The sequence below is a fragment of the Cnephaeus nilssonii genome (assembly GCF_951640355.1).
Source record: "Cnephaeus nilssonii genome assembly, chromosome: X".
NCBI classification, from domain to species: Eukaryota; Metazoa; Chordata; class Mammalia; order Chiroptera; family Vespertilionidae; genus Cnephaeus; species Cnephaeus nilssonii.
In genome coordinates, this window is record NC_137071.1 from 42,271,745 (window position 1) to 42,415,923 (window position 144,179).

The window sequence follows — 144,179 nt, forward strand, 5'->3', positions numbered from 1 at the left end:
TACCAAACATTCAAGGAAGAACTAAAACCTATCCTCCTCAGACTATTCCAAAAAATTCAAGAGGAAGGAACACTTCCAAGCTCCTTCTATGAAGCCAGCATCACCCTAATACCAAAAGCAGATAAAGATAACACAATGAAAGAGAACTACAGGCCAATATCCCTCATGAACATAGATGCAAAATCCTCAATAAAATTCTGGCAAATTGGAGCCAGCAGTACATCAGAAAGATCATACACCATGACCAAGTAGGATGTATCCCAAGGATGTAAGGTTGGTACAATATCCGCAAATCAATAAATGTGATACATCACATAAACAAATTGAGAGATAAAAATCATATAGTCATATCAATTGATGCAGAAAAAGCATTTGAAAAAATCCAACACCCTTTCTTAATAAAAACTCTCAGCAAGGTGAGAATAGAAGGATCATACCTCAACATAATAAAAGCCATATATGATGAACCCACAGCCAATATCATACACAATGGGCCAAAACTAAAACCATTTCCCCTAAAAACAGGAACAAGACAGGGATGCCCACTCTCACCACTCCTGTTCAACATAGTGTTGGAAATACTAGCCATTGGAATCAGACAAGAAGAAGAAATAAAAGGCATCCAAATTGGAAAAGAAGAAGTAAAGCTGTCCTTATTTGCAGATGAGATGATATTGTACATAAAATACCCGAAAGACTCCATCAAAAATCTATTAGACTTAATAAATGAATTTGGCAATGTAGCGGAATACAAAATTAACGCCAAGAAATCTATGGCATTTCTATACACCAATAGTGAACTTACAGAAAGAGAGACTAAATAAGCAATCCCATTTACCATCGCACCAAAAAAATTAAGATACCTAGGAATAAACTTAACTAAGGAGGTAAAAGATCTATACGTGGAAAACTACAGGACACTGAAAAAAGAGATAGAGGAAGACGTAAACAGATGGAAGAACATACCATGTTCATGGATTGGTAGAATCAACATCATTAAAATGACCATACTACCCAAAGCAATCTATAGATTCAATGCACTCCCCATTAAAATACCAATGGCATATTTCACAGACCTAGAAAGAGCTCTCCAAAAATTCATCTGGAATAAAAAAAGACCTCCAATAGCCAATGCAATCTTGAGAAAGAAGAACAAAGTAGGTGGGATCTCCATACCAGATTTCAAGCTGTATTACAAATGCACTATTCTCAAAACAGCCTGGTACTGGCACAAGAACAGACATATAGACCAATGGAATAGAATGGAGAACCCAGAAATCGACCCAAACTACTAGGCTCAATATTTGACAAAGAAGGCATGAACATACAATGGAGTCAAGACAGTCTCTTCAATAAATGGTTTTGGAAAAATTGGACAGATAGATGCCAAAAAATGAAACTAGACCATCAACTTACACCATACATAAAAATAAACTCAAAATGGATAACGGACTTAAACAAGATGGGAAACCATAAAAATACTAGAGGAATCCACAGGCAGCAAAATCTCAGACATATGCCGAAGCAATTTCTTCACAGATTCTGCTCTTAGGGCAATGGAAACTAAAGAGAAAATAAACAAATGGGACTACATCAAAATAAAAAGATTTTCCACAGAAAATGAAACCATCAACAAAAGAACAAGAAAGCCCACTGCATGAGAGAACATATTTGCAAATGTTACCACTGATAAAGGTTTAATCTCCAACATTTACAGGGAACTCATACAGCTTAATAAAAGGAAGATAAATGATCCAATAAAAAAAATGTGCAATGGACCTAAATAGGAAGTTTTCGAAAGAAGACAGAAGGAAGGCCAAGAGACATATGAGAACATGCTCAAAGTCACTAATTATCTGAGAGATGCAAATCAAAACGACAATGTGGTATCATCTCACACCTGTCAGAATGGCTATCATCAACAAATGAACAATTGACAAGTGCTGGCGAGGATGCGGGGGAAAAGGAACCCTCGTGCACTGGTGGTGGTAATGCAGACTGGTGCAGCCACTGTGGAGAACAGTACGGAGTTTCCTCAAAAAACTAAAAATGGAACTCCCATTTGACCCAGTGATCCCACTTCTAGGAATATATCTCAAGAAACTAGAAACACCAATCAGAAAGGATATATGCACCCCTATGTTCATAGCAGCACAATTCACCATAGGAAGATTTGGAAACAGCCTATATGTCCATCAGCAGATGAGTCGATTAGAAAACTGTGGTACATCTACACAATGAAATACTATGCTGCTATAAAAAAGAAGTAATTCTTACCATTTGCAGCAGCATGGATGGATCTGGAGAGCATTATGTTAAGTGAAATAAGCCAGTCAGTGACAAAAAAAAAATACCACATGATCTCACTCATTTATGGATAATAAAGAACATTATAACCTGATGAACAAAAAGATAGATACAGAGACAGAGAAGCATCAAACAGACTGTCAAATTACTGCGGGAAGGCTGGAGAGGGGGTTGGGAGGTACAAGATCAACTGAAGGACTTGTATGCATGTATATAAGCACAACCAATGGACACAAGACACTGGAAGGGTGGGGGGTGGATGAGGGCATGCAACTGGGGTTACGGGAGGCTGGGGGAAGGTCAATGGGAAAAAAAAGGAGATATATGTACTACTATGTGTAATACTTAAAACAATAAAATGAAAATAAAAAATAAAAAAAAATTTAAAAAAGAAAGAAAACGTGCCACTTGTTGTTACATAGTACAAATGGAAAAATTTTCAATCTTGGACATCCAAATCCCTTATTTTTGGTAGAAGAGAAGTGCAAAATATCTCTAAGCAAGGACCTTCCAGCCCCCTAATGGCTTTAACATAACAGAAAACCCAACATGTGGGAGCGGGTCTTCATCTAGCCATATATCAAATATTCACCGAGTTCCTAGTTTATGCAAGACACTGTCCTGGGAACTAGGGATTTAACTGTGAATAAGACAGACAAGCGAGCTTAAATTTGAGTAGGGAAAGATAGGAAAAAAGCAAACATGAAAATTACGGAGTATAATCATTTATCTGAAGGAAATAAACAAGGTGATAAGATAGAGAGTAATAGGAGATGGAGGTGAGTGTGTGGGTGAACTATTTTAAAAAGAATGCTCAGGGAAGGCCTTTCTGAAATAATGGCATTTGAGCTGAGATATGAATGATAAAAATGGCACTGTTATTTGAAGCTCTATCTAGGGAAAGAATACTCTAGGGCAGTGGTTGGCAAACTCATTAGTCAACAGAGCCAAATATCAACAGTATAATGATTGAAATTTCTTTTGAGAGCCAAATTTTTTAAACTTAAACTTCTTCTAACGCCACTTCTTCAAAATAGACTCACCCAGGCCGTGGTATTTTGTGGAAGAGCCACACTCAAGGGGCCAAAGAGCCTCATGTGGCTCGCGAGCCGCAGTTTGCTGAACACGGAGCTAAGGGAACACTGTCATTGAATAAAATAGTATAACAATTTTTAAAGGTGAATACTTTTCACTAGTGGGCTAATGAAAAGTATGATATAACAAGAAACATGACTACCATTCAATGCCTTTTCTATCTTTTATAGAATAATGGAAGGATGACAGAATTTACTTAGTCTAATCTCCCACATAATGTCCTCCACACAGTCATTCCTGTACTGCTTAAATGGTATTTAAGGCATTCCACTCAATTGTGAGGCATCTCAGATACTAGAGATTTTTTTCTTAATCTAAGCTGATATTGCCTTTTCAGAAATTTCCCTCATTAACTCTAGTTCTGCCCTTTCTTATATTCAAAGGCCAGTATTTCTTGCATTCAGTACTCTGCTCTAGGACCCAGGTCCTTCAACTGTTGCTTAGGGAGTCTAGATCATCTAGACATTATGCTTCCTCTGGACACACTATTGTTTCTTAGTAAGTTACTTTAAAACCATATTACCTCTGGGAACACCTACAAAATTTGGAAGGTAAAGAGTTAGGGCCCCAATTCTAAATTTCAGTGTTGTGGCATACTCACCAAGTACAGTGACTGGCCAGACTATTATGATCTCTGAACGCATAATAATTTGGCCACTCAGTGTATATCCTATACAATAAAAGGCTAATATGCAAATTGTCCCCTCAACCAAGAGTTCGACCAGCAGGCAGGCCGGCCAACCACCCATGTCCCCTCCACCTGGCTAGGGTGGCTGGACCCCACCCATGCACGAATTCATGTATACACACACACACACACACACACACACACACACACACACACACACACTGAGTGGCCAGATTATTATGCATTCAGAGATCATAATAATCTGGCCACTCAGTGTATATAAGCTGTCACTAACCAGCTTGATATGGCTGCTTTTGTGTGGAATAAAGCATGTCCCATTTGCCTGCCTGTACAAGCCTGTTTTCCCGATTTCCCTCACCGAGGAGGGTCGAGCCCCTGGTTGAAGAGCTGGCACCCAACCGTTGGCATAGTTGGAGTTGGCAGGATTCTGGGAGCTTAGTGAGTTAGGAAAACAGAGACAGCAGAGGCCTGGGGAGCCACTTCCAGTGTGGCTCCTAAGGCTGTGAAATGATGGTGCAGATAGCTTGCAGTTGTCTCCAGCCCGAGTAGTTAGCCTCCATAACAACCCATCCCTCCTTATGGCAGCGACTGCAGATTAGTCACCATTTGGGAGTAGGACAGGGAGATTACTCCCTGATGAACTGGTTAATGGCAGCATCTCAAAGCATTTGGCAGGATGCAGGAGAATTGCCTGAGACTGTGAGTAAATGGACTACGTATGTAGATTTTGTGAAAGTGATATGGAAAATGGGCATGAGACCAGGCATGTTTAACTTGAATACTCGTGGCCCTGATGACGAGCATTTTACAACCCATATGAAAGACTTAATTCTCGCTGCTGCTTCTCCAGCGGCATTTGGCTCGCTGGCAGCTATTCTGAACCTTTTTGTAGACCACAGTATACATGAGGTCACTACAGCCATGGCCGGCTTGGAGACATGGAGCTCAAGCGATGAGAAAAGGGAGTAGCAAGACCCGTGACTGTGCAGAAGCCTAAGGTACATAAGGCAGTGCCTAAGACAGTGGGCTTGGGATCTGGAAGAGCAGAGTGGGGCAGAGCCTGTGAAAATCTCCTGCAAGCAAATGTGGGTAGACTTGCTGGCTGCAGGAGTTCAGAAAGAGAAGATAGATCAGCAGCCTAATTATGTGTTACTGGCTTTTGGAAACAATTATCAGTAGGACGGTGTTTCCAGAAGCTACTGATGAAAGTCAGTTCCCTGAGACCAGTGGGCCTCCAAGATTACTTAGACTCCCCCCAGGTAGGAGGAATAAAATCTTTGAGACTGAGAAAAAGGCCAAGAGACCTGATTAGGGGGATACCCAGAGAACCCGAGGCCTCATGTTGAACTTAATATTCACTGGTCCCCCAGTGCAATCTGTGTTGGCACTGGTGGACAAGGGTTCAGACTGCAGCTTGTTGTAGGGCAATCTGGACAGATATATGCCCAGTGGCCTATATATACGGGTACGGAGGCAGGACTGTCCATGTATGGCAGGCAACTTTGACACTGGGTATTGGCTGCCTCCCCGCGAAGGCCTACACCAGTGATGGGCAACCTTTTGAGCTTGGTGTGTTAAACTTCCCCAAAAAACTGAGCATAACTCGGGTAGTGTGTCACTTTGAGGAAAAAACATTATTTCGCGATATTTATAGTTTAAATAACATAAATGTATAATTGTTATATATAATTGTATTTAATAAACCAAAAACTAAATATTTAACTTACCTGCTTAGTGACTTCTTTGTTCATCAGTCAGTCGGTTTCTTTTGTTGGTCTTGATATTATTTAGCTTGTGTGGGGTGCCGTGAACTAAGATAACTGAGGGGGAGGGGGAATTCTTTAACTAACCTGCCTATTAGTGACATTTTTGTTGCTGAATTTCATTGGCTAAATCTTCAATTGAAGGTTGGTATTTTGTACACTTCAGGCCCAAGCAAGCGCTACTAACTTCATCTGTCAATCTGTTTCTTTTGTTGGTTTTGATATTATTTAATGCTGAGAATAAGGCCTCACAAAAGTATATAGAGGGAAAAATTGTGAGTAAAGCCATTGCTATATTTTTCAGGGTGCTAAAAGTGTCTGGTAGTCGGTTCCAGGCACTCCAAATTTCCTGTTCGTAGTGGCACTCCTCTTGATTCTCCAAGCGGCACCTTTCCAGATTCTCAAGCTTTGACCTCAAGTTGACAAACACCTGAGCCCAGATACTGTCTTGAAATTCTGCAAGTTGCATCTCCAAATCATCAATTTGCATCCATTGGAAACCGTTTAATTCCAAACTACTGTAGACTACTACATCAGAATACTTAATTATTTTATGGTCTGTTCTAGACTTCTAAATTGACTAAATCTATCACTAAGCTGGTCAAGTAACGAGTCTAAAACATGCTGCTACTTCATATGCAAGAGTTCCATTTCATTTTGTACAGCTGCACTGGCCTTCTCAAAATACTTTGTTACTCGAGGAAAATACTTATAAGTTTTAGTTTCTACATCTCGCTTGAAAATTTTAACTTTACTTTCAAAAGCTTTTATGTATCCAAACATAACGTCAATACTTTTGCCAAAACCTTGTAACTTTAAGTTCAGTTCATTAATATGAACAGAGAGGTCTGTAAAAAACATCAGAGTGTTGACCCACTTATCATCATTAAGCTGAGGAAAGTTTCCCAGATCCTTATTTTCAAGAAATACCTTAATTTCTTCAAAGTACTCCACAAAGCGCTCAAGAACTTTGCCTCTTTTCAGCCATCTTACATTATTGTACATCAGCAGTCCACTGTAGGTGGAATCAACCTCCAGTAAAAGTGCCGAAAATTCTCGCTTGTGAAGGGGGCTAGCAGCTATTAAATTAACTATTTTTGTAACAACTGACATTAAGTCGTTTAAGTCGGTGAATCCTGCCTTGGCACATAAAGCCTCCTGATGGATAATACAATGAAAAGGCACAATCGGATGTCCAATAGCTTCTGTAAACAATTTGACAAATCCGACTTTTTCCCCCACCATATTTGGTGCCCCATTTGTCGTCACTGACACAACTTTAGAGATATCAATGCTTAGGTCACGAAATGTTTGTATAACAACCTTACATATTTAGCTTCCTGATTTACTTGTTGACACTGATACTAACTTTATCAACTCTTCTCTCATTGTGAGACCTTCAGAATATTGACCAATAATGGCCAACTGAGCATGTGATGTGACATCAGTAGTTTCATCAAGAGAGATCAAAAAATATTTACACTTCCTTATGTCTTTTATTGATGTTGTATGTTTGTGTTCAGTCTCATTATTTGGTCTTTTATGATATTTCACTGAGTGGTAACTCAGATATTCTCTTAATAATTGCATCTTCATTCTGCATATCGTGAAATAGAACTGGTGCACATCCTAGGAGAGTTTCTTTAAGAAATTCTCCCTCACTGAGCACTTTTCCATGCTGAGCTATAGAGTGAGCAATGCTCAAACTTGCAGATGTTAAATTTGTAGAGCCTTTCATAAATTTAAGGATGGAATTAGATTGGCTCTTATAAAGGTGTAGCTGCCTGGAAATGTATTCCTTCCTTTCATCCTCACTTTTTCCTAAGAGCTGGGAATGATTAGTTTCAAAATGTCTATTTATATTCCACATTCTGCTTACTACTGTTTCAGTACATAGAATGCAAAATGACCTGCCATTTTTTTTTCTATAAAGCCATACATCTCATTCCATGTCTCTTGAAAGGGTCGGCCACTGCTACTACCACTTCCTTTACTTAACCTTAGTTTTTTTATTTTTTGGGTTCTCCATCAGGGGGGCAGTGACAGAAGATAGAATTATAGATAGCTTGTTAGGCCTGCAGGAAATTAGGGGTTAACTAGCCTAACTAACCACAAAATGGTGCATATAACTGTCTTTTAGGAAAGGGCAGGGTTAATAAGCAGAAATAGGGGTTAATAAGGATGCACAACAGTAATAGTGGTAAAATGGAGTCTGAACTATGGAGCAAGATGGTGTTCCTTATGTGAATTAAAATGGCTGCCGCTATTTCCAATGGTGGGAAACAGAACCCATAGCACGCCACAAACCCTCGCCTCTCCCAGCCTTCCCCTCACTTATCACAGTAATGATGGACACCCCAGAACAGTAGATAATGGTTGCTGTGGTTAACTGTTATTTGGTTACTGGTAATGGCAGGGCCCCCAAAGATGCGTCCCCCGCTGCGTTCCGCTGCTCCCTGCTCTGCCAGCGGAAGTGAGGGCAAAGATCCCGGCTTAACTGGAAGTCTCAGAACTAGACGCTCTGTGCCAGACTTCTGTTGTTTTGGCCTACAGACCTCTGGCACAGAGTGTCTAATAGGGAACGATGAAACATTTGCGACTAGAGCTGTGATGGCGAACCTATGACATGCGTGTCAGCACTGACACGCGTAGCCATTTCTGATGACATGCGGCCTCATGCCGAGGATGAAACATTTGCTGCTCCTGAGGATGAAACATTTGCGACTAGAGTCTTGGAGTTAGTTTTTTCCTCGAAGTGACACACTACCCGAGTTATGCTCAGTTTTTTGGTGAAGTTTGACACACCAAGCTCAAAAGGTTGCCCATCACTGGACTAGAGTCTTGGAGTTAGAGTCTAACTCCAAGACTCTAGTCGCAAATGTTTCATCCTCAGGAGCAGCAAATGTTTCATCCTCGGCATGCGGCTGCCTCACCGACCGCGTGTCATCATAAATGGCTACACGTGTCAGTGCTGACACGCGTGTCATAGGTTCGTCATCACTGGCCTACACTGTGTATATCTCTCCCATACCTGAATACATCTTGGGAATGAATGTACTATTGCAATGACCCAGGGCGAATTTTGCCTGCGGGTGGGTGTGGTAAAGCCCACCACAAGAGGGCACCCGCATCACGCAGCTGTGGTTTTGCCTAACACCCCACTTTCCACCCCTCAACCTCCCACCCTCCCACCCCCAGTGGTGCGAGTATGGCAGTATGGCAGTGATGGCAGTATAGCCTCCTAGGAGGGCATGAGGAGATCAGACAGACGATTTTGCAGCTGGAGAAGGCAAAGATCATCCAGCCCACGCACAGCTCCTACAATGCTCCAATATGGCCTGTGAAGAAACCAGTGTGCACCTGGCGAATGACTGTGGATTACATAGACTGAATAAAGTGACTCCCCCCTTACATTCTGCAGTACCGACTGTAACAGACTTGATGGACCCTTTGAGTTTGTCGTTAGTGCAATATCACTATTTGGTGGATTTGGCTAATGCTTTTTCCCCATAGATATAGCCCTGGAGAGTCAGGAGTGGTTTGCCTTTACATGGAAGGCCTACAGTGGACTTTTGTTGTTCTCCCTCAAGGATATGTGCACAGCCCCACTATCTGTCATGGTCTGGTGGCCCAAGATTTAGCCACCTGGGGCAAGCCTCCTACAGTGACAATGTTTCATTATATTGATTACATCATTCTAACTTCTAATTTTCTTACAGATTTGAATGCAGCTTCCAGTAGCCTACTGAAGGCATTGGACTCATGTGGATGGGCAGTGAAAGACTGCAAGGTCCAGGGACCTGGCTTCTCTATCAAATTCTTGGGAGTTGTCTGGTCGGGTAAGACCAAGGTGATACCCAAAACAGTCATTGACAAAGTGCAGGCTTTTCCCCATCACACTACAGTGAAACAATTACAGATGTCTTTTGGGGTATTGGAGAGTCTTCATTCCCCACCTGGTGCAATTGTTGTCACCCTTGTACCAGTTGTGTAGGAAGGGAGCTATGTGGGACTGAACTCCAGAGGTTAAGGAGGCCTTTCTCATTGCTAAGAGGATGGGCAGTGAACTAAGAGGGTGGTGGCCCAGTCCCAGAACTTATAGGTTGTAGACCCGACACAACCATTCCAGCTGGACATAACTGTTACTCCACTGGGGTTTGATTGCAGTCTGTGGCAACAGCATGGTCAGAGAAGGGTGCCCATTGGGTTCTGGTCTCAGCTGTGGAAGGGGGCTGAGAGTCAGTACTCCCTCATTGAGAAGCAGTTGACAGCCACTTGTGTGGCCTTGCAGGCCTATGAGGTAATCATGGCACAAAGTAAAGTGCTCATAAAGATTGCCTATCCTATAGCTGGTTGGCTTAGGTCCTGGGTGACCATGCCCAAGTTGGGAGTGGTACAAACCCCAACTTTAGCAAAGTGGGGTGCCTATTTGAAACAGAGGGAAGCATTGAGTACCAGCCCTCTGTCACAGCAATTGCAAACCCTGTTGGGTTCTGTGACATATGAGACCCTGTCAAGGGAGGAGGCTCTTATGAAGGAAAAGCTACTCCATTGCCCCTTCCATGAGGGGGAACCACCCTTCCCAGAGACCATGTGGTACATGGATGTGTCATGTAGGGGGAACCTGCTAAATGGATGGCAGTGGCTGTCCATTTGGATACAGACGAACTGCAGTTTGACTCTGAAATTTGTCAAAGTAGCCAATGGGCTGAACTAAGAGAAGTCTGGATGGTTTTGACAAAGGAGCCTGGCCCTTAGGCAATTGGTACAGACATCTGGCTTGTCTTTAAAGGCTTAACTTTATGGTTGCCACAATGGCACAAGCAGCAGTGGCTGATGGGACATCGTTCCATGTAGAGACAGGAAATGTGGAAGGATATGTGGGAAGTAGGGACTTCCAAAGAAGCAACAATATGTCATTTGAGTGGCCATCGACTGCTGTTAGCCCCTGGGAATGATGAGGCAGATGCCTTGGCAAGGGTCTTGGCAAGGGTACCTTCCCCTAAGGATCAGGTTTGGTAGCTCCATCAGAAGTTGGGGCACGTGGGACCACAAACAATGATGCAGGTGGCTAAGCAATGGAGCCTGGCCCTATCCATGGCGGGGAGCCCTCGCTGCAGTACGAGATTGTCCCTGCTGTGCTTAGGCACCCTCCGTCAATATGGCCTCCAGGAAAAGGAGGTCCGTGTCCTCAAAGGAGGCCTTCCCCCTGCAACATTGGGAGGTGGATTTCATTGGGCCTCTCCCTTAAGTATGCCCTGATGGCTGTGGATAATGCCACTGGCCTCCTCTTCACTTACCCTGCAAAAGAAGCTGCCCAACAGACAGCTGTCCAGGGTTTGGAATACTTGAGGGCCACTTATGGGCCACCCCTTAGCATAGCAACTGATAATGGAACCCATTTCATAGGGAAAGAGGTACAGAGCTGGACCAAGGCCCAGAACATAGCTTGGCAGTTTCATGTTCCATATCGTCCCCAAACTGCTGGGATGATTGAATGGTATAAAGGCCTGTTGAAAGACAAGCTCCATCTAGGGTTGGACCCACCTAGCTTAAAATGTTGGGCTAGACGTTTGGATATAGCCATCAGATTGCTGAAGGAGCAGCCCAGGAAGACATGTGCCTCTTCTTTAGAGTTAATGATGCGGATGTATCCTCAGATGCTTCACGTGCAGGTGAAAACGACACAGGTACTGTTGCACCCTAAGATACACACGTCTGGAACTTTGCTGCTGCCTACATCTTGGCAGAGGGGGAAGAGGCAGTGTGGACTTGGCCATGGACTGTTACTGGGGAAGGGCCCTGGGTATCCCTTCTATCCCCTTGGGGAAGTGGGTATGATTACAATTTACAGTTGCACCCTTTAATCCAGCCCTGTCCTCTAATTGTGCAAGTCCAAACCGGTAAACATGGGAAGGGAACATTGTTAAAGCAGACTTATGCTATTACTCTCTGGCCAGTGCCCAGATTTCCCATTGCTTCCCATGTGATGCCAGGCCCCTATGAAGGGGGATATCTTGTTTGGTATCACCAGCCAGGTCGTCCTCCGAGTCTAGCCACAGTGCTGTCTAGAGGAGACACAGTTGCTTGTATCTTGCTGGAAGGCCGGGATCTCCATATGATGGTCTCAGTTTCTCTTTTGTTTCTTTGACTAGGGTGAGCTTGGCTAACAGCATAGTGTCGTGGGCACACACCTATGCTCGAGTACACAATGTCTCCCATTTTTGGGTGTGCACAGAAATTCCCCCAGGAGCAGTCGGAGGATTCCCATGGTGTATCCACCCTGCCACTGCTGCCAATTGGACATGGCTAGCTGACCAGGACTTCGGCAACGCCTCCTGGGACCCAGTGCACCAAGCTACAGAGACTCTGATCTGGCAGGACCATGGCAATACTCGCCCTTTTATTGGTTATGCAGTGTGGAGTGGCTGGGGGGTGGCTGTTAGGAGAGCAAGTAGAATTAAGAGAGCCTGCAGACAGGTGTGTGGAGCAGCAGCAACACAGTAAGGATCACACTGTTGGCTGGCTGCCTCCAGACTTGTGCCATAATGTAACTACTAATGTTGAGGTCCAGAAGCCCTGGAATGGAAAGAATTATACTGGCACAAAACCTGTAGATATGATGATGCCAGGATACTTATGGGTGTGTGGAAGGTATGGCTGGCCCTACCTTCCAGCGAATTGGTTGGGTTGATATACCTGGGGAAGGCCCTACATCCCTGGGTGAATTCTTAAGACTTTAGGAAAGATTCCCCATAACTGGGGCTCAGTTTACCACCAGTGGCATCATGTTAAACAGATTCACTGGTGGTTTTACCCCTTAGCTGTGTTCTTCCCTGCAGGAGAAACAATTGGGGTAGAATTAGAAGTGATAGTTTTAGCCGAGCATACAGCTAAAACTTTGAATCAGACCTGGCAAGCCCTTACTTTAATGATGGATGAAACTATGCAGATGCGAAAGGTGGTACTGCAGAATAGAATGGCACTAGGTTTGTTAACTGTTGCATGGGGGCGGGGGGGGGCACTTGTGCTGTCCTACATGTAGAATGCTGTACATATATACCTAACAATCAAGAGAATGTAACCAGTGCCCTGGAAGAGATAGACAAGGAAATATAGGCTATACAAGCCCTGTCCCATGACCCCCTCCAAGCTTGGCACTGGGCATTTGTGAGTGTTGCTATTGGAGCCGGAGCACTGCTTATATCATGCTGTAGTTTGTATTGCTGTTGTGGGCTCTGTGCCCAAGGTGCTAGCATATGGGCTAGCAGCCCCATAGTAACCATAGAAACCATCCAGTGTAAGGGGTAAAGTGTGGGCCCTTGTCTAAGTATACACCAGATGATTCAAGGCTGCTCTAAGCATGAGCTAATTATGGGCACTCAAGGTTAGATACTTTATGCTGGTGCAAGGTCGCCACAAGTCTTACACTGCGCAGATGCACCTTTCTGTAGTTATTGTTTGGCAAAGTGCCTTCTTTGTTTGAGCTTGTTTGAGCACGTATATAAGCTGACACTGACCAGCCTGCTATGGCTGCTTTTGTATGGAATAAAGCATGTCCTATTTGCCTGCCTGTACATGCCTGTTTTCCCAATTTTTCTCACCAAGGATGGTCAAGTCCGTGGCTGAAGAGCTTGCACCCCACAAGCCCCCAGTTCCACTATGATAACTCTACCACCTTAACATAGTTGTTAGGGGAGGTCTTCAGCAATGGAGAAAGCCCTGTGCTAGGAATCAGGACACCTGAGCCCGACTGATCTCTGGCCTATGAGCTGGCTTCCTCTTCTTTAAAAGGGATATAGTAACCCCTGATTTCAGGGCTTGTGTGTATGAAATGATACTATGTGTATAAAAGAGCTTTTAAATTATAAAGTCTAGAGCAGGCAGTGAAGAGGGAAGGCTGACTGTGTCATTTTATCACTATACTATTGTCATTATTACTGTGTTACAATCACCATTTTTTCCCATAGAGCAGCAGTATTAGACTTGGGCTTGAACCACTGCCAGGAACATTGTGATATTTGAACACCTAAGGCCTGCTCAAGCTGAATCATCTTCTATTTGAATACTAGTTTTTACCCTATCAGAAGGTGTATACATGACTAATTAAAACCAGTGAGATAAGAGTAAACTGTCCCAGAAAGAAAGGAACAGAAAATTTAAAGGCCAAGGCCTAAACCCTTGGTTGACACATATTTGCTAATACATACATGAGACCAGACTGCTTGATGGAGACTTGCAATTCAGTTGTTTCTAATCCCCAGCAAAGTACACTGGGGCATTTCAACTTTCTCTCAGGGTGTTTTTAGTACCCTGATCAATGGGTTGCCCCAAGGTTCCTTAATCAGCATTTATAGAGAAACTGTCCCCAAAGATTAATTTAATATGATCATGAAAGCAGAGGTCTTGCTTAGAGAGCATTCCTTTTCCAGGGCTAGGACCTTGTGATGGCCCATGCACTTAAGTAACCAATGGGTAACTTGTGGGTCAGGAAATAGCTATACAGGCTTCAGAAAATCAACCAAATGATAAAAAGAATACAGCCTCCATAGAGCTTGTTTTTCCCTGGTATTGGGATGTATAGGTAGGAGCTAAAGCCAAAACACTTCAGAAATAATCAAATGGAAAGTGGTGGTGGGAGAGCTGGGATCCAATTAACATGCCAATAGAAATAAGAAGTGGAGCTCCTTTCTTCACCCCACTCACTTCCCCTAAATGGATTAGGGGATATCTTTGGGGGATCGCTGAAAGGTAGTTTGCAGAAATCATGCCCTGGTGGGAAGTTCACCTTGGCTCAGAATTATTCTGTAAGGTTCCAAGAGAGCAAATCCAGCCCTATTTCCTGCTGGAGGTAGAGAGTTATAGCACCTCAAAGGGTTGAGGTCCAGGAGATCCACAGGAAAGTTAATTGCCCTGCCCTATGCTGCAATGCAGGACCATTGCTCTTTAAACATGCATAAGACCTTCTAGCTGACCGAGGGAGTACAGTGTGCCTAGGGACCTGAAAGAAGGCAGAGGAAACCTTATAGGTCATACAAGGTAAGAAATACAGGGAGAGAAAAAGCAAAAAAACAAAGAAAACAAAGTCCTTTCCATCCCGCAGGTGACATGATGTGCTATCTTTCAATGGAAGACTTCCTCATCAACACTTGACTATGGGTCAGCTGTTTTTCCTGGTAGTAGGGATTAACTGTCTAATCAATATCCTAAGTCCCTTTCCTATTTTTTGTGTGCTCCTCAGTGATCTTATAAGAGTTATTTAGGCAGTAAAGAAAAATAACCAGTGCCCTCCAACACCCCTGCCTATCCCTATGGCATACCAAGAGGAGTGTGTGATCTACTCTCCCTTCCTAGCCTCTACTATCAGCTATGGGATCCATACTTTGCTCTATGGGTGGGTATGTGGGGCAGGCTGTTTCTCCCAAATATGAACTGCTTTGCGTAAGTTACTATTCATATCTGGACCTCAGTTTCCTGTTATTTAAAATAGGCAAAATGTATGAATAAACTTTTATAGACTGTAAAGCACTGAAGTATTATAATTGACAGATTTGCTTAAATAACAGCTGGGAGAGACTTTTAGAGATTGGATAATTGCCCCCTACGTACTTCCAAATAAAGTTAAAGTCTTGAGTCTTCCCCAAACCAAGATCGGAGACTCTTAAATTGAATTGAGGAATGTAGGGGGGTAGGAGTCAAATAGGATGAATGCTCCTACTGGCTCCAGCCTTTATCTCGTCTTTTCACACCCCAGGGGCAAATAAGAGAGATAGACAAGTAGAAAGAGTCTTATCTAACCTTGCAGCCCTTCTTTTTGAACTCTTGTGAGTCAGCAATGAACAGAAAATCTCTTAGCTTCCCACTGGGGTTAGATCTTGCAGAGAATATACATCCAGGTTGACTGCAAGGTGGGTGGGAGAGCTGGTGGGAAAGGGCAAGGATAGGCTTGGTATGATGGGAAAAGACATTACCTTATTCACATTTAGGCATAGCAACCTTATTTGTCTCTACCATCTTTCTTTCCAAAGAGAGTTGTTTTCTGGAACAGATATGCCAGAAAACCAAAATACTCCTACTCCAAAACACTGTCTTCCAGAAAATGAAGATTTCAAGATATCGGAGATCCCCCTAGCTTTGCTATTTACCCCTACATCACTAAGTAGGTAAGGCCAGTCATTTTTCATCTCTCACCAGTAAACTGGGGATTGTAACCCTTGCCTTGCCCACCTTATTGCCAGTGTAAAGATCCAATGAGGTGATGGCTATGAAGGTACATTGCAAACTGTAAAGTGCAGCATCCATATACATGTAGTAAATTGCAGTCTTCCCATCCCAGGATAACAATCCCCTCTCTCTAGTGATGTTTTTTACAAATTAAGTCACATCCAGCATTCTGAACTATATAGGCTGCTCCCAAACAAAGGAGATGGTTGCTGCATTCAATTGAACACGTTTTCCTTATGATCCATTGTGAGGAAGTGGGCATCAGTCCAATATCCCATTATAGACATATGGTAGACTTAAAAAAAATCAATGTTGTCTACATCTGAGCCCTGAGGTTCTCTATGAAATAAGTCATGGGAAAAGAGTTCCATGGCTATGGAATCCAGCTCTCCAGGCTAGCTAGAATAGTTAAGCAAGAAATGCTGTAGATCAGTCTTGGGAAAATGGTGAAGAATCAGTTCTCTGGTAGGAGGGGATAGGATATACCCCATCTGTAGAGGACACCACATTCCAGGCCCTGCTGTTGTGGTATAGAAACAAGGCAGGAGAACCCAGGAAGAATGACTAGGCAAGGCTGCCAGGAGCTCAAGAGACCTAGGGAAGGAGCAGAGCAAGTTAGAAAACTCCCTCCCCAAATAAAAACTATCTAGCATGGTTTAGGCCAGTGGTTCTCAACCTTTCTAATGCCGCGACCCTTTAATACAGTTCCTCATGTTGTGGTGACCCCCAACCATACAATTATTTCCGTTGCTACTTCATAACTTTAATTTTGCTACTGTTATGAATCGTATTGTAAATATCTGTGTTTTCCGATGGTCTTAGGTGACCCTGCTAGCGGTTCTCAACCTATGGGTCACGACAAGACCATCGGAAAACACAGATATTTACAATACGATTCATAACAGTAGCAAAATTAAAGTTATGAAGTAGCAACGGAAATAATTGTATGGTTGGGGGTCACCACAACATGAGGAACTGTATTAAAGGGTCGCGGCATTAGAAAGGTTGAGAACCACTGGTTTAGGCCAATAATTTAGGCTTCAATAGCAGAAATACGTCATCTAGCTAGGGAGATGATAGTTTATTCTACACTGGTGAGACCATTCCTTATGAAACTGGGTTCAGCTCTAAGTTGCACATACTTCAGAGGAACCCAAAGTGGTACTTTCCAGAGAGAAGATGCTATCTCCAGACTTTTTCAGGGCTATCACAAGGCAGAGAAACAAATGAGTTCTGTGCAGCCCAAGGAATAGAACCAGGACCCAGTAGTGGTTACTATAGGAGACAGAAAGTTTTTCTTCCTGTTGAGTTCAAATCCACTAATCATAGTTGCAATACACATTGAGCAGTGAGTGGTAATCTTACTGACACTACAAATATGTGAGCAAGGATGACAAAGAAACTTGGTGGAGTATTATAAAAGGGACTCATGCATGGATTGGTGTACTTTAAGGGTAGGTTGGACTTGACTGTTTTTTTCTTTTTTTCATTTTAATTTCTTTATTGATTGAGGTATTACATATTTGTCTTCATCACCCCATTACCTTCCCAACCCCCCCACTCATGCCCTCACCCCCTGTTGTCTGTGTCCACTGGTTAGGCTTATATGCATCATACAAGTCCTTTGGTTGATCTCCCCCCACTTATCCCCACCCTCCCCTACCTTGGCTGTTTTGATAGTAGTTTTGGCATTCATCCACATATTGTTCACATTTTCTCAGGTATGATGTAGGGAGGAGCATGTAATTGAAGGACTTGGACAATATCTTAGGTAGAGAAATGTGGAAATGTGTAGTGAAAGGTAGCTGGTTAGTTGAAAAGTAGGAATCTACCCACCCTCTTGCCTCACACTGCCTCATGCTACTTAAGGCTTTGAGAAAGCAACATTGTCTATGGAATAGTTGCACTGATAGAGTTGGAAAAACTCTGTATTGTAGCCCCCAAACCGGCTTGAGCTTAGTTCTGCAACAGATTTGCTCTATGACTGATTTTGAGCAAATCATGTTCCCTTTCTGTGTCTCAGTCCCTGCCTCTATAAAATAAGGCTAATAAACCCCAACCTGCTTACAAAAAAAGGGATGTTTTAAATTTGAGTTTAGTGAGTATGAATGACTTGTAGATTGTGGCTGGGAGTGGGGAAAGGAAAGAAAAACTAACATAATTTAAACATCTCTAATGCATCAAATACTATAAAAGGCACTTGCACATGCATTTCTCATTCAACACTCGCAGAAGATATGAGGTGACTTGTGCTTTCTAAATTTTACAGATTAAGGACATGCAGCTCATAGAGGTAAAGAGATTTACACAGGTTCACATAGCTATTAATGGATGTAGGTAGATTTGAAATATAGGGCTCTCAGATGTCAGGGCCTGTATATTTTTCTACTGTGTCATGGTGCTTGTTTACATGAAGGAGATCACCGAATAACTATTAGAAAGTGGGACCTGATAATCCTTGTGACAGGCCAGAATAAAGAGACAGGTGTCACATCAACCTAGTCAGTTCCTTGAAGGCCCAGAAATGTGATATCTGACTTGCTCAAATGAATAGTATTATCACTGTTGTTCTAACATCCACCAGTGATCCTAGTTCGCTGTTTCTCTACTGCTAGCCCTACTGAACAACAGTATTCAAGAGGAAAATTCTTCTGGGGTGGTACCAAACTTCTGGTCTTTCTTCCCCATCTTTCCAGCTCACCTCAGTAGAGCTAAGGGCTGGGAACTTCAAGAGGCACATTGAGTTTCAGCCTCTCTCCAGAGCTTTCAGCTGTGTGTCCCCGCAAGGTCTCAGTTCCAGTATAGGAGTCAGAGCTGGAAAACTTTTGCAGGTCCAACTCTGTGCATTTGATGGGAGTGTGGATCCAGTGAGAGTGTCTCTCTGAGGTGCAGGAGGCCATGGTAAAAGATTCCTGGGTGGGGAAGCTACGAGTTGAGCTGCGGTCATCATCCAGGATGGGGTTAAATGGCTGGGTCTCAAAGATGCTTTCACTCAGTGGGGACTCAGGATTGGTCTCTTGACCAGGTGGCATAGGGAAGAGAGATTCCTCCTTCGCTGCCTTGTCAGCCTCAAACTGCAGCAAATCTCCTGTAACTTGAAGCAGAAAGCCACTGGGTCACCCAAAGGCAGGGGCTCCTTTCAGAAGGCACCTGGTCATGAATACAAGATAAAAAGGGTCTGGGAGCTAGCACTCTCCTTCTTCTTCCTGGGGACCAGACCACCTAACACCAGTCTGAGATGACATTTGAGAAACACGCTTAAATTGGGGTATCATATTGAGGTTACCTGGTAGTGAAGCAGGGGATATTATAATGCTAAGTGAAATAAGTCAGTCAGAAAAAGACAAATATCATAGGATCTCACTTATTTGTGGAATCTAATGAACAAAATAAAAGGACCAACAAAATAGATCCAGAGGCATGGAGGCATGGAAGAGATAAACTAAATAATTCATATACTTATATGCATTGCCCATGGACACAGACAATAGTGTGGTGAAGGGCTAGAGGGGTAGGGGTTTGGTGGATGGGGAAAAAGGGGGAAGAGGGATGTCTGCAATACTGTCAACAATATATATATATATATATATTTGATAAAAGACTCATTTATCCAGAGAAAGAGTAAAGCTTTGTGGGAAGCAGGATTTTGACACCCAACCCCATGATTTTCACCCTCTGGTGTTATGCCTGTATGTATGTTATATGGCAAAGGCACTTAAGATAGTATTAAGAACATTGGCCTTAAAATAGGGACATTGTCCTGGATTACCCAAGTGGGCCAAAAGTAATCACATGTGTCCTTAACAGTAGAAGAGGGGGCCAGAAGAATCAGAGAGAATATCAGAAATATGAGTCATCAAAAGAACTCAACTCATCATTGCTAGTTTTGAAGATGGAACAGGGTCATAAGCCAGAGAATGTGGGTGACCTCTAGAAACTGGGAATGACTCTCAGCTGACAGTCAACATATAAATGGGACCTCAGCCTTATAAATGCAAGGAACTGAATTCTTTCATCTTCCTGAATGATCAAGGAAATGCAGTCTCCTCTGGAGCTTCCAGAAAGGAACATAGCCCTCCCTACACCTTTATTTCAGCCTTGTGAAACTCTAAGTTGAGATTCAACTGAGTCTGCAAAACTTCTGATCTATGGAAATAGAGAGATAATAAATGGGTGTCATTTTTAAGCCATCAAATTTGTGGTAATTTGTTATGTCAGTGATGGAAAAGTAATATAGCCTTCATGCCTAAGTGTGATTTGACATCAGATTACAAACTGTGAGCCTATGTGTATTTTCTTGACCTTCACATTGTGGTTGTCATTTTACTTTTTATTAGAACTCATTGTCAGAGCTTAAAACTATTTCATTTTATTATTTTTTTAATTTTATTTATTTTTTAATTTGTTAATCTTTATTGTTCAGATTATTACAGATGTCCCTTCCTCCCCACCCCCACAGCTCCCCTCCACCCGATTACCACCCCACCCCAGGTCCTCGCCACCCCACTGTCCATGTCCATAGCTACTGCATACATGTATATAAGATCTTTGTCCAATTTCTTCCCACACCTCCCCCATAACCCCTTCCCCCCTGAGAATTGTCAGTCCACTCCATTTCTATGCCCCTGATTCTATTACATTCACCAGTTTATTCTGTTCATCATATTTTTTATTCATTTGATTTTTAGATTCACTTGTTGATAGATATGTATTTGTTGTCACTTGGTTGTTCATATTTTTTTATCTTTACCCTTTTCTTCTTCTTCCTCTTCTTAAAGAATACCCTTCAGCATTTCATTTAATACTGGCTTGGTTGTGATGAACTCCTTTAGCTTTTTCATGTCTGTGAAGCTCTTTATCTGATATTCAATTCTAAATGATAGTTTTGCTGGGTAATCTTGGTTGTAGGTTCTTGCTATTCATCACTTTGAATATTTCTTGCCACTCCCTTCTGGCCTGCATAGTTTCTGTTGAGAAATCAGCTGACAATCATATGGGTACTCCCTTGTAAGTAACTAACTGCTTTTCTCTTGCTGCTTTTAATATTCTCTCTTTGTCTTTTGCTCTTGGCATTTTAATTATGATGTGTCTTGGTGTGGTCCTCTTTGGATTCCTTTTGTTTGGGGTTCTCTGTGCTTTCTGGACTTGTAAGTCTATTTCTTTCACCAGGTAGGGGAAGGTTTTTGTCATTTCTTTAAATAGGTTTTCAGGAGGGGAAAGATGGCGACCGGCAGGAAGGTAGGGAGAGAGAGAGTGTGTGTGAGGAACCCATAGAGGAGAGTGTAGACGTGTATGGTGTGTGTGTGTGTGTATGAGCTAGGGTCAGTTAGATTCTGCACATCTTCCAAGGGGCTCCCTAACCGGGCAGTCCTAGACGGCGGAGCCCCGTGCACAAAGCGGACACTTGTCGGTGGCTGGTGCGGACGCAGAGACCATGCCATCTTGAGAAACAGAGCTGCCTGAGACTCGGATCCTGGCTTCTGACACAAACCAGGACGCTGCAGCCACTGGACACAGAGAACTGCTATCACAGCTTCAGACCAACAAACAACAAGAATCCAGACTTCCCTGCAGATTTCTGTGAGTCAAAGAGCCTATCCCCCTCCCCGCAGGCGCGCAGATAGCGCCATTGTAACTGATAGACCCGCCCCTCGACCAAGCTGCCGAGCTTTGCGCAGGGACACGCTCCCCCCTAGGGAATTTGGAGCGCGCACGTGCGGGACAGAAGCAGCTCCCCATCGGGGAAATCTGTCAGTGCGCACAGAGGGCTCCCCTTCAGGGAATTTGGGGGAATTTGGCTTGCGGGTCACAGCTCCCCCTTCGGGGAATCTTAGAGCGTGCACAGAGGGGCTTCCTTTTGGGGAATTTGGCGCGCAGGACAGACTCCGCCCCCCTTCCGGGAATCTGGGAGAGTGCACGGAGCCAGCTCACCTTCATGATTTTAAGAATGTGCACTCTAGCCGGTTTGGCTCAGTAGAGAGAGCACAAACAGGACGCAGCTCCACTGCAGAGAATTTGGCACGCTGGACACAGCTGCCTGGGATCCCTGACTCACAGAGCATTCACACTAAGAGCCAATGACCCCAATTGTTGGTGCATGCACACACAGGGACCCTGATTCTCAACGAGAAACCGCACAAGGCAACAGAGACTTTGACACTCGAGTCTTGGTGCAGACACAGGGAAACTCTGACTCCTGGCACATGCTAAGGATCTCATTTTCGGCACATACCAACAGTGTGGTGCAGACAGGGCCCCTGATTCTAAGTGTGCACACGAGACCACACGGAACACTGGGGACACTGACCCTGGGCAAGTCTGCTTCCCACCAACCAAAGGCATCCACACGTCCTAGTGTCAGAGCACTTCAGTGAAACTCTGGTGGAGCGAAGTCCCCACAGCACACGGCCCAGGTCCACGCAAACGGAAGATTGAGCTTTCTGGTAATAGCCAGAATGGGGAAACGAAATAACTCACAGAGGAAAGAAAATGTGGAGTCGCCAAGAAAGGAAATTAGTGAAACTGAAGCTTGCAACATGACCGAAAAGGAGTTCAGAGTAATGGTTGTGGAATTTATACATCGGATGGATGAGAAAATCAACAACTTATGCAAGAATCAGGAAGAAATGAAAAGTGATATAGCTACAATCAAAAACACCATGGAAAGTTTCAACAGTAGACTACAAGAAGCAGAGGACCGAATTAGTGAGTTAGAAGATCAGGTACAGAAACAAGCTCAATCTGAACAGCAATTGGAGAAAAAAATTATAAAGCAGGAGGAAAGACTAAGGGAGCTTAGGGACAACATGAAACAAAGTAACATGCGTATAATAGGGCTGCCAGAAGGACAAGAAGAGCAGCAGGGATTAGAAAATCTATTTGAAGAAATAATGACAGAAAACTTCCCGGATATGGGAAAGATAAAAGTTACTCAAGTACAGAGAGTCCCAAGCAGGATCAACCCCAAAAGACCCACACCAAGACATGTCATAATTTCAATGGCAAATATAAATGATAAAGAGAGAATCCTAAAGGTGGCAAGAGAGAGACAGAGCGTTACCTACAAAGGAACACCCATCAGAATGTCACATGATTACTCAACAGAAACACAACAAGCTAGAAGTGAATGGAAGGAGGTATACAAAGTGTTGCAAAGCAAAGGACTGAATCCAAGAACACTATATCCAGCAAGACTACCAATCAAAATTGAAGGGGAAATCAGGAGCTTTGCAGACAAAAAAAGGCTCAGGGAGTTTATCACCACCAAACCAGCAATGCAAGAATTGCTAAAGGGAATACTGTAAAAAGAAGAAATAAACAGGTAAGAAGGAATACAGACACAAAAATAGATATGACTACAAACAAATACCTTTCAGTAATAACTTTAAATGTAAAGGGACTAAATGCTCCAATCAAAAGACATCGAGTAGGTGAATGGATAAAAAAACACGACCCATATATATGCTGTCTACAAGAGACCCACCTCAGAACAAGAGACTCACACAGATTGAAAGTGAAGGGATGGAAAAATATCTTTCAGGCAAATGGAAATGAAAAAAAAGCTGGGCTAGCAATACTTATATCTGACAAAATAGACCTCAAAGTAAATACCATAACAAGAGATAAGGAAGGCCACTTCATAATACTAAAGGGAGAAATCCAACAAGAAGAAATAATTCTGGTAAACATATACGCTCCCAATATAGGAGCACCCAAATACATAAAAAAAAAACTCCTGGAGGATATCAAGGGAGAGATTAATAGCAATACAATCATAGTAGGAGACTTTAATACCCCACTATCACCATTGGACAAATCCTCTAAACAAAAAATCAGCAAGGAAACAGCAATCCTAAATGACTCACTAGACCAGATGGAATTAATTGACATCTTCAGAACATTTCACCCCAAAGCCACAGAATATACATTCTTCTCAAGTGCACATGGGTCATTTTCAAAGATAGACCATATGCTGGGTCACAGGCAAAGTCTCTTCAAATTCAAGAAGATAGAAATTATATCAAGCATATTCTCAGATCACAGTGGCATAAAACTGCAAATCAACTACAATAAATACAATCCAAAGAAATCAAACACATGGAGACTAAACAGCATGCTATTAAACAAGGATTGGGTCACCAGAGAGATCAAGGAAGAAATAAAAAACATCATGGCAACAAATGGCAATGAGAACACAACAATCCAAAATCTATGGGACACAGCGAAAGCAGTCTTGAGAGGGAAGTTCATAGCTCTACAAGCCTATTGCAAAAAACAAGAAACAATGGTAATAAATTACTTAACCCTACAACTCAAAGAGCTAGAAAAAGAGCAGCAAGAAAAGCCCAGTGTAACCAGAAGGAAGGAAATAACAAAGATCAGAGCGGAGATAAATGACAGAGAGACCAAAGAAACAATACATAAGATCAACAAAACTAAGAGCTGGTTCTTTGAAAGGATAAACAAGATTGATGGACCTCTAGCCAGGCTCACCAAGAAGCAAAGAGAGAGGACCCAAATAAACAAAATCAGAAATGAAAGAGGTGAAATAACAACAAACCCCGCTGAGATACAAAGGATTGTTACAAAATACTACGAACAACTCTATTCCAACAAACTGGACAACCTGGAGGAAATGGACATATTCCTAGAAAAATATAACCTTCCAAAAATCAATCAAGAAGAATCTAAACAGCTCAATAAGCCAATAACTTAGGACGAAATTGAAGCAGTTATCAAAAAGCTTCCGGCAAACAAAAGCCCGGGACCTCATGGCTTCACAGGGGAGTTTTACCAAACACTCAAGGAAGAACTACAACCTATCCTCCTCAGACTATTCCAAAAAATTCAAGTGGAAGGATCACTTCCAGGCTCCTTCTATGAAGACAGCATCACCCTAATACCAAAACCAGATAAAGACAACACAATGAAAAAGAATTACAGACCAATATCCTTCATGAACATAGATGCCAAAATCCTCAACAAAATTCTAGCAAATCGGCTCCAGCAGTACATCAGAAAGATCATACACCATGACCAAGTAGGATTTATCCCAGGAATGCAAGGATGGTACAATATCCGCAAATCAATAAACGTGATACACCACATAAACAAATTGAAAGATAAAAATCACATAGTCATATCAATTGATGCAGAAAAAGCATTTGACAAAATCCAACACCCTTTCTTGATAAAAACTCTCAACAAGGTGGGAATAGAAGGCTCATATCTCAACATAATAAAAGCTATATATGATAAACCCACAGCAAACATCATACTCAATGGACAAAAACTAAAAACATTTCCCCTAAGAACAGGAACAAGACAGGGATGCCCACTCTCACCACTCCTGTTTGACATAGTACTGGAAGTATTAGCCATTGCAATTATACAAGAAGAAGAAATAAAAGGCATCCAAATTGGAAAAGAACAAGTAAAGCTGTCTTTATTTGCAGACGACATGATATTGTACATAAAAAATTCGAAAGACTCCATCAAAAAACTAATAGACTTAATAAATGAATTCGGCAATGTAGCAGGATACAAAATTAACGCAAAGAAATCTATGGCCTCTCTATACACCAATAGTGAACTTACAGACAGAGAGACTAAAAAGGCAATCCCATTTACCATCGCACCAAAAAAAATTACGATACCTAGGAATAAACTTAACTAAGGAGGTAAAAGATCTATATGCGGAAAACTACAGGACACTGAAAAAATAAATAGAGGAAGACATAAACAGATGGAAGAACATACCATGTTCATGGATTGGTAGAATCAACATCATTAAAATGTCCATACTACCCAAAGCAATCTATAGATTCAATGCACTCCCCATTAAAATACCAACGGCATATTTCACAGACCTTGAAAGAACTCTCCAAAAATTCATCTGGAATAAAAAAAAGACCCCAAATAGCCACAGCAATCCTGAGAAAGAAGAATAACGTAGGAGGGATCTCAATACCAGATTTCAAGCTGTATTACAAAGCCACTGTTCTCAAAACAGCTTGGTACTGGCACAAGAACAGACATATAGATCAATGGAACAGAATAGAGAATCCAGATATTGACCCAAACCACTATGCTTAATTAATATTTGACAAAGGAGGCATGAACATACAATGGAATAAAGACAGTCTCTTCAATAAATGGTGTTGGGAAAATTGGACAGATACATGCAAAAAAATGAAGCTTGATCACCAACTTACGCCATACACAAAAATAAACTCAAAATGGATACAGGACTTAAACATAAGACGGGAAACCATAAAAATACTAGAGCAATCCACAGGCAGCAAATTCTCAGACATATGCCAAAAGAAATTCTTCACTGACACTGCCCCTAGGGCAATGGAAGCTAAAGAGAAAATTAACAAATGGGACTACATAAAAATAAAAAGCTTTTTCACAGCAAAAGAAACCATCAACAAAACAACAAGAAGGCCCACTGCATGGGAGAACGTATTTGCAAATGGCATCACTGATAAAGGTTTAATCTCCAACATCTACAGGCAGCTTATACAACTTAATAAAAGGAAGATAAATGATCCAATAAAAAAATGGGCAACAGACCTAAATAGCATCTTTTCAAAAGAAAACAGAAGTAAGGCCAAGAGATACATGAAAACATGCTCAACGTCACTAATTATCTGAGAGATGCAAATCAAAACAACAATGCGGTACCATCTCACACCTGTCAGATTGGCTATCATCAACAAATCAACAAACGACAAGTGTTGGCGAGGATGTGGAGAAAAAGGAACCCTCGTGCACTGCTGGTGGGAATGCAGATTGGTGCAGCCACTGTGGAGAACAGTATGGAGTTTCCTCAAAAAACTGAAAATGGAACTCCCATTTGACCCAGTAATCCCACTCCTGGGAATATATCCGAAGAAACTAGAAACACCAATCAGAAAGGATATATGCACCCCTATGTTCATAGCAGCACAATTCACCATAGCTAAGATTTGGAAACAGCCTAGGTGCCCATCAGCAGATGACTGGATCAGAAAACTGTGGTACATCTACACAATGGAATACTATGCTGCCATAAAAAAGAAGGAATTCTCATCATTTGCAGCAACCTGGATGGAATTGGAGAACATTATGTTAAGTGAAATAAGTCAGTCAATGAAAGAAAAATACCACATGATCTCACTCATTTATGGATAATAAAGAACATTATAAACTTGAACAAAAAGATAGATACAGAGACAGTAAAGCATCAAACAGACTGTCAAATTATAGGGGGAAGGTTAGGGCGAGGTGGGGGAGATAAGAGATCAATCAAAGGACTTGTATGCATGCATATAAGCATAACCAATGGATGCAAAACTCTGGGGGGTGAGGGCATATGTGGGAGTGGGGTGGGGGCCGGCAATGGTAAGATATGTACACATATAATACCTTAATAAAAAAATTGAAAAAAAAATAGGTTTTCAGTATCTTGCTCTCTCTCTTCTTCTGGCACCCCCATAATTCTGATGTTGGTACACTTGAAGTTGTCCTAGAGGCTCCTTACACTATCTTCATATGTTTGGATTCTTTTTTCTTTTTGCTCTTCCAGTTGGGTGTTTTTTGCTTCCTTGTATTTCAAATCTTTGACTTGATTCTTGGGATCCTCTAGTCTACTATTGAATCTCTGTATATTATTCTTTATTTCAGTCAGTGTATGCTTAATTTCTGACTGGCCCTTTTCCTTTTTTTTTTTTTTTGGCATTCTCCCTAAGATCCTTGAAGGTCTCACTAAGTTCCTAGGAGGTTTCTAGAATATTCTGGAGTAACCTTATAACTGTGGTTTTGAAATCTATATCCAGTAGTTTGCTTTCTTCCATTTCTTTCATTTGTGACATTTCTCTTTGTCTCTGTATTTTGGCTGCTTCCCTGTGTTTGTTTCCATGTATTCTGTAGCTGGCAAGTCTTCTTGAGTTGATAGAGTGGCCTTGTGTAGTAGGTTTCCTGTAGGGCCCAGTGGCTCAACCTCCCCAATTACCTGAGGTGGACACTCTTGGTGCACCCATTTGTGGGCTGTGTGCACAGACTTGTTGTAGTTGAGCCTTGATTGCTGTTGGTATCACTGGGAGGAATTGACCTCCAGGCCACTTGCCTGTGAGGACCAGCTGTGTCTACAATGGAAGAGCTGCTGTGCAGTAGACACCCTTATGGGACCAGACTTGCTTCAGTGGGGCTTTGGTGCTCACTGAGTCTGCCCCTTGAGTGTGTCATTTATGGATGTGAAGAGTTGTTATCTGATATGGTCTTGCACTGACCACTGGGTACACTGGCTCTTGGATCTCCAAGGAGGTGCAAAGTCAGCCACTACCTGGGGCTACCCAGCAGGAGCTACAGAGAGATCTTCAGATTCCTCCTCTTTGTATCAGGTTTGGAATTGCTTAGATGAGGCCCATCTGTGAAACAAAGCAGGCTGGTGCTGGGCCTTCTTTTGCTAGCTTTGGGGCTCCCTGACCCAGCTACAGCTTGTTTGACAGGTTTTAGGCTGAGAAAAGACAGACCATTCATATGCAAAAGCCGCTGTGCACAGCTTGGGTAGGGTTGTAAATTGAGTAAGGCAGGATCTTAGGGAATCTCCAGGGTGGAGCAAACAGCAATGGCTGCCAGTCAGCCCTGCACCGGGGAGGTCCCAGCACAGGAACAATGTCCACGACCACGGTGAGCACCTCTGTCTGGAAGAAAGCTGCCCTCATGTTCCTGCCCTGATGCCAGGCTGTCCAGTTTCTCCCAGTATGTGTCTGGGTCCCCTCGAGTCTGGCCCGGCACTGGAGCTCAGAGCAGGTGGGAGCTTGTATCTCCCTCCTGATTAAAAAAGCAGCACACCCAGGTGCCAGCCTGTTCTGTGCCTCCTCATCTCCTACCAGTCTCAATGCACCTTTTTCTTAACCTCTCTAGTTGTAGTTCTTCCACTCATCCAGCTTTCCTGTGGTTCTGGATGATAGTTGTTATGTATTTTAGTTGTAATTTTGATGTGGTTATGGGAGGCAGCAAGTAGAGGTGTTTACCTATGTCGCCATCTTGGTTCTCTCTCAAAACTGTTTCATTTAAAAAATCCAGATATTTCGCTCTTTTGAAAAATCCAGGAGATCTTGAAACATTGAGTATCCCCACATGGTAACAAATAACTGAATCTGAGTAGTAAATTCCACTTTACACAGGAGATGAATTCTTCAGTTTGCCACAGTCACTACTACTTTCTATTGCACCTTATATTGGATCTAATTCACATTTTAATCTCACCTATACAGCCACAGTATGCTTTTGACTCCTGATAAGCACCCATCCCAATGGAAATATTGTCTAACACTCTTTTCCATGTGGAGACCCTAAGGGAGCTGCCTGCCCTCAGTTCTTCACAGAAGGGTACTACATTATGTTGAGGACAGAGAAAAAGCATAGAAAAGTTACCTATTTCTTCTCTCAGAACCAAGAAAAGGGAGACAGGCAGCTCTCAGATGGTGCCTCATCTTTCTGGGCTCTGTGGCCCACAGACTTCATTGTCTATGTTTTATGCCCAGGCCCAAGGACTGAGCAACAGTTCCTATTTGAGAAACTAACCTCCAAGGTCAAATATAGGATGGTCTATCCTGAACCACAATTTCCAATGAGTAGAGGAGAGAGAAATAGAGTTTAATAAGGGTTATAAATCGACAACAGTGTTCCCCTTGTGTCCCTGAAGCCCATGAAATGCTAGATTAATCTCAATTTAAGCCAGGGGTACAGCCAAACACATATGTTTAGCTTTTTAAAGATCATATGATAGGCTCTAGAGTCAAACTGACTAAGGTAGGTCTATATAAGAGGGATCTTCTCATACAAATATAGAGAAGTAAAAGTTGTATTGCTTTGGGCCCTGTATCCAGTCAACTACAGAGGAGTCTTAAGCACCCCAATATCCTGTAAACCTTACTAAATCAACAGCACTTTGCAGATGCATTAAGAACATTCAGTAGCCTGTGTTCCTGTTTTAGTATCTCTCCATAGCTTTCAGTTCCCTTGATGATGCTTAAACTGTACTGAGCTTCAGTACCCTTGACTGGAGTTTTAATACCCTGCCTGGTCCTGGCCTGCCATCATCCTACACCCCCATCTTTTCCCTCAGTGATCTGGATATTTTTTCCTCCATTCTTGGATAATGGTTGAAGTTGTAATGTAAAGAGATCACAATGTTACCACTGATTTAAATATGACCTTCTATTTAGAATTTTACATGGCTATCTCCTATGGGCTGCCAGATCTTTTTGGATATTATTGTCTGGGGAAAGAATGCCTAGATTTGCCAACTCCTCTGTACTCAGGGCTCTCAGCTACCAACATTTGGGTTATAACTATACTAATAACAGTTACCTGAGACTTCACCCACTCTTATTACAGTCATATCTCAAATCCAGTCAGCTTCCCTTCATTCCTGACATGTTCTTATTAGTAGAAATGAAAAATTTTTAAATGACTTAAAAAACCAAGAAATCTAATTCTGTCATTTTAAAGATTAGGGAGAAAGAGGCTCAAAGAAGTTAGATGACTTATCTATAGTTAAACAGTGATTCAGACGTAGATTTAGAACCTAGGTCTGCAGAATTTATTTTAATGGTTTTCCCATGATGTGTTGTTCCTTTATGAACCTCTGTATCTTAATGAAGCAGGTCCCGTGAATGCTCAGGGTTGGTCTCAGTCATCTCTGAAGTCCCATGCTTTCTATTGCCAGCTCCCGATAGTCTACCTCTGAGGTTTTCCAGCACTGTATGGAAGGTCTATTAGCTCCCAGTCCCAGAAAATTCATCTTTTCTGGTGATCATAGCCTTGATTAATGTAATACTTGAAGCAGCTACACTTACCATCCTGGCAATGTCTGTTGAAGAACTGCTTGCAGTAGAGGAAGAAGAGCCTTAGAAATGCCAGGGTAAACACCGTGAGCAGACTGATCACCAGTACAAGTGTGGCCACCTGAGGGGGCACTGTGGGTACATCTGCCTTCACTAAGCTCAACTGGAAGGCACCTGTGAGATAAGAAATTGGGGGAAGTCAGTCAGTGTAGGCAGTCAACAGTCACCCTGACACTGGGCCTGGACTTCCTCAGGCCATCCATCTCTCCCTAAGGTCTTTCCCTTTTAGGGATGATAAGCTGGTTTTACTCCTTTGTGGATCAGGCAAAAATGTAAAGAACAGAGCAGAGATATTAGCATATACTGCTAATATGGTATAAATTAGTACAAATATTTGAAGATGTACATGTCCTATGGTCTTTCTATGTCACCTCTAGTTATATAACCTAGGAAAATGGAAACAAATTAAAGTGTTCATCCATGTGCACAGGATAAATAAATTTTGATATAATCCTATGATATAATATTATTATATAGCATTTAAAATAACATACCTGTATGGATTCATATAAATAATCAAGAGGAGAAAACAAATCAGAAAAAGAAAGTGTGTAGCTTGATGTCATTTATATAAAACATTATAAAATATAAATAACAGCATATATTGTTGATAAATAGATAAATGTGTATATACTAGAGGCCTGATGCACAAAATTTGGGCACTCAGTGGGGAGAGTCCCTCAGCCTGGCCTGAGCCCTCTCACAGTCCTGGAGCCCTGCAATCAAACGCTCCAAAGAGGGAGGCCCTGCCCACCCACCGCAGCACCATAGGCCGGGTAGCCTGGGCCTCCCTCTGCAGAGAGATTAATCATGGAGCCCTGACCAGGTGAGTGGAGCCTCCCTCTGCGGGGTGATTGTGAGGCCCCAACCAATCTCATCACACCCGCCTTGGCTGGCCTGGCACCAGTGCATGGTCATCCAGACAGTCGTTCTGCTGTTCGGCTGTTTGGTTGATTTGCATATCATGCTTTTATTATTATAGATGTTACAAAAGAATATAAGTATTAAATCATGGGTAGAGAAATTGGAGAGTCATAGTGCTCACCAATTATTTACATGCTTCCCTGCATTTCCCACTCACTCTTATACTAAGGCCATCAGAGTACTTCTGGCCAATGGATGTGTGTCACTTGCAGACTGAAGTAGTTAAAAGCAAGTATGCCTCTCAATCTCTTTTCATGTCCCATTAACCTGGAAGTCACATGATGTGGATGATATAGTCACAAGATAGAGGAAGGCCTTTGCATAGTGAAAAACAAACTTTTATTGTATGAAGTTACTCAGATTGTGGAGTTTGTTACTGTAGCATAGCCTACCAGCAAGATACATACAATTTCATGATAGTGGTTGCCTCTGGGAGGTTGGTAGATATTAGAACTCAGAAAGGATGAAAAAGGGAATTCCATTAAACATGTGGAGTCTTCATTCTTTTAAAAATATCTGAAGTAAATATGCAAAATGTCAAGATTTATGGATGTTGTATAAATGAGCATTTTATATTTTCTGCATTTTAAATATTTCTACATATTTGAACTATATTATTATTTAAAAAGTCATCAATATTTTAAAAAGAATACATGAGTAGATATACAGATGATAGATAGATGAAAATTATAGACAGATAGACAGATATATTGATGGTGATATAAGCATAGACTAGATCCTAGTACTTCATTTAGCCTTTACTAGTCCTAAGCACTAGGGACTATTATAAACCTCATATAATCATCATCATCATCATCATCATTCACAAGTATACACATATTATAATTTATAAGCTACTTTCTAAATCCATTATTTTATTAGATCTAGATAGCCATCCCATAAAATATGAAAAATAATGATTGTCCTAACATATTTTTTTTCAGATGAGGGTCAACAAATTTCAATGATTTGCAGAGGGTTACACAGATAATACATTGGAAAACCAGGATTCAAATCTGATTCCCTTGCCAACCTACCCTATAGGAAGAAGTATGAGGGGGTAGTAGAAGTCTTTACTACCCTGTCTTACTGCCACCCAATGGGTTGGGGAAGGAAAAAGAGAAGAGAACTGGATACAAACATTGAACATCAGAGGTGGGGGTCTGCTTTGTGCACGGGATGCACTCTCAGTCCTGCAGGCCTCCAATGCGTGTCTTTTGGTAGAACCTGTGGTCAGAGCAAGAAAGAGCTGCAAGGTGATCAAACAATCAATGCCCTTGGATTTGTCCTTTCTGAGACCATAGGCAGCTTTTAGGAGTCTTGCCCTCCTGGAAGCCAGCACGCACCATCACCCCTCATGAATTATCTGTCTCTATGTCTTATTCAGACTCAGAGTCCCAGATACTCCACATTCCCCCCCCCCCAATTCACCATACCCTATAGCCGAAAAGGGAATTAATATCACAAGAGAGAAGAGCACTGCTTTCACACCAATTGCTTCCTAATCTCTTTTATGTCTACAATGAGATTTACCTTGAATGTTGGGCCTGAGCTAAACATGCCAGCATAATAATAAAGTTGTTAAATACTCATCTGTGGCTGACCATGTGATAGGCCCTTTACAGTGGGATCTTTCAAGACACTGCTTTGCCTTAGTGGGTGCTTAAACTCATCAAGATATGGACAGTTAGATTACTTTATCTAGGCTCTGAGAGACCTCCAAGGGCTGGAGAAGGCCCAGAACAGCTTCACTTCATACAGCAGGCTCACCTTGGAAGACAGTCCCCACAGACAGCATTAGAGGTAGCTATGCAATTGGCCTTCTGAACACAATTGATGACAGCACAGGTGATGCAACTCTGACATCTATGATGGCCCCAGCTACTTTTGTATCTGCGTGGAGGGCAGGCTGTGCAGTATGCATCTCCACCCTCTCCATAACCATAATCCTGCAGAGAAATGAGATTCACTAACATTGCCGTACAGGAACTTGGATAGAGGATCAGCTATGGGATAAGTGGGCATTGTACAGAGTTTACAAACTGCAAGTTGAAACCCATTACCAAGTCATGAAATCAGTTTACTAGGTTTCAAGCAGCACTAAAAATTTTAAACAAGGCAAAATAAAATAATGATATAAAATACCACAGTGCATAGCATACACTAAAGCTAGGTACTTATATCAGTCAGCATAGGCTATGTCGTCATGTTATGGCAAAAAGTAAACTCCAAATCTCAGTGTCTTAAAAACAATCCCACAAAATTTTATTTCTCATTCACACTATTTGCCTACCAGAAGTTTCATGGGGGCTCTGTTTTACATTATTCTCATTGGGTCACCCAGGGTGACAGAGGCTTCATCTTTGTGCCGCCATGATTGGAGCATCAGGAAAAAGAGAACATAGTGATCTATGCACTGGTTCTGTCCCATGTCATGTTGCTCTCATATCCTTGACCACACATATCACCTGATTATTAATAACTATGAAAGTAAAAGAAAGTGAAATTCTACAATGTTCTAGAAAGTAAGGAACTAGAGAGATTGGACAAATAGCTGTATTCACTATCTACCTCAGTATTGCTTTGTAAAATTTTATAGATAAAATCTATATAAGTATGTGTTTGCTTATGATGAAAAATTTATTATTACTCTTGGCAATGGTCAAAAATCTCTGAATGCCAATGGTATAGAGGAGAGATGAGTAATTCAGCTGGCTCTTGGCTGAGATCTGGTATTGACTCAGTGTGACTCTGGCTGACCCCTCTCAATTTTGGGGGAGTCGTATGAAATTCAAATAGATGGCCTATAAATATTCTTTTAGCTATGACATTTTAACCTAGGAACAAGGTTCCAGCCTTATATGTCATAGCTCTTTCTCAAAGACACAATTCTAATTATCAATGGATATGAACCATTGGTAGTTCTGGCAGAAACTGTATTGTTCACCACTGCAGTTAGGTGAGCCATGTGCCTAGTTTTTAGCCCATGGATTAAAATGACATGTGCCTTTCCCAAGCCTGTTCCCCAAATGCTTTATACTTAAAATATCCTTCATTTTCTTCATATTTTGATTTTCTGGTACATAGGGATACACAGGGAGATGGTGAAATCTATATATTAAAAATGACAGAGGATGCCAGGACAATGGAAGAGGCAGCAGTTAAAGCTTTCATTCCTTCACAGAAACATAGAAAAGCAAGCAGAAACTGTCAGAATCAATATTGTCATAACTTTTGGAAACAGTCAAAGGTTTATATAATGAAATAAATGCTGAATGGAGAAAAAGGCAACTTGTAAATGATAGGAAATTTTTGTGCCATTTTTACTTTCCCTTTCCACAGCTCTCTTTCCAGAACATTGCCATTCCTAAAGTGGAGGCAGTATTTACGTGACATCAGCCTATGTTCTTAGTGTGAGATATTTATTTCTAGTTTCCAAGTGAGTTCAGCAAAGCTTATTCACAAAATATATTGTGTATGTCTGCTGTAATGTGTCCAGGGGCCACCTGAAGGACTGAGACATGGTGATCACCTCTGTGTCACTCAATTCAGAATGCAGACTGAAAAAGGGGTGGGCATTTGTTTAAAAAAATGTCACAAAGCAAACTAACAAACCACAAATAATGGGTGAACACACACAATAAACTGTCTAACCATAGGAGCTAAAAGTAGGGAATATTCTTTAGGAAACTAAGAAAGTTCCCATATACTATATGGGGTGATTTAGAAAGGCACACGCATGCCTAGGGCAAGACACATGAAAAGACCAGAGAATACCCAAGTTTACACACTGGGCTGAACCATAGGGTTAGGGGTAAGTGCAAGTTTGGCTAAGTGTTGAAAGAGTGCTTCAGCACAGAGCCAATCTCCAAAAACAGGGAGGTGTGTGTGTGTGTGTGTGTGTGTGTGTGCGTGTGTGTGTGTGTTTAGGTTGTTGATGTTGTTTAATTTTTTAACTCATTTTTAAAATTTCTTGATTAAGATATTACATAAATGTCCTTATCCCCCATTATCCTCCCCATCACCCCGACTCATGCCCTCACCCCCCTATTGTCTGTGTCCATTGGTTAGGCTTATAAGCATGCATACAAGCACTTTGGTTGATCTCTCCTCCTTACCCCCACCATCCCCTACCAGCCATCTGAGGTTTGATGGTCTGATCAATGTTTCTGTCTCTGGATATGTATTTGTTCATCAGTTTATGTTGTTCATTATATTCCATAAATGAGTGAGATCAAGTGATGTTTATCTTTCTCTGACTGGCTAATTTCACTTAGCATAATACTCTCCAGTTCCATCCATGCTGTTGCAAATGGTAAGAACTGCTTTTTTACTGCAGCGTAGGATTCCATTGTGTAGATGTACCACAGTTTTTTAATCCACTCATCTGCTGATGGGCACTTGGGCTGTTTCCAAATGTTAGCTATGGTAAATTGTGCTGCTATGAACATAGGGGTGCATATATCCTTTCGTCCGTATTTTCTAGCGTATAAGACGACTGGACTTATAAGATTTTCCTGGGTTAAAAAGTTGTCTTATATGCCAGAAAATATGGTAGTCCAATATATCTAATCCATTATATCTAATCCCATCAATATAATCCAATATACTGTATTTTCCAGCGTATAAAATGACTTTTTAACCCAGGAAAATCTTATATGCCCAGTCGTCTTATACACCGGAAAGTACGGTAATTGGTGTTTCTAGCTTCTTGCAATATATTCCTAGAAGTGAGATCACTGGGTCGAATGGGAGTTCCATTTTTAATTTTTTGAGGAAACTCCATACTGTTCTCCACAGTGGCTGTACCAGTCTGCATTCCCAACAGCAGTGCACAAGGGTTCCTTTTTCTTCACATCCTCAACAGTACTTGTTGTTTATTGATTGGTTGATGATTGCCATTCTGACAGGTGTGAGATGGTACCGCATTGTCATTTTAATTTGTATCTGTTGAATAATTAGTGACTTTGAGCATATTTTCATATTTCTCTTGGCCTTCCTTCTGTCTTCTTTTGAAAAGTATCTATTTAGGTCCGTTGCCTATTTTTTTTAGTGGATCGTTTATCTTCCTTTTATTAAGTTGTATGAATTCCCTGTAAATGTTGGAGATTAAACCCTTATCAGTGATAACATTGGCAAATATGTTCTCCCATTTAGTGGTCTTTCTCATTGTTTTGATGACGGTTTCTATTGCTGTGCAAAAGCTTTTTATTTTGATGTAGTCCCATTGGTTTATTTTCTCTTTAGTTTCCATTGCCCTAGGAGTGTTATCGGTGAAGAAATTGCTTCAGCATATGTCTGAGATTTCTCTGCCTGTGGATTCCTCTAGTATTTTTATGGTTTCTTGTCTTATGTTTAAGTCCTTTATCCATTTTGAGTTTATTTATGTGTATGGTTTAAGGTGGTGTTCTAGTTTCATTTTTTTGCATGTATCTGTCCAATTTTCCCAACACCATTTATTGAAGGAACTGTCTTGATTCCATTGTATGTTCAAGCTTCCTTTGTCAAATATTAATTGAGCATAGTGGTTTGGGTCGATATCTGGGTTCTCTGTTTTATTCCATTGGTCTATATGTCTGTTCTTGTGCCAGTACCAGGCTGTTTTGGGAATAGTGGCTTTGTAATACAGCTTGATATCTGGTATTGGGATCACACCTACTTTGTTCTTCTTTCTCAGGATTGCTGTGGCTATTCAGGGTCTTTTTTTATTCCAGATGAATTTTTGGAGAGCTCTTTCTAGGTCTGTGAAATATGCCGTTGGTATTTTCATGGGGAGTGCATTGAATCTATAGATTGCTTTGAGTAGTATGGACATTTTAATGATGTTGATTCTATCAATCCATGAACATGATATGTTCTTCCATCTGTTTACGTCTTCCTCTATCTCTTTTTTCAGTGTCCTGTAGTTTTCCGCGTATAGGTCTTTTACCTCCTTAGTTAAGTTTATTCCTAGGTATCTTAATTTTTTTGGTGTGATGGTAAATGGGATTGCATTTTTAGTCTAGTCTCTCTTCCTAAGTTCACTATTGGTGGATAGAAATGCCATAGATTTATTTTATTTTAATTACTTTATTGATTAAGGTATCACATATTTGTCCTCAAACCCCGCCCCGATTCCCATCCGAAACCCCTCCACACGCATGCCCACAGCCCCCTATTGTCTGTGATCACTGGTTAGGCTCATATGCAAGCACACAAGTCCTTTGGTTGATCTAGCTCCCTTATCCCCACCCTACCCTACCTTCCCTCTGAGGTCTGACAGTCTGATCGATGCTCCTCTTGTTCTTCAGTATATTTGTTCATCTTTTCCCCTAGATGAGTGAGCTCATGTGATACTAGGAATACACTTATAGGAACCGAAAATGAGACAAGCAATAATGGTTATGCTGAGAGGCAAATGAATCAGTCTATAGTGAGTTTTTTTCTGGGCCAACAGTTCTTTTGAGTCCCAATTTCTATGTCCAACAGTTCTTTATGTGTCCATAACAACAATGATATTTCAGTTCTGGATGGTGGACAAATGGTGGTAATGCAGGTCCGACCCTCTCTGGTTTGGTCCTGGGCAATCTGCAGTGATGCACATCTGCTGACTGCTAATATGGCAAGGCATTGTCAGCATCTTCCATTTCTGGACTGTTTCTCTTCTGTCTTCATGGCTGGAGTACTCCTGTCAATTCCTCTCTGTTGCAGGAATCCACATGGTCTCGGAATTGTTTTCTGAAAATATACAAACATATTCTCGACCAAAAGTTAATAAAGTAATCTTTTCTATAAATTTGACTTACGATCCTTTTTCATTTTTTTGCCCAAACGATTTACCTTTGGCTTGTTTTGACACCATGTATGTTTTACCTGGGTGACTTGCTGTTATCATTACAAATGAAAGTTAATTTTCTAAAGTAAAAATTTTCTAGATGTAATTTGTTTACAGGATATTTTCCTTACATGATATTCTTCTACTATCCCCCCTTTTTTGGTTTAAATATTAGGAGGCTTTTGGAAATTTTATGCTGTAATCTTGATAGCATTTAAATTTTACTTTTTTGCACTAAAATGTGACTGCTTTAGATTCATTATATATTATGCAATTTTACAATGAGATGAACTACCAATAAAAATTTTAGTTAACACTTTAGGAACAGCTTTTTTGTCCAGTACAATTGACTTTTCTAGAATATTCGCTTCTTTCGATTGGCCAATTTAAATTAGTATGAAAACTTGACTACCATTATACTGTCAAATTTAATACTCTAACAACCATCTTATATTACCCTGTAAATATTAGTGGATAGTATTATTTGCCTTCTTGAGTAGGCCCTGAGCATTCCTGGTGCTAGGTTGGATTTAGATATCAAAGACCCCAGTTCCCTGCATCATGGGTGCAAGACATCTCCATCAAATCTTGTTGTAGTGAGAGGGCATCTGCTGTCAGCCAAGTCTCTGTTACCTGGGTCCCAGTTTGAGCTGGGCATGGGAAGCTAAGCAGCTATGGGGGCAGGAGACCTCCCTCAGCAGGGGTGAGGGTTCAGGCCCCTGCAAACTTGGGGGGGTGAAGGTCTGTGTCCCACCTCTGTTCATCCCCAAATTCTCTCCTGATGGCCCCTTTGCGACTGTGCCTGTCTTAGGTTGTTCCTTCCCTGAGGAATCTTACCCGTCTCTGGTTAACCAGCCATCCTCCGGGGCCAAGCAGGGTGATGTGAGGTTTAGTTCTGGCTCCTTGGTTGCCTATGCCCCATGGCCTCCATGCCAAGCACCTGCCTTGGGATTCCCTCGCCTGCTGGAGGGTCCCAGCACTGATCACATATCTTGTGAAACCCAGGTTTCTTCTCCAAGGAGGCCCAGCTCACCCCAGTGGGTGAGAGACAGATCCATGGTACCAGCCATCATGAGGCTTCAACCTTGGCATGAACAGAAGCTCAGGCAACAGCTGTGGACAATTGGATTGTGAGAAGAGGGTCTCTCTTGACCAAAAGGGCAAGAGGGTCCAATGTAGAATGCTCAGGTGCCTTCCCAGGGGGCCCTCTACACAGTGGAAAGGATTAAACCCTTTCATGTCCTTTTTAAATTGCTGCCAGACATTCAAAGAATTAGTTTGTAAGTTTGTTTGGGATAATTGTATATTATGCTGTTGTAATTCTAAAATATCTAGAGATGTGTTACCTTTGTCTCCAAGCACCAAAAAGATGATTTTTTTATTGATCCCCAAGGGTGTGAGGTACTATTATAGGTAATGGGGGTAATACAAATCTGGGAAAAATTATAATGACATTGTAGAATAATATCATGTAAGGATATTCTTTGCTCTAGAACATGGCAATTCCATTTCAAACTGGCGGCCAGTTTCTTTTTGTATAGACAAGGTCTTAGCTACATTTTTTACACCTCTCCCAGGAGCAAGTAGTGGTAGTCCCTTTCTTTGGTATCCACACAAGCCAAAAACCTCTCTTTAATTTTACATACAAAGGAGCAATGGTTTGATTTGGTGTCATACAAAAGGGAAGCTGGGTGGAAACCCCTGTGTAATTATACTTCCTTGCCCCATCCATGGTCCTCCTGGATGACCAAGGTGTTTGGTATTATTGGTGACTAGATTAGGAGGGCGATCAGCCTTTGTAAGGGCTCTTACCCATGAAGAGTCAGGAACATAATTCCAAAATACTTCCCCATTTGCCCCAGGTAATCTTACCATACAGGTGATGACTACTAGCATGGCAAGAAAGATGTTCTCAGGCATCCTTGGGGTTCGGTTCTGGTTACCTCACAATTTCTTTTTTATTTTCATTTTTAAAAATTTTTTATTTTTATTATTATTATTATTTTATGTGTCCTTATACCCCATTCCCCCCCATTCCCAATTTGTGCGCCACCCCCCTGTTGTCTGTGTCCATTGATTAGAGTTATGGAATGTACACAAGTCCCTTGGGTGATCTCTCCCCCTTTCTCCCTCCAACCGCCTCCTTCCCTGAGGTTTGAGGTTCTGATCGATGTTTCTCAGTCTCCGGATCTGTTCTTGTTCATCAGTCTATGCCATTCATTATACTCCACCAATGAGTGAGATCATGTGATATTTATCTTTCTCTGCCTGGCTTATTTCACTTAGCATAATGCTGTCCATCTCCACCCATGTTGTTGCAAATGGTAGGAGCTCCTTCTTTTTTACCACAGCATAGTATCCCATTGTGTAGATATACCACAATTTTTTAATCCACTCATCTGCTGATGGGCATTTGGGCTGTTTCCAAATCTTAGCTATGGTGAATTGTGCTGCTATGAACATAGGGGTACATATATCCTTTCTTGTTAGTGTTTCTAGTTTCTTGGGATATATTCCTAGGAGTGGGAACACTTGGTCAAATGGGAGTTCCATTTTTAGTTTTTTGAGGAAACTCCATACTGTTCTCCACAGTGGCTGTACCAGTCTGCATTCCCACCAACAGTGCAAAAGACTTCCTTTTTCTCCACATCCTCACCAACACTTGTTGTTTGTTGATTTTTTTCATGATAGTCATTCTGACAGGTGTGAGATGGTACCGCATTGTTGTTTTTATTTGCATCTCTCTGATGATTAGTGACTTTGCGCAGGTTTTCATATGCCTCTTGGCCTTCCTTTTGTCTTCTTGCGAAAAGTGTCTATTTAGATCAGTTGCCCATTTTTTGATTGGGTTGTTTATCTTCTTTTTGTTAAGTTGTATGAGTTCTCTGTAAATGTTGGAGATTAAACGCTTATCGTTGATATCATTGGCAAATATGTTCTCCCATACAGTGGGCTTTCTTGTTGTTTTATTGATGGTTTCCTTTGCTGTGCAAAAGCTTTTTATTTTGATGTAATCCCATTTGTTTATTTTCTCTTTATTTTCCATTGCCCTAGGAGCAGTATCAGTGAAGAAGTTCTTTTGGCATATGTCTGAGATTTTGCTGCCTGTGGATTCCTCTAGTATTTTTATGGTTTCCTGTCTTATGTTTAAGTCCTTTATCCATTTTGAGTTTATTTTTGTGTATGGTGACAGTTGGTGATCTAGTTTCATTTTTTTGCATGTATCTGTCCAATTTTCCCAACACCATTTGGTGAAAAGAGTGTCTTGACTCCATTGTATGTTCATGCCTCCTTTGACAAATATCAATTTGGCATAGTGGTGTGAGTAAATTTCTGGGTTCTCTATTCTATTCCATTGATCTATGTGTCTGTTCTTGTGCCAGTACCAGGCTTTTTTAAGAACAGTGGCTTCGTAATACAGCTTAAAATCTGATATTGAGATCCCACCTACTTTATTCTTATTTCTCAGGATTGCTGCAGCTATTTGGGGTCTTTTTTTTTATTCCAGATGAATTTTTGGAGAGTTTGTTCTAGCTCTGAGAAATATGCCGTTGGTATTTTAATGGGAAGTGCATTGAATTTATAGATTCCTTTGGGTAGTATGGACATTTTGATTATGTTGATTCTACCAATCCATGAACATGGTATGTTCTTCCATATGTTTATGTCTTTATCTCTTTCTTCAGTGTTGCATAGTTTTCCACATATAGTTCTTTTACCTCCTTAGTTAAGTTTATTCCTAGGTATCTTAATTTTTTTGGTGTGATGGTAAATGGGATTGCTTTTTTATTCTCTCTTTCTCTAAGTTCACTATGGGTGTATAGAAATGCAATAGATTTCTTGGTGTTAATTTTGTATCCTGCTACAGTGCCGAATTCATTTATTAATTCTCATAATTTTTTGATGGAGTCTTTAGGGTTTTCTATATATAGTACCATATCATCTGTGAATAAGGAGAGTTTTACATCTTCTTTTCTGATTTAGATGCCTTTTATTTCTTCTTCTTGTCTGATCGCAATGGCTAGTACTTCTAGCACTATGTTGAACAGGAGTGGTAAGAGTGGGCATCCCTGTCTTGTTCCTGTTCTTAGGGGAAATGGTTTTAGTTTTTGCCCATTGAGTATGATGTTAGCTGTGGATTTATCATATATAGCTTTTATTATGTTGAGGTATGATCCTTCTATTCCCACCTTGCTGAGAGTTTTTATCAAGAAAGGGTGTTGGATTTTGTCAAATGCTTTTTCTGCATCAATTGATATGACTATGTGATTTTTATCTCTCAATTTGTTTATGTGATGTATCACGTTTATTGATTTGCGAATATTGTACCATCCTTGCATCCCTGGGATAAATTCTGATTCGTAATGGTGTATTATTTTTTCTGATGTACTGCTGGATCCGATTTGCTAGAATTTTTTTGAGGATTTTTTTATCTATGTTCATGAGGGATATTGGCCTTTAATTCTCTTTCATTGTGTTGTCTTTATCTGGTTTTGGTATTAGGATGATGCTGGCTTCATAGAAGGAGCTTGGAAGTGTTCCTTTCTCTTGAATTTTTTATAATAGTCTGAGGTGGATAGATTTTAGTTCTTCCTTGAATGTTTGGTAAAACTCCCCTGTGAAGCCATCTGGCCTGGGTTTTGTTTGCTGGAAGCTTTTTGATAACTGCTTGAATTTCTTTCATAGTTATCAACCTATTGAGATTTTTAGAATCTTCCTGAATAAGTTTTGGAACATTGTAATTTTCTAGGAATGTGTCCATTTCTTCCGTGTTGTCTAATTTGTTAGAATAGAGTTTTTCATAGTATTTTTTAACAATCTCTTGTATTTCTGTCGGGTCTCTTGTTATTTTACCTCTTTCATTTCTGATTTTGTTTATTTGGGTCCTCTCTCTTTCCTTCTTGGTGAGGATGGATAGAGGTTCATCAATCTTGTTTATCCTTTCAAAGAAGCAGCTCTTGATTTTGTTGATCTTGTGTATTGTTTTTTTGGTCTCTGTGTTATTGATTTCTGCTCTGATATTTATTATTTCCTTTCTTCTGCTCACTGTGGGCTTTTCTTGTTGCTCTCTTTCTAATTCTTTGAGTTGTTGAGTTAGGTGATTTATTACCATTTTTTCTTGTTTTTTTTTTTTTAGGTAGGCCTGAAGAGCTATAAACTGCCCTCTCAGGACTGCTTTCATTGTGTCCCATAGGATTTGCAATGTTGTGTTATTATTGTCATTCCTGGAGAGGATGTTTTTAATTTTTTCTTTGATCTCATTGATAACCCAATCAATGTTTAGTAGCATTCTATTCAGCTTCCAAGTGTTTTGTGGGTTTTTTTTTTTTGGAATGTTTTATTGTAGTTTATTTCTAATATTATGCAATTGTGGTTTGAGAAAATGCTTGATAGGATTTCAAACTTCTTAAATTTGGGGAGACTTTGCTTGTGACCCAATATGTGGTCTATTTTTGAAAATGTCCCATGTGCATTTGAGAAGAACGTATATTCCATGGCTTTGGGGTGAAATACTCTGAAGATGTCAATTAGGTCCATCTAATCTAGTGTGTCATTTAGAATTGGTGTTTCTTTGCTGATGTTTTTTTCTAGAGGATTTATCCAGTGATGTCAGTGGTGTATTCAAGTTCCCTACTATGATTGTATTGTTGTAGATCTCTCCCTTGATATCTTCCTGGAGATTTTTTATGTATTTGGATGCTCCTGCATTTGGTGACTATATGTTTACCAGAGTTATGTCTTCTTGTTGAATTGCTCCCTTTAGTATTATGTAGTGGCCTTCCTTATCTCTTATAATGGTCTTTCTTTTGAGGTCTATTTTTTCAGCAATAAGTATCACAACCCCAGCTTTTTTGTAATTTCCATTTGCCTGAAAAATATTTTTCCATCCCTTCATTCTCAGTCTGTGGGAATCCTTTGCTCTGAGGTGGATCTCTTGTAGACAGCAAATATATGGGTCATGTTTTCTTATCAATTCAGCTACCCTATGTCTTTTATTGGTGCATTTAATTCATTTACGTTTAATGTTATTATTGACAAGTACATGTTTGTTGTCATATTTTTCCTTAGAGTTTTTGTTTCTTCTTGCCTTTCTCTTTCTTCTTTTTATAGCAGTCCCTTTAGCATTTCTTGCATTGCTGGCTTGGTAGTGATAAACTTTCTTAGCCCCTTTTTGTCTGTGAAGCTCCTGATTCCACCTTCAATATTGAATGATAGCCTTGCTGGGTATAGTATTCTTGGATTCAGACCCTTGCTTTGCATCACTTTGTATATTTCATTCCATTCCCTTCTGGCCTCTTGTGTTTCTGTTGAGAAATAGGTTGATATTCTCATAGGAGATCCCTTGTAGGTAACTTTCTGTCTCTCTCTGGCAGCCTTTATGATTCTTACTTTGTCGTTGGTGTTTGCCAATTTAATTATGATGTGTCTTGGTGTCGGTCTTTTGGGGTTCAACTTTTTTGGGACTCTATGTAATTCTTGGACTTGCATGTTTTTTTCTTGCCAATATCAGGAAAGTTTTCTGTCATTATTTCTTCAAACAGGTTTTCTATTCCTTGCTTCTCTTCCTATCCTTCTGGTATTCCAATTAAGCGAATATTGTTTCATTTTGTGTTGTCCCAAAGCTCTCTTAGGCTCTCCTCTTGCTTTTTAAGTCTTCTTTCCAGTTGCTGCTGTGTTTGTGAGTTTTTTCCTACTTTGTCTTCTATTTCGCTGATGCGGTCCTCATCTTCTTCTATTCTACTTTTTAAGCTTTCCACTGTGTTCTTTATTGCAGCTATGTCGTTCTTCATTTCATCTTGGTTCTTTTTTCATGCAGGCGACATTCTCATTCAGCTCCTTATAGTTCTCATTGAGTTGTGTGTATTTTTCATCCATCCGTATAAACATCCTATAACCATTACTCTGAATTCTTTCTCTGATAAGCTGCTGGCCTTAATATCATTTAATTCCCTTTCTGGTGATTCCTCTTTTACTTTCCTTTGGGGATTGCCTTTTTGTTTTCCCATGTTTTTCTGTAATGTTTTAGTTGTAGATCCGCTTGCTTTGCTACCCAGGTTCTTTTGGGGATGGTGCTACTGGTGTAACCTCTCAGTTCTTCCTGGCTTGGTAATCTAGTGTAGCTCCCTACTTGAGCTATTTGGGTTCTCTTGATGTAGGCCTGCAAGGTTGAGAGGCACAACTGTGGTGTCTAGAAGTCAGAAGCTATGGAGGGGAGTGTCCCATTGACACTATGGAGGGGAGTGTCCCATTGACATTCTATTTAGTTGTCTTGCACCCTTAGTTGAAATTTTGCGTGTCCAGTGGGGACTCACAGTGGCGCCCAGGAACCATCTGTTGGGAGATCTCACAATGGCTCCAACTAGCGCCCTGTGTGTAGATGGGCTCAGGGTACCTGCCTGTTGGAAATTCGCAACTGTGGAGGTGTATTTTCAGGCACAGAGCTCTGATGTGCTCTGAGGGGTCCTGGCCCTGAGGTTGAGCAGCTAGAGTGAATGTGGGTCGTTATTCAGGAAGAGGGGCTTTGGAATTTCTGCTGCGGGGCAGCGCAACCTTATCTGTACAGAACCCCACCCAGCAGGGGCTCAAAGAATCTCCCCACAGGACCCTGTGGATATATGGGCTAAGGGTACCTTCCCTTGTCTGTGTCTGTGAGTTTGCTGGCTCTGGAAGTTTGTGCAAACTGCTGGTGCCTTTGCTTGAGCAGAGCTCTGAAGCACTCTGAGGGGCCCTGGCACTGAAGTTAAACAGCTAGGGTGTATGTGGGAAGTTATTCAGGAGAAAGGAGTTCAGAGTTTCTGCTGGGGCAGCGTGACCTTGTCTGTACAGAATCGCACGCAGCAGGGGATCAAAGCAGCTCCCCAGAGGACCCTGTGGATATATGGGCTCAGGGTGCCTTCCCTTGTCTGTGGCCGTGAGTTTGCCAGCTCTGGAAGTGTACGCGAACTGGTGGTGCGTTTGCCTGCGCAGAGCTCTGACACACTCTGAGGGGCCCTGGCACTGAAGTTAAACAGCGGGCGTGTCTGTGGGCAGTTATTTAGGAAGAGGCAGTTCAGAAATTCTACTGCATGGCCGAGCGCCCTTGACTGTGCAGAATCACACCATCAGGGGCTCTCAGTGGTTCCCAAACACTGCCTGGGTAGTGGGGTGCCTGGGTGCCTACAGGCTGGGAATGCGGCAAATCCTGAGTTCTGGCACTGGTGAGGGGGGGGGGTTGTACTTACTGCTTTCAGCGGCACACTTTTGGAGGTGAAGTTCTCTGGGTCCGTGCGTATGCATCTGGGGCGGCAGGTCTTCTACCAGAGTGGCTGTAGTGTCCTGGTTTGCTTCTGAGACCAGACTGGGTGGTGGCTAAGCTAGGATTCTAGTCTCAAGCAGTTTTGTTCTTCAAGATGGTGGGGTCTCTGTCGCCATAGATTTCTTGACGTTAATTTTGTCTCCTGTTACATTGCCAAATTCATTTATTAAGTCTAATAGTTTTTTGATGGAGTCTTTATTTTTTTTTATGTACAATATCATGTCATCTACAAATAAGGACAGTTTTACTTCTTTTTTTTCCAATTTGGATGCCTTCTATTTCTTCTTCTTGTCTAATCACAATGGCTAGTACTTCCTGCACTATGTCGAACAGGAGTGGTGAGAGTGGGCATCCCTCTCTTGTTCTTATTCTTATGGAAAATGGTTTTAGTTTTTGCCCATTGAGTATGATGTTGGGTATGGGTTTGTCATATATGGCTTTTATAATGTCTGGTTACGATCCTTCTATTCCCACCTTGCTGAGAGGTGTTTTTTTTTTTTTTATCAAGAAAGGGTGTTGGATTTTGCAAATTCTTTTTCTGCCTCAATTAATATGAATAAGTGATTTTTATCTTTCAATTTGTATATGTGATGTATCATGTTTATTGATTTGCGGATATAGTACAATCCTTGCATCCACAGGATAAATCCTACTTGGTCATGGTGTATGAACTTGCTGATGAACTGCTGGATCTTATTTACTGGAATTTTGTTAAGGATTTTGGCATCTATGTTCATGAGGGATATTGGCCTGTAATTCTCTTTCATTTTGTTGTTTTTATCTGGTTTTGGTATTAGGGTGATGCTGGCTTCGTAGAATGAGCCAGGACGTGTGCCTTCCTCTTGAATTTTTTGGGATAGTCTGAGGAGGATAGGTTTTATTTCTTCCTTGAATGTTTGGTAAAACTCCCCTGTGAAGCCATCTAGCTCCGGGCTTTTGTTTGCTGGAAGCTTTTTGATGACTGCTTCAATTTCTTCCATAGTTATCAGCCTATTGAGATTTTTAATATCTTCCTGATTGAGTTTTGGGAGGTTGTATTTATCTAGGAATATTTCCATTTCCTACAGGTTGTCTAGTTTGTTAGAATAAAGTTTTCCACAGTATTTTTTAACAATCCTTTGTATTTCTGTGTGGTCTGTTGTTATTTTGCCTCTTTCATTTGTGATTTTGTCTATTGGGGTCCTCTCTCTTTGCTTCTTGGTGAGCCTGGCTAGAGGTTCATCAATCTTGTTTATCCTTTCAAGGAAGCAGCTCTTAGTTTCATTGATCTTTTGTGTTGTTCTTTTAGTCTATATGTCATTCATTTCTGTTTTGATCTTTATTATCTCCTTCCTTGTGCTCACTCTGGGCTTTTGTTGTTGCTCTCTTTCTAATTCTTTGAGTTGTAGATTTAGATGATTTATTACCATTTTGTTTTCTTGTTTTTTTGAGGTAGGCCTGAAGAGCTATAAACTTTCCTCTCAGGACTGCTATCATTGTGTCCCATAGATTTTGGATTGTTTTCATTTTATTGTCATTTGTATTCAGGATATTTTTAATTTCTTCTTTGAGCTCTTTGGTAACACAATCATTGTTTAATAGCATGCTATTCAGCTTTCAAGTGTTTGAATTTTTTGGATTATTTTTATTATATTTCATTTCTAATATTATGCCATTGTACTCTGTGAAAATGCTTGATATCATTTCAATCTTATTAAATTTTGGGAGACTTTGCTTGTGACCCAATATGTGCTCTATTTTTGAAAATGTCCCATGTGCACTTCAGAAGAACATATATTCCATGGCTTTGAGGTGAAATGTTCTGAAGATGTCAATTAAGTCCATCTGATCTAGTGAGTCATTTAGGATTGCTGTTTCTTTGCTTATTTTTTGTCTAGAGGATTTATCCAGTGATGTCAGTGGTGTATTAATGTCCCCTACTATGATTGTATTGTTGTTGATCTCTCCCTTTATATCTTCCAGTAGTTTTTTTAAGTATTTGGGTGCTCCTGCATTGGGTGCATATATGTTTACTAGGGTTATACCCACTTGTTTTTATCAATCCCTTTAGTATAATGAAGTGACTTTCCTTATCTCTTGTTATGGCCTTCATTTTGAGGTCTATTTTGTCAGATATAAGTATTGAGACCCCAGGTGTTTTTTCATTTCCATTTCCCTGAAAGATATTTTTCCATCCCTTCACTTTCAGTCTGTGTGAGTCTCTTGTTCTGAGGTGGGTCTCTTGTATACAGCATATATATGGGTCATGTTTTTTATCCATTCAGCCACCTGATGTCTTTTGATTGGAGCATTGAGTCCATTTACTTTTAAAGTTATTATTGAAAGTTACTTGTTTGTATCCATTTTTATTTTTTGAGCCTGTGTTCCTTCTTACCTTTCTATTTCTTCTTTTTATAGCATTCCCTTTAGCATTCCTTGCATTGCTGGCTTGGTAGTGATAAACTCTCTTAACCTTTTTTTTTTTTTTTTTTTTTTGTCTGTGAAGCTCCTTTCCCCCCCTTCAATTTTGAATAATAGCCTTGGTGGATAGAGTGTTCTTTGATTCAGTCCCTTGCTTTTCCTCATTTTGAAAATTTCCTTCCATTTTTTTCTGGCCTGATGTGTTTCTGTTGAGAAATCGTTTGATAATCTCATCGGAGATCCCTTGTATGTAACTTTCTGTCTCTCTTTTGCAGCCTTTAAGATTCTCTCTTTGTCCTGAACATTTGCCATCGTAATTATGATAGTCTTGGTATGGGTCTTTTTGGGTTCATCTTGTTTGGGACTCTCTATGCTTATGTGACTTTTTTCTTGCCCACCTCAGGGAAGTTTTCTGATATTATTTCTTCAAATAGGTTTTCTAACCCTTGTTCCTTTTTCTGTTGTTCTGGCACCCCTATTATTCGTATGTTGCGTCGTTTTATGTTGTCCCAAAGCTCCCTTAGGCTCTCCTCCTGTGTCTTATTTTTTTTCTCCAATTGTAGTTCAGTTTGGGTGTGTTTTGCTTCCCTGTCTTCTAATTTGCTAATTCGGTCCTCTGCTTCTCCTAGTCTACTGTTGAAACTTTCCATGGTGTTTTTTATTGCAGCTATATCACTCTTCATTTCTTCTTGATTCTTAAATAAGTTGTTGATATTTTTATCCATTTTTTCTTGATTTTTACACAAGTTTTTGGATTTTTTCATCCATCTGGTTTATGAAATATATGACCCTTAGTCTGAAAACTTTTTCTGACATATTGCATGCCTCTGTTTCACTAAGATGCTTTTCTGGTGATTCCTCCTTTTCTTTCCTTTGGGGGTTTTCTTTGTCTACCCATTTTTGGTGTCAATGACTTATCTAGATGTTGAGTCATGCAGTGGCTGCTCCTTGGGTGGCAGTGGCTCCTTAAGCTGCGGTTGCAACTCTGGCAGTTGTGGAATCGGCTGCTCCTCAGTTGGCAGCGGCTCCTCTGGTGGGTCTTGTTCGCAGCAGTGGTGTCTCCTCTGGCTTGTGGGGGAGGCTGCTTGCACATCTGCTGTTCCTTGGATGTTGTGGGATGATCACAAGGCTGCTGCTCCTCAGATGGGGGCAGGCTGCCTGTGGCTGCTTCTCCTTGGACAGTGGTGGGCTCCTCACATGGCAGCTGCAACTTGGATCAGGCTGGCTGCACGCTGCTGCTGTTCCTCGGATGAGGCAGGCTGCTCATGAGGCTGCTGCTTCTTGGACAGGGGCAGGTTGTTTGCATGGCTGCTGTTCCTTGTAGAGTTGCGAGCTTGTCATGCAGCTTCTGCTCCTTTGACGTCGGATGGGCTGCTTGCTTGGCTGCTACTCCTTGGGTGGGAATGAGCTGAACATGTGGCTACTGATCCTCAGATGGAGGCAGGCTGCTCTTCCAGCTGCTGCTTGTTGGACAGGTGCAGGCTGCATGTGGCTTCTGCTCCTCAGATGTGGGCAGTCTGCTCATGTGCCTGCTGTTCCTTGGACCGAGTTTGGCTGCTCAAGTGGTTGCTGCTCCTCGAATGGGGGTGGGATGCTTCTGGTGCTGTTGTTCATTGTACAGGGGCATCTGCTCACACAGCTGCTGGTCTTCGGATGGGGGCAGGCTGCTCGTGCTGCTGCTGCTCCTTGGATGGGGGCAGGTTGCTCGCATAGCTGCTGCTCCTCGGACAGGTGCAGTGTGTGGGCTGTGTGCAGCTGCTTCTCCTTGGACAGGGGCAGGCTGCTCACAGGGCTGCTGCTCCTTGGACAGGAGCAGGCTGCTCATGTGTCTGCTGTTCACATGGTTGCAATGCTCTGGGCTAAAGCATTGGGCTGGTCAGAGGGGAGCGTGCTTCAGAACTCACAGGAGCCTGCGCCCAGTGTGGCTGCACTCATTCACTGTGGGACCATAGCTGAGGTAGCAGATTCCTGGCAGGGGTGGTTGTAGAGTCCCAGTTGTTCTCTGAGGGCACCCTGGGTGGAGTTGAGGCTGGGCTCCCCGTTACAGCAGGTCTCCCCTTCAAAAAGGTGAGGCCTCTGAGGATGAGCTGGCCTCCTGGTACTGTTTACAACAATAGCAGAGGCTGCCTAGTTAGGCGAGCCTGGTTAGTCTGCCTCCGAAGGTCCTGTGGGATCTAACTGTGCCTCACTCACACACACACACAGACACACACACACACACACACACACACACACACACACACACACCACATGATCACACACTCCTCTTTTGCTCCCTACCTCACTCACGCTCTCTCCCTCACTGCTGCCTTATTCCTGCCTCTGTAGTTGGGTCTGGGGTGACCTATTGACCCATTCGTGGATGGAGTTTCCTCTACAGGTGTCTTTTTATGTGGCTGGCTCTCTAGCACCTGGTCAGATAAGATAAAATTCACCTCAACAAGACACAACACAAAGGGAACAAAGCACGAATGTACTCATGACACCAATAACCCCACTATAAGTTACCATATGAGAAAAGAGAATTAGGGGAGAGAAAAGAGTGCACAAATGATATTGAACAGAGAGAAAAAGATGAAAGAAAGAAAAAGGAAGAAAAAGGAGAATATATATATATATATATATATATATATATATATATATATATTATGGAAAACACCACAGAACCAATAGATAAACCAAAAGAATACAAACACCAAACACCCAGCAAAGAGGGTGGGGGCAGAATCTGTAGAGGCTGAGCTTATATACAGAAAATAAGGTTAAGAATTGGATGAATATGTGGAGGACCTCAGTTCAGTATAGAGAATGTGCAAAGGGGACGAGTGGATAAGAAAAAAGAGAATGAGAAGAAAATAATAAATAATAATAATAATAAATTTACAAAAAATTGATTTCAAAAATGGTATAAAAATAAAAAAATAGCAAATAAAAATAAAAGAGTGATGGGAAAATGATGCACAAAGAAATAGAAAATAAAACAACAAACAAAAACAGGAAAACAAAGAAAAAAAAGAAAACAGAGATAACAAAATAATAATCTTATCTAATGATAGACAAATATGCAAATTGACCATACCTCCGATACACCCACAAAGCCACGCCCACCATCCAATCAGAGCGAGTATGCAAATTAACCCAAACCAAGATGGCTACAGCCACAGAGAGCAAGGTTTCCTAGGTAACAGAGGAAGCCAAGCTTTTTGCCTGCCCTGGCCAGGCCTAAGTCTCCACTCAAGCTACAAAGTTTCAATTATAGAAGGTAAACAAATTCAAACAAATGGCGGCAGAATGGAGCTTGAGAGAGCAGGCCAGGGTTGCCACTGGCAACAGGGGAAGCAAACCTTTCCGCACACCCTGGCTGGGCCCACCCGCTTAAGGCAACAAAGTTTCAATTATAACCCCAACAGAAATGGCTGCCGGCCTCGGAGGGAGCCCCAGGCTTGGCTCTGCTCCAGGCTACAAAGTATCAATTGTAGAAGGAAAATAAATTCCAGATACCAGGGCCTCTGCTTGGGTTGCCAGGGGGCGTGGCCAGCCTGCAAACCACCACAGGCCCCTCGCTCAGGCTGCCCCACACCCCAAGGGAACCCCCACCTGATCCTGGACGCCCTTCAGGGCAAACCAGCTGGCCCGCACCCCTGTACCAGGCCTCTATCTTATCTAATAAAAGAGTAATCTGCAGATTGATCATCACTGCAACACACAATATCGCTGCCCCCATGTGGTCAAAGATCCTGCCCCCATGTGGACACAAGATGGCCACCACAAGATGGCCAGCAGGAGAGGGCAGTTGGGAGGCACTCAGCCTGCAAGGGAGGGCAGTTGAGAGGGACCAGGCCTGCAAGGGATGGCAGTTGGAGGTGATCAACCCTGCAGGAGAGGGCAGTTAGGGGTGACCAGGCCGGCAGAGGAGGGAAGTTGGGGGCAAACAGGCTGGCAGCAGAGTGGTTAGGGGGTGATCAGGCTGGCAGGCAGAAGTGGTTAGGGGCAATCAGGAAGGCAGGCAGGCAAGCAGTTGGGAGCCAGCAGTCCTGGATTGTGAGAGGGATGTCCGACTGCCCGTTTAGGCCCGATCCCGGTGGGATCGGGCCTAAACGGGCAGTCGGACATCCCTTGAGGGGTCCCATATTGGAGAGGGTACAGGCTGGGCTGAGGAACAACCCCCCTCCGTGCACGAATTTCGTGCACCGGGCCTCTAGTAAAATAATAAAAATAAAAATGAAAAAGTGAAGTGTTGTTCCTTTGGCTGGCTTAAGATCCCAGTCTTCTGTACTGTACTATTTCTCAGTTTCCTCTTGCTGGGACTGAAGGTCTCTCTTTACGCCAGTCCCTTTGCACTCTCAGGGACTATTTAGATTTTTTTTTAATCCTTTGTGTCATTCAGGGTGGAATCTGGGTGTGGCTGTATTGGTTGCCTGGAGACTGGAGGGAGGTGCTATCTCTTCAGGACAAAATGGCTGCCCAGGTCCCAAGCTTAGGTATGACTCAGCGCCAGACTTGCTGCCACTTCTCCTGGACCCCCTCCTCTCCCCAGATTCCACAGTCCACACCTTCTCCCACACCACAGCCAGAGATAAGTGTCTGTATCCGAAAGGTCCTATGAACTAGGTTCAGTTAAGAAAGGCACCAGCCACAGAGAGGGGAAAGATTGCGCCTCTGCGCACTCCTCTCCTGCCAGCACTGGGCGGTCTCATCAGCCCTTTAGGCTGCCCCCTCTGGGTTCAGCCTTTAGTGACTGTGGACCCAGATCTAGAATCCCCTGCCGTCCAGCAGTCCTGTGGTCCTTCTTTCCACAATCAGATGCTGTGCTTGTCCCCAGGGATGCAGCTTGATGCTGAGTGGATTCCCTTTGACCTTCTGGGTTCAGAGGTCTGGCAGACTCTCCTGCGCAGATCCTTGATTTTACCTTTCTTCTGGGATCCTCTTCCCTTCCTGGCTGCAAACTGTCTCACCAGCTGAGTCTCCTTCACCAGTTCAGGTTGGATGTTATTCGTTTCAGCTGTTCATTCTATTTGCTCTGGGACAAGGCTAGGGACATGTCCGTCTATCTAATTTTTTTAACACTTGAAACTCATGAAATCTATGTGAAAATATTAGCTGAACATAATCTAAAGGAACAGAGACTTCAGTGACTACATATGGCAGTTTTTGCAAAAAATAGTTTGAAAAACACCTCAGCAAATAGACTACTATATTAACAAATAACAATTTTTAAAAAGAGTATTATGCTAAGGAAAATAAGCCAGTAACAGAAAGACAAATAACATATGATTTCACTTATATGTGGAATCTAATGAACAGAATAAACAGACAAAATAGAAAAATACTTATAGATGAAAAGAACAGACTGAGATCTTTCAGAGGGGAGGTGGGTTGGGGGTTGGGTAAAAAAGGTGAAGAGATTAAGCAAAAACATACCCATAGACACAGACAACAGTATGATGATTACTAGAAGGAAAGGGTAGTGGGGAGATGCAGAAGAGGGTAAAGAGGGATAAATGGTGATGGAAAGACACTTGACTTTGGGTGGTGAACACACAATACAGTAGCTAGATAATGTATTATAGAACATATGCTTGAAACCTATATAATTATATTAACCAATGTCACCGCAATAAATTCAATAAAATTTTGAAAACATAATAAAATAAAATAAATTATATAATTAAAAAAGGAATTATTTGTTACTACTTAAAAAAAGACTATATAGCCCTAACCAGTTTGGCTCAGTGGATAGAGCATCGGCCTGCGGACTGAAGGGTCCCAGGTTCGATTCCAGTCAAGGGCATGTACCTTGGTTGTGGGCACATCCCCAGTAGGGGGTGTGCAGGAGGCAGCTGATTGATGTTTCTCTCTCATCAATGTTTCCAACTCTCTATCCCTCTCCCTTCCTCTCTGAAAAATCAATAAAATATATATATTTTAAAAGACTATACAAAAACACTACAAATAAATCAAGATGGAATCCTAAAAAATGTTCACATATACTGCAGGAAATAAAGAAAAAGCAAACAGTGAAACAAGAAACAGAAATCAAAGAAAATAGGAAAAAAGATGGCGACCGGCAGGAAGGTAGGGAGAGAGAGAGTGTGAGTGAGGAACCCATAGAGGAGAGTGTAGACATGTGTGGTGTGTGTGTGTGTGTATGAGGTAGGGTCAGTTAGATTCTGCAGGTCTTCCAAGGGGCTGCCTAACCGGGCAGTCCTAGATGGCGGAGCCCCGCGCACAAAGCGGACACTTCTCGGTGGCTGGTGCGGACACGGAGACCACGCCATCTTGAGAATCAGAGCTGCCTGAGACTCGGATCCTGCCTTCTGACACAAACCAGGACCCTGCAGCCACTGGGGACAGAGAACTGTTATCACAGCTTCAGACCAACAAACAACAAGAATCCAGACTTCCCCGCAGATTTCCGTGAGTCAAAGAGCCTATCCCCCTCCCCGCAAGCACGCAGATAGCGCCATAGTAACTGATAGACCCGCCCCTCGCCCAAGCTTCCGAGCTCTGAGCAGGGACGCGCTCCCCCGTAGGGAATTTGGCGCACGCGCGGGACAGAAGCAGCTCCCCGTCCGGGAACTCTATCAGTGCGCACAGAGGGCTCCCCTTCGGGGAATTTGGGGGAATTTGGCTTGTGGGTCACAGCTCCCCCTTCGGGAATCTTAGAGCGTGCACAGAGGGGCTTCCCTTTGGGGAATTTGGAGCGCAGGACGGACTCCGCCCCCCTTCCAGGACTCTGGGAGAGTGCACGGAGCCAGCTCACCTTCAGGATTTTAAGAATGTGCGCTCTAGCCGGTTTGGCTCAGTAGAGAGAGCACACACAGGACGCAGCTCCACTTCAGGGAATTTGGCACACCGGTCACAGCTGCCTGGGATCCCTGACTCACAGCGCATTCACACTAAGAGCCAGTGACCCCAATTGTTGGTGCATGCACACACAGGGACCCTGATTCTCAACGAGAAACCGCACAAGGCAACAGAGACTTTGACACTCGAGTCTTGGTGCAGACACAGGGAAACTCTGACTCCTGGCACATGCTAAGGATCTCATTTTCGGCACATACCAACAGTGTGGTGCAGACAGGGCCCCTGATTCTAAGTGTGCACACGAGACCACACGGAACACTGGGGACACTGACCTGGGCAAGTCTGGTTCCCACCAACCAAAGGCATCCACACATCCTAGTGTCAGAGCACTTCAGTGAAACGGGTGGAGCGAAGTCCCCACAGCACACGGCCCAGGTCCACGCAAACGGAAGCTTGAGCTTTCTGGTAATAGCCAGAATGGGGAAACGAAATAACTCACAGAGGAAAGAAAATGTGGAGTCGCTAAGAAAGGAAATTAGTGAAACTGAAGCTAGCAACATGACCGAAAAGGAGTTCAGAGTAATGGTTGTGGAATTTATACATCGGATGGATGAGAAAATCAACAACTTATGCAAGAATCAGGAAGAAATGAAAAGTGATATAGCTACAATCAAAAACACCATGGAAAGTTTCAACAGTAGACTACAAGAAGCAGAGGACCGAATTAGTGAGTTAGAAGATCAGGTACAGAAACAAGCTCAAGCTGAACAGCAATTGGAGAAAAATATTAAAAAGCAGGAGGAAAGCCTAAGGGAGCTTAGGGACAACATGAAACGAAGTAAAATGCATATAATAGGGCTGCCAGAAGGACAAGAAGAGCAGCAGGGATTAGAAAATCTATTTGAAGAAATAATGACAGAAAACTTCCCGGATATGGGAAAGATAAAAGTTACTCAAGTACAGAGAGTCCCAAGCAGGATCAACCCCAAAAGACCCACAACAAGACATGTCATAATTTCAATGGCAAATATAAATGATAAAGAGAGAATCCTAAAGGTGGCAAGAGAGAGACAGAGAGTTACCTACAAAGGGACACCCATCAGATTGTCACATGATTACTCAACAGAAACACAACAAGCTAGAAGTGAATGGAAGGAGGTATACAAAGTGTTGCAAAGCAAAGGACTGAATCCAAGAATACTATATCCAGCAAGACTACCAATCAAAATTGAAGGGGAAATCAGGAGCTTTGCAGACAAAAAAAGGCTCAGGGAGTTTATCACCACCAAACCAGCAATGCAAGAATTGCTACAGGGAGTACTGTAAAAAGAAGAAATAAACAGGTAAGAAGGAATACAGACACAAAAATAGATATGATTACAAACAAATACCTTTCAATAATAACTTTAAATGTAAAGGGACTAAAAGCTCCAATCAAAAGACGTCGAGTAGGTGAATGGATAAAAAAACACCGACCCATATATATGCTGTCTACAAGAGACCCACCTCAGAACAAGAGACTCACACAGATTGAAAGTGAAGGGATGGAAAAATATCTTTCAGGCAAATGGAAATGAAAAAAAAGCTGGGGTAGCAATACTTATATCTGACAAAATAGACCTCAAAGTAAATGCCATAACAAGAGATAAGGAAGGCCACTTCATTATACTAAAGGGAGAAATCCAACAAGAAGAAATAATTCTGGTAAACATATATGCTCTCAATATAGGAGCACCCAAATACATAAAAAAACTCCTGGAGTACATCAAGGGAGAGATTAATAGCAATACAATCATAGTAGGAGACTTTAATACCCCACTATCACCACTGGACAAACCCTCTAAACAAAAAATCAGCAAAGAAACATCCATCCTAAATGACTCACTAGACCAGATGGAATTAATTGACATCTTCAGAACATTTCACCCCAAAGCCACAGAATATACATTCTTCTCAAGTGCACATGGGTCATTTTCAAAGATAGACCATATGCTGGGTCACAGGCAAAGTCTCTTCAAATTCAAGAAGATAGAAATTATATCAAGCATCTTCTCAGATCACAGTGGCATAAAACTGCAAATCAACTACAATAAATACAATCCAAAGAAATCAAACACATGGAGACTAAACAGCATGCTATTAAACAAGGACTGGGTCACCAGAGAGATCAAGGAAGAAATAAAAAACATCATGGCAACAAATGGCAATGAGAACACAACAATCCAAAATCTATGGGACACAGCAAAAGCAGTCTTGAGAGGGAAGTTCATAGCTCTACAAGCCTATTGCAAAAAACAAGAAACAATGGTAATAAATTACGTAACCCTACAACTCAAAGAGCTAGTAAAAGAGCAGCTAAGAAAAGCCCAGTGTAACCACAAGGAAGGAAATAACAAAGATCAGAGCGGAGATAAATGACTTAGAGACCAAAGAAACAATACATAAGATCAACAAAACCAAGAGCTTGTTCTTTGAAAGGATAAACAAGATTGATGGACCTCTAGCCAGGCTCACCAAGAAGCAAAGAGAGAGGACCCAAATAAACAAAATCAGAAATGAAAGAGGTGAAATAACAACAGACCCCGCTGAGATACAAAGGATTGTTACAGAATACTACGAACAACTCTATTCCAACAAACTGGACAACCTGGAGGAAATGGACATATTCCTAGAAAAATATAACCTTCCAAAAATCAATCAAGAAGAATCTGAACAGGTCAATAGGCCAATAACTATGGACGAAATTGAAGCAGTCATCAAAAAGCTTCCTGCAAATAAAAGCCCGGGGCCTGATGGCTTCACAAGAGAGTTTTACCAAACATTCAAGGAAGAACTAAAACCTATCCTCCTCAGACTATTCCAAAAAATTCAAGTGGAAGGAACACTTCCAAGCTCCTTTTATGAAGCCAGCATCACCCTAATACCAAAACCAGATAAAGACAACACAATGAAAGAGAATTACAGACCAATATCCCTCATGAACATAGATGCCGAAATCCTCAACAAAATTCTAGCAAATCGGCTCCAGCAGTACATCAGAAAGATCATACACCATGACCAAGTAGGATTTATCCCAGGAATGCAAGGATGGTACAATATCCGCAAATCAATATACGTGATACATCACATAAACAAATTGAAAGATAAAAATCACATAGTCATATCAATTAATGCAGAAAAAGCATTTGACAAAATCCAACACCCTTTCTTGATAAAAACCCTCAACAAGGTGGGAATAGAAGGCTCATACCTCAACATAATAAAAGCTATATATGATAAACCCACAGCAAACATCATACTCAATGGACAAAAACTAAAAATATTTCCCCTAAGAACAGGAACAAGACAGGGATGCCCACTCTCACCACTCCTGTTTGACATAGTACTGGAAGTATTAGCCATTGCAATTATACAAGAAGAAGAAATAAAAGGCATCCAAATTGGAAAAGAACAAGTAAAGCTGTCTTTATTTGCAGACGACATGATATTGTACATAAAAAATCCAAAAGACTCCGTCAAAAAACTAATAGACTTAATAAAGGAATTCGGCAATGTAGCAGGATACAAAATTAACGCCAAGAAATCTATGGCCTTTCTATACACCAATAGTGAACTTACAGACAGAGAGACTAAAAAGGCAATCCCATTTACCATCGTGCCAAAAAAATTAAGATACCTAGGAATAAACTTAACTAAGGAGGTGAAAGACCTATACACGGAAAACTACAGGACACTGAAAAAAGAGATAGAGGAAGACGTGCACTGCTGGTGGGAATGCAGACTGGTGCAGCCACTGTGGAGAACAGTATGGAGTTTCCTCAAAAAACTGAAAATGGAACTCCCATTTGACCCAGTAATCCCACTCCTGGGAATATATCCGAAGAAACTAGAAACACCAATCAGAAAGGATATATGCACCCCTATGTTCACAGCAGCACAATTCACCATAGCTAAGATTTGGAAACAGCCTAGGTGCCCGTCAGCAGATGACTGGATCAGAAAACTGTGGTACATCTACACAATGTAATACTATGCTGCCATAAAAAAGAAGGAATTCTCATCATTTGCAGCAACCTTGATGGAATTGGAGAACATTATGTTAAGTGAAATAAGTCAGTCAATGAAAGAAAAATACCACATGATCTCACTCATTTATGGATAATAAAGAACATTATAAACTTGAACAAAAAGATAGATACAGAGACAGTAAAGCATCAAACAGACTTTCAAATTACAGGGGGAAGGTTAGGGCGAGGTGGGGGAGATAAGAGATCAATCAAAGGACTTGTATGCATGCGTATAAGCATAACCAATGGATGCAAAACTCTGGGGGTTGAGGGCATATATGGGAGTGGGGTGGGGGGGCAATGGTAAGATATGTACACATATAATACCTTAATAAAAAATTGAAAAAAAAGAAATCAAAGAAAATAATAATAAAATAGCAGAAATACGCTGTAACATATCAATAATTACCTTAAATATAAATGGTTTATGTACACCAATTAAAAGCAGAGAATTGTATATTGGGTAAAAATAAATAGTCACAAATTGTCTTCAATAATAATTACTTAAATGAATGGAGAATCATTTCTTTAAAAATTAAAAAGAAACAAATAACCATAAAATATTATATTGAGAATTCTCTTTCTTAATTAGGAGGTAAAGTAAATTCTTCCAAATAATCAAAGCCCACAAAATTCTTTAGCTAATAACTGGTTTTATAACCAGAAAAACATTGATCTTCTTTATTAATTTTTCCAAGCTAGCACGATTATGATACAAATTTTGATGTTTGTATTGCTATAAGTGCATTTATTTATTATAAATAAAATATTAATTTATAAAACATAAAGGAGTACTTAAACCAAAATTACAATCAATAATGTTTTTCTTGGGAATGTAAGATATTTTAATTTTTGTAATGTATTATTATATGTCATCAAATTAATATGTCAAATGGAAAATATATGAAATAGTCAAAAGATGATAAAATGAAACAAAATTCAAAACAATTTCTTATTTTTAAAAATTTTATACTTTATATAAATTATTTAAAAAATACTCTTTATTGAGCTACATGCTTGTCTACTCAGCTGCCTTATTTGAGTCAAGAATCCTATCTAATAAAATAGTAATATGCAAATTGACCATCACTCCAACACACAAGATGGCTGCCCCCATGTGGACAGAAGATGGCTGCCACAGATGGCTGGCAGGGGAGGGCAGTTGGGAGGGACCAGGCCTGCAGGGGAGGGCAGTTAAGGCTGAACAGGCTTACAGAGGAGGGCAGTTGGGGGTGACCAGGCCTGTAGGGGAGGACAGTTGGGGGGGACCCAGGCCTGCAGGGGAGGGCAGTTGTGGGGGACCAGACTTGCAGGGGAGGAAAGTTGGGGGTACCATGCCTGCAGGGGAGGACAGTTAGGGGTGACCAGGCTGGCAGGGGAGGGCAGTTAGGGGTGATCAAGCTGGCAGGTGAGAGCAGTTAGGGGCAATCGGGCCAGCAGGGGAGCAGTTAGGTGTCGATCAGGCTGGCAGGGAAGTGGTTAGGGGGTGATCAGGCTGGCAGGCAGAAGCAGTTAGGGGCAATCAGGCAGGCAGGCAGGTGAGTGGTTGGGAGCCAAGAGTCCTGGGTTGTGAGTCCTGGGCAGTCGAACATCCCTCGAGGAGTCCCAGATTAGAGAGGGTGCAGGCTGGGCTGAGGTCCACCCCCCCATGCATGAATTTCGTGCACTGGGCCTCTAGTGAGCTATAAAATATGAGTAAAACAGAAAAGCAATCAATAAGAAACAATTCATGAAATTGGAAATGCAAATAGACAAATAAACACAAAAATATTTGGATTTTTCTCTAGCAAAGAATGAAAAAAATTTCACAAAGTCCTTATAAATTAGTAATTTAATGTTACAAAGGAAGGCATAAAATTAATAGATGACAAAAACATGCATTATTCATGTGTGATTAAGCATCTGGGATTTAAGAATTCCACGCACTGTTGAAAATAAATGTAATTTCAATGAAAATTAGTAAAAAGTAAGAAGTGTTGGCCCTGGCTGAGTAGCTCAGTTGGTTCGAGTGTCATCCCAATATGCCAAGGTTGTGGGTTCAATCTTTGGTCAGGCCACATACAAGCATCAATGTATGAATGCATAAATAAGTGGAACAACAAATCTCTCTCTCTCTCTTTCTCCCTCTCTCTCATCCTCTCTCTCTAAAATAAATAAATAAAAAATCTTATCTGCTAATATATTTCAAGAATCTTAAAACTGTATGCATTACATAGCTTGGTAATTATACTTCTAGAAATATGTCCTGAAAAATAATTTTGATTTTTCTTCAAATAATTATTTGCATTGATGTTTACAATTCATATGGATGCACTTTAAAACAAAATAAAAGTAACTATAAAAACAAATATGTGTCAGATTCTGTTAGCTGTTTATTCAAAATTCACTATTCATTTTTTCCTCCCTTTCTAACAGAACATTGATTTCATTCTTGGTGACAAGTTGACCAGCCACAAAAACTGATTCTTCATTGGTCTTAGTCAATCATGGCAACCCCATTTCTATTTGGCAGGTACTCCTTTAGCTTCTATTGCAGTATAAAGATACTTGAAGCATGCAGTTCTGGTCCATAAGATATAAGTGAAAATCTCTGGGAGTTCTAGGAAAATACTTCTTACCTAATAACAGTCAAGCTACGTTTCCCCTGAACCTTCTTCCTGACTTTGACTGTAGTGTGAATATGTGATGTTTTGGATTGTGGCAACCAGGAGGCCACAAGCATGAGGACAAAACAGCAAGGTGCCCAAGATGAAGGATAAAAAGAACCTTCACAAAGTTGTTGATCTGCCCAACTAACCACAAAGCTCTCTGCCTCCAAACTTCATTAAATAAATAAATGTGCTATCGTTCAAGCTGTTAAGGTTTTTTGTTACTTTTAACTTAGTACATCCAAATTGAGTCAATGATGAACTAATTTGCCCACAGGAAAGCTGGGACTCAAATCCAGGTGTATCTGGTTTATTTTTACTGAACCATTCTGACTTTGAGAAAGTCACTTATCCTCTGTCTTTGAATATTATTTTCCTCATCTAAAACCTATAAGGCTGATAATACTATCTTGGTGAGTCTGAGAGCCAAATGAAATAATGCACGTGAGAGCTCATTACAAGGTATAGACTGCCAAATAAGTATAAGCTATTTATATGTAAAGGTTTTGCAGGAGCACAGTATTGCAATTCATTCATTCTCTCTGAGCTTTCTATTGGTGAAGAAAAAAAAAATGGTACCAGAGAGGTGCTTAGATAAATGTACATTTAATCATGGACAATTTTTTGAGAGTTTGATAAGCAGTTTGACATATAGAAACACTTATTGTTCTCCCTTGGAGAAGTTCAGATAGCTAGCTTTACAGATAAATGCCATGCACATGAGATAGTTTTTTGGAAGTGACATAATTTGTATCATAAAGATCAATGTGAGCCCTACCCAGTTTGGCTCAGTGGGTAGAGCGTCGGCCTGTGGAATGAAGGGTCATGGGTTCAATTCACATGCCTAGGTTTTGGGCTCAATACGCAGTAGAGGGCATGCAGGAAGCAACTGATCAATGATTCTCTCTCATCATTGATGTTTCTATCTCCCTCTCCCTCTCCCTTCCTCTCTGAAATCAATAAAACTATATTAAAAAAGTGCCGAAACCGGTTTGGCTCAGTGGATAGAGCGTCAGCCTGCGGACTGAAGGGTCCCAGGTTCGAATCCGGTCAAGGGCACGTACATTGGTTGCGGGCACATCCCCAGTGGGAGGTGTGCAGGAGGCAGCTGATCGATGTTTCTCTCTCATCGATGTTTCTAACTCTCTATCCCTCTCTCTTCCTCTCTGTAAAAAATCAATAAAATATATTTAAAAAACTATATTAAAAAAGAGATCAATGTGATATTTAAAATAGATTTTGTAGGAGATTAAAGGTGGAAGTTACATTCACCTCTTCCCAGAACCAAAGTGGAATTACAACTAAAATATAGAAAAAGCCACATGAATAACCAACTGAAGAGTAGCCAGACAGCAGTTTTATAACTAAGGATTTATAGAAGCCACATAGAGACTAGTAGGAAGTGTGGAGATGTGAAAAGGGCTGGACCCACACCCATGGGGGGTGGCTGAGATTCTGGAGGGATATCTCAGCTGCAAAGGTTCCCCCTTAGGAGGATGGAATCTCAACCCTACAACAGGCTCCCCTGCCCAGAGCACCAGACCAAGGAAGAGTAGCCCACATAACATTTGGCTGTGAAAATCAGTAACAATTCTGTCAGCCAGGGAGACAGGAGTCTGCTAGAAACCCAGGAGTCCTCTTAAAGGTCCACAGCACAAAATCTCATTCACATCCACTCACTTAGGGCTTCAGCAGAAGGAAGGTGGCTTGGAGCAGAATAGAGTCCTCTGAGGAAAAACTAAGTTGCGTGGCTCTGGGAAGAAAGCTGAAGGGACAGCCACCAGAGTCCCTGTGCTTTCTTTTCCCATCCCAAAGACACCATCTTTCTTGGGTGGAACATTCCCCTCCTTTGGGCATCACCCTCAGGGAATGCAATAGCCTGACCCTCTGGACTCCCAGAGCTTACACTTTGTAGGACAGTTAGCTGTTTGGGTCACGTGAATAACCAACTGAAGAGTAGTCCAGAAAGACTCAGTGGATGTCAGAGACAGAGTTATGTGGCACTGGGGTGGAGGTCATTTGCCTCCCCTTCCCAAAAGCCTTACCAGAACAGTCCCCCCATGGGAGATCTACTAGCCCCACCCCCCTGACTCCAGCATCCCTGCCCTGCAGAGGTAGGGTTGTCAAGGAGGTCCAGAGGCAGACTGAATTGTGTGGCTCTAAAATGGGGGCATTTTGCCACTCGTGTTCCCCACCTGCGCAGAACCATCTCTTCCTACAAACATTGATCTGTTTAGGCCTGATGAATGCTGCTGGCCTCACCCTGACAATTCCCTGAGACGCCAGTCCACCACAAAGGTCCACAGGCATCTGGTGGGTGGTGACAGGCCTTGGTGTACCCTGGAACTTTTGCTGATTGGACTGAAACCCATAACTGGAACTAAGTTTGAATCTATATCAATCTAGTAAACACCACTCACTTTTACCTGGTGACTCACTGAGAACCTATTTCACACAATTCCAGAGATTTTTTTCAGTGACTGACTTAAAAGGCAGCTGGCAGGCAGAGGCAAGTGAAGGTGGAACTGAGGGTGCCTTGAGCATTTTTAAGACTTATCACTAGGTTTGGTGGTGGTGAAATCCATCCTTGGTGTGCACCTTGGCCTCTCCTATGCACAAATAGGCCCAGGAGAGGCTACAACAAACTGTGGGTCACTTTGAAGCACCAAACATCTCAAGGCCAGTCACAAGTAGTGTCTGACATTGGCCTACAATACAGTCCCTCCTAAGAGGCCCCAGTAACAACACACCCAGTGACAGGTTTCAGATCACATAAGAGCAGGACCCAATTAACTCCATAAGTAGCACCTCCAAGGGGAGATCTCAGCAGGAACCAGACCCTGCTAGTGCCAATTCCACTTCATATGGTCATCACATACACAATAGCTCATATGCTCTGGCAAAGGATAATTCCCACAGTCAGGCAGCCTGAGGGTTGACTCCACTCACAGAGGAGCCAACAATAATCAAGACTCAGCTACAATAATAGGGCTCATATAACCCACGCATGAGACATTCCTAGATCATCTTGCTTGGGTGATAAGGGAGCCTGTGCTACTGGTATCCACAGGACACCTTGCATAAAGTCACCAAACTAAGACTGGGAGACATAGTACATCTACCTAATACACAGAAACAAATAGAAAAAGGCAGCCAAAAAAGGAAACAAAGAAACATGTCCCAAATAAACAAATAGGAGAAATCCCCAGAAAAAATAATTAAATGAAATAGAGGCAAGCAATCTACCAGATACAGAGCTCAAAGCAATGGTTATAAGGATGCTCAAGAAACTTGGACTTAAACAGAGATACTAAGCATAAAAGAAGACATAGAAACAAAAAAGAATCAGTCATAAATGAATAAAAGATCTGAGATGAAGAATACACTAGAAGGAATCAACAGTAGGTTAGATGAAGCCAAGGATCAAACCAGTGATTTGGAAGACAAGGTAGCAGAAAACAACCTCCTCTGACCCTCACCTTGGCAGGCTGACTACTTGTTGGAGCTATAACAGCTATGGTTATAATCTTTGGGTTCCATATTTTGCCCATTGAACTGTATTAAGCACATGTGAGGCTCTCCCAATCTTGGACTCTCTCTATTGCCAGATGGTTCCTAAGATGTAACAGAAGAAATATTCTGACCACCAGGACTTACCTTGGAGAGCTCTTGTCCAGGGCCACACAGTTGGCAAGTGACACACTGTCCCCATTGGTCCCAATACTCATTTTCTTGGCAATCCATGGTGGGAGGGCTGTGGGTACAGAACACAAAAAACTAGGGACCTAGTAGAAATAGATTGCAAGGTAAGTAGTAGCTTCGATGTCACTTGATTCATGTGCCCTCTTAATATTATTTATTTATTTATTTTCAAAATTTCTGTGTACTCTTACTAGGTATACCAGTTAATAATGGTGGATTTTGTAATCAAAGAAAACACGATGATTTCAAGAGAAACATCAAAAGTGCTTTATTCAAAGTAATGTGCATCGCTAGCTACACATTTTCCCCATCTTTCAGGTAATTTGTGGATACCATTCAAATAGAACTTTTCTTGTTTTGAGGCAAACCATTCACAGACCCAATTTTCCACTTCTTCGTATGTTTTGAAGTGCTGCTCAGAAAGTGGATGTGCCATCAATCGGAACAAGTGGTAATCTGAAGGAGCAAGGTCTGGTGAATACAGCGGGTGGGTTAATACTTTCCAGGCAAGATCTTTTAACGTGTCTTTGACTGGTTTTGAAGTGTGTGATGGTGTGTTATCATGAAGCAAAATTACTTTTCCGTGTCTTCTGGCATATTATGGTCATTTCATCATCAAAGTGTGGTTCCAATTGATTATTTGTTGTCGGTAGTGATCAATATTAATGGTTTCACCTGGTTTTAGAAGCTCATAATACACCAAACCTTCCTGATTCCACCAAATGCAGAGCATTATCTTCTTTACGAAGAGATTTGGCCTTGCAGTTGATGTTGATGGTTGACCTGGATCAACTCATGATTTTGTGCATTTGGGATTCTCAAAATAAATCCACTTTTCATCGCCAGTCACAATTCGATGCAAAAAAGACTTTTGTGCTGTTGAAGCAACATTTTACTGATGACTGTTCGGTTTTTCATTTGTCTTTTGTTCAGTTGATGTGGCACCCATTTTTCTTCCTTTAAAAACTTTCCCATTGCTTATAAATGATCAGAAATTGTTCGCTGAGCAACATTTAATCTTTCTGCAGGTTGTTTTTGAGTTTGACATGCATCTTCATACAAAAATGCTTGTAATTGTTGGTCTTCAAACTTTTCTGGTTGACCTGGACATTCTTTATCTTTCACATCGAAATCATCACTTTTAAAGCGTTTAAACCAGTGTTCACAAGTATCTTGAGATGGAGCATGTTCACCATAAGCTTCCCAAAGTATATGATAACTTTTTCTTCAAAATAAATTAAAACTTCCCACAAATGCTCTTCTTTTGGCACGAAATTTGACATTTTTAAGCGTAAAAATACCTATGATGTTAACACCTTTAGCAAATTTGACATACGAAGTTTCGAAGCTTGCTGTCAATACAATAAAATAGCATACATATCAAATCGCATATATATCAACATATGTGTAACTCCATCTATTGAAAATAATCCACATTATTAACTGGCACACCTAGTAAACTTGTCTCAGACTCTGAGACAGAGGGGTTGGGGAAGCCTGACTAAAACATCTAATGCAAGATTTCAAGATGGTGGCTGATTAAGTGGAAGCTATACTGACATTTTCTGAGGACCAAACTGGAGTTACAACTAAAATATAGTAAAACCATCCTGAATAACCAACTGAAGACTAGGTGAGGAGAATCCTTATAAACAAGGACATAAAGAGTAGGCCACATAAAGATTGACTCATCATGTAATACCTTAATCAATAAAGAAAAAAAATCCATAAAAAAAGAAGTAAAGAGAGAGGACCCAAATAAATAAAATTAGAAAAGAGAGAAGTGAAGCAGCAACTGACACCACATAAAGACAGAGAATTGTAAGAAAATATTACAAACAACTATAACCCGACAAATTGAATAAACTGGACAAAAGGATAAATTCCTAGAAACATACAGTCTTCCAAAACTGACTCAGGAAGAATCAGAACATCTGAATAAATGAATAACAACTAATGAAATTGAAGCAGTGGTAAAAAACAAACAAGCAACAAAAACAAAAAACAAACCTCCCAGGATACAAAAGTCTTGGACCTGACAGCTTGACAGGGTTTTTTTTACCAAGCATTCAAAGAAGAATTAACACTTATCCTCTTCAAAATATTCCAAAAAGTTCAAGAGAAAGGAAGACTTCTAAGGTGTTTTTTTTTTTTTTATGAGGCCAGCTTTATCCTAATTCCCAAACAAGAAAAACAACAATAAAAGAAAATTACTGGCAAAATTTCCCAGATGAACATACATGCCAAAATCCAAAACAAAATATCAGCAAATCGAACCCATAAATATATTTAAAAGATTATCCATCATGACCAAGCAAAAAATACTATGACCAACTCTATTCCAACAAACTGGACAACCTGGAGCAAATGGACATATTCCTAGAAAAAGGTAACCTTCCAAAACTCAATCAGGAAGAATCTAAACAGCTCAATAGGCCAATAACTATGGAAGAAATTGAAGCAGTCATCAAAAAGCTTCCAGCAAACAAAAGCCCAGAGCCAGATGACTTCACAGGGGAGTTTTACCAAACATTCGAGGAATAACTAAAACCTATCCTCCTCAGACTATTCCAAAAAATTCAAGAGGAAGGAACACTTCCAAGCTCCTTCTATGAAGCCAGCATCACCCTCATGCCCAAACCAGATAAAGACAACACAATGAAAGAGAATTACAGGCCAATATCCCTCATGAACATAGATGCCAAAATCCTCAAAAAAATTCTAGCAAATAGGATCCAGCAGTACATCAGAAAGATCATACACCATGACCAAGTAGGATTTATCCCAGGAATGCAAGCCTGGTGCAATATTCGCAAACCAATAAATGTGGTACATCACATAAACAAACTGAAAGATAAAAATCATATAATCATAGCAATAGATGCAGAAAAAGCATTTAACAGAATCCAGCACAATTTTTTTATAACAACTCTCAGCAAAGTGTATATAGAGCAATTACACAAATAAAGGCCATATATCACAAAACTACAGCCAATATTACTCAACTGGCAAAAATAAAAGCATTTCCCTTAAGAACAGGAACAAGACAGGGGTGCCCGCTTTCACCACCCTTATTTAGCATAGTACTGGAAGTCTTAGCCACCACAATCAGATAAGAAGAAAAAATAAAATTCATCCAAATTGGAAAGGAGGAAATGAAACTCATTATTTGCAGTTTGTCATGATATTTTACATAGAAAACTCTAGACTCCACCAAAAATCACTAGATTTAATAAATGAATTTGGAAAAGTAGCAATGTACAAAATTAACATCTAGAAATCAATGGCAGTTTTATACACCAGTAATGAACTCTCAGAAAGAGAAACTAAAAAAACCATTTGTCATTGTAACAACAACAACAAAATATATCTTGGAATAAACTTAACCAATGAGGTAAAAAGCCTATACTCAGAACTACAGGACACTGAGAAAAGCAAGAGAGAAATATACAAACAAATGGAAGAATATACTCTGTTCATGGATTGGAATAATTAACATAATTAAAATGCCCATAATACCCAAAGCAATTTATAGATTCAGCTCAATCCCTCTTAAAATGACAATGGCATCTTTCACAGATATAGAACAAATAGTCCAAAAAATTATTTGGAACCAAAAGAGACTCCAAAAAGTCACAGCAATCTTGAGAAAGGAATACAAAGTTGGAGTTATCACATTACCAGGTATCAAATTATACTACAAAGCCATTGTAATCAGAACAGTCTGATACTGGCACAAGAAACGGCATAAAGATCAATGGAACAGAATAGAACACCCAGAAATTGACCCAAACCATTATGCTCAATTAATACTTGACAAAGGATGCAAGAGCATACAATGGGGTAAAGACAGTGTCTTCAATAAATGGTTTTGGGGAAATTTGACAAGCAAGAAAATAAAACTAGACCACCAAGTTACACCATACAAGAGAATAAACTCAAAATGGATAAAAGACTTAAATGTAAGTTGTGAAACTATGAAAATCCTAGAAGAAACCTTCAGCAGCAAAATCTCAGACATATCTCCTAGGAATATGTTTGCTGATACATCTCCTAGGGCAAGGGAAACAAAGGAAAAAATAAACAAATGGGACTGACCACCAGCCCCTGAATGACAGATGAACAGATTACTCCAACACAGTTTCACTGTGAAAGAGAGGGCTAAGGAGCTTGCCTGACTCAAGGGTCCAAGAAGCCCCAATTACCTGCCTCATTAGGCTTTTATTGGAATTTTTATCTTTAGACTATATAAATTTGTGCATGGGGGTGTTTCCCTCAGCCCAGCCTGCAACCTCTCCAATCTGGGACATCCCTCTCACAATCTGGGACTGCTGGCTCCCAATCACTCGCCTGCTTGCCTGCCTGATTGCCCCTAACCGCTTCTACCTGCCAGCCTGATCACCCCCTAACCACTCCGGTGCCAGCCTGATCTACGCCTAACTGCTCCCCTGCAGGCCCAATTGCCCCTAGCTGCCCTCCCCTGCTGGCCTGGTCACCAATAACTGTCCTCCCCTGCAGGCTTGGTTGCCCCTAACTGCCCTCCCCTGCAGGCCTGGTCCCCCCCAACTGCCCTCCCCTGCAGGCCTGGTCCCTCCCAACTGCCCTCCCCTGCAGGCCTGGTTGCCCCCAACTGCCCTCCCCTACAGGCCTTGTCCCCCACAAGTGTCCTCCCCTGCAGGCCTGGTTGCTCACAACTGCCCTCCTATGCTGGCCCGGTCACCCCTAACTGCCCTCCCCTGCTGGCCATCTTGTAGTGGCCATCTGGTGTCCACATGGGGGTGCCATCTTTGACCACATGGAGGCGGCCATCTTGTGTGTTGGAATGATGGACAATTTGCGTATTACCTCTTTATTATATAGGATACAATCAGTAGGGTGAGTAATTTTGGGAGGACACATGTGTTTACATTGCAAGGACATACAGGGATTAAGCATAAGGATTCCAGGAAACACCCAGGGATCTGCACCATGTACATAGACTTCTTAGGAAAGGTCAAAGAATAATTAGGTGTGCCACCTTCGACACTTCCCTGAGTCCCCTACATCGGAATTCTGATAAATAGGGCAGACGGCCTTCCACACACTTCACTTTTCTCAGAATGTCCTCCTTACAAATTTATAACCAAGTTTCGTGTACTCTTTAACATGGGACTACATCAAAATAAAAAGCTGCACAGGAAGAGAAACCATCAACAACAACAAAAAAGAATCCCACTGTATGGGAGAACACATTTGCCAATGATACATCTGATAAGGGGTTAATTTCCAAAATATAGAAAGAACTCATAGAACTTAAGAAAAGGAAGAAATAATGCAATTTTTAAAAAATGGGCAAAGTACTGATGTAGACTATTCTCCAAAGAGGACATACTAATGGCCAAGAGATATGGAAAATTGCTCAAGGCAAGTAAACAACAGAGAGATGCAAATTATAATGATAATGAGGTATCACTTCACACCTGCTAGAATGGCTATTCTCAACAAATCAACAAATGAAAAATTTTTAAAAATTTCTTTATTGGTTAAGGTATTACATATTTGTCCTCATCCCCCCATTATGTTCCCCCACACACACTGATGCCCTCACCCCCTGTTGTCTGTGTCCACCGGTTAGGCTTTTATGCATGCATACAAGTCTTTGGTTGATCTCTCCCCGTTACCCCAAATCTCCCCTACATTCCCTCTGAGGTATGACAGTCTGATCAATGCTTCCCTGTCTCTGGATCTGTTTTAGATCATTAGTTTATGTTGTTCATTATTTCCCATAGATGAGTGAGATCATGTGATATTTATCTTTCCCTGACTGGCTAATTTCACTTAGCATAATGCTCTCCAGTTCCATCCATGTTGTAGCAAATGGTAGGAATTCCTCCTTTTTTAGCGCAGTGTGGTATTCCATTGTGTAGATGTACCACAGTTTTTTAAACCACTCATCTGCTGTTGGGTACTTAGGCTGTTTCAAAATCTTAGCTAAGGTGAATTGTGCCACTATGAACATAGGGTTGCATATATCCTTTCTGATTGGTGTTTCTAGTTTCTTGGGATATATTCATAGAAGTGGGACTACTGAGTCAAATGGGAGTTTCTTTTTTAGTTTTCTGAGGAAACTCCATACTGTTCTCCACAGTGGCTGCACCAATCTGCATTCCCACCAGCAGTGCACAAGGGTTCCTTTTTCTCTGTATCCTCGCCAACATTTGTCATTTATTGATTTGTTGATGATAGCCATTCTGACAGGTGTGAGATGGTACCGCATTGTCGTTTTGATTTGCATCTCTCGGATAATTAGTGACTTTGAGCATGTTTTCATATGGCTCTTGGCCTTCCTTCTGTCTTCTTTCGAAAAGTTTCTATTTAGGTTCATTGCCCATTTCTTTTTTTTTAAATTTCTTTATTGATTAAGGTATCACATATTTGTCCTCATCCCCCCATTCCCATCCCACACCCTTCCACACACATGCTCCCATCCCCCTGTTGTCCTGAACTGCTGGTTAGCCTATATGCTTGCACACAAGTCCTTTCGTTGATCGCTCCCCTTTACCCCCACCCTCCCTTACCCTCCCTCTGAGGCCCAACAGTCTGATCCATGCCTCCTTATTTCTGGGTCTGTTCTTGTTCATCAGTCTATGTTGTTCATTATTTCCCTAGATGAGTGAGATCATGTGCTATTAGAAATACACTTATAAGAACCGATAATGAGACAAGCAATAATGGTTATGGTGACAGGCAAATGAATCAGTCTGTAGTGAGTTTCTTTCTGGGCCAACAGTTCTTTTGAGACCCAATTTCAATGTCCAACAGTTCCTTATGTGTACGTATCAGCACTGACATTTCAGTTCTCGATGGTGGAAAAATGGTGGTAATGCAGGTCCGACTCTCTCTGGTTTGGTCCTGGGCAACCTGCAGTGATGCACAGCTGCTAACTGCTAGTATGGCAAGGCCACGTCAGCGTCTTCCATCTCTGGACTGTTTCTCTTCTGTCTTCATGGCTGGAGTAGTCCTGTCGATTCCTCTCTGTTGCTGGAATCCACATGGTCTCGGAGTTGTTTTCTGAAAATATACAAACATCTTCTCAACCAAAAGTTAATAAAGGAATATTTTCTATAAATTTGACTTGGGATCCTATTTCATTTTTTGCCCAAATGATTTTCCTCTGGCTTGTTTTGACACCTTGTGTGTTTTTCATGGGTGTCTTGATTTTAGCCTTACAATTAATTTTCTAAAGTATTAATTTCCTAGATGTAATTTACTTACAGGATATTTTTCCTTACATGATATTATTCTACTATCCCCCCCCCTTTTTTGATTTAAATGTTAGGAGACTTTTGAAAATTTTATAATGTAGCCTTGATGGCTTTTAAATTTTAATTTTTTGCACTATAATATTACTGTTTTAGGTTCATTACATGGTGCACAATTTTATCATGAGATGAAGTACAAATAAAAATTTTAGTTAAAACTTTAGGAACAACTTTTTGCCCAGTACAATGAATTATTCTAGAATATTCGCTTGTTTCAACTAGCCAATTTAAATTTGCCTGAAAACTTGAGTACTATTTTACTGTCAAATTTATTACTCTAACAACAATCTTATTTTACCCTGTAAATATTAGTGGAAAGGATTATTTGCCCTCTTGAGTAGGTCTTGAGCATTCCTGGTGGTAGGCTGGATTTAGATATCGTCAACCCACTTCCCCACACCATGGGTACAAGACAACTCAAACAATTCTTGTTGGAGTGAGAGGGCAGCTGTTGTCGGCCAAGTCTCTGTCGGTCACCTGGGTCCTGATCTGAGCTGGGCATGGGAAGCACGAAGCAGCCATGGGTGCAGGAGACCTCCCTCAGAAGGGGCTAGGATTCAGGCCCCTGCAATGTTGGAGGGAGGTGAGGGTCTATGCCCCACCTCTGTTGATCCCCAAATTCTCTCCTGATGGCCCCTCTGCGACTGTGCCTGTCTTAGATTGTTCCTTCCTTGAGGAATCTTACCCGTCTCTGGCTAACCAGCCATCCTCCTGGGCCAAGCAGGGTGACGTGAGGTTCAGTTTTGTCTCCTTGGTAGCCTATGCCCCCGTGGCCTCGATGCCCAGCACCTGCCTTGGGATCCCCTCTTCTGCTGGCGGGGCCCCAGCACTGATCACATATCTTGTGGAACCCGGGTTTCTTCTCTAGGGAGGGCTCAGTTCGCCCCACTGGGTGAGAGACAGATCCATGGAACCAATCATCACGATATTTCAACCTCGACATGAACAGAGAGCTCATGCAACAGCTGTGAGCAATTGAATTGTGAGAAGAGGGTCTCACTTGGCCTAAAGGGTAAAAGGGACCAATATAGAATGCTCAGGTGCCTTCCCAGGAGGCCCTCTACACAATGAAAAGGATTAAATCCTTACATGTCCTTTTTAAATTGCTGCCAGACATTCAAAGAATTAGTTTGTAAGTTTGCTTGGAATAATTGTATATTATACTGTTATAATTCTAAAGTATCAAGAGATGTATTAAGTTTGTCTCCAAGTACCAAACAGATGATTTTTTTTTCTTATCCCCAAGGGTGCGAGGAACTATTATAAGTACTGGGGGTGATCCGAATCTGGGAAAACTTTAATGACAGTGTAGATTAATATCATATAAGGATATTCTTTGTTCTAGTCCATGGCAATTCCCTTTCAAACTGGCTGTTCATTTCTTTTTATATAGACAAGGTCTTAGTTACATTTTCTGCACCTCTACCAGGGGCAAGTAGTGATAGTAGTGACACCCTTTCTTTGGTGTCCACACAAACCAGAAACCTCTCTTTAATTGTACACACAAAGGGGCATTGTTTTGATTTTGTGTGACACAAAAGGGAAGCTGCTTGGAGACCCTGTGTATTTATACTTTCTTGCCCCACCCATGGACCTCCTGGATGACCAAGGTGTTTGGTATTATTGGTAACTACATTAGTCAGGGGATCAGCCCATGTAAGGGGTCTTACCCATGAAGGGTCAGGAGCATAAGACCAAAATACTTACCCTCTTGTCCCAGGTAAAATTACCGTACATCTGATGATTGCTAGCATGGCTAGAAAGGCGTTCTCAGGCATTCTTGGGTTACTGGTTACCTCACAATTTCTTCCATGAGGTTTGACGTTCTGATTGATGTTTCTCTGTTTCTGGATCTATTTTTTCCCCATCAGGTTATGTTGTTCATTATATTTCACAAATGAGTGAGATCATGTGATATTTATCTTTCTCTGCCTGGCTTATTTCACTAAGCATAATGTTCTCCATCTCCATCCATATTGTTGCAAATGGTAAGAGCTCCTTCTTTTTTACCGCAGCATAGTATTCCATTGTGTAGATGTACCACAGTTTTTTAATCCACTCATCTGCTGATGGGCATATGGCTGTTTCCAAATCTTAGCTATGGTGAATTGTGCTGCTATGAACATAGGGATGCATATATCCTTTCCGATTGATGTTTCCAGTTTCTTGGGATATATTCCTAGAAATGCGATCACTGGGTCAAATGGGAGGTCTATTTTTAGCTTTTTACGGAAACTCCATACTGTTCTCCACAGTGGCAGCACCAGTCTGCAGTCCCACCAGCAGTGCACGAAGGTTCCTTTTTCTCCACATCCTTGCCAGCACTTGTCATTTGTTGACTTGTTGATAATGGCCATTCTGACAGGTGTGAGATGGTATCACATTGTTGTTTTGATTTGCATCTCTCTAATGATTAGTGATAATTTCAATTCACTTCCCATTAAAATACCAATGGCATACTTCACAGACCTAGAATGAACGTTCCAAAAATTCATCTGGAATAAAAAAAAGACCCTGAATAGCTACAGAAATCCTGAGAATGAAGAACAAAGTAGGAGGGATCTCAATACCAGATTTCAAGCTATATTACAAAGCCACTGTTCTCAAAACTGCCTGGTATTGGCACAAGAGCAGACATGTTTATCAAAGGCATAGAATAGAGAACCCAGAAATCGATCCAAATCACTATGCTCAATTAATATTTGACAAAGGAGGCATGAACATACAATGGAGTCAAGACAGTCTCTTCAATAAATGGTATTGGAAAAATTGGACAGATACATACAAAAAAATGAAACTAGACCACCAACTTATACCATACACAAAAATAAACTCAAAATGGATCAAGGACTTAAACATAAGACAGGAAACCATAAAAATACTAGCGGAATCTACAGGCAGAAAAATCTCTGACATATGCCAAAAGAGCTTCTTTGCTGATACTGCTCCTAGGGCAATGGAAGCTAAAGAGAAAATAAACAAGTGAGACTACATCAAAATAAAAAAGCTTTTGCACAGCAACGGAAACCATCATTAAAACAACAAGAAAGCCCACTGCATGGGAGAACATATTTGCCAATGATGTCAACCATAAGGGTTTAATCTCCAACATTTACAGGGAACTCATGCAGCTTAAGAAAAAGAAGATAAACAACCCAATCAAAAATGGGCAACTGATTTAAATAGACACTTTTCGAAAGAAGACATAAGGAAGGCCAAGAGACATTGCCCATTTCTTGATTGGATTGTTTATCTTCCTTTTATTGAGTCGTATGAGTTCCCTGTAAATGTTGGAGATTAAACCCTTATCAGTGATAACGTTGGCAAATATGTTCTTCCATTTAGTGTTCTTTCTTGTTGTTTTGTGGATGGTTTCTTTTGCTATGCAAAAGCTTTTTATTTTGATGTAGTCCCATTTGTTTATTTTCTCTTTATTTTCCATTGCCCTAGGAGCAGTATCAGTGCAGTAGTTCCTACTGCATATGTCTGAGATTTTCCTGCCTGTGTATTCCTCTAGCATTTTTATGGTTTCCCATCTTATGTTTAAGTCCTTTATCCATTTTGAGTTTATTTTTGTGTATGGTGTAAGTTGGTGGTCTACTTTCATTTTTTTGCATGTATCTGTCCAATTTTCCCAACACCATTTATTGAAGAGACTGTCTTGATTCCATTGTATGTTCATGCCTCCTTTATCAAATATTAACTGGGCATAGTGGTTTGGGTCTATTTCTGGGTTCTCTATTCTATTCCATTGATCTATATGTCTGTTCTTGTGCCAGTACCAGGCTGTTTTCAGAACAGTGGCTTTGTAATACAGCTTGATATCTGGCATTGAGATACTGCCTACTTTGTCCTTCTTTCTCAAGATTGCTGCAGCTATTCAGGGTCTTTTTTTATTCCAGATGAATTTTTGGAGAGTTCTTTCTAGGGCTGTGAAATATGCCGTTGGTATTTTAATGGGGATTGCATTGAATCTATAGATTGCTTAGGGTAGAATGGACATTTTGATGATGTTGATTCTACCAATCCATGAACATGGTATGATCTTCCATCTGTTTATATCTTCTTCTATCTCTTTTTTCTGTGTCTTGTAGTGTTTTTTTAAAAATATATTTTATTGATATTTTACAGAGAGGAAGGGAGAGGGATAGAGAGTTGGAAACATCGATGAGAGAGAAACATCAATCAGCTGCCTCCCGCACACTCCCCACTGGGTATGTGCCCGCAACCAAGGTACATGCCTCTGACTGGAATCAAACCTGGGACCCTTAATTCTGCAGGCCGACACTCTTTCCACTGAGCCAAACCAGTTAGGGTGTATTGTAGTTTTTTGTATATAGGTCTTTTACCTCTTTAATTAAATTTATTCTTAAGTATCTTAATTTTTTTGGTGCGATGGTAAATGGGATTGCTTTTTTAGTCTCTCTTTCTGTAAGTTCACTATGGGTGTATAGAAATGCCATAGACTTCTTGGTGTTAATTTTGTATCCTGCTACAGTGCCGAATTCATTTATTATGTCTAATAATTTTTGATGGAGTCTTTAGGGTTTTCTATGTACAGTGTCATGTCGTCTGTGAATAAGGACAGTTTTACTTCTCCTTTGCCAATTTGGATGCCTTTTATTTCTTCTTCTTGTCTGATAGCAATGGCTAGTACTTCCAGTACTATGTCGAACAGGAGTGGTGAGAGAGGGCATCCCTGTCTTGATCCTGTTCTTAGGAGAAATGGCTTTAGTTTTTGCCCACTGAGTGTGATGCTGGTTTGTCGTTTTTGTCATATATGGCTTTCATTATGTTGAGGTATGATCCTTCTATTCCCACCTTGCTGTGAGTTTTTATCAAGAAAGGGTGTTGGATTTTGTCAAATGCTTTTTCTGCATCAATTGATATGACTATGTGATTTTTCTCCCTCTATTAGTTTATGTGTTGTATCATGTTTATTGATTTGCGGATATTGTACCATCCTTGCATGCCTGGGATAAATCCTACTTGGTCATGGTGTATGATCTTGCCGCTGTACTGCTGGATCTGATTTGCTAGAATTTTGTGGAGGATTTTGGCATCTATGTTCATAGAGGGATATTGGCATGTAATTCTCTTTCATTGTGTTGTCTTTATCTGGTTTTGGTATTAGGGTGATGCTGGCTTCATAGAATGAGTTTGGAAGTGTTCCTTCCTCTTGAATTTTCTGGAATAGTCTGAGGAGGATAGGTTTTAGTTCTTCCTTGAATGTTTTGTATAACTCCCCTGTGAAGCCGTCTGGCCCTGGGATTTTGTTTGCTGGAAGCTTTTTGATGACTGCTTCAATTTCTTCCATAGTTATTGCCTATTGAGATTTTTAGAATCTTCCTGATTGAGTTTTGGAAGGTTGTATTTTTCTCAGAATACGTCCACTTCCTCCAGGTTGTCTAGTTTGTTGGAATATAGTTGTTCCTAATATATTTTAACAATCCTTTGTATTTCTGTGGGGTTTGTTGTTATTTCGCCTTTATCATTTCTGATTTTGTTTATTTGAGTCCTCTCTCTTTGCTTCTTGGTGAGCCTGGGTAGAGGTTCCTCAATCTTGTTTATCCTTTCAAAGAACCAGCTCTTGGTTTCATTGATCTTTTGTATTGTTTTTTTTTTTGTCTCTATGTCATTTATTTCTGCTCTAATTAATATTTTCTCCTTCCTTCTGCTCACTCTGGGCTTTTCTTGTTGCTCTCTTTCTAATTCTTTGAGTTGTAAGGTTATATGATGTACTACCATTTTTTTCTAGTTTTTTTGAGGTAGGCCTGTAGAGGTTTAAACTTCCCTCTCAGGACTGCTTTCATTGTGTCCCATAGGTTTTGGATTGTTGTGTTTTTATTATCATTAGTGTCCAGAATGTTTTTAATTTCTTCTTTGATCTCATTGGTAACCCAATCAATATTTAAAAATATGCTATTCAGCTTCCAAGTGTTTGAGTGTTTTGGATTGTTTTTATTGTAGTTTATTTCTAATATTATGCCACTGTGATCTGAAAAGATGCTTGGTATGATTTCAATCTTCTTGAATTTAGGGAGACTTTTACTTGTGACACAGTATGTGGTCCATTTTTGAAAATATCCCAAGTGCACTTGAGAAGAACGTACATTCCGCAGCTTTGGGGTGAAATTTTCTGAAGATGTCAATTAAGTCCATCTGATCTAGTGAGTCATTTATGATTGCTGTTTCTTTGCTAAATTTTTTGTCTAGAGGATTTATCCAGTGATGTCAGTGGTGTATTGATGTCCCCTACTATGATTGTATTGTTGTTGATCTCTCTCTTGATAACTTACAGGAGATTTTTTATATATTTGGGAGCTTCTGCATTGGTTGCATATGTGTTTATCAGGGTTACTATTATGAAGTGGCCTTCCTTATCTCTTGTTATGGCCTTCACTTTGAGGTCTATTTTGTCTATAAGTATTGATACCCCAGGTGTTTTTTCATTTCCATTTGCCTGAATGATATTTTTCCATCCCTTCACTTTCAGTCTGTGTGAGTCCCTTGTTCTGAGGTGGGTCTCTTGTTGACAGCATATATATAGGTCATGTTTTTTTATCCATTCAGCCACTTTGTGTCTTTTGATTAGAGCATTTAGTCTATTTACATTTAAAGTTATTATTGAAAGGTACTTGTTTGTAGCCATTTTTATTTTTTGAGGCTGTGTTCCTTCTTACCTTTTTGTTTCTTTTTTTTACAGCATTCCCTTTAGCATTTCTTGCATTGCTAGCTTGGTAGTGATAAACTCCCTTAGCCTTTTTTTTTTGTCTGTGAAGCTCCTGATTTCCGCTTCAATTTTGATTGATATTCTTGATGGATAGAGTATTCTTGGATTCAGTCGCTTGCTTTGTATCATTTTGTATATCTCCTTCCTTTCCCTTCTAGCTTGATGTGTTTCTTTTGAGAAATCATTTGATAATCTATTTGTGGATCATTTGTAGGTAACTCTCTGTCTCTCTCTTGCAGTCTTTAAGATTCTCTCTTTGTCAATAACATTTGCCATTGTAATTATGGTGTGTCTTGGTGTGGGTCTTTTGGGATTCATCTTGCTTGGAACTCTCTGTACTTAAGTAACTTTTTTCTTCCCCATATCAGGGAAGTTTTCTGTCATTATTTCTTCAAATAAATTTTCTAATCCTTGCTGCTCTTGTTGTCCTTCTGGCAGCCCTTTTATACGTATGTTATTTTGTGTTGCATTGTCCCAAAGCTCCCTTAGGCTCTCCTCCTGTTTTTTAATATTTTTCTCTCATTGCTGTTCAGATTGGACTTGTTTCTGTACCTTATCTTCTAACTCACTAACCTGGTCCTTTCCTCCTTCTAGTCTACTGTTGAAGCCTTCCATGGTGTTTTTGATTGTAGCTATATCATTTTTTATTTCTTCCTGATTTTTGCATAGGTCAGTGATGGGCAACCTTTTGAGCTTGGTGTGTCAAACTTCACCAAAAAACTGAGCATAACTCGGGTAGTGTGTCACATTGAGGAAAAAAATATTATTTCGCAAATGTTTCATCCTCTGGAGCAGCAAATGTTTCATCTTCGGCATGCGGCCGCGTGCCATCAGAAATGGCTACGCGTGTCAGTGCTGACACACATGTCATAAGTTCGCCATTACTGGCATAGGTTTTTTATTTTCTCGTCCATCTGGTGTATGAACTGTATGACCATTACTCTGAATTGTTTTTCTGTCCTGTTTCATGCTTCTGTTTCACTTATTTTCTTTCTTGTCGATTCCTCCTTTCCTTTCCTCTGGGGATTGCTTCATTGTCTCCCTATTCTGACTACCATCAGAAGGTTCAAATGTCGAGTTGCAGGGTCCTGGGCCATGTGCAGTGGGAGTTTTGCATCCCCCAAGTGTCATTGAAGAGCTCTGACACTAAGATGTGTGGTTGCTGTGGGTTGGTGGGAGCCACGCTCACCCTGGGTCAGTCACAGGCTCTTAGTGTGGCCTCGTGTATGCACCTAGAATCAGGGACTTAGTGTGGCCTGCGCCACGTTGAAACAGAGAAACCACTGGTGTGTGCCAAAAAATCAAGGTCCCCTATTGGATATCAGGATTCAGAGGCTCCCTGTGTTCATGCCAAGAATCAAGTATCAGAGTCTCTGTTGCTTGGTGCTACCTCGCACTGAGAATCAAGGTCCCTGTGTGTGCATGTGCCAAGAATTGGAATCGCTGGTTCTTAGTGTGAAAGTACTGGGAATCAGGAATCCCAGGTGCACGCAATGAGGAACAAAGTCTAGTCACTGGTGCTCATTGCTGCCTCTTGCGTGGAGATTCAGGTTCCCCAATCTGCTTGGGAGACCGGGTTGCTTAGTCACACTGTGTTGGCAGGAGGTACACTTCTGCCCTGCGGTAAACAGCCTTCTGTGTGCGCTTGCCCTGAATCAAAGTCAGGTGGCACTGCCACTTAGTGTGGGTGTGAGGTCTGGTCATGCGGGTGTGCACTGTGGAAAACAATCTCCCCGTGTCCATATACCCAGGCTCAAATTCAGCGCTGCCTCCCTGTGTGGGAACAGGGTATGGTTGTGGGGAACAAACTCCTTGAGTCCGCACATCCAGGTTCAAATTCAGCGCACCCTCTTTGCTAAGGTGCAGGGTCTAGTCATGGGAAAGAATCTCCCTGGGTTTGCACCCCCAGGCTCAAATTCAGCGCTGTCTGCCTGCATGGGTGCAGGATCTGGTCACAGAAAACAATCTCCTCAAGATGGTGCATCTATGCTCAAATTCAGGACTGCCTCTCTGCCTGGGCATGGTGACTAGTCACGGGAAACAAATTCCCCAAGTTCGCAAGTCCAGGCTTAAGTCAGTGCTGTCTCCCTACCCTGCATGGGCACAGAATCTGGTCGCAGAAAACTACCTCCCTAGCGATGAGCAGCTAGGCTCAAATTCAGCTCAGTCTCCCTGCCTGGGCAAGGGGACGAATCTCGGGAAACATACTTCCCATGTCCGACACCAAGGTTCAAAGTCAGGTAGAGTCACCACTGCTTTGTGTGTGCAGAAAGCCTTATTGTGCAGCTGGGGTCTGGTAGTTTCTATGTCGCTGTTGCAGGGGCAACGGGGGAGGGGGATTGGCTTTGTGACTCACAGAAATCTGCGTCTGTGGTGCCTGGAGTCTTGGTGTCCCTGGGTCTGCAGCAGTGATCGCAAGTCTTTTACCAGAGTGGCTGTAGGGTCCTGGTTTGCTTTTGAGACCAGACCGGGTGTTGGTGAGGCTAGGATTCTAGTCTTAAGCAGTTCTGTTATTCAAGGTGGCGTGGTCTGTGTGCTGCCAGTGTCCTCCACAGCCATCTAAGACTGCCCAGATTGGCAGCCCCCTGGTAGAACTGCAGGGTCTAACTTTCCCTGTTTCACTCACACACACACCTGCACACATCCACACACACCTGTATCCCTCCCTCACTCTCTCACACGCTCTCCCTCCCTACCTTCCTGCAGGTCACCATATTGCCTCTCAACAAATGATAATTGTTTATGAGGATGTCAAGAAAAGGGAACCCTGGTAGCTGTTTGTGGCAATACATATGGGTGCAGCCTCTATGGAAAACAGTATGGAGTTTCCTCAAAAAATTAAAAATGGAACTGCCATTTGACCCAGTGATCCCACTTGTAGGAATGTATTCTAAGAATCATGACACACAAATAAGAAAGAATATATGCACCCCTATAATCATAGCAGCGCTATTAACAATAGTTAAGATCTGGAAACAGCCCAAATGACCATCAGTAAATGAATGGATAAAAGAGCTGTGTACATTTACACAATGGAATGCTATGCAGCTGTAAAAAAGATGGATCTCTGACAGTTTGAAACAGAATGGAGGGACCTGGAGAGCATTATGCTAAGCAAAATAAGCCAGTCAGAGAAAGATAAGTATCCCATGATCTTACTTATGTGTGGAATCTTACACACAAAATAAACCAGCAAACATAATAGATCCAGAGACATTGAAGCATGTAATGGACTGACAAATTTCAGAGAGAGAGAGGCAGGCGCGGGAAGAGATTAACCAAAGAACTTATATGCATATATGAATAACACATAGGCAGAAAATAGTGCAATGTAGGCCTGTGGAGGGGGTTGGGAGTGTGGTATATGGGGTCTATGTGGGGGAAGGGGGCATTTGTAATACTCTCCACAATAAAGATAATTTTTAATAAATAAAACAGCTAATGCATATATCATCCTTGACCATGTGCCAGAAACTCTTTTAAATGCTTTACATATAATAATTATTTAAATCCTTAAAACAATCATAGCAGGGATGATTATTAGCCCTAGTTTAATATGAAGAAACTGAGGCACAGAGGCCAAGGAATTGGCCAAAGTTCACACAGTTGCTAAGTTGCTGGCTATATCACTGCTTAACGAAGAAGAACAAAACGACGAAGCTGATATCTAGGGGGGCAGAGTGGGGGAGAGGTAAGAGAATAACCACAATCTTTCACATGTGACCAACTATTAATAGTTTAAAAAGCACTTTACATCCAATAATATTTGTTCTACACTCCATCCATGTGAGGTGAGCAATATAGGGGTTATCTTTCATTTGTAGCTGAGAAAGCTGAAGGACACTTCTCTTTTGCCAAAATTGCGTGAAGTACCTTTGAGGACACCTAACTGCTATTGCTTCTGTTCTAGGTAGAGCAGAAGTAGAAAATGACCCAGCATGAATAAAAATGACCCAGCATGAATAAATGTCCTGGTTCACTAAGATGTAGAGAAGGTGAAACATTCAGATAATAGTTCTTGGCATACAGACAGCATAGGACAGTAGCATTAGCATTGGCATTGGTCTGAGAGTTGTGAGATATGGGTTCTGATCCTGGCTATAGGTATACCCAATCATCCAGGTTTGCTCACGCATAAAAGACTTCCCCATGGCATCGGACTTTCAGTGCTAAAACTGGGACACTATCTGGTAACATTGGATATTTGGTCAATTTAGCTCCTCTTCTTTCAAGCTATTTCCTTGGATGAGTCACTTAATATTTTCTGGCCCCAGTTAATTAATCTGAAAAAGGGGGACAATAGGTTTCTTGCCTAACTTATATAGCTCTTGGTGGAATTATAAGAGCTAAGGTGCATCAAACCATTCTGAAGGCTTTGAAAAGCTGTGCAAAATAAGAATGAGTTAAGTATACAGAGAGATAGTGCTCTACAAAGAAGAATTGTAACGAGGGATAATCAAGTAATTGATGCAAAGGGATTGCACTACTCAAAGAGAAAGATGGAGTGTGAGTCTTTTTGCTCATTCCTTAACTTAGGTGAACCTCAGGTGGCTTATCAAAGTACTGAATGTCCTAAATGTGTACTTCCAGTCAGAAGAGAGGATAGTGAGCATTTACTAGTAGACCTTGAGAGGTCATCACTCATTCCCTCAAAAGTCACCAATAGCAATGGAATAAGTCATCCTGTCTGGCAACCTTGCACATTTTCCCACCATCAACTGGGCCATTCTGGACTACACAATCCATTTTGCACAAGCTGAAGATGCCCCCTCCTGTGTGATTCTGATTACTGGCCTACAGTTATAGCCTCAGTAGACATGCTCCCCTCCCTAACCACCCTTCACATTAAGGACCAAAATCATCAGTGGTTTCATAGCCTTCATGACAAGAGAATTAAGTAACATGGGCAGAGGTCCAGCATACTGGTCTAAACAACTCCCTTGTAATCTTTTCTTGCTCGCAAATATAGAAAAACATTGACAGAAGCCAAACAGCAGTCCTGCCCTTGAAATAAGCTCCTGACATAGCCAACTGAAATCTTCATAGCAGCTTCTTCTGGCTTTTGGGTGTCTGAGACACCCTCTTTTGTTTGGTTTTCAGAGCCCCATCCATCTAATACATCATGTGGCATGAATCTTAAGCCTGGCTTTGAGACCTATGTATAGCCAAGGTAGGCTTATTGCAAAATCCCCATATCATCACCTAGGGAATGAACAGAGGGCTTTACGCGCAACCCCCCCCCCCACCTTTTTCTGTCAAACTGTTTATCTAAAGCAAACAATTAAATTGTCTGTCATTATAAGCTTAACAAATTACCTTTATTAAAGAGAGCAAAATCACATAGATACTGGTTGTTCTGAAGAAATATGAGCATATGGGTATAATTGTCTAATAATGATTAAATGTCATTATCCAGGGACAATATCTCAGACCTTATGTCAAATTCTTCCTTGTGGTCAGCAGTGTGCTTTGGCAGATATACTGTCTTTTAAGATAATAATTGTATTTTGAGAAAGTAAGAGCTACTCTGGGCTGCCCCATAAGTGCAGCTAGATAATCTTCTATAGTATCACAGAGGATGTGGCTGAATCCTCTAAACTACTGGGTAACTCAGCAATATAAACAGAGGTATAAAATTTTTACATATGTTTACACTTATATAAACACTATCCAGATAAAGATATAGAACCTTTCCATTACCACAGCAGGACTTCTCATGCCCCTTCCCAGTTAATACCATCACATTCTCCCCAGTAATTTCTATTCTGACTTCTATCACCATTATTAGTTTAACCTGTCCTTAAACTTCATATAAATTGGATTCGTACAAGAGCAGTCTTTTGTTTCTGGCTTTCTTTGCTTAAAGTAATGCCTACGAGATTTAGCCACTGTATGTGTAGAAACATTTGTTCCTTACTTTTGCTGTGTGGTAACCTATTGTATGGATATTCCATAATATATTTATACTAGAGGCCCGGTGCACAGCATTTGTGCATGGGTAAGGTCCCTAGGCCTGGCCGGCGATCAGGGCCAATTGGGGCCTTCTTGCTGCTGGCCGGGGCCTTCCTTCCGTCTACTAGCTGGGGCCTTCTTTAGTTCCATGCTGCCCCCTGGTGGTCAGTGCACATCATAGCGAGCGATTGAACTCCCAATGTCCTGGTCGAACTCCCGAGGGGACACTTTGCATATTAGCCTTTTATATATATAGATATTTCTTGGTTGATGAACATTGGGCTATTTCCAATTTGTGGCCATTATAAATAAAGTTGCTACATTATGCTCAATTGATTTTCAAAAAGTGTGCCAATACAATACAATGGGAGAAAATAGGCTTAAAAAAAGATATTGAGACAACTGGCTATCCACATAAAAAAAAGAAAACACAAGAATCAAATGGAACCCTTATATCACACCATACACAACATTAACTCAAAATGGAACAAAACCCTAAATGTAAAAGATGAATCTATAAAATTCCAATAAGAGTTTTCTTATAAGAAAACAAAAACCTTGGCTAAAATATTTTAAAAAAGAAAAAATTAAAACAAAAATCTTTATACTGTTTAGATTTTTTTTCCTATAGGTGTAAATCTTTGAGACAGTGGATTAGGCAATGCTTTTTTAAAAAAAGATAAAACATCAAAAGCACAAACAACAACAAAAAAATAGATAAATTATACTTAATAAAAATTTAAAACCTTTGTGCTTCAAAGGACACTCATAAGAAAATAAAAAGAAAACCCACCTAATGGGAGAAAAAATTGTAAATCATAGACATTTGATAATAGACTTATATTTAGAATATATAGAGAAATTTTACAACTCAACAATAAAAAAAGCATATAACCCATTTTAAAATGGCCAAAGTATTTGAACATACATTAATACCAGGTATAAGAAGATATATAATTGTCCAATACACATGAAAGGATGCTCACATCATTAGTAAACAATTAGGATAATGGAAATCAAAACCACAATAAAATCCACTTTACCCCACTAAAGGGGCTATAATAAAAAAAGGGGGATGATTAAGTGTTAACAAGAATGCGGAGAAATTGAAACCCTCATATATGGCTGGTGGAGAATGTAATGTGGTTTACAGTTTGGAAAATGGTTTTTCTGTTGCTCAAAATGTTAAACAGAGTTACCATGTAACCCAGAGATTCTACTTTTAGGTGCATACTCAAAAATAATTGAAAATTTACATCCACACAAAAATGTACATTAATATTCCTAGCAACATCCTATATAATAAAGAGGTAATATGCAAATTGACCATCACACCCTCACACAATATGGCCGCCCCATGTGGTTACAAGATGGCCACCAAAAATGACTGGCAGGGGAGGGCAGTTGGGGGAAACCTGGCCAGCAGGGGAGAGCATTTGTGGGCAACTGGGCCTGCAGGGGAGGAAGGGCAGTTGGGGGGGACCAGGCCAACAGGGAAGGGCAGTTAGGGGCGACCAGGCCAGCAGGGGAGGGCAGTTGGGGGCAATTGGGCTGGCAGGGGAGCAGTTAGGCGTTGATCAGGCTGGCAGGGGAGTGGTTAGGGGGTTATCAGGCTGGCAGGCAGAAGCAGTTAGGGGCAATCAGGCAGGCAGGCAGAAGAGCAGTTGGGAGCCAGCAGTCCCGGATTGTGAGAGGGATGTCTGACTGTCGGTTTAGGCCTAAACCAGCAGTTGGAATTCCCCGAGGGGTCCCAGATTGGACAGGGTGCAGGCTGGGTTGAGGGACAACCCCCAGTGCACAAATTTCGTGCACCAGGCCTCTAGTTATTCATAACTGCCAAAAAGTAGAAACAACCGAAGCGTCCATGAACTAATAAATGGATAAACAAAATTTTGTCTTTCCATATAATGAAATGTTAATCAACCAGAAAAAGGAATGAAGTATTTGATACATGCTACAACATGGATGATAGTTAAGTGTTACTTGGGTATTCTGATTGGGTTTAACCAAAGGGGCTGATAAATGGCAAAATTATTAGTGTCTCTTTATTTCATCTATCTCTGTCATGTGGAAGCTCTCCCTACCCATCCACCTGTCATGATTGACCCCAAAAATAACTTAGAAGTGTAGGAATGCAAATAGACAGGAAAGAAGAAAAGTGATGTGGCTGACTTTAATAATAATCCCCACATTAGCTCACTGTACCCTGAATTATCACTGTTGGCCAAGTTTTTGCTGGATATAAGGAACTCAGGTTGCTCTTGGTGCAGCTGCCTCTGGCCATAGCTTGCGGCTGCTGCTCTTCTCAACTTGCACATGTCTGTGAGGTGAAACATGCTCTTTCTATCTAGGACAGGTGGGATGGACAGGATGACAAAGCTAAATTAAGAATTTAGGCCTTAAGGGAATATACTAGTATTTGCTTTGCCTGGGCAGTGAAAGAGGTGTGGGATTAACGAGGGTAGGAAGACAGCAGCTGGTCCATACCATGTTCATTCTTCTCCTATGAGCCTACACAGTAGCCATGCACAGGACTGGCAAAAATTAAAGCAATTGCTCAGCCTGGCCTTGAAAATCAATCTTCTAATCTGTGTAGTGTCCTCATCATTTACAGATGTTTGGCCTGTAATCCAGATGTTGCCTTTTCATTTGGTACTTATTCTTAGCCTTCTCTTTCCTGGCCTTGCTGAGGGCCACCCCTATAGTACACATTCTTCCTTCCCCAGTATTTGTAAGTTTTGTATTCTTCAGTGTGGTGTGTGGCCCCAGGCCCAACTCTGCAATCAGAAGCAGGTTTCTCCCCAGTGATGAACTCAAGGAACCCATTCACATCATGAGAGTTTGGCCAATCTCCTTGACTAGTGGTTCTCAGTATAGGCTGCACATTAAGAACTAAAAAAATATTCTGATACTCAGGTTCAATTCCTGAGATTCTGATGTAATTAGTCATAGGTGTAACCTGAATCTTTGGAATTTTAAACTTTAGGTTACTCTCATGTACAGCCAACTTTGAAAATAACTCTTTTAGGGGATCTTTTTGGCTCTTGTATATTTTGCTTGAATATATGGTACAGTCAAAAAAAAAGTTTTTCTGTTCTCCACATTAGAGGAAACTTGGTAAAGAAATAACTTGAGGCTTACCCCTTTCATTTCTAGAAAGAATGGGCAATAAAGGTAAAGGGGCTGAGGACAGAGTTGTTCTTTTAAAACATGTTAGGTCATGTAATTTCCAACTTAAAAAATTTATTGATGGCTCTCCACCTCAATAAAACAAAAGATCTTATAATTACCAATGAGGGAGAATGAAAAAGATGGTGGCTGGCAGGACAGAGGTGAGGGAGAGGAAGTGAGTGAGTGAGTGTTTGAAAGGAGAGTGTGTGGATGTATATGGTGTGTGTGTGAGTGAGTAAGGGACAATTAAATCTCACAGGAACAGCAGGGGCTGGCAGACCAGGCTCTCTTGGACAAGGAGAGAATACTACCATGGTGGGCACTGCCTGGAATGCAGGACTGCAGGATTCAGGCACGGAACTCACGATATCTTGAAGGGGAGAACGACCTTTTTATAGGAACTCATCAGTACCACCACCCAGACAGGACTTTGACACTGCCTGAGACCCAGAAGCCATTCCAGCCAAAATCCTGCTACCCTGTCTGCAGATCCATGGAACCTGGGACCTACACCTCCAAAGGTGCACCGCTCCTGCAGCAGTAAGTGCATCTTCCCCTCCCCAGCAGCAGAATTCCGGACACCATTTTCTTTCGCGCTTTTCTAGCCACGCAGGCATCCAGGGCACACCACTCCATAGGCAGTGCCTGGGAGCCACTGGGAGCCCCTTCTGGGTGTGATTCTGTACAGACAAGGGCGTGCTGCCCCACAGTAGAAATTCTGAATTTCCTCTACCTGAATAACTGCCCACAGACACCCCAGGTGTGTAACTTCAGTGCCAGGACACCTCAAAGTATGTCAGAGCTCTGAGCCGGAGAACTCACTGCCATAGACGTGCACATTTCCAAAGAGAAGGCACCCTGAGCCCATCTATCCACAGGGTCCTCTGGGGAGCTGCTTTGAGTCCCTGCTGGGTGTAATTCTGCACAGAAAAGGAAGCGCTGCCCCACAGTAGAAATTCTGAACTCCTTCCTCCTGAATAACTGCCCACATACACCCCAGCTGCTTACCTTCAGCGCCAGGGCCCCTCAAAGTGCATCAGAGCTCTGTGCAGGCAAATGCACAACCAGTTCGTGCACACATTTCCAAAGGGGAGGCACCCTGAGCCCATATATCCACAGGGTGTTTGTTGGAGCTGCTGTGAGTCCGGGCTGGGTGTGATCTTGGACAAACAGGGACACACTGCCCCTGGCAGTAGAAATTCTGAATTCACTCATCCTGGATACCTGCACACAGACGCCTCAATTATGCAGCTTCAGTGCCAGGGCCCATCATAGTACTTCAGCGCCCCTCACTGGCAAACACACTGTGGGTGCCCCTGTGATCCTCCACTGGGAGTGTGCGCATATCCACCACAGGTGCAGCAATAAAAGCTGAGTCTGCCCACCCCACAACTAGAGAACTCTGGACACCACAGTCACGCCTTTCCAGAACGTAGGCCTCCTGAGAACCATCACCGCAACAGATGGTTCCTGGGTGCCACTGTGAGTCCCCGTTGGACACGTGTGATTTCAATCAAGGGCACAAGACAGTAAAAATTGGGACACGCCCCTCCATGGCTGCTGACTTCTGGACACTGCAGTTGTAACTTTACAGCTCACAGGCCTACATCAAGAGAACCAAAATAGCTCAAGTAGGGAGCTACATTAGATCACCAAGCCCAGGAGACCTGAGAGATCACACCAGTAGCACCATCCCCAAAAGAACCTCAGTATCAAACCAATCGGACCCACAATTAAAATGTTACAGCAAAACATGGGAAGACAAAAAAGCAATCCCCAAAGGAAAGGAAAAGAGGAATCACCAGAAAGGGAGTTAAATGAAATTGAAGCTAGCAGCATATCAGAGAAAGAATTCAGAGTAATGGTTATAAGGATGTTTAAATGGCTGGATGACAAATATACGCAACTCAATGACAAATACACAGAACTCAATGAGAACTATAAGGAGCTGAATGAGAATGTCACCAACATGAAAAGGAACCAAGAGGAGATGAAGAACAACATAGCTGCAATAAAGAACACAATGGAAGGCTTAAAGAGTAGACTAGAAGAGGCTGAGGACCGTATCAGCAAATTAGAAGACAAGGTAGGAAAAAACACACAAACACAGCAGCAACTGGAAAGAAGACTTACAAAGAAAGAGGAGAGCCTAAGGGAGCTTTGGGACAACACAAAATGAAACAACATTGGCATAATAGGGGTACCAGAAGGAGAGGAAGAGAAACAAGGAGTAGAAAACCTGTTTGAAAAAATGAGAGAAAGCTTCCCTGATATTGGCAAGAAAAAAACTATATAAGTCCAAGAAGTACATAGAGTCCCAAACAAGTTGAACCCCACAAGACTGACACCAAGACACATCATAATTAAATTGGTGAACAACAACGACAAAGTAAGAATCTTAAAAGTGGCCAGAGAGAGACAGAAAGTTACCTACAAGGGATATCCTATTAGAATATCAACTGATTTCTCAACAGAAACACACCAGGCCAGAAGGGAATGGAATGAAATATACAAAGTGATGCAAAGGAAGGGACTGAATCCAAGAATACTATACCCAGCAAGGCTATCATTCAAAATTGAAGGTGGAATCAGGAGCTTCACAGACAAAAAAGGACCAAGGGACTTTATTACCACCAAACCAGCAATGCAAGAAATGCTGAAGGGTCTGTTGTAAAAAGAAGAAATAGGAAGTGAAGAAGGAACACAGGGGTAACAAATAAAAATGGTGACAAACAAGAACCTATCAATAAAACGTTAAATGTAAATGGATTAAATGCCCCAATCAAAAGACATAGGGTAACTGAGTGGATAAGAAAATATGACCCATATATCTGCTGTATACAGGAAACCCACCTCAGAAAAAAAAGACGCACACAGAATGATGGTGAAGGGATGGAAAAAGGTTTTTCAGGCAAATGGAAATGAAAAAAAAAAAAAGCTGGGGTAGCAATACTTATATCTGACAAATTAGATCGCAAAGTGAAGGACATAAAAAGAGATAAGGAAAGCCACTTCATAATAATAAAGGGAGCAATCCAGCAAGAAGAAATAACTCTGGTAAATATATACGCACCAAATACAGGAGCACCCAAATACATAAAAAAACTCCTGGAGGATATCAAGGGAGAGATCGACAGCAATACAATCATAGTAGGGGACTTTAATACCCCACTATCACCATGGGATAAATCCTCTAAACAAAAAATCAACAAAGAAACATCAATCCTAAATGACTCACTAGACCAGATGGAATTAATTGACATCTTCAGAACATTTCACCCCAAAGCCAGAGAATATACATTCTTCTCAAATGAACATGGCTCATTTTCAAAGATAGACCATATATTGGGTCACAGGCAAAGTCTCTTCAAATTCAATAAGATAGAAATCATATCAAGCATCTTCTCAGATCACAATGGCATAAAACTGGAAATCAACTACAATAAAAACAATCCAAAAAAATCAAACACATGGAGACTAAATAGCATGCTATTAAACAATGACTGGGTTACCAGAGAGCTCAAAGAAGAAATAAAAAACATCATGGCAACAAACGACAATGAAAACACAACAATCCAAAATCTATGGGACACAGCAAAAGTAGTCTTGAGAGGGAAGTTCATAGCTCTACAAGCCTACTGCAAAAAACAATGTTAATAAATTACCTAACCCTACAAATCAAAGAGTTAGAAAGAGAGCAACAAGAGAAGCCCAGTGTAAGCAGAAGGAAGGAAATAATAAAGATCAGAGTGGATAAACGACATAAAGACCAAAAAGAAACAGTGCAAAAGATCAACAAACCAAGAGCTCATTCTTTGAAAGGATAAATAAGATTGATGAACCTCTAGCCAGGCTCACTATGAAGCAAAGAGAGAGGACCCAAATAAACAAAATCAGAAATGAAAGAGGCAAAATAATGACAGTCCCCACCAAAATACAAAGGATTGTTAAAAAATACTATGAACAACTCTATTCCAACAAACTGGACAACCTGGAGGAAATGGACATATTCCTAGAAAAATACAACCTTTCAAAACTCAATCAGGAAGAATCTAAACATCTCAATAGGCCAAATTGAAGCAGTTATCAAAAAGCTTCCAGCAAACAAAAGCCCGGGGCCAGACGGCTTCACAGGGGAGTTTCAGCAAACATTCAAGGAAGAACTAAAACCTATCCTCCTCAGACTGTCCCAAAAAATTCAAGAGGAAGGAACACTTCCAAGCTCATATATGAAGCCAGCATCACTCTAATACCAAAACCAGATAAAGACAACACAATGAAAAAGAATTACAGGCCATTATCCCTCATGAACATAGATGCCAAAATCCTCAACAAAATTCTAGCAAATCGGATTCAGCAGTACATCAGAAAGATCATACACCAGGACCAAGTAGGATTTATCCCAGGGATGCAAGGATGGTACAATATCTGCAGGGCAATAAACGTGATACATCACATAAACAAACTGAGAGATAAAAACTGTTAGAGAGTGGGAATTTTTGAGGACTACTGAGGCCTTGGACTATACCCCAGATAGAGTTGTCAGTGCTGACAACAGGCCTTGAGATATGGTCTCATGGCCCCTTCCCAGCACGTAGGCCTTCTTTCATAGAACACTGTCAGCTTTCTGAAGAACAGGATGACCCTGTAAATAACATGGTCCTCAATGCCATGACCCTGATGTTGCTTGGGAAAAATTATTTTATCTTGAGTTGCTTGCTCTGCAAAAACAAGATGTGGTTAATGTGCTTAAAAGTGGTCTTGCACAAAGGGTCAGGGCTGCTCTCTGGACTCCCTTCATGGAGAGAGAGCAGTCGCTAGCCAGCTAATAAAGGCTCCCTAAATTTTCATTTGGTCTGGACACCAGTGGTTGTTCACTCACGTTTGCTCCACAACATTTGGAGATGCCCCAGTGAGATAAGCAGCCTTTGACTGGTCCTGTGTCCAGAGCCCACTTGGGTCCCCGAATTATCCAACCCAGGGGGAGATCTCTGAGAGACGTTCCTCAACCCCGGGACTGGTAGAGGTCAGAGACCCTGCCTGCTAAATTTCCTGATTGACTCTGATCGGAGCCGCATGGATCTGGTTTTTACTAGTAAGATAGTTATTTTTGGTTCTCTGGGCGCTCATCTAGGGTCTCTGGAAGGCTGGACGCAGCACCACTTCCAAGACCAAATTCCGGTGCACAATGGTGCCTGGAAAGTCTCAGTTGGTTGTAATTGTCTTTGTTATTCTGTGTTCTAATTGTCTCTATTATTAGAATGGGTCAGTCTGCTTCATGTTCTGTCTGTACAACCCTGCAAAGTTTTTTTTTTAATTTTCAGGAATTCAATCAGCGAGCGGATGACTACGGAGCCTCTGTTAACGCTTTTGATTTACACAAATTTTGTAAGTGGGAATGGCCGACTTTCCCATATCCCAGTGAGTGGAAAGGGGAGCTTGATCACCTCCCCAGTCAAAAACTCAGACTGTCTGGTGTGTAATTTTAAGTGTGAGAGTCTGTGTGAAAGAGTGCAAACCCTGCTTTAGAGGGAAGACAGTATAGAACTTTTAATTGCTTTTCCTTGATTTATAATTTTGCTGTGTTAGTTTAAAATTTTGGAATTCTAGGGTTAATTTGTGAAGGTTGCCAATCCAGAGAAGTTTAAACAAAAGCTTGTTGGGTTAAGATTAGTCATAATTAACTGTTTTGTAGGCTGCCTTTTTTAGCCCTGCTAGCAGAGAATCATGTGGTCCCGAGAACTGCGACCTGCCTGCCGTTCCAGATAGATTTACAGTGGCTCTCTGGGGGAGGAAGAGAGCCAATAACTGTTCCGGAGCAGGTGTGAGAAAGGGTAGAGGCGGTGGAATTCACTCTCAGCCTGCTGAGATAGAGGAGCCCTAGTGTGGGGGACAGGGGATGGTTGGAGATATCAGAAGTGGTGAAGGTTGAGATCTTTTGAGGCCTTGGAGTAAAGAAGGAAAATCTGGGAGAGAGAGCAGGTGCTCCTTAAGTGTAAAAAGCCTGGTTATACAGGATCTCAGACCGATTGCCTTATTTCCCCTGCTAAGGACAGAGTAAATGGTTAAATGCAGAAAAGGGGGGGGGCATCGGCGGGGAGAGCAGGGAGAGATAGGTTTTTCTTGATTTTGTTGGCTACAAGCTGCTCTGCTGGCGTCCTTGGTTTCTTGCTTATTTGAACTATGCTAGACTCAAAGTTTTTTGCAAAACACAGTGGATCTTCCTCTGCCCCGTTTTAGTACTTCTTGGATGGTGGTGGAATATTCAGCAAAGGAACTTTAAGATATAATATCTTTAATGTTACAGCTAGTTTAATTTTTGAAAATCTCTGTCTCTCTTTCTCAAAAAACAAAAAACAAAAACAAAACAAAACCATTTTTACCTGCTCTTAGTTTTATCACAGAAAGTAAGGAATTCTGGATGTTTACCTGTTAGGAATCATTAAACGATTGAGGTTTCAAAGAATAAGGAATACTGAGTAGAAGGTCTGAGGCATGGTTATGCATTTTTAAAGGACATAGAAAGAAGGTTTAAAGGCTAATTTGGAAGTGTAAAATTTATAAAGGTTGTGTATGTAATAAGAAGGAGAAGAGAAATGTTGAAAGGAAATTAATCAAATAATACAGGCCAGTAAGCCAGGAAGAGTACATTCTGCTTTCCTAAACAGAGTATAAATAGCTTATGCCAAAGGACTTAGGGAGGGACTGATAAACGAAATCTAACAGTTTCTGTTTGTTATAATACATTCAGAAAATATTACTTTGGAAAGTCCATAAAAAGGACTGGCAAGGAAAATTCTATCTTAAAGCAGGTCAGTATATTTTTCTCCTTATACAATTCCTCTGAAATTTGGCAATACTTAAAAAATTAAATCATAGCAATACATTTCTTTGCATAAATTCAATAAGACCGGTTTCCAATAGTAGTTTTATTAACCAGAAACTGACTGGAGTATCATGTTTTAAAGAGCCCTGCCTGAACTATGAAGACTTGAAGCCAATAAAAGTGCCATAGAGAATGTCTGGTATCCTGCTTGGTAGCCCTGAAAATAGCTGGTGCTGGAGCATCCGGCCCATTCCCTACCATCGCTGGCAGTTGGTCAGAATACAAGGGGAGCAATAAGGGTGCCTCTGCATCCCTGAGGGACCCCCATGCACTCTGAGCTGTGACAAGTAGGAGGGCTGAGATGGACCTTGAAGCCTAGGGCATGGGCCCGAGTAGAGCTGCTACAGGTGAGGACTTCACCTAACTCAGCAGATACTACAGGCAGGCCTGACGGCAGCTGGATGGCTCGGCTTCCTGGCCCTACGGGGCACGTTAAGATTCAATCATGAAATTCCGGCAAAGGTAGTCAGTTACCATTCTTGTTATGTTTATGCAAACAATCAGGCCAAATTAAATACAATAGATAAATTAGTCTTGATTTGGCTCTTTTGATAAACATGGGGGTAATTTTGAGGAGAAAAATTCTATTTCAATAGAAGTTATTAAAACTTACAGGTTTTATTTTCCTTCCACTAGACCATTTGTTACAGTTTGTCTCCAATAGATCACAAGCCCACCTCCTTCTGTGCCCAGGCCTCATTGTCCCTCTCACATACAGCAAGGATCTCTTGGCTCTGAGAGAAACTTCTGACCTGCCTCAGCAGGAAGTAGCTAGAAGAGCCCACCGACGTCCATTTTCCCTAAAATAATTCAGAGCTAGGATCCTTGAGGTAATATATTAGGCAGTTAGACAGATATGAGCAGAGCAAGGACGATGGGCCAACTAGCACTACCAGATGGAATTAAGTCTTTCCATCTCTACCTATGTGAGACAAGGCGACTCCCCAGATGCAAGAGGGAATGAGGCTGCAGATGAAGCAGCCTGGGAGGCTGCACTAAAACCAGTGGGGCCTCCACAGATTCTAGTAACTCTTCCAAACCCTGACCTACCTACCTCACCAGCTTACATGGAAACCCAATCTAGAAAAGCTGAAATCCATAACCAATCTTTACTCAAGTTCTTATAGGCTTTACAGTCCACTCAGAAAGCTGATCCAGTCCATCCTTCCACCCTGGTGACTCTGTTTGGGTAAATAAATTTGCCACACAAGGACTGACTCCTACCTGGAAAGGACCACCCCCACAGCAGTCAAGGTCGATGGGATCCGGACATGGCTTCATCACACCTGGCTTAAGACAGCCCAGGCAAAATAGAGAGTCCAGGACTCTTCGGACCCTCTAAAGATTAGTCCTGGCTCTCATTCTGGGCCCTTATCTTATAAACAGGCCCACTGACTTTATTCAGCAAAGAATGAATTCTATCAAACTTATAGTCCTCATGGGTCAATATAACTCCCTCGCCAACAATGACCCAAAAGAGTCAATGATTTGATTTATGTACCTAAAACCAATGGGGAATGTTAGACAGTGGGAATTTTTGAGCACTACTGAGGCCGTGGACTATGCCCCAGATAGAGTTGTCAGTGCTGACACCAGGCCAGGCCTTGAGATATGGTCTCATGGCCCCTTCCCAGCACATAGGCTTTCTTTCATAGAACACTGTCAGCTTTCTGAAGAACAGGATGACCCTGTAAATAACATGGTCGTCAATGGCATGACCCTGATGTTGCTTGGGAAAAACTGTTTTATCTTAGGTTGTTTGCTTTGCAAAAACAGGATGTGGTAAATGGGTTTCAAAGCAGTCCTGCACAAAGGGTATGGGCTGCTCTCTGGACTCCCTGCATGGAGAAAGGCAGATCAATCACCGGCCGGCTAATAAAGGCTCCCTAAATTTTAATTGGGCCTGGACTTCAGTGGTCATTCACTCGCGTTCGCTCCACAACAAAAACCTCATAGTCATATCAATTGATGCAGAAAAAGCATTTGACAAAATCCAACACCCATTTTTTATAAAAACGCTCAGCAAGGTGGGAATAGAAGGATCATATCTCTACATAATAAAAACCATATATGACAAACCCATAGCCAACATCATACTCAATGGGCAAAAGCTAAAACCATTTCCCCTAAGAACAGGAACAAGACAGGGATACCCACTCTCACCACACCTGTTCAACATAGTACTGGAAGTTTTAGCAATTGCAATTAGACAAGAGGAAGAAATAAAAGGCATCCAAATTGGAAAAGGAGAAATAAAGCTGTCCTTATTTGCAGATGACATGATATTCTAAGTAAGAAACCAAAAAGACTCCATCAAAAAACTATTAGACTTAATAAATTAATTCGACAATGTAGCAATATACAAAATTAACGTCAAGAAATCTATGGCATTTCTATACACCAATAGTGAACTTACAGAAAGAGAGACTAAAAAAGCAATCCCATTTACCATTGCACCAAAAAAATTAAGATACCTAGGAATAAACTCAACCAAGGAGGTAAAAGACCTATATAAAGAAAACTACAGGACACTGAAAAAAGAAAGAGAGGAAGACATAAACAGATGGAAGAACATACCATGTTCATGGATTGGTAGAATCAACATCATTAAAATGTCCATACTACCCAAAGCAATCTATAAATTCAATGCACTCCTCATTAAAATACTAACGGCATATTTCCCAGACCTAGAAAGAACTATGCAAAAATTCATCTGGAATAAAAAAAAGATCCCGAATAGCCAGAGCAATCCTGAGAAAGAAGAACAAAGTAGGTGGGATCTCAATACCAGATTTCAAGCTGTATTACAAAGCCACTGTTCTCAAAACAGCTTGGTACTGGCACAAGAACAGACATATAGATCAATGGAATAGAATAGAAAACCCAGATATTGGCCCAAACCACTACGTTCAATTAATATTTGACAAAGGAGGCATGAACATACAATGGAGTCAAGACAGTCTCTTCAATAAATGGTGTTGGGAAAATTGGACAGATACATGCAAAAAAAATGAAACTAGACCACCAACTTACACTGTACACAAAAATAAACTCAAAATGGATAAAGAACTTAAACATAAGATGGGAAACCATAAAAATACTAGAGAAATCCACAGCCAGCAAAATCTCAGACATATGCCGAAGCAATTTCTTCACCAATACCGCTCCTAGGGCAATGGGAACTAAAAAGAAAATAAACAAATGGGACTACATCAAAATAAAAAGCTTTTGCACTGCAAAGGGAACCATCAACAAAACAATAAAAAAGCCCACTGTATGGGAGAACATATTTGCAAATGTTGTCACTGACAAAGGTTTAATCTCCAACATCTACAGAGAACTTGTACAACTTAATAAAAGGAAGATAAATGATCCAATAAAAATATGGGCAATGGACCTAAATAGAATCTTTTCAAAAGAAGACAGAAGGAAGGCCAAGAGACATATGAAAACATGCTCAAGGTCACTAATTATCTGAGAGATGCAAATCAAAAGACAATGCGGTACCATCTCACACCTGTCAGAATTGCAATCAACAAATCAACAAATGACAAATGTTGGCAAGGATGCGGAGAAAAAGGAACCCTGTTGCACTGCTGGTGGGAATACAGACTGGTGCAGCCACTGTGGAGAACAGTATTGAGTTTCCTCAAAATTCTAAAAATGGAACTCCCATTTGACCCAGTAATCCCACTTCTAGGAATATATCCCAAGAAACTAGAAACACCATTTAAAAATGATATATGCACCCCTATATTCAATAGCAACACAATTCACCATAGTTAAGGTTTGGAAACAGCTTAAATGCCTATCCACAGATGAGTGGATTAGAAAACTATGGTACATCTAGCCAATGGAACACTATGCTGCTATAAAAAGAGGCTATTCTTACCATTTGCAGCAGCATGGATGGACCTGGAAAGCATTATGTTAAGTGAAATAAGACAGGCAATGAAAGAAAAATACCACATGATCTCACTCATTTATGGAAAATAAAGAACATTATAACCTGATGAACAAATAGATAGACACAGAGGCAGTAAAGCACCGAACAGACTGTCAAATTACAGCAGGAAGGCTGGGGAGTGTTGGGGAGGGGGGGAAAGAGATCAACCAAAGGACTTGTATGCATGCATATAAGCACAACCAATGGACACACGTCACTGAGGGGGTGGGATGAGGGCATGTGACAGAGGTTAGGGGAGGCTGGGGGAAGGTCTATGGGGAAAAAAAAGGAGATATATGTACTACTATATGTAATACTTTAAACAATAAAATAAAAATTTAAAAAAATAAAACATCAAAGAATTAGCTGCTTTCTTTAAAAAAATTACCAATGAGGCCTTATATGATCTGCTTACCTCTCCTTAACACATTACCTCTTTGACACCAGGAGCTACTACTCTTCCTCTCATTCTCTTAACTCCAACCATGCTGGTCTCATTTCTATGCCTCAAACTTACCAGGAATGCTCCCACCTTAAGGCTTTCACACCTTCTGTTCCCTCAGTCAGGCATGTTTTTTCCCCAGATATCTTTATGGCTACTTCCCTTATCATCCTCATGTCGTTGTTCTTATACCAGTGTCTTAGTGAGGCTTCTCTAACCACTGTTTTAAAATTGCAACTTCCCTCCATATTTTCCATCCCCTTTTCCTACTTCTTTTTTCTCTATAGCACTTATGGCCACATGACATAATATATATCACATTTACTTCACTATCACCTGTTCCTCCCCCAACTAGAATATAGTGTTCACTAGTTTCTCTCTTATGCTTAAAACAGTGCCTAACACATAATAGGCATTAAATAAATTTGCTGGATGAGTATATGGTAAAAATATACAAAATAACAGTAATAATCTTCTGCCTGAGTGAATGATTTCACAGTCTTTAAAGAGTTTTAAATCAGTTAGCTCAATGGAGACTTAGAGTAATCTTAAGAGTAAACCAGGGATTATTAGCACCATTTATAGATTAAAAAAAAAAAAAAAAAGAAACAAGTTCAAAGAGAAAAGATTTCCCTAAATTTATTTAACTAGTAAGAAACAAAACCAGGACCTAGCTGGTTTGGCTTAGTGGATGGAGTGTTGACCTGCAGAGTGAAAGGTCCCAGGTCCCATTGCAGTCAAGGGCACATGCCTGGGTTGCGGGCTTGATTCCCAGTAGTGGGTGTGCCCACTACTGATTCTCACATCATTGATGTTTCTATCTCTCTCCCTCTCCATTTCTCTTTGAAATCAATAAAAAATATATGTTTTTTTAAAAAGAAACAAACCCATAACTTATAGGTAATTTAAGATCTATGAGTTTTAAGGTGATTTCCAAGTAGTAGTGCACCCTAAAATAGAGAATGTAGGTCCTCCTAGCCCATCATTGAAATTTAATTTTTCATCAGTAACATTTTAGGTTAAAAAAAAGTATTTTTTAAATATGACTATGCTTTAAATAATGCCTATATAGAGCTAATGCACAAAACTTAAGAGTTTAAGGTCAGAAAAAAAGGTGGTTGCAAAAAGAATAGAAAGAAAGTGATGATGGGAGATCAGACCTTACAAAGAAAGTCAATAGGATCTTACAATTTCATGAATATGAGAGCCAATGGAAAGACATGAGTCAGAGAAGATTCTGAAGGGTTTTGTCTGGAAAAGCAGAAGAACCTCAGGGCCGTGAAAAGTGTGAAAGAGAAGTTGCCTGTTAAAAGAAAAGACAGCATGCTCAGTTTTTCATACTTATTTTAAGTATGTAGAGTTGGAGGAGACAGAGGATCATGTTAATGGTGGTGCCCAGCAGGCAATAAAAATATGTAGAACTAGGTTAGGTCTAGAGGTAAGTCAAATGCATAAAAAGACCAGGTCATGGATGTACATCAGAATCACCTGGGAGACTTTAAAATAATATCTATATGCTAGACCAATTAAATCAAAACCTCTGGGAGGTTGAGAACCACTGGCCTAGAGCAGCGATTTTCAACCTTTTTCATCTCATGGTACATATAAACTAATTATTAAAATTCTGCAGCACACCAAAAGATATATTTTTTTGCTGATATGACATAAAAAACAGGTATAATTTTGATTCATTCACACTGGATGGCTATTGTTGTGTTGGCTGTTGTCATTTTCTTTTTTTATAATTTAAGATAAAAACGATCAAGTATTGCATGTTGTAAAAATTCTTGCAACACACACTTGAAAATCATTGGCTTAGAGCAAAGAAAAATGTCAAGAACAAAACATGAAGGTTCATCCATATTTGAAACTAAAAGAAGAAGGACAGCTAGCAGCAACCAAGAAAGAAAGAATAGAACTTAAATAGGGTAATATAGTACAACCGTTTAAGAATTAATGGACACAATACACCGGGGGGAGGATGAGGGCATGTGACAGGGAGTAGGGGAGGCTGGGGGAAGGTCAATGGGGAAAAAAGGATATATATGTACTACTATATGTAACACTTTAAACAATAAAATAAAATTAAAAAAAAAGAATTAAGGGGTGAGGCCCTTCTGAGTCTCCCAAGGTGAATGTCACTTCATACTTATGTTAGAGTGGGAAGGCCCATGCTGGGAGCACATTTCTCCACTTATTGGCTTCCAGTGCAAGATGGCAGCATAGGAAGATCTTGAACTCACCCCCTCTCAGAAACGTATTGAATTTACACTTACAGACAGAGCAATTTTCCCTGAAGAAGAACTGAGGGCTGACTTAACAGTTTCTGCACATCTAATGAGAGAGAGAGAGAGAGACAGAGAGAGAGAGAGAGAGAAAGGGAGAGAGAGAGAACACAGAAACAGCTTGCTCCTGTTCTAGCAGCCAGCCGAGTGACTTACCCCCTCCCCCTGCAAGACTCCTCCAGCTTGTGCTGCCCTAGATAAGGCTTCCATACAGGTGTGGCTTGTTCCTGGGACTTCTTGCAGACCAAACACACTTCAGTTTCAGCCCCAGAAGCTTACCTCTGGGAATCCCTATAACTCACACTTGCTCAACCTTTGGATCCAAGTCCCAGTGTGGCTTGCCCTGGGAATACTCAAGGCCTGAGACCACTCCAGCTATAGTTGCAGGCCCTAGTAAGTCTTGGCTTCCTCTACCCCCAAGACACCCCATGGCCCATGCACACTCTAGATCTCCTGCCAAAGACACCTGGTGCACACAGTCTACAAAGGATGAGACCCTGTCTCATCCTACACAAGGTCACTCATTCAAGACCAAGACAGCCCGTTGGTTTGACTAGTTCATAGAAACAAACACAGAGACACAGCAGAAATGAGCAGACAGAAAAGTATGTTCCAAATGAAAGATCAGGACAAACCCCCAGAAAAAGAACTAAATGAAACAGAGATGAGCAATCTATCAGATAAAGAGTTCAAAACACTGGTTGTAAGGATGCTCAATGATCTCCATGAGAACTTCAACAAAGATATAGGAGACATAAAAAAGAACCAGTCAGAAAATGAAGAATACAATAACTGAAATGAAAAATATATTAGATGGAATCAACAGCAAATTAGATGAAGCAGAGGGCCTAATCAGTGATTTGGAAGACAAGGTAGTAGAAAACACCCAATTGGATCAGCAAAAAGAAAAAGGGAACTCTCGGAAGATGGTGGTATAGGTAAATGCCTGTACTCACTGCCTCCCACAACCACATCAAAATTACAACTAAAATACAGAACAACCATCATCCAGAATTGTTGGAAAGCTGGCTTAATGGAAGTCCTACAACTAAAGAAGTAAAGAAGAAAGCCCACTGATTTCCTGGTAGAAGGTGTGGAGGAGCTGAATGGGTTAGTCAGCACCCACGTATGCCACTTTTTAATTGGTAGGGAGATCCTCTCTGTGGAGGCCACCTGGAGGAGCAAGGAGTCCCCACCCCACACCAGACCCCCAGCCCAGGGTCCCAGAGCTGGGAAAAGAAGTCCCTATGGGCACGCAGTAAGAACTACAGGTTGTAAAAACCAGTGCAGATTGGGGCTCATTGACACAGAGGCTGCTGGAGACCCAGCTTTTCCTCCTAAAAGGCTGGCACCACAAACTGAATATACAAGGTCCTGCTTCCTCCAAGCTCTGGCACCAGGGTGAGGCTCTGTGGAACACAGACAGATAAGAGGAGGAACTGGGTTGTCTGGCATCGGGACAGAAACTCGGGGGGTGGCTTTCTCCCAGTTGGAGGTGCTTGCAGGGATCATTGTTCCTGTGCTGGGACCTCTTGGGTCACAGGGCTGACTGGCAACCATTTCTGTTTACTCCACTTTGGTGATTTCCTAAGACCCCACCTCATCCAATTTACAACCCCACTCAAGCTGTGTGCAGTAGCTTTTGCATATGAATTGCCTATCCTTGCTCAGGGTAAAACAACTCAAACAATCTGCACCCAGGTCAGGGAACCCCAAACCTATCAATAAAAAGCCCAAGACCTGGTAAAAGCGTAAGCCCACCTTACTTAATAGCTGGGCCGCATATGGACACTTCCAAATCCAATACAAAGAGGAGGAATCTGCAGGTCACTCTGTAGCTCCTGCTGGGTGGCCTCAGGCAGTGGCTGACTTTGCACCCAGTGGTCAGTGTCAGACCATACCAGATTACAACTCTACACATCCATAAGTGACACACTCAAGGGGCAGACTTGGTGAGCACCAAAGTCCTATTGAAATAAGTCCTGCTCCATAGGGGTATCTCCTCCATGGCAGCTCAACCACTGCAGTCACAGTTGGTCCTCACAGCCAATTGGCCTGGGGGGTCAATTCCTCCCAATGAGACCAACAACAATCAAGTCTCAACTACAAGACTATGCTCACAGCTCAGAAAGAGGTGCACCTAGAGCTCCCAACTCAGGTGACTGGGGAGGTTGAGCCACTGGGACCTATAGAACACCTACTACACAAGGTCACTCTACCAACTCAAGGAGACATAGCAGCTCTACCCAATACATAGAAACAAACATAGGGAAGCAGCCAAAATGTGGAGACAAAGAAACATGTCACAAATGAAAGAAATGGAAGAAAGCAAACTACTGGATATAGAGTTCAAAACCAAGGTTATAAGGTTACTCAAGAATCTTCTAGAAAACTCTAAAAAATAGAAAGAGGACCAGTCATAAATTAAGCCAACAATGACTAAAATAAAGAATAATATACAGGGATTTGACAGTGGAGTAGAGGATTCTGAGAATCAAATTAATGACTTCAAATATCAGGAAGCAAAAACACCCAACCAAAAAAGCAAAAATAAAAAGAATCCAAAAAATGTGTAAGGTGTCTCTCGGACAACTTCGAGGGTAACAGCATTCACATTGTGGGGTTCCAGAGGAGAAGAGAGAGCAAGATATTGAGAACCTGTTTGAAGAAATAATTACAGGAAACTTCCCCTACCTGATGAAAGACATAGGCTTACAAGTCCAGAAAGCACAGAGAGTCCCAAACAAGAGGAACCCAAAAAGGACCACACCAAGACACATCATAATTAAAATGCCAAGGGCTAAAAACAGAAAGAACCTTAAAAGCAGCAAGATAAAAGTAGTTACTACAAGGGAGTACCCATACAACTGTCAGCTGATTTCTCAACAGAAACTATGCAGGCCAGATGGGAGTGGCAAGAAATATTCAAAGTGATGAGCAGCAAGGACCTACAACCAAACTTGCTCTACCCAGCAAAGCTATCATTCAGAATTGAAGATCAGATAAAGAGCTTCACAGACAAGAAAAAGCTAAAGGAGTTCATCACCACCAAATCAGTATTATATGAAATGTTGAAAGGTATTCTTTAAGGAAGGAAGGAAGGAGAAGGAGAAGGAGAAGGAGAAGGAGAAGGAGAAGGAGAAGGAGAAGGAGAAGGAGAAGAAGAAGAAGAAGAAGAAGAAGAAGAAGAAGAAGAAGAAGAAGAAGAAGAAGGAGAAAAGGAGTAGGAGAAGGAGAAGGAGAAGGCGAAGGAGAAGGAGAAGGAGAAGAAGAAGGAGAAGGAGAAGAAGAAGAAGAAGAAGGAAAATATGAACAAAATGGCAACAAATACATACATATCAACAATTTAATCTAAAAATCAAAATAAATGAATAAGAAATCTAATAAACAGAATAAACTGGTGAATAAAATAGAATCAGAGGCATGGAAATGGAACAGACTGATTATTTTCAGAGGAAAGGGGAAGGGCAGGAAGAGATTAAACAAAGATCTTATATGCATATATACATTACCTATGGACACAGACAATAGGGTGGTGGAGGCCTGGAGCAGGGTGGGAACTGGGTGGAGGGGGCTATGGGGGGGGGAAAGTAGGATATCTGTAATAATCTCAACAATAAAGATTTTAAAAAAAGAAGAAGAATCCAAATAAAAAATAATGATGAAAAAAGGGGGGATTAAAAAATGAAGATAGTTTAAGGAACCTCTGGAACAACATCAAGGGAAACAACGTTTGAATCATATGGGTACCAGAAGGAGAAAAGTTAGAGAAAGCGATAGAAGGCTTATTTAAATAAATAATGGCTGAAAACTTCTCCAACCTAGTGATGAAACAACCAGCCGGGTCCAGGAAACACAGAGAGTCCCAAACAAGATGAACAAAAAGAGGCCCACACATCATAATTAAAATGCCAAAAGTCAAATCAACAAGGATTCTTTTTTTTTACTTCAAAGTTGGAAACAGACAGAAACAAATAAACTTAACTATATACCAAAGGGGTAACAACCATCTTAAACAAAAGAGGAAAGGAAAGAATCCAAGTAACTTTTAGCTGCAATACTTTCACTCCTTCCAATCTGAAGATAAAAGGACTAAAAGAATTGCAAAGAAAACTTAAATGACTTAATAGATTAGTAGGTTTATTGTTAATGGCATAGTTGTAGTAATTCTGAAACAAGCTTATGTGCATTGTAGAATTGAGCAAAGGAGTAAATATATTGGTTTTGTTGGAAGCCAGGCTTCTCACAGCGAGAAAAAGGAACTAAAAATATAAAATGGTGAAAGGCAAGAATGATATGAAATGGCTATTTTCCCCATCTTTCCACTGAAGGACATGAGCAATGACACCTCAGTGACAATGAGCATACATATCTTCCAGATCTTGGGTTCTAATACCAGTCCACACTAAAAGAAATCAGGGATCCTTACCAAAATGGCTGAGTCCAGGGCTAGGGATAGGAGAGTGAGCCTGGACCATCTTGTGCCAGAAGTAAGAATATGCTCAAAGAACGACAGGCATGGAAGCCGGCTTGAAAGAGCTCCCACTGGCCAAACCTGGGACAATCTGAGCATCAAAACAAGTAATGATAGTAATGGTTTATAACCCATTGAATAAAATCATAATCCATGGATCCAAATTGACAGAAGTAAAAAAAAATAAGGGAGAAGGAAAGGTCCTTACATAAAATGTTAAGTAATAAATGCAGAAGAAATGATAGAGTTTAAAAATCACTATCTGGCAATCACCATAGTAATCGCACTCAAATAAGAGCCATCAACTATTATAAGGAACGGGGTATTCACATAACTTCAAGTAATCTCCCTACAGGTTAGTTATATATTATAAAGGGGAAATAGTAAGTTTACAATAGAGGACATTCTAACAGAGGACAAAATAAACATAACTTAAATGACTCTAAATTGAGGAGGACTTGGAGGACATTCCCAGGGCAATCAAAGTTATCAATATGGGAACAAGTCACAATTGACTGCCCCCCCAATAGGATCAGTGAGAATAACACAGTGTCACTTCTGGGGTATTCCTGCCACCTAGTGCATAACCTGAATCTAATGAAGTATCAGACAACCCCAACTCAAAGGACATTCTACAAACTAACTGGACCCACTCTTAAAAGTGTCAAAGTTGAAAAGACAAAGAAAGACTAAGACCAATTCAGATGAAGGATGGCTAAAGAGGCATGACAGCTGAAATGCAACAGGTGATCTTGGTTTGGATCCTGAACTTGAAAAATTATTGCTTCAGAGGACAAGTAGGACAATGAGTGAAATCTGAATAATATCTGTCTGTTGGATAACAGTGTTTTATCAATGTTAATTTCCTGATTTTGTCACATTTTCATTGTGGTTATATAAGAGAATGTCCTTGATTTAAAAAAAAAAAGAATTAAGGGGTGAGCAATATTTTCAGTTGTTGGTACATGAAGGTGGAGGAGCATCAGGATTTGGGATGCATTATTTTTATTTTATTTTGTAAGCATATGATGTTCAAGTATATTATATGTGATGGAATAGAAACAATTCAAAAACCACAGATGGTTATTACACTTTATAACAAGTTTCTCTTTCCATTTCCAAAGTGACTAAAGAATTTCAACTGATAGTGATAGCAACATCTGCTCCAAGAATGTCAGGAGAATTGTCATATCAACAGAGGAGAATGAAGGGAGCTGTGCAAAATTAAAGAAGCTTCACCTATTTACTTTGTTCTTTATTTGAGTATACAGAGCAACAGATAATGATAAAAATGTTGGGATAGCCCTGACAGGTTTGGCTCAGTGGATAGAGCATCGGCCTTCGGACTGAAGGGTCCCAGGTTCGATTCCAGTCAAGGGCATGTACCTTGGTTGCGGGCACATCCCCAGTAGGGGGTGTGCAAGAGGCAGCTGATCGATGTTTCTCTCTCATCGATGTTTCTAACTCTCTATCCCTCTCCTTTCCTCTCTGTAAAAAATCAATAAAATATATTTTTAAAAATGTTGGGATAGAAAAAGAAAAAAACATTTATTAAAAGCAGTTGTCACTGTACAGATGCAATTAATAACCAATTGAACTGGGACATTTCCATTCAGCCAAAAGTAAATGCTAACCATATGAGTTAAATTCTTTCTCCTTCAAAACCTGTCTGAGCACATAGATTCCTAAAAAATAAGCACAAACCTAAAAAAATAAACATAACTTAAAAGACTAAATTGAGGAAGACAAAGAGCTAAAAAGGTATATAAATATTTGGTAAATGTCTGGCAATGGCTGAGGAATAATTGTGCAAAGGAGGAGAAAAAATATTGTGTAGCCAAGACTATAGCGATATCATAATGAAAGCAACCTTTGCGCTGAATATGATGGGAAAATATCATTTTAAAGATTGCTAAAACAGTCTTCCCAAGTGGGAACAAAGGCACAGAAACTCCCCTGGATGATGTTCAAGGGAAAATGAGATAATGTATGTGAGAGTGCTCTGGAAACTCTGGGTTGTGCTACACATGTAAGGGGTTGCTATGATTGTTGGTAGTATCTCACTCAAACTTGGGGAGCAAAGGACATTGGAGATAATACACAGGCCAGATGAACACTCAGCTAATACCTGAAGCCCTTGTTTTGCTTTGCTTGGCCTTAGCCAAACTGATTCACTTATTGATGTACCAATCATGACAAGATACTATGAAATTATGGTATAATCAAAAATTAGTTAGCACTGGGGGTGGATATTAGTTGACTTCCCAAGATAGTATGTTTTTGACTAAGTTGTATCAGCTGGAAGTTTAATTCATGGTATGATTTTTCTTTTGCAGGGCACAGGACTGGATAAAACTCAGTCATGTACACTAAATTTCTGACTTCCTTCTGTTAATGTTTTTTGTTGGTTTTTTTCTTTTGGTCTTGTCCCACCTTCCCTCCACCCTGTCCAATTTACCAAGAAATCTGGAATAGCTGCATCTCTTTGAAGATGTCAATAAGAATAGTGCTTTTCCTCCCATAGCAGTCTAAATTATATCAAGTACACCCTCCCTTCATAGGCCAGGAAATGAAATATGCTAAAGAAGCAGACATACAAACGGATGGGCATTTACAAGCATAAGTCAGGATCATTTATCCTTCCAATTGTAATTGGAGAATCAGTCCATAGAATGAAGCCTGACTGTACATGATGAAAAACTGATACTAAAATATTCCTTGCATGGTTTTAAGATGCCCAAGTTTTTTAAAAAAAGGTATAAGACCTGGCAGGGTAGTGGGGGGAAGATGAAACTGATATAATATGAAGCCTACAATCTCATATTAAGTGCACATTCTGTAAGACAATTTACAGAATATTACAATCTTGGAGTTAGAAGGAAGTTTAAACTCATCTTAGTTCCAGCTTCCTGTTGCCAAGTAAAAGAATTACTACCCAGCTCTGCTTGAATTCTTTCAGTAACAGCCAAATCAGAATTCACAAGACAGCACATTTCATTATGGTTTATTTTTTCTTCTCTTCAGGAGCTAGTTAAAACTTCAAACCATCAGATAATTGGAAACATGTTGTCATGGAATCCCAAAAGGATTCTTCAAGTTAGATAATCTAATCATATTCCTTAATGATCCAGATGGGAAAACTGAGGCTCAGAGAAGAGCTAAAAATTTCCCAAGGTAACATAGTTGGCCAGTGGCAGAGCCAGGACAAGAATCCAAATCTCCAAAATCAGGGCCCAGAAGCTTGTCTATTTCCCACAACCAAAGAGAAGGGTAGACCCAAGTACAGGACTGATTGGTTTTTACTCAGTGAATATATTACCAAGGTTCTAGCTTCTCTCTCTTTTTTTCTGTACTTTCAAAGCCTAATATTGGCTTATTTTAACCTCAACAGGAACAATTCCAAAGGGCGGGTTGGGTCAGGAGAGTTGGCCCATGGAAAGAAATGGTGCTGTCCACCCCCCTTGGCTTATCCGCATGGTGACTAAAAGTGAAAACGATTTACTCTTTGATTCCACCAATTCATTTTTTTTGGAGAATATTATGAAGTATTTTTGGCGCATTTGATAGATATTATAATTGTAGTCACCCAGGGGTAGGAAGAATGGCTATCTGACAGTCAAAAATACTTGGCAAAAATCTTTTATTCTGGTCATTCTATTAGGACATGGTGACAAGAGGGAAAATCCGAGCTGGATAAGACATCTTCTTTACCTTTAGGAAATAATAGTCTTGTCAGAAAACAATTACAGCTAATTCTAATTCAAGATAAACTTTAGCCATCCTTATATCTCACATGAGCACAGAATAATATTTCTTCCATTTTACAAACTGATGGTAAAACTGATTCACAACCCATATTAATAACTTAAAGGGAGAACTGATGAATGGGGCTAGCTTCCAGAAAAAGCAGAGAAAAATGGTGTTTCTTTTAATACCAAGCTTCAGTTCTGAGGAATGGTTACAAAAGACCTCTACCTCTCTGAAGGAAGAATTCAGGTGGAATATCTCAAGAAGACATCTAAAGTAGGGTAGTAGGGTGTTTTGGGGTTTTTTGGCCTGGCTTGTGTTCTCAGGTAGAGAGGAAGTGCTTGACTCTTCTCTGGGAATAGGGCTTTAGTGTTCCATAAATAACTTCTCTAAATCAGTTCCTTCAAAGAAGGAAAAAAATTGTTTAGGTAATTAGAGGATCCCTTCTGTACTGCCAAAGTTAGCCTAATTGTCCAGCCTGCACCTTAAATCCAATAAGCCATAAGAAATAGAAATAAATAAATAAATAAATAAATAAATAAATAAATAAATAAATAAATAAATAAAAATACTGACATGGGAGTAAGAAAAATATGGCTTCCAGTTTTGGCTCAGACACTGACTAAAGTAAACAATTTCTAGCAAGTTTCATTTTCTCTGGGCCTGTTTAGCCACATGTAAAATTAAGACAAAAACATCTGCACCTTCCCAAGCTGGCGTGAGGTGTCATTTGGATGATGGCTTAAATCAACTGGCATATAGTAATAACTTAAAAAATAGCATATTACAAAAAATAGTATATTACAAAGCAACTTGTCATATTCACCCACCCTATTCCTTTTGCAATGTTTCCCATCATTTCAAAATTATGACCATTGCCCCAGTTTCTATAGCTCAAAACATCAGAGTCTTATTTGACTTGACACCATGCCATATTGAGAAATGATGGAAGAGCAGGGCTGTTTGACCTTGGAATAGAGGATGCAGAAGGATCTGGTTTCTTGTCATGAGTGGCTCCAGGGAGAATAAGTATTTCTGGGTAAAAGCCACAAGAAGACTATGTTCCACTTAATAAAAGGAATAATTTTTGAAGAGTCAAGGCTTTCCATGAAGGGAATGCATTATTTCATAGATCAGTAAGTACACTCCCTCTGGAAATGTATGAAGCAGAGACTATCATGGATGTTTTAAAACTGGGGTGCAAAAACATGATTTTTGAAAGCCTAGGTGTAAGATATTGTTCTAGGTACTTTACAGGGATTATCTCTTTTAATCCTCCCATCAAAACTATAACATGGGCCCTAGCCGGTTTGCCTCAGTGGCTAGAGCATCGGCCCGCAGACTGAAAGGTCCCAGGTTCAATTCTGGTCAAGGGCACATGCCCAGGTTCTGGGCTCGATCTCCAGTGGGAGGCATGCAGGAGGCAGCTAATCAATGATTCTCATCATTGATGTTTCTATCTCTCTCCTTCTCCCTTCCTCTCTGAAGTCAATTTATATATATATATATATATATATATATATATATATATATATATATATATATATATATATATTTAAACTTTAACATGGGTATTACTAACCATATCTTTCAGCATAGAAAACTGAGGATCAGAGAAGTTTAGTATTTCTCACTGGGCTTACTACTGGTATTATAAGTTGTGGAAGGAACAGTTCTTTGTTGCATCAAACTGGTTGGCTCTAAATGCAGTAGTACCTCAGTATTTGTACAAAAAACAAACAAACCACACTCCCTACACATATTTCTAAATGCTTTATGGAAATGCAATGCTAGTCATGAATGACAGATAAATAATATATTTAGGATCACAAATAGCAGGCAAGCAGAAGACCCAGAATTTATACAGAGATGTGTCTAATTCAGAAAGCGGTTATCCATTCTGTCGTGCTATTCACAGAAACGGATGAAAGTGGGATTGCAATGCATAATGTTTCAAAGTCTAAACTAATCCCAGCAGATTCTGATTCTCTCATTCATTCTTTTTCAATTTCATATAATTTCTCAGCTTCTAAGTTTGGTAGATTCAAGTTTTATAATGCATTGTTAAATTCATTCTCTTCTTTCTATTCCCACTGCCACCACTTCAGTTGCAGAAACTTAGTCCCTTTCTGCATCTGGTTTATCCACCCCTCATGTTTCCCGGTTTCAATCCAGTTAACTTGCGTGTTTTTTTTCCCTGAAACACCAATTTGACTTTTTTTCTTTAGCTTAGATACTTACAATGCCTTTCCAATGTCTGTCGAATCAAACAGAAAGCATAGCACCCAAAATCTTCCACAGTTTGCCCAATCGAACCATGGCAACTTGAACTTCCACTTTTCCCCTAACTGTTCTTTAAAATACAGTTCAAGGAGTGTTCTTTTCACATGCCCTGAGCTTCCCTGCCTCCAAACACTTGTTCTAGCTGTTTTATCTGCTTAGACTGCTTTCTGTTCTATGTCCACCTGTTGAAATCTTATCTGTGCTTCATGCTTCATCTTAAATAATAATAATAGTTAACACTTATTGAGTGCTTATTTTTGGTTCAGCCACTGTGCTAAGTGTGTACAAGTATTTTACATAGATTTCTCACTGGGTTTACTAATTTAATCCTCAAAGAAATATGATGAAGTAAGCTCTATTATTATCTCCATTTTAACCTACAGTAAATCAGAGAGGGAGAAGTAATTCTACTTGTCCAATGTCACACAAGTTTACAAATGGTGGAAGTGGGATTTGAGTTCAAGTAGCCAGGCTCTGGAGTCCTGAGGTGTTACAATAAAAAACACACAATTAAAAAGCCATTTCTTATTTCCCCTGCCTTAACTTGATATGACCCTTACTTGACAACCTCAAAACATTTTGACTGAACCTTTAAAGCCTATTTTGTGTTATATTTATTTGTTCTTATGTCCATGTTGAAACTGTCAGATCTCAGCACAACCTATGTATTAAACATTTCTGTCTCACATAATGGTGATACCGAGTGGGTGCTCAGTGGATCTGTTACGTTGAATTAAAGGTATGTTGAGGTGAAGCAGGGAGCAGGAGAATTATGTAGAAGAAGATGTCCCCCACTCTCCTGCTATAGCCACTCTGCATGACATGCCAACACCTGTTCAATCCAGACCTTGGTATCTTTACTTTCCCAGCCTAGTTTCTGGCAGGTCTCTTCTTGTCCCTTAGTTCTCACAGCTGCTTCAGCATTGGCCAGTGTTTGGGGTAAGGCAGGATCAAAATATCACTGCCCTGGGCTTAGCTTTCAGGACTGAGGGATCACGTGAAACCTAGCTGGCTGCGTGAAGGGGCAGACAGAAAGCCACCAAATAGAGTCTATATGTTCTTTACACAAGCCCTGACTTGACCAAGGACCACATGGGTGGGCTGGCAGCTCAACTTCCCTCTGGAGGCTTCACATATCTGATCCAACTCCTCCCTCCCCTAAACTCTCAGCCTTCCTCTCTTCCTTATCTTCCAACTTCAGATGCTCAGGGTGGTTGGGCACAGCCAGGCATGTTCCTAGAGGCCATAAGAATCAAGTAAAAGCCTACACAGGAAGGAACTTGCTTCCATGGCCATCAGAGCACTAGCCCAGGTCCCTGTTACCTGAAACAGCACTCTCTGGATACAGATGGATGGACTGACAGATGGCCACAGGATGCCTTCCCAGCTATTCTGATTTTGAAGTGCCTAAACAAGGTAATCCTAATCTGATCCTGAATTTCCACCCCTATATCTCACATATCTGAGCTGCCTTGCCATGCATTTACACCCCATATTTACCCTGTAAATAAATTGATAGATGGATTTTGCTCCAGCAACATAATTCCTGAACAAACGTACCTCAGTGCAGGCCAGACATCCCACCAAACCCCCACCACTCAGCTCCCAGTCTCCATATCATATTCACAGTAGATGAAATCCATTGAAATCAAAGTTCCTCTCTGACTCAGTTCACATCCCCGTGTAAGAACAACAACCCAAACCCATCCTCTTTCCCTTTCATGTTATATCCACTTCTCTACTCTGTGAGGCCCAGGAAACAGTTATTGGACTACTAGAGCGTGTAGGCATGGCTACACAAAGAAGTGCCACCCCTGACAGGAAAATTGTGGGGAGGGAAAAAAAGGGGGCACACTAAATAGTGACCAAACCACTCCTATTGCAGGAACTGAAAAGCTCTAGGACTGAAGCAGGGGTGAGAAGGAAGATGGGCATAGAGTCAGGTCTATAGAACCTAGTGGAAACAGAGGGAAAGTAAAGTGGTTGGAGGCACTTTCAGATTCCATTTCTTGTGGCTATTTCACAGTGGGATGCATCTCAGCTCCTTAAAGTTCTGTATATGAGTGTTAGCAGGCCTGGAGTTTGACATGGATCATCAGCGTTTGAAAAGTAACAGTTTTTATTTTTTTTAATTATTTTTAAAAAATTTAATAAATCTTTATTATTCAGATTATTACAATTGTTTCTCCTTTTCCCCCCATATCTCCCCTCCACCCGGTTCCCACCCTCCCTTCTATCCTTACCTCCCCCCCACTGTCCTTATCCATAGGTGTATGATTTTTGTCCAGTCTCTTCCCGTACCCCCCACACAGACACCCCTTTCCCCTTGAGAATTATCAATCCACTCCGATTCTATGCCCCTGATTCTATTATGCTCACCAGTTTATTCTGTTCCTCAGATTTTTAATTCACTTGACTTTTAGATCTTGGAAAGTCACAACTGTGGAAGTAGTGTCTTCATTGCTTTATAATAATCACATCTACCTCTTGGGTTGTCGTGTGGAGCATTATGTGTGTGACTACACTTTTATTTTATTTTTTTAATTTAATAAATCTTTATTGTTCAGATTATTACAATTGTTTCTCCTTTATTGCCCCCATAGCTCCCCTCCACCCGGTTCCCACTCCACCATCTGCCCTTGCCTCCCCCCAACTGTCCTCATCCATAGGTGTACGATTTTTGTCCAGTCTCTTCCCGTACCCACACACCCCTTTCTCCCTGAGAATTATAAATCCAGTCCCATTCTATGCCCCTGATTCTATTATATTCACCAGTTTATTCTGTTCCTCAGATTTTTAATTCACTTGATTTTTAGATTCACTTGTTGATGGATATGTATTTGTTGTTCATAATTTTTATCTTAATTTTTCTTCTTCTTCCTCTTCTTAAAGAATACCTTTCAGCATTTCATATAATACTGGTTTGGAGATGATGAACTCCTTTAGCTTTTTCTTATCTGTGAAGCTCTTTATCTGCCCTTCAATTCTGAATGATAACTTTGCTGGGTAGAGTAGTCTTGATTGTAGGTTCTTGCTATTCATCACTTTGAATATTTCTTGCCACTCCCATCTGGCCTGCATAGTTTCTGTTGAGAAATCAGCTGATATGGGTGCTCCCTTGTAGGTAACTAACTGTTTTTCTCTTGCTGCTTGTAAGATTCTCTCTTTGTCTTTTGCCCTTGGCATTTTAATTATGATGTGTCTTGGTGTGTTCCTCTTTGGATTCTTTTTGTTTGGGGTTCTGTGTGCTTCCTGGACTTGTAAGTCTATTTCTTTCATCAGGTGGGGGAAGTTTTCAGTCATTATTTCTTCAAATAGGTTTTCAGTATCTTGCTTTCTCTCTTCTTCTGGCACCCCCATAATTCTGATGTTGGTATGCTTGAAGTTGTCCCAGAGGCTTCTTACACTATCTTCAACTTTCTGAATTCTCTTCTCTTCTTGCTTCTCTGGAGGAGTGTCCTTTGCCTCTTTGTATTCCGAATCTTTGACTTGATTCTTGCGTTCCTCTAGTCTGCTGTTGGGTCTCTGTATAATATTTTTTATTTCAGTCAGTGCATGTTTAATTTCTAGTTGGTCCTTTTTCATATCCTCGATGGTCTCATTAAATTTATTGGCCTTTTCCATGAAATTCTTGAAAAACCTTATAACCGTGGCTTTGAACTCTATGTCCATTTTTTGTTCTCCTCCATTTCTTTTGTTTGTGATCTGTTTCCTTGCCTCCTCATTTTCTCTGCTTCCCTGATTTGGTAGGGTAGCTTTGTGTACTAGGTGTCCTATTGGTTCAATGGGTCAGCCTCCCAGTTACCTGAGGTGGACACTCTTGGTGCACCCCTTTGAGGACTGTGTGTACAGCCTTGTTGTAGTTAAGTCTTGGTTGTTGTTGGTGTCACTGGGAGGAAATGACCTCCAGGCCAATTGGCTGTGAGGACCCACTGTGTCTATAACAAAAGAATTGCAGTGCTGGAGACATGTTTATGAGGCAGGACTGTTTCCAGTATGGCTTTGGCGCTCACTGAGTCTGTCTCTTGAATGTGTCCCTTATGAGAGTGGTTGAAATCTGGTGTCGTCTCACACCAACCACTAGATACACTAGTTTTGGATCTCCAATGGGGTGCAGGTCAGCTACTGTCTGAGGCCACCCAGCAGGAGCTACAGCAAGAACTACAGTTTTCTCCTCTTTGCTTGGGCTTTGGCAGTTTTGGAGCAGTCTGACTGGAGTGGCAGTTGATTTAGTTAAGCTTCCACAGAACAGGCCATTTATATGCAAAAGCCACTGTGTGGATCCTGGGTGGGTTTGTAGAATGTGCGGGGCATGGTCTCGGGGCAGGGCGGGGTCTCAGGGCGGGGTGGAGTCTCAGGGCGTCACTAGGCTAAGGCGTGGCAAACGTCGATGGCTGCCGTCAGCAGTCTCTGCCTTTCCACATTTCCAAGTCCCTGTGTCCTGCGCTCCAGAGCAGTAAACAATGATTGCCGGGCGCACCTCTGCAAAAAAGTCACTCTCACTTTCCGACCCGATGGCCGGGGTCCAGCTTCTCCCTGTAGGCGTCTGGGACCCGCATGTGTCCCCAGAAACTGGATTTCAGAGTGAATTGGAGCTTGTCTCCCTTCGGGTTGAAAAAAAGCCATGCGCCCAGTCGCCTGCCACCAGCCCGATTCGTGCGCCTCTGTACCTCAAATTTTCAGCATTTGGCTCCTTTCTCTTTCCTTCTTAGTTGTAAATCTTCCACTCATCCAGCTTTCCCATGGTTGTGGGTGGTAGATGTTTTGTCTTTTAGTTGTAGTTTTGAAATTGTTGTGCGAGGTGGCAGTTTAGTTGTTTACCTTTGCCGCCATCTTTCCTCTCAAAAAGGACTCTTCGAAAAGTAAGTTTTTAGACTCATGGAAAAAACACTTCCCAGCTCTAGCCCTGACTTTTAAAAACAAACAAAACTAAAATCCACCCACTCTTCCTTTTAGAAGGGTAGGTAGGATTTGGCTAGGAGGAGGAGAGGAGACATAAAGCAGGGGGAAAACCACTAAAATCAAGGAGAATTGTATTGGAATAACTTTCTCTGGGCCCCAGAGTGCCTGTGCAAAGAAGGAATAGGGCTAGATATCCTCTAAGGCTCTTATAGCAATTACACTATGTGAGTTTATGAGTCTATGATCTCAGAGGCAGCAGTGAAGAAGTCCTGGAATATTACTAGGCCCTGATCTTGAAGAACTTACAGAGGAGTTGGGGAGATAATACAGACTATGTAGCCAAAGAATAGCATACAGTATAGAATTAAGGCCAAACTGTGAGGTACAGGGTAGAAGGGCAGAGAAGGGTCAGGGAGAGAGAGAGGGAGAGAGGGAGAGAGAAAGAGAGAGAGAGAGAGAGAGAGAGAGAGAGAAATGCTGTTGGATAGTTGGATAGATGAGGGGGCATAAAAACATGAAGAAACAAATAGTATTATAGGTAGAGAGAAAGGAAATTTCCAGCCAAGGTATGGGAGAGGGGGACCAAGCAATGTGCCATGATCAGACTTCCTACCTGGCATGGGAAAAAGCTGTATGCTATGAGTTTAAGGTGGAGTCTCAGTACAATGGCAGCAAAGTTTTTGGTAGACAAACAGGCTGAATAGGCCCTGACGTGATTTTGACTAGGTCCTAAGTGAATTAAACATATGGACCATGGTTAGAGCTGGGGAAAGATTGTGGTATCTCTTTTTTTTAAGTATATTTTATTGATTTTTTACAGAGAGGAAGAGAGAAGGATAGAGAGTTAGAAACATCCATGAGAGAGAAACATCGATCAGCTGCCTCTTGCACACCCCCTACTGGGGATGTGCCCGCAACCAACGTACATGCCCTTGACCAGAATCGAACCTGGGACCCTTGAGTCCGCAGGCCGACGCTCTATCCACTGAGCCAAACTCGGCAGATTGTGGCCTCTTACACTGCTACTGTGAATTGAGGTTTAGAAGGAAGGAAACTGCCAGAGCTGGAATCCTGGTTCTGGCCCTGCTAGCTGTGTGACCTTGAGCAAGTTACTTAATTGCTCTGTGATTCAGTAATCTCATGTGTAAAATGGGAACAATAATAATCCCTTATTCATAAGGCTGTGTTGAGGACTACATGAGTTAGTATATAAAATAGTGTTACTATGTGTAAGTTTAAAACAGTGTCTGATGCTATCATATAAGTGTTTATTGAATTTAAATAAATTCTAAGCACACAGGAGTCAGAGAGCCTAATTTCAAATCCTGGTTGTGCCACTTCTCAGAGCCCCTTCTGGAATGTTAGACAATTTTTTTTTAACTTTTTACTTCGACTTCCTCATGTCTAAAATGGAGAATAAAGTAGTACCTATTACATAGAGTTGCTCTGAGGATTGAATGAATTGATGCATGTAACATATGGCATATGACAAGTATTATATAAGTATCTGCTGTCATTATTTATTGGGCCCATAGTCATCACATCATGAGTAAAATAAATGCTCATGGAGGCAGCTGGAATGAATATAGACTCTAGAATCCAGAGACCTCTATTCCAACTCTAATTGTAACATCTACTATGTATTGGCTTTTCAGCAGAGGATTTATCTTCTCTGAGACTCAGTTGTCCCATCTGCAGATAGAAGCTAATAATATTTTTCATGATGTTGTGAATGTTAAATGAGCCAATGTTCATAAAGCAAGTAGAATACGGTATGTGCTCAAAGGATACTCTAGGTCCTAACTCTGATGATCAGCCCTTTATTTGTTTATAAACAAAAGGAATTACTATCCACATCTTACATGGATAGTAATGTCTTACATGAAAAGGGAGAATGTAAGCAAGAGAGATAGTGCAGTTAAAATTGTGAAGTTACGCTATGTGGTGTCAAGGGAGAATTTGAGTCTTTGTGGCAGAGTCACTTTCTTATATAAGCCTCACTAATCTAGTCCTCCCACTTTTCCCTGTAGCCTGTTTATTTCCTTTTTTTTTTGATACCCATAGATAGTAATTTTTTTTCAATTTTTTTATTGATTAAGTTCTTACATGTGTCCATATCTCCCCATTGCCCCCCCCCACCCCACTAACATAATGCCCTCACCCCCCAGTGTCTTGCGTCCATTGGTTATGCTTATATGCACGCATAGAAGTCCTTTGGTTGATCTCTTACCTCTCCCCACTCCCCAGCCTTCCTGCTGTAATTTGACAGTCTGTTCGATGCTTCTCTGCCTCTGTATCTATCTTTTTGTTCATCAGGTTATAAAGTTCTTTATTATTCATAAATGAATGTGATCATGTGGTATTTTTCTTTCACTGACTGGCTTATTTCACTTAGCATAATGCTCTCCAGTTCCATCCATGCTGCTGCAAATGGTAAGAATTCCTTCTTTTTTAAAGCAGTGTAGTATTCCATTGTGTAGATGTACCACAGTTTTCTAATCCAGTCACCTGCTGATGGGAACTTATGCTGTTTCCAAATATTACCTATGGTGAATTGTGCCACTATGAACATAGAGTTGAATATATCCTTTCTGAATGGTGTTTCTAGTTTCTTGGGATATATTCCTAGAAGTGGGATCACTGGCTCAAATGGGAGTTTCATATTTAGTTTTTTGAGGAAACTCCATACTGTTCTCCACAGTGGCTGCACCAGTCTGCATTCCCACCAGCAGTGCAAAAGACTTCCTTTTTCTCCGCATCCTTGCCAGCACTTGTTGTTTGTTGATTTGTTGATGATAGCCATTCTGACAGGTGTGCGATGATACTGCATTGTCTTTTTGATCTGCATCTCTCAGATGATTAGTGACTTTGAGCATGTTTTCATATGCCTCTTGGCCTTCCTTATGTCCTCTTTCAAAAAGTATCTATTTAGGTCCCTTGTCCATTTTTTGATTGGGTTGTTTATCTTCCTTTTGTTAAGTTGTATGAGTTCCCTATAAATGTTGGAGATTAAACCCTTATCGGAGATGACATTGGCAAATATGTTTCCCATGCAATGAGCTTTCTTGTTGTTTTGTTGGTGGTTTCTTTTCCTGTGCAGAAGCTTTTTATTTTGATGTAGTCCCATTTGTTTATTGACTCTTTAGTTTCCATTGCCCTAGGAGCTATATTGGTGAAGATATTGCTTCAGCATATGTCTGAGATTTTGCTGCCTGTATATTCTTCTAGTAGTTTTATGGTTTCCGTCTTACATTTAAGTTCTTTATCCATTTTGAGTTTATTTTTATGTATGGTGTAATTTGGTGGTCTAGTTTCATTTTTTTTGCATGTATCTGTCCAATTTTCCCAACACCATTTATTGAAGAGACTGTATTGACTCCATTTTATGCTCATGACTCCATTGTCGAATATTAATTGAGCATAGTGTTTTGGGTCGACTTCTGGGTTCTCTATTCTATTCCTTTGATCTATATGTCTGTTCTTGTGCCAGTACCAGGCTGTTTTGAGAACAGTGGTTTTGTAATACAGCTTGATATCTGGTATTGAGATTCCTCCTATGTTGCTCTTCTTTCTCAGGATTGCTGCATCTATTAGAGGTCTTTTTTTTATTCCAGATGAATTTTTGGAGACTTCTTTCTATGTCTGTGAAATATGCCATTGGTATTTTCATGGGGAGTGCATTGAATCTATAGATTGCTTTGGTAGTATGGGTATTTTAATGATGTTGATTCTACAAACCCATGAACACAGTATGCTCTTCCATCTATTTATGTCTTCCTCTATCTCTTTTTTCAATGTCCTGTAGTTTTCTGAGTAGAGGTCTTTTTCTCCTTAGTTAAGTTTATTCCTAGGAATCTTAATTTTTTTGGTGTGATGGTAAATGGGATTGTTTTCTTAGTCTCTCTTTCTGTATGTTCACTGTTGGTGAATAGAAATGCCATAGATTTCTTGACGTTAATTTTGTATCCTGCTACATTGCCAAATTCATTTATTAAGTCTAATAATTTTTGATGGAGTCTTTAGCGGTTTCTATGTACTGTAGCATGTCATCTGTGAAAAATGACAATTTTACTTCTTCTTTAGCAATTTAGATGCCTTTATTTCCTCTTCTTGTCTGATTGCTGTGACTAGCACTTCCAGTACTATGTTGAACAGGAGTGGTGAGAGTGGGCATCCCTGTCTCGTTCCTATTCTTTGTGGAAATGGTTTTAGTTTTTTTCCCATTGAGTATGATGTTGGCTGTATGTTTGTCATATAAGGTTTTTATTATGCTGAGGTATGATCCCTCTGTTTCGACTTTGCTGAGCGTTTCTATCAAAAGTGTGTTGGATTTTGTCAAATGCCTTTTCTGCATCAATTGATATGATTATGTGATTTTTGTCTCTCCCTTTGTTTATGTGATGTATCACATTTATTGATATTCGGATATTGTACCAGCCTTGCATTCCTGGAATAAATCCCACTTGATCATGGTGTATGATCTTTCTAATGTAATGCTGGATCCCGTTTGCTAGAATTTTGTTGAGGATTTTAGCATCTATGTTAATCACGAATATTGGCCTTTAAATCTCTTTGTGTTGTCTTTATCTGGTTTGGGATTAGGGTAATGCTGGCTTCATAAAAAGAGCTTGGAAGTGTGCCTTCCTCTTGAATATTTTGGAATAGTTTGAGGAGGATATGTTTTAGTTCTTTGAATGTTTGATAAAACTCCCCTGTGAAGCCATCTGGTCCAGGGCTTTTGTTTTCGGGAAGCTTCTTGATTAATGTTTCAATTTCATCTGTAGTTATCGGCCTATTCAGGTTTTTTAAATCTTCCTGGTTGAGTTTTGGAAGCTTGTATTTATCTAGGAATATGTCCATTTCATCTAGGTTGTCCAGTTTGTTGGAGTAGAGTTTTTTACAGTATTTTTTTTTTTAGAATCCTTTGAATATATGTGGGGTCAGTTGTTACATCAACTCTTTCATTTCTGATTTTATTTGGGCCCTCTCTCTTTGTTTCTTGGTGAGTATGGCTAGAGGTTCATCAATCTTGTTTATCCTTTCAAAGAACCAGCTCTTGGTTTCATTGATCTTCTTTATTGTTTTTTTTTTTTTTTTTTGTCTCTTCGTCATTTATTTCTGCTCTGATCTTTATTATCTCCTTCCTTCTGGTTACTGTGGGCTTTTCTTATTGCTCTATTTCTAGTTCTTTAAGTTGAAAGGTTAGATAATTTATTACCATTTTTTCTTGTTTTTTGAGGTAGGCCTATAGAGCTATGAACTTCCCTCTCAGGACTGCTTTCATTGTGTCCCATAGATTTTGTATTCTTGTGTTTTCATTGTCATTTGTTTCCAGGATGCTTTTAATTTCTTCTTTGATCTCTTTGGTAACCCAATCATTGTTTAATAGCATGCTATTTAGCCTCCAATTGTTTGATTTTTTTTTCATTGTTTTGATTGTAGTTGATTTCTAGTTTTATGCCATTATGGTCTGAGAAGATTCTTATGATTTCCATGTTCTTGAATTTGAAGAGACTTTGCCTGTGTCCTCATATGTGGTCTATCTTTGAAAATGTTCTGTGTGCACTGGAGAAGAATGTATATTCTGTAGCTTTGGGGTGAAATGTTCTAAAGTTGTCAATTAAGTCCATCTGACCTAGTGAGTCATTTAGGATTGCTGTTTCTTTGCTGATTTTTTTGTTTAGATGATTTATCCAGTGGTGTCAGTAGGGTATTAAAGTTCCCTACTATGCCTACATTGCTATCCATCTCTCCCTTTATATCTTCCAGAAGTTGTTTTATGTATTTGGGTGCTCCTGTATTGGGTGCATATATGTTTACCCGAGTTATGTCTTCTTGTTGAATTGCTCCCTTTAGTATTATCTAGTGGCCTTCCTTATCTCTTGTTATGGCCTTTACTTTGAGGTCTATTTTATCAGATATAAGTATCGTAATCCCAGCTTTTTTCCCATTTCCATTTGCCTGAAAAAATGTTTTTCCATCCCTTCATTCTCAGGCTGTGTGAATCCTCTGTTCTGAGGTGGGTCTCTTGCAAACAGCAAATATATGGGTCATGTTTTCTTATCCATTCAGCTACCCTATGTCTTTTGATTGGTGCATTTTATCCATTTACATTTAATGTTATTATTGATAAGTATTTGTTTGTTGTCATATTTATCCTTAATGCTTGTGTTTCTTCTTGCCTTTCTCTTTCTTCCATTTACACCAGTCCCTTTAGATTTTCTTGAATTGCTGGCTTGGTAGTGATAAACTCTCTTAGCCCTTTTTTGTCTGAGAAGCTCCTGATTCCACCTTCAATTTTGAATGATAGCCTTGCCGGGTATAGTATTGTTTGGTTCAGTCCCTTGTTTTGCATCACTTTGTATATTTCATTCCATTCCCTTCTGGCCTGGAGTGTTTCTGTTGAGAAATCGGTTGATATTCTAATAGGAGATCCCTTGTAGGTAACTTTCTGTCTCTCTCTGGCAGCCTTTATGATTCTTACTTTGTTGTTGGTATTTGCCAATTTAATTATGATGTGTCTTGATGTCAGTCTTTTAGGGTTCATCTTTTTTGGGACTCTATGTGCTTCTTGGACTTGCATAGTTTTTTTCTTACCAATATCAGGGAAATTTTCTGTCATTATTTCTTCAAACAGGTTTTCTATTCTTTCTTTTCTATTCTTTGCTTATATTTTCTATTCTCTCCTACTGGTATCCCTATTATGTGAATGTTGTTTTGTTTTGTGTTGTCCCGAAGCTCCCTTAGGCTCTCCTCTTGCTTTTTAAGTCTTCTTTCCAATTGCTGCTGTGATTGTGTGTTTGTTTCTACCTTGTTTTCTAATTCGCTGATATGGTCCTCAGTCTCTTCTAGTCTACTTTTGAAGCCTTCCATTGTGTTATTTATTGCAGCTATGTCGTTCTTCATCTCCTCTGGTTCCTTTTCATGTTGGTGACATTCTCATTCAGCTCCTTATAATTCTCATTGAGTTGTGTGTGTTTGACATCCAGCTGTTTGAGCATCCTTATAACCATTACTCTGAATTCTTTCTCTGATAAGCTGCTAGCCTCAATTTCATTTAACTCCCTTTCTGGTGATTCCTCTTTTTCTTTACTTTGGGGATTGATTTTTTTGTCTTCCCATGTTTTGCTGTAACATTTTAATTGTAAATCCGATTGCTTTGTTACCCAGGTTCTTTTGGGGATGGTGCTACTGGTGTGATCTCTCAGGTCTCCTGGTCTTGGTGATCTAGTGTAGCTCCCTACTTGAGCTATTTTGGTTCTCTTGATGTAGGCCTGCGAGCTGGAAAGCGCAACTGTGGTGTCTAGAAGTCAGCAGCCATGGAGAGGGGTGTCCCAATTTTTTCTGTTTTGTGCCCTTGTTTGTAATCACGTGTGCCCAGCAGAGACTCACAGTGGCACCCAGGAACCATCTGTTGAGGTGATGGGGCTCAGGGAGCCAGTGCTCTGGAAAGGCATGAGTGTGGTGTCCAGAGTTCTGTAGTTGTGGGGTGCGCAGACTCAGCTTTTGCTGTTGCACATGTGGTGGATAGGTGCGCACTCCCAGTGGCAGCTCATAGGGGCACCCGAGGTGCATTTGCCAGCGAATCACACTGAAGCACTCTGAAGGGCCCTGGCACTGAAGTTCCCCTGCTGGGGTGTCTGTGGGCAGTTATTCAGGAAGAGGGAATTCAGAATTTCTACTTCCGGGGGCGGGTGTGCATCCCTGTTTGTCCAAGATCACACCCAGCGAGAGCTCACAGTGGCTCCCACAAGCGCCCTGTGGATAGATGGGCTCAGGGTGCCTGCCTGTTGGAAATGCGTGACTGTGGTGGTGTTTGCCAGCACAGAGCTCTGACGCACTCTGAGGGATCCTGGCACTGAAGTTGCACAGCTGGGTTGTTTGTGGGCAGTTATTTAGGAAGAGGAAATTCAGAATTTCTACTGCAGGGCAGCTTGCCCTTGTCTGTATAAAATCACACCCAGCCAGGGCTCCCAGTGGCTCCCAGGTGCTGTCTATGGAGTGGTGTGCCCTGGATGCCTGTGTGCTGGAAACTCACGAATGTGGTGTCTGGAGTTCTGCCGCTCGGGAGGGGGAACGTTGCACTTACTGCTGCCAGACCTGTGTACCTTTGGAGGTGTAGGTCCCAGGTTCTGTGGGTCTCCCGGTCTGTGGGTGGGGCAGCAGGATTTTGGCTGGAGTGGCTGCCGGGTCACAGGCAGTTCCAAGGCCTGTCTGGGTGGTTGTGCTGATGAGTTCCTAGAAAAGGCCATTATCCCCTTCAAGATGACGTGGGCTCTGTGCCCAAGTCCCACAGTCCAGGGAGTGCCCACAGTGGTGGTATTCTCTCCCTGTCCAAGAGAGCCTTATCTGCCAGGCCCTGCTGCTCCTGTAGGGATTTAATTGTCCCTCAATCACTCACACACTCACCACACACATCCACACACTCTCCTTTCATCCTCTCACTCACTCACTTCCTCTCCCTCACCTCCGTCCTACCAGCCGCCATCTTCTATTCCCTGTTTATTTCCTTATTATCATTCAATTACTATTTGTAATCATTTAATTAATTTTCTTACTTGTTTAATGTATGTTCTTTCCCTTCCACTAATTGGCAAACATAATGAACTAATAATTAATAGATAACACTTATAAAGTACTTGTTATCTTCCAGGCGCTTTTCTCAATATTTTCCATATATTAACTTATGTAATCCTTGTAACTACCTTAATATTATTCATAATATAGGGATGAGAAAACGGAGGCACAGACTGACTTGCTCAATGTCAAACAGGTTGCAAGTGGCAGGGCTGGGAAGGAGTCTCTGGTATACAGCCCAAGGAATAAACAAATTAGTGAGTATACCAGGATTCAAAAGACAAAATGGGAAATATCAGGAAGACTTCAAATTTGTTGAACTTGAGTTGCCAAGAAAACCCCTATGCTGAAATGTCTTGCAGGGAAATAAATGTAAGCTGGGGCAAGAAGAATCCTTTAGTCTGGGGACAGTCTCCCACCTGGAACAACCACATTGCCTTTTATTTTTTAAACACAGTTTATTTCCAACTGAGTTCGGAACATCATTCGAGGCCAGGATTAAGGGCATTTCAACAATCCCAACCTCAAGGGCTCATCCAACCTTTGTGCTCTCAAATACACTGTTTTACCTCTTTTGATCCTGCTCAGCAAACTGAATGCAAGAACAGAGAGCCATGCCTGCCACTGGCAATACTTATGTGACTAAATTAGAAGGGAATTGCTAGTGCATTGGGTAGGGACAGAAGCATCAGAATTCTTACTTGAAGAGAAAGTAGAAAGGAACAATATTTAGTGAGCATTTATAAATCATCCAAATGTTCCCCTTCATAGTTTACAACAGCCATATAAAATAGGACTTACTATCTGCATCTTACATATGAAAGAGCTTCTTGTACTCCAGGATGCTTCCTGGAGAATAGGAGGAATCCTGAGGTAATGGTACCAGGGAAGCTTCAGGGTCCATAAGACCCTCCTTACCTAGAGATACTGAGATACTAATACTTCTGAGTATAGCCTGAATGATTCTCTTCTAGAAAAAACATTTACCCCCAATATATTCTACCTTGCCATATTTCCTTGGCCAAATATACATTTGACAATGAAAAAGATAAATGGACTGGATTCCACAGAACACAGAAGGTACAGTGTGTTTTGTTTTGTTTTTAACACACTGTAGCCCAAGTTTCTTTGCGACACTCAGTGGGGGAGAATACTTACATTTAGGTCTTCAAGCACATGCTTCAAGCAGACATTCCTTATCTTCTGATCTCACTTTCTCTCCAATCTTTCTCCTCCTACTGGTCTTAGAGTCCTCTTTTTCAATATTCTTCTTTCTAATTCCCCACGCACTCCATAGCACCTGCCATTGAATTGTTCTGAAAATTCTAGTTCCTCAGGCTTTGGCTGGTTTATAATGAAAACAATTTTCTGCCCTGTGTCTAACCTAAAGAAAAAGGAGTAGGCTCCAGTCTTGTGTCTGAGTGATGGGTATTATGATTCCAATTCATTCACACCACTAGTAAGAGCCACAGATAATTTCATCAATAGTTTCCTAAGAAGTAAGCACCTTACCAATCAGAGCATTCATTTTTTCCAAGACAGTCTAGTCCCATACGAGGAAAACATGTATTCTTTGTTAACATGAGTTTATCCCTGCAGTTTTGATTAAATAATAATCCTGTAACTTTATCTCCTCTGAGCCTAGCTTATGTTATAAAAAATGTAAAGAGCTCTATTTCAGACACATTCAATGTGCATCACTGGCTTCAAATAGTTGTTTTTTGGGTCCCCAAATAATTCCCTTGATAGAAGAGAAGATAGTGGAGCCTAATCTCAACTTGAGATCTTTCATATATCTCTGGATGATCAAAGGATACCTATTATTATTGTGAATAGATATAAAAATAAACAAATGACAAATATCTATACTAATAATAGAGGAATATGCAAATTGTCCAGGATGCCATCACAGTAACAGTAACAACCAAACAGCAGGCTGGCATGCTGTGTGGGGTGACAAGGCCATCAGGGGAGTTAGTGAGGGACAACCAAATGACTGAACAGCAGGCTGTGTGGGGCAACCAGGCCAGCAGGGGGGGTTAGTGAGGGATGACCAAATGCTTGAACAGCAGCCTGCGTGGGGCAAACAGGCCAGCAGGAGGGTTAATGAGGGCTGACCAAATGACTGAACAGCAGGCTGCATGGTGTGACCAGGCTGGCAGGGGGGCGGGGGCAGTTAGGGGTGAACAGGCTGGCAGAGGGGGGCAGTTGGGGGCAACCAGGCTGTCAGGGGGGCAGTAACGAGGGGCCAGGCTGGCAGGGGAGGGCAGTTGGGGGCAACAAGGCCAGCAGAGGGGGTCAGTTTGGGGTGACCAGGCTGGGAGGGGGGACAGTAAGAGGCAACCAGGCCAGTGGGGGGGCAGTTGGGGACAAGCAGGCCAACAGAGGGGGGAAGTTGGGGGTGATCAGGCTGGCAGGCAGGTGAGCAGTTATGAGCCATCAGTCCTGGATTGTGAGCAGTCGGACATCCCCTGAGGGGTCCCAGATTGGAGAGGTTGCAGGCTGGGCTGAGGGGACCCCCCTCTCCCCCCATGTGAATGAATTTCGTGCACCGGGCCTCTGGTATAACATAATTTCAAGAGTTGATAAGAACCAGGAATAAAAAGAAAATACAGAAAGGGAATACATAATGGGGAAGGGCTATTTCACATAAGATTGTCAGGGAAGGCCTCTCTGAGCCTGTGCCATCTGAGCAGAGACTTGAATGATGTGGGAAATAAAACCACGAGAACGTCTGGGGAAAGAGTATTCCAGGACAAGTGAAAAGTGAGAGCATAGGAATAGAAATGTTAAAAAAATAATCAGAGATTTTCTGGTGACAGACCATTTAGGGCAATGATGGCGAACCTATGACACGCGTGTCAGCACTGACACGCATAGCCATTTCTGATGACACGCGGCCGCTGAGGTGGCCGCATGCCGAGGATGAAACATTTGCGAAATAATGTTTTTTCCTCAAAGTGACACACTACCCGAGTTATGCTCAGTTTTTTGGCAAAGTTTGACACACCAAGCTCAAAAGGTTGCCCATCACTGATTTAGGGCCTTGTATAGGTCATAGTAAGGAGTTTGGATTTTATTGTAAGTGTGATGAGAAGCCACTGGGGGGTATTTGTGTGAGAAGTGACACAATGTGAATTCCAGGTTAAAAGTATAACTTTAGTTTCTCTGTGGAAAACAAACTTTAGGGGGCAATAGTAGATAAGAGGACAAAAGCTAGGTGGCTATATTATTAGGCCAGGCAACAAATAATGTTAATTTGGATTAAAGTGTTAAAAAATAATTGGATTCTATATTTCCTTTGGATGTAAGTTGGTGATGTAGTTTCTTTTTTTTCAAGTACCTGAAAATTCTCCCAACACCATTTATTGAAGACATTATATTTAATCCATTGTATGCTCTTGCCTCCTATTAATTGAACATAATAGTTTGGGTCGATTTCTGGGTTCTCTGTTCTGTTCTATATGCCTGTTCTTGTGCCAGTATCAAGCTGTTTTGATTACAATGGTTTTGTATTATAATTAATATCCCATATTGTGATCCCTCCTACTTTGTTTTTTCCTCAAGATTGTTGTGGCTATTCTGGATCTTTTATGGTTCCATATACATTCTTGGAATATTTGTTCTAGATTTTTGAAATATGCCATTGGTTTTCGGATTGCTTTGTAAATATAGATTGCTTTATGTAGTATGGACATTTTAATGATGTTAATTCTTTCAATCCATGAACACAGTAGACTCTTTCATTTGTGTCTTCTATTTCTTTTTTCAATGTTCTGTAGTATTCTGAGTACAGGTCTTTAAACTCCTTAGTTAAATTTATTCCAAGGGAGCAGGGAGTGAGAGAGAAAAAATGGCAGCCAAATAGGCAGATGTGTCTCGAATCTTATCCCAGAGAGATAGAAGGAGCTTCTAAATGGAATAATATCCACCTGGAATTGGCAAAGTAGACACAGCTGGTAGGACAATTTGCAGCCAGGAAGGGCGAAGGACGCCTAGAGAACAGTGTGATCGGGATCTGGGCTGGAGAGAGTTGCAAGAACTGAGCTGAGAGGGTCAGAAGGAAGCTGCAAGGCACCAAATCCATGTGCCTTGGGGACATGCATAACACGTGACTGTGGAAAGGAAGTCCACAGGGCTGCTGGTGGCAGGGGATTCTAGATCTAAAACCACAGCCTCAAGAGGCTGAGCCCAGAAGGGAGGCCTGAAAAACTGCCTGAGCCATGCAGTGCTTGGGGGAGAGAAACTAACAGTCACTTGGTGGTTTTGCCTCTGTTTGGTCTTTGCTTTTATTTGCTAAACCCAGTTAATAGGAACTTTCAAATACAAAAACTCAACCATGGCTGAGATGCAAATGGAGGAACAGATTTGTGAAGCCTAGGGAGAGGCTGTGGAGTCGAGTAGGTTGGGGAGAGGTGACCAGAAGTCTGGCACTGGGACATTCCTGACCCTCTGGACCTAAACAGCCATTGTCTCCTGCAGAGCCAGCCCTTCCCAGCAGCTTCATGACAGCTAATACAGTCACACCTAGACTATACCCTGAGCAGTACAAAAGACACAAAATAATCTGAATAGCCCTGAAGAGCCCTCAGGGACTGGGTTGAAGAGAGGCCATTCAGCCCCAGAAAGTGATACAGCACTCTCCCTACCTATAGCCCTGTCAGAAACAGCCACTTAAGAAATTAAGATTGACAGTGGGCAGACAGGCTAAGTGGACAAATTGGTCCCACCTGCATGCAGTCCAGGCTGTGGAGATAGACACAAACAGAGGAGCAGTGGATCACTTGCAACTTCAACACAGTGATGATTACCTACTGAGAGGTAACAGACAGAATAGAAGACTGGAATCTTAAACCAGCCCCCAATGGGCATTAAAACTCAGCAAAGATGAACACTATGCTTTTTAATTTTATTTTATCTTTTGTTTAAATATTTTTTTTATTTTCTTGCATTTTTTTCATTCTATTTTTATAATTATTTTATTTTATATTATTTGTTATCTTTTACTTTTTTATTTTTTCTTTCTTTTCATCTTATCAACTCATTCTCTTTCTACCTCCTATATACTGAAGCAAGATCCTCCCACTATTCATTCAATTCTTTAAATTTACTATCAGTATATAAGCTCTGCCTCTATAGATTCTGCCCCCCCTTTTTCTGGATGTTTGTTGCTTGCATTTTTTGGTTTATCTGTTTCTTCTGTGTTTTTTTCCCATATATATATATATATATATATATATATATATATATATATATATACATATATATATATATATATATATATATATATATATATATATATATATTTCTCTTCCTTTCTCTTCCTTTTACTTCTTTTTATTTTCTCTCTTACCTTTTATTTATTTTCTCGATATCATTTTTACTCTTTTCTCTCTCCTAATTCTCTTTTCTCTGGTGGTCATTTATATGGTGGTTATCGGTGACATGAGTATATTTGTGTTTTGTTCCCTTTGTGTCAGATCTTGTGGAGTTGTATTTTGTGCTATTTGGTCAATGAGGTAGAGAGCGAGACAAATAACCAGACAACCCGAGAGGAGACTCCATCCATGAATGGGACAACATCCAAGAACCAACTACATAAAGAGAACCCAAAGATCCCAAGTAGGGGGCATCCTGAGATTACCCAACCCAGAAGACAAGAGAGATTGACCACTGAGTCCCGCAAAACATCTACTATATAGGACAAACCAAAAAAATATGGGTGTCATAGCAGTTTGATCTAATACATAGAAAAAAATCACAAAGGAACAGCAAAAATGGGAGATAAAGAAACAACCCCCATTTGAAAGAAAAGGAGGAATTACCAGAAAAGGAAATACATGAAATGGAGGCAAGCAATTTGTCAGAGAAAGAATTCAGACCAATGGTTATAAGGATGCTGAAAAGGATTGAAGACAAATTCAATATGTGTAAGAATTAAGAGGAATTGAAGAAGAATCAAGAGGAAATTGAGGATGACATAGCTTCAATAAAGAACTCAATGGAAATGTTCAACAGTAAACTAGAAGCTACGAACCACATCAGCAAGTTAGAAGACAAGGTAGGAAAAAACACCTAAGCAGAGCAGCAACTGGAAATAAAACTTAAAAAGCAGGAGGAGAGCCTAAGGGAGCTTTGGGACAGCACAAAATAACCCAACATCATCATAATAGGGGTACCAGAAGGAGAGAAAGTGGAAGTGGAACAAGGAATAGAAAACCTGTTTGAGGGAACTCATACAACTTAACAAAAGGAAAATAAACAACCCAATCAAAAAATGGGCAACAGATCTACAGAGATACTTTTTGAAAGAAAACATAAGGAAGACCAAGAGACATGAAAACATGCTCAAAGTCACTAATCATCCAAGAGATGCAAATCAAAATGACAATGAGGTATCATCTCACACCTGTCAGAATGGCTGTCATCAACAAATCAACAAATGACAAGTGCTGGCGAGGATGCGGAAAAAAAGGAACCCTTGTGCACTGCTAGTGGGAATGCAGAATGGTGCAGCCCCTATGGAGAACAGTATGGAGTTTCCTCAAGAAACTGAAAATGGAATTCCCATTTGAGCCAGTGATCCCACTTCTTGGAATATATCCCAGGAAACTAGAAACACCAATCAGAAAGTATATATGCACTCCTGTGTTCATAGCAGCACAATTTACCATAGCAACAATTTAGAAACAGCCTAAATGCCCATCAGCAGATGAGTGGATTAAAAAACTGTGGTATATCTACACAATGGAATACTACACTGCAGTAAAAAAGAAGGAATTCTTGCCATTTGCAACAGCATGGATGGAACTGGAGAGCACCATGCTAAGCGAAATAAGCCAGTCAGATAAATATAAATATCACATGATCTCACACATTTGTGGAATATAATGAACAACATAAACTGGTGAACAAAAACAGATCCAGAGACAGAGAAGCATGGATCAGACTGTCAAACCTCAGAGGGAATGCAGGGGAGGGTGAGGGGAAGAGGGAGAGATCAACCAAAGGACTGGTATGCATGCATATAAGCCTAACGAATGGACACAGACAACAGGGGTATGAGGGCATGAGTCCAGGGTTAGGGGGGCAATGGGGCGATAAGGACACATATGTAATACCTTAATCAATAAAGAAAGAAATAAAAAAAGAAAACCCGTTTGAAGAAAAAATAATGATAGAAAATTTCCCTGATAATGGAAAGAAGAAAAAAACTTACAGAAGTCCAAGAAGTCACAGACTCCCAAACAAGTTGAACCCAAAAAGACCGACACCAAGACACATCATAATAAAATTGACCAACACCAAGGACAAAGTAAGAATCTTAAAGGCTGCCAGAGAGAGACAGAAAGTTACGTATAAGGCATCTCCATTAGACTATCAACTGCTTTCTCAACAAAAACATACCTGGCCAGAAGGAAAAGGAATAAAGTATAAAAAGTGCTGCAAAGAAAGGTAATGAATACAAGAATACTATAACCAGGAAAGTTATCATTCAAAATTGAAGGTGAAATCAGGAGCTTCACAGAAAAAAGGGGCTAAGGGAGTTTATTACCACCAAGCCAGCAATGCAAGAAATGCTAAAGGAACTGCTGGAAAAAGAAGAAATAGAAAGAGAAGCATGAAAACAGGCATAAGGAATAAAAATGGAAATAAACAAGAACCTATCAATAATAATCTTAAATGTAACTGGATTAAATGCTGCAATCAAAAGACATAGGGGAGCTGAATGGATAAGAAAACATGACCCATATATTTGCTATCTACAAGAGACCCACCACAGAACAAAGGACTCACCCAGACTGATAGTGAAGTTGTGGAAAATATTTTTTCAAACTCAAAGGAAATGAAAAGGAAGTTGGAGTAGCAATACTTATATTTAAAAAAAATAGACCTCAAATTGAAGGCCATAACAAGAGATAAGGAGGGCCACTTTATAATGCTAAAGGGAGCAATTCAACAAGAGGATATAACACTGGTAAACATATATGCACCCAATACAGCATCACCCAAATACATTAAAAAAAAAACTTCTGGAAGATATCAAGGGTGAGATAGACAGCAATACAATCATAGTTGGGGACTGTAATACGCCATTGACACCACTGGATAAATTTTCTAAACAAAAATCAGCAAAGAAACAGCAACTGTAAATGACTCACTACATCAGATGGAATAAATTGACATCTTCAGAACATTTCACCACAAAGCCACAAAATATATATTGTTCTCAAGTCCACAGGGGACATTTTTAAAGAAAGACCAAATATTGGGACACAGGCAAAGACTCTACAAATTCAACAAGATAGAAATCATATCAAGCACCTTCTCAGATCACAATGGCATAAAATTAGAGATCAACTATAATAAAAACATTGAAAAAATCAAACACTTGGAATTTAAATAGCATGCTATTAAACAATGATTGGGTTGCCAAAGAGATCAAAGAAGAAATAAAAAGCACCCTGGTAACAAATGACAATGAAAACACAATAATCTAAAATCTATGGGACACAGTGAAAGCATTTCTTGGAGAGAAGTTCATAGCTCAACAGGCTCACCTCAAAAATTAAGAAAAAAAGATAGTAAATTATCTAACCTTACAACTCAAAGAGTTAAAAAGAGAGCAACAAGAAAAGCCCAGAGTAAGCAGAAGAAAGGAAATAGTAAAGATCAGAGCAGAAAGAACAACATAGAAACAACAACAACAAAAATACAAAAAAGGATCAATAAAGCCAAGGGCTGGTTGTTTCAAAGGATAAACAAAACTGATGAACCTTTAGCCAGGCTCACCAAGAAACAACGAGAGAGGACCCAAATAAACAAAATCAGAAATGAAAGAGATGAAATAACATCAGACCCCACAGAAATACAAACGACTATAAAAAAAAATACTACAAACAACTCTACTCCAAGAAACTGGACAACATGGATGAAATTGACATATTCTTAGAAAAATACAAGCTTCCAAAACTCAATTAGGAAAAAGTTTTAAAAAAATCTAAATAGGCGGATAACTAAGAATGAAATTGAAGCAGTAATCAAAAATCTTCCAGCATACAAAAGCCCTGGTCCAAATGGCTCTACAGGGCAGTTCTACCGAACATTCAAAGAGGAACTAAAACCTGTCCTCCTCAGATTATTCCAATTATTAAAGAGGAAGGCACACTTCCAAGCTCTTTCTATGAAGCCAGCATAACCTTAATCCCAAAACTTGATAAAGACATCACAAAGAAAGATAACTAAGGACCAATATCCTTGATGAACATAGATGGTAAAATCCTCAACAAAATTCTAGCAAATCGAATCCAGCATTACATTACAAAGATCATACACCATGACCAAGTAGGATTTATTCTGGGGATGCAAGGCCGGTACAATATCTGCTAATAAATAAAGGTGATATATCATATAAACAAATTGAGAGACAAACATCTCATAATCATATCAATTGATGTAGAAAAAGCATATGACAAAAATCCAACACCCTTTCCTGATAAAAACTCTCAGCAAAGTGGGAATAGAGGGAACATACCTAAACATAATAAAAGCTTCATATGACAAATCTACAGCCAACATCATACTCAATAGACAAAAACTAAAACCATTTCCTGTAAGAACAGAAACAAAAGAGGGATACCCACTTTCACCACTCTTGTTTGATAAAGTACTGGAAGTGCTAGCCATAGCTATCAGACAAGAAGAAGAAATAAAAGGCATCCAAATTGGAAAAGAGGAAGTAAAACTGTCATTATTCGCAGATGACATCATATTGTACATAGAAAACCTTAAAGACTCCTTCAAAACACTACTAAACTTAATAAATGAATTTGGCAATGTAGTGGGTTACAATATTAACAACCAGAAATCCATGGCTTTTTTATACACCAACTAGGGGCCTGTGGAGAAGCGCTGAGGGGTGATCTGGGGTGGCAGCCACCGATCCCACCTGCTAATGGTGCCGAGCAATTGGGGCTGGAGCAGAGCATCAGCAGTGGATGTGAGCAGGGTTCATGCTGGCAGCAGGTATGAGTGCCGGCGGGACCACACTGTGCAGGAGCAATGAATTTTCAGTAGCCACCAGAGGCTCACCCTGATGACAGCAACCAGCATCCTGCCTTGATCTGGAGCCCCTGCTCACCTGCTGCACCACAGTGCCATGGCCAATGCCTGCCATGTCCCATGCTCTGCTGCATGCTGTTGATGGTCACCATGTTTCGCGTGTACCCCCTGGGGGTCAGCACACATTATAGCAACTGATTATTTGGTTGTTTGGTTCAGTTGTTCCAACGATTGGTCTATTTGCATATTAGGATTTTATATATATAGATAAATAATGCACAGAAAGAGAAACAAAACAAAAAAACAAACAAACAACAAAAACAATCTCATTTAACATTGCACTGAAAAAAAATTAAGCTACCTAGGATTAAATTTAACTAAGAAGGTAAAAGACCAGTACTCAGAAAACTACAGGACATTGAAAAAAGAGCTAGAGGAAGACATAAACAAATGGAAGAATATACCATGTTCATGGATTGGTAGAATCAACATCATCAAAATGTCCATACTACCCAAAGCAAGCTATAGATTTCATGTAATCCCCAATAAATACCAACAGCATATTTCACAGATCTAGAACAAACTCTCCAAAAATTCATATGGAATAAAAAAAGACCCCAAATAGCCACAGCAATTTTGAGAAAGAAGAACTAAGTTGGAGGGATCACAATACCAGATATCAAGCTATATTACCAAGCCACGGTTCTCAAAATTGCCTGGTTCTGGCACAAGAACAGACATATAGACCAATGGAATGGAACAGAGAACACAGAAATTGACCCAAGCCATTATGCTCAATTAATATTTGACAATGGAGGCAAGAGCATATAACAGAGTCAAGACAGTCTCTTCAATAAATGGTGTTAGGAAAATTGGACAGATACATGCAAAACAAACAAACAAAAAGAAATAAACTAGATTACCAACTTACACCATACACAAAAATAAACTCAAAATGGATAAAGGACTTAAATGTAAGATGGGAAACCAAAAAAACCTTAAAATACTCCAGAGGCAGCAAAATATCAGACATATGTCATAGCAATATGTTTACTGATACTGCTCCTAGGACCATGGTTGGCAAACTGTGGCTTGTGAGCCACATGCGGCTCTTTGGCCCCTTTAGTGTGCCTCTTCCACAAAATACCACAGCCTGGGTGAGTCTATTTTGAAGAAGTGGAGTTAGAAGAAGTTTAAGTTTAAAAAATCTGGCTCTCAAAAGAAATTTCAATCATTGTACTGTTGATATTTGGCTCTGTTGACTAATGAGTTTGCCAACCACTGTCCTAGGACAATGGAAACTAAGGAGAAAATAAACAAATGGGACTACATCAAAATAAAAAGCTTCTGCACAGCAAAAGAAACCATCAACAAAACAATAAAAAAGCCCACTGCATGGGAGAACATATTTGACAATGTTAAATCTGATAATTGTTTAATCTTCAAAATTTATAGGGAACCCATACAACTTAACAAAAGGAAGATAAACAATTGAAACAAAAAATGGGCAAAGGACTTAAATAGACACTTTACAAAAGAGGACATACAGAAGACCAAGAGACATGAAAACATGCTCAAAGTCACTAATCATCCAAGAGATGCAAATCAAAATGACAATGAAGTACCATCTCACACCTATGAAGATGGCTATCATCAACAAATCAACAAACAACAAGTGCTAGTGATTATGTGGAGAACAAGGAACCCTCATGCACTGCTGGTGGGAATGCAGACTGTTGCAGCCACTGTGGGAATGCAGACTGTTGAAGCCATTGAAACAGTATGGCGTTCCCTCCAAAAATTAAAACTGGAACTCCCACTTGACCTAGTAATCCCACTTCTAGGAATATAACCCAAGAAATCAGAAACACCAATCAGAAAGGATATATGCACCCCTATGTTCATAGCAGCATAATGTACAATCGCTACGATTTGGAAGCAACCTAAGTGCCCATCAGCAGATGAGTGGATTTAAAACTGTAGCTCATCTACATAATGGAATACAACACTGTTGTAAAAAAGAAGGAACTCTTATCATTTTCAACAGCATGGATGGACCTGAAGGGCATTATGCTAAACAAAGTAAGCCAGTTGTTGAAAGATATATAGAACATGATCTCACTCATTTGTGAAACACAATGAACAACATAAACTGATTAATAAAAATAGATTCAGAGACTTAGAAGCATCAATCAGACTGTCAAACCTCAAAGGAAAGGCGAGGGGGGGCAGAGGGTGTAAGAGAGCAACCAATGTACTTAAATCCATGCATATGAACATTACCAATGGACACAGACTATAAGGGGGTGAGGGCATGTGCTGTGGGGTGTGTGCATCCAGGCAGAGGTCAATGGGGGGAAAATGAGACATATGTAATACTTTAAACAATAAAGAATTTAAATTAAAAAATTTAAAATGAAAAGGCATCATTTAAAATAAGAAGAATATGTGGTATACATAGAGAAGAACACAGGCATAAAGAACAAGATGTTAATAAACAAGTACCTATCAATTACAATCCTATCTATTAAAAAGGGAATATGCTAATTGACCATCATGCCCTCAAAGATGGCAGCACCCACAGCCAATAAGGAGGGAATATGCTAATTGACTGCCACACCCTCAGAGATGGCGGAGCCCACAGTCACAACATGGCAGCGCCCAGTCCCCTCAGCCCCGCCAGGGTGGCAGGCACACAGCATGGCCGGGCCCACACCCAGTAGGGTCCGGCCTCTCCACACACCTGCATCCAGTGTCCCCCAGTCCCCTCAGCCCCCCAGCCTCCCGGGTCTGCCCGAGGCTCAGGTAACCAGGGTTGGCCAAGGCTTGTGCTGCTGGCAGTGGCAGCAGCAGAGGTGTGATGGGGGTGTCACCTTCCCCTGATAGCCGGGTTGCCTCCCACCCTTGAGGGCTCCTGGACTGTGAGAGGGGACAGGCTGGGCTGAGGGACCCCCCCTCTAGTGCATGAATTTTCATGCACTGGGCCTCCAGTATTACATATAAATGGAATAAAAGCTCCAATAAAAAGAGATAGGGTAGATGAATGAATAAGATAACATGACCCACATATATGCTGTTTACAATATACCCACCTCAGAACAAAACACCCACACATGATGAAAGTGAAGGGATGAAAAATATTTCCATCCAAATCAGAACCAAAAAAAGCTGGGGTAGCAATACTTATATCTGACAAAATAGATATCAAAGGACATAACAAGAGACAAAGAGGGTCACTGCATATTACTAAAGGGATCAATCCAACAAGTGGATATAATCCAGGTAAACATATATGAACCCAAGATAGGACCACCGAAATATATTTTAAAACTGGAGGACTTTAAGGGAGAGATTGACAACAATGCAGTGATATAGGGGATTCAATAACCCATTGACTTCATTGAATAAATCTTCCAGACAGGAACTAAACAATGAAACAGAGATGTAAAATGATACACTAGATCAGATGGATTTAATTGATATTTACAAAGCATTTCACCCCAAAGCTGCAGAATATACATTCATCTCAAGTGCACATGGGACATTCTCAAATGTAGACCATATGTCAGGACACAAACTAAGTCTCTACAATTACAAGAAAACTGAAATCATATCAAGCATCTTCTCAGATCACAATGGCATGAAACTAGAAATCAACTACAGTAAAAACACTCAAAAACATTCAAACACATGGAGGCTAAATAGCATTTTATTTAACAACTAATGGGTTAACAATGAGATCAAGAAAGAAATTAAATACTTCCTGGAAACTAATGAAAATGAACACACAACAACCCAAAATCTATAGGACACAACAAAATTAGTCCTGAGAGGGAGTACTACTGGCATACTTCAAGAAATATGAAAAATCTCTTATAAACCATCTTACCTTACAGCTAGAAGTTTTACAAAGAGAACACTAAGAAAAGCTTAAGCAGAAGTAAGGGAATAATAAAGCTCATAGTAGAAATAAATGACATAGAGACTAAAAAACAATATGAATGATCACTGAAACTAATTGCTGGCATTTCAGAGAGATAAACAAAATCAATGAACCTCAAAAACACAAATAGAGGAGATCCAAATGAACAAAATCAGAAAAGAAAGAAGTAAAGTAACAACTGACACCCCAGAAATACAAAGAATTGTAAGAAAGTATTACAAACAACTATGGACCAACAAGTTGGACAACGTGGGCGAAATGGACAAATTCCTAGAAAAATACAATCTTCCAATACTGAATCAGAAAACCTGAATAGACCAATAACAATGAATGAAATTGAAGCTGAAAACACACACACACACACACACAAAAAAAAAAAAAAAACCTCCCAGCAAAACAAAATTCCTGGATGAGACAGCTTCCCAGCAGAGTTTTAACAAATATTCAAAGAAGAACTAACACCTATACTCCTCAAACTATTCCAAAAAAAACCAAGAGCAAAGAAGGCTTCCTAACTCATTTGATATGGCCAACATTATCCTAATTCCAAAACTAGATAAAAACATACAAATAATGAAAGTAACAGTGTAATATCCCTGATAAACATAGATAATAAAATCCTCAAGAAAATATTAGCAAATCAGATACTGAAATATATTAAAAAGATTATTCACCATGACCAACTTAAATTTATCCCAGGGACACAAGGCTGGTACAATATTTTCATAACAATAAATGTGGTACATCACATAAACAAACTGAAAGATAATAATCATATAACCATATCAATAGATACAGAAAAAGAATTCGATAAAATGCAGCACCGATTTTTGATAAAAACTATCAGCAAAGTGGGAATAGTGGGATCATATATGACAAACCTACAGCCAACATCATACTCAATAGGCAAAAACTAAAAGCATTCTCCCTCAGATCAGGAACAATACAGGGATTTCTGTTTTCACCACTCTTATTCTTAACTACAGCAATCAGACAAGAAGAAAAAATAAAAGGCATCCAAATTGAAAGGGATGAAGTAAAACTGTCATTATTTGCAGATTACATTATGTTGTACATAGAAAACCCTAAGGACTCCACAAAAAATTACTAGATTTTTTTTCTTTTTTACATCTAGTAAGTGCTATCATTTTATTTTATTTTTTATTATTTTTTAAAAATAAATATTTATCATTCAGATTATTACAGTTGTTCCTCTTTTTTCCACCTGGTTCTCACCCCACCCCCTACCCTCCCCCCCCCCCCCGCCACTGTCCTCGTCCATAGGTGTACAATTTTTCTTCTTCTTCCTCTTCTTAAAGAATACCCTTCAGTATTTCATATAATATTGGTTTGGCAGTGATGAACTCCTTTAGCTTTTTCTTGTCTGTGAAGCTCTTTATCTGACCTTCAATTCTAAATGATAGCTTTGCTGGGTTGAGTAATCTTGGTTGCAGGTTCTTGTTATTCATCACTTTGAATATTTCTTGCCACTCCCTTCTGGCCTGCATAGTTTCTGTTGAGAAATCAGCTGACAGTTGTATGGGTACTCCCTTGTAGGTAACTAACTGTTTTTCTCTTGCTGATTTTAATATTCTCTTTGTCTTTTGCCCTTGGCATTTTAATTATGATGTGTCTTGGTGTGATCCTCTTTGGATTCTTTTTGTTTGGGGTTCTCTGTGATTCCTGGACATGTAGGTCTATTTCTTTCACTGGGTAGGGGAAGTTTTCTGTCATTATTTCTTTAAACAGCTTTTCAATATCTTGCTCTCTCTCTTCTTCTGGTACCCCTATAATTCTGATGTTGGTACGCTTGAAGTTGTCCCAGAGGTTTCTTAACTATCTTCATATTTTTGGATTCTTTTTTCTTTTTGCTTTCCATTTGGTGTTTTATGCTTCTTCCTATTTCAAATCTTTGACTTGACTCTTTAGATTTTTGGATTCTTTTTTCTTTTCCGACTGAGTGTTTTTTGCTTCTTTGTATTTCAAATCTTTGACTTGATTCTTGGGATCCTCTAGTCTGCTGTTGGATCTCTGTATATTATTCTTTATTTCAGTAAGTTTATGCTTAATTTTTAATTGGTCCTTTTTCATATCCTTGTGGGTATCACTGTATTTCTTGGAGATTTCTAGAAGATTCTTGAGTAACCTTATAACCGTGATTTTGAACTCTATATCCAGTCCTTTGCTTTCCTCCATTTCTTTCATTCGTGACCTGTTTCTTTGTCTCCGTATTTTTGCTGCTTCCCTGTGTTGATAGAGTGGCTTTGTGTGCTAGGTGTCCTATAGGGCCCAGTGGCTCAGCCTCCCTAATTACCAGAGGTGGACACTCTTGATGCACCCCTTTTTTGTTGTGTGCACAGTCTTGTAGTTAAGCCTTGATTGCTGTTGGTACCACTGAGAGGAATTGACCTCCAGACCAATTGGCTGTGAGGACCAGTTGTGTCTACAATGGGAGATCTTCTGTGCTGGAGACACCATTTTGGGGCAGGACTTGCTTCAGTGGGGCTTCGGTGCTCACTGAGTCTGCCCCCTTGAATGTGTCTCTTATGGATGTGAAGAGTTGTAACCTGAATGGTCTCACTCTAACCACTGGGTACACTGGCTCCTGGATCTCCAAAGAGTTGCAAAGCCAGCCACTGCCTGAGGCCACACATCAGGAGCTACAGAGAGATCTGCATATTCCTCCTCTTTGTTTGGTGTTTGGAAGTGCCCAGATGAGGCCCAGCTGTGAAGCAACGCAGGCTGCTGGGGAGCCTTGGGCCTTCTTTTGGAAGCTCTGTGGTTCTTTGATCCAGCTGCAGTTTGTTAGATTGCAAAAGGCCAGGCCATTCATATGCAAAAGCCTCTGGGAACAGCTTGGGTGAGGTTGTAAATTGGGT

General features: G+C 40.8%; 1 protein-coding gene across 1 annotated transcript; it reads right to left on the reverse strand.

Moving 5' to 3' along the window:
- Window positions 1-18,749: 18,749 nt before the first annotated feature.
- EDA2R (ectodysplasin A2 receptor) lies at window positions 18,750-66,638 on the reverse strand (the record flags this gene model as incomplete). Its single annotated transcript, XM_079765956.1, is given in 6 exon segments — window positions 18,750-19,132; window positions 30,891-31,052; window positions 33,004-33,049; window positions 33,053-33,089; window positions 33,633-33,811; window positions 66,552-66,638. Coding segments are annotated over 6 exon segments (894 nt in total).
- Window positions 66,639-144,179: the final 77,541 nt, after the last annotated feature.